We start from the raw sequence: 121896 nt of genomic DNA, 5'->3' as shown, positions 1-121896 counted from the left end.
TCCTGGGATTGGCTGGCTGGGGCCCTAAGGCCATTCTCCAATGCCCTGACCCAGGAGCCGGGAGCAGGCCGGCCCCACCACTCACAGCCTGGTGTAAGCCAGCCCTCAAGACCCTCCAGAAGTCTCTAAGCCTGGACCTGACTGCCTCTCCAGGCCTTATCTCTGAACTCCTTCATGGGTCCTGTGCCCAGTGGTCTCTCAGAACTTGTCCAGGTTTTCCTGCCTCCTTCTCTTTGCCTGAAGTGTCTTTGCACCTTGGAGTCTGTTGAGATCCAGTCCATCCTGCAGGATGAGCATCAACCCATTTTTCTGATCTCTCAGCCAAATGAGCTCAAAGCACTTGAACTCTGCCCTCTGTTAAAGTCTTATTCTGGTTCCCGATATGCCCTTAAAGGCTAGTGACCCTGTGTTTGTCATCTCCAGGCCTCATCTGCATCGGATACTAAATGAATAAATGGAGACACAAGTGACAACTAGAAGGGGCCTCATTTTCCCCATTCATAGGATAGGACTAGCCATACTGGCCTTCCAGGGCTGGTATGCACTGGCTCATCGCCTCCTCCTTCCCAGGGTCACTCGGGCAGCTGTACTTGTCTGACTCCTCAGCCTCCCCAGTCCTTTACCCCCTTCTTTGGTCAGCAAATCTCTCTTGTCTCAAGAGGAGACCCTGTATATCTCTCTCAACTGCCACCCCAGCTCTGCTTCCTCTGCTTCCTCCCCCACCTCCCCATCCCTCTGCAAACTGTGTGTTGGCTCAGCCTTGCCTGGAAATCATCTCGTCACCTTTTGGGAGCCAGCATTGATGTTGCCTCCTTTGGAAAGCATTTCCCCCTCCCCGACAGCCTGGCCTAAGTGTCCCTGGGAGCACCCACGTCCCCCAGGTTCGCCCCCAGTGGTAGAAGATTCTAGTACTGTCCGTATCTGCATTTTATTTCCTCTGAACTCACCCCACACCTGCAGTTCAGTCACGGACATACATGCAAGTTCTGGCCAACAGGCTGGGAGCAGAGGTGAAAGCATGTTACTCGGGGCCAGAACATTTACTCACCAGTGCGAGACCTTTGAGGATCTGCCCCTGCCTTGTCAACTGTAGTGGCATGTTATGAAATGGAGGGACCTCAGAATACTGGATTACTGAGCCACTGCTCCAGAGAGCCACCTAGACCCACAGTGGACTTTAGGTGAGCCAGACAGGAACTCCCGTTATGTCACATGACAGATTGGTCAGGGGACCACAGCACAGCCAAGCCTGTCCTGACTGAATTCCAATTAGATGAGCTTGCTAGGTGAGTGGATGGAGTGGATGGGTGACTTTGGGAGCCATAAAGATCCGTGTGCATTTTAGTTACTGTTATTGTCATCAAGGTGTGGCAGGTGCCCGGGGGAGGGGGAATAGGGACTTCAGCAAGCTGGGGTGACCCCTGTGTAGTGTGGGGACGAATGGCAGGAGAAAAACTTTCTTTCACTTATGATTTGCCAAGGGCTTGCCCACGACCTCTTTATATATTTAATCTCTGAGGAAAGGTTATAATGAATCGGGTGCTATTGGCAGGAGATGGATATTTTTCCCAGGTATGTAGTTCCTGTGCTTGTAGAAGATAGGATTTCTCTTTTAGATTTGCACGGTTTCTCTGTCTGCCTCTCTCTCTGTCTCTGTCTCTCTCTCTCTCTTTCTCACACACACACACACACACACACACACACACAGAGCCCCTGCCAATCTCTCACTTTGGGATTCGGTAATATAATATTTTAATATCAACCCGAGACTGACTGGATTCAGCCCCCAGTTTAGCTGCTTCTCTCCATCTTTGAGAGCGATTAGAGAACTCCCATTACGGCTTTGTTTCCTAAGCGGGACTCTGCTAACCCACCACCAGGTGGGGGTGTTCCCTTGTGGGTCTGTGTTCAGTTCTCTCAGGGCCTTTTCTCCTGAAAGTTTTTTCCTCCTTGTCCCCTTTCTCTGCGACTCTCCTTTAACTCAGCAAGGGTAATGTTCTTGCCACTTGAATAGAAGCTGGGTAAATGAAGTGGTACCTGGTCCTCCCTACCTCCATAGCCCTCAGTAGATTCTGCTCCCCCCCCATGGGTCAGTGAAGTTCCGTGGGAATAGAGGGGCTTCCCCCCATTTCAGCAGAACAACTTAGTAGGGGCTCTGGGGCTGCAGCTGGGGCTCGAGTAGAAAGATCTGGGCAGCCTGGTTTAAGTCCAGACCCAGCCAGGTGTTATATGGGTGAAGTTGGCCACAATGATCTCCTCGATTTCAGATTCCTCGTCTTCAAGTGGGGCCTTAGGACCAGGCTGGTCTCCCTCATGGGGCTGTGGTGAGGATCACCCCAGAGGGCTTTAGGCCAAAGGATAATTTATGAAGATATGGTATTTGATTTTCACTGTGGGCCTAGCCCTGTATCTGGCCTCTGCAAGGTTTCCAGCCTCAGGGGGAAGCAGGGCAACTAGGGAGCCTCAGCCTGGGAAGGGACCAGAGATTCATACGGGCAGGACCCAAGTGCTTTGGGAGCCAGACCTGAGGATGGTTGGTGCTAAATTTCCGGCCAGCCAGCAGGAAGACAGCAAGAAATCAAACATAACTGATTTAAAGAGTAATTGTGACTTTTGTAAGCACACTTAAGCTTGGAGAGTGAGAATTCCACTGTCAGTACTGGTATGAACTTAATATAAATGTGAGCTCTTAGACTGTTGTTCATGCCCGCTGCCTCCTGATTTCAGCCACCCAGGAAATTAGATTAACAGGCACCCCTTCCCTAATCATCTTTTACTTACCAAAGGCCTACAGAATCTCTAAATTTCTCAGTGGCCTAGGCACAAGTGGGCGTCCCCAAGGTTCTGCTGCACTGATGGCCCACCACACAGGGTTTAGAGACCACCCACATCGGCCTCACATGAGGGGTCGGTTGAAAGTGCCACTCCTGGGCCCTCTTAGATCCACAGAGATCAACTCGGGGGCTAGCTGGAGAGGTCGGGAATTTGCATTTTAACCACATCCTCTATGAGTGTCTAGCACTCTAGGAAGTTCCTTCAGCTTTGCTCTAGAAGTGAAATGAAGGTGACACCATTATATTATCTGCTGGCAATCAGAAGAAAAGATTTGCTGTGGAGCAGTAGCACTGGCTGTGACCAAGTGACCGATGATGATTATGATATTAATTCTGATTTATGTCATGGACTTAGCTGTTGGTGTTCAATTCCACTTACGGCTATAAACTCAGGCAGGGATTATTAGGCCTCCTGAGAGCCCAGGACCGTGGGCTTTGACAGTTATCTGCAGAATGTCACTGAAGGAACAGGGAGCGTCTGCGGCCTGCTCTATACCAGGCTAATGGGTTGAGAGTCGCATTATCTCCGATCTCCATGGCTATGGGCCCCTGAGGTTGTGGCCTGGGCACCTTCTCTGGCCAGAAAGTACAGTTCTGTGGGCCCTCTGACAGATACACATGACAGTACAAATTCATAACCAAGTTACAGCAATAGCAAAATTATAATATATTAATAGCAATATCATAATAGAATAAAGCCTTGGGAGGGCAACCAATCTTCCAGAATCTGCAGGCTGGCATCCGATGTTTGTCAGCTCAGCTGAAGGTAGTGCCTTCAGAATTTGGTTACATCGCAGCAAGAAGGACCAGGATTAGTTGCAGGGAATCGTTTTCCAAGCAGACCCATTTTAAATGCTGAAACTGGCCCCTGAGGTTGCATGGAGCCTCCCTTCCTGAGTGAGATCTTTGGAAATAAAAAGGTGGCTTAGGAAATAAAGCCATCTCTAATGGTGGCTTTCACAAAGACTTCAGTCTCATGGCAGTTTGGCCACTGACATGCATTTTTTGGCTTACTACCATATAAGCCGTTCTCAGAGGTGGCTTCTGGTATGCTTCTTCTAAGAGGAGTGGCACTCAAGAGAGTCACGCATGGCAATAACCAGTTCCCAGCTGCTCCAGAGGACATGGTGAGCCAGGTGTCTATCTGGCAAAGGGCCAGGTTCAGGGGCAACCTGGTGGGACACTGATGGCCAAGACCCTGTTCATAAGCTCTGGGCTCGTGCTGTGCCTCTCCTGCTGCTCTCCACTGAGCACACTCTGGAAGAAGGCCCAGTGTAGACAGAGGGAGGTGAGGGGAGGTCTCAGGAAAGCTCGGTGGAGCGCCATGTACTAGCACTGCCTTGCACAAAGCTGCTTTGCAATAAATAAAATACTTGTTGATGAAAGGCCTCCTTTGTGGACTTCTAACTCTGAACCTTTACCACATAGCAGCAGGGTAGTGCAACCCAGGCCCACAGAGGGGCAGTGAGAAGAGGCTGAGAAAATGTGAATACAAGCTTGTTTGGAACAGGGGAGCCGACCATGCTGGCCTCTATTTTGCGAGCTGCGGCTTGCCATCCAGCTTGGTAGCCCTTGACGTCCCCTCAGCTTCATCACTTGCTCTGCTGACATCTGGACTGCCCGTCTTTACTCTTTGACACACAGGGTGAGGTCCAGACAGGGAGGCCCATGTGAGGCCACCTCGTCTGCTCCCAAGAAAACTTGGGGAGGGTCTTCTCATCAGTCTGAGTTGAGTGGTCTCGTCCTCACTTTGTGGGTGTGGGAGGTCGGGCTACGGACCACTTCACAGCCCTCCTCAAGTCTTCACCATGGTGTGGCTTTCTTAGCACAGAAGGGTCTAGAGTTAACATGAACAGCATCTGGATGACCCACCCTCAGGGTTTCTTGGTCCCTGCTCTGGTGCCTGAGGATGAGGGAACTGAGAGGAGACTGACTGGCCATACTTCCCAACATGGCAGCTTCCACGATGGCCTTTAAGAGCAGAACACAAAGATCTGAGGGGAAGGAGGCCAGCCCCTCCTGGGTTCCGTGCTGATGCTGAACGGAGACTCAAAGGGGCTACAGCCAGGCTCACCTCTCCTCTAGCCTGGATCTGGCCATTAATCATAATCCAGCCCTCTCCCTTTTTCCTCTGGGAAGATACGCCTTTCCTCTCTCCACTTAGGAAACCACCCCCACCTCCCAAGGCTGGTGAGGGGCCGGGGCTGCTTTGGTGGTCATCCAGCACTGAGGAGAGCCTCCTGAGGATCCAGAGAAGACCTGGCCCTCCAGCTCAGTGCCCATCCAGCCCAGGTGCACAGTGGACCTAAGGAATCCTGGGGGAGGAGGAGGCAGGGAAGGCGAATGGTGACTGGGGTTTCTCTCTTATTTAAAAAACAAAAAGGAAGTGATGTGTTAACAGTGAATACAGGTGGGTGTTGGGGGTGCAGGGTCCACTTTCTGGAGCAGGGCAGTGGCCGGGCCGGGCCGGGCATCCAGGGTCAGATGAGGCCCGCAGCCTTCTCCTGCACATTGTATTCCTTGTTCCTCTTCACCCGCCAGCTGATGAACACGAGCAGCAGCGTGCCCAGAGCCTTGTAGCCCACCTGCAGGCCCAGGTACCTGTACAGCAGGAGGAGGCGGGGCCAGTGAGGGGGTGTGGAGGCTCTGTGGACCGGGTCCCAGGGCCATGGAGAAGAGCATCATCATTTCCACAGTGGCCCAGGGACTATGTTGTCAGGTAAGGATCCATTACCACCCAGCTGGGGACCACTTTCCTCATCTCTCTGACCCACGGGCAGGAGCCTCCCAGAGAATAGGCATGACGTTCCCAATCCAGTAGTCCTTCCCCACCCCTGCACTGCCCCCCTCCCTGCCCCCCTCTCCCTGCCCCATCATGCTCCCAGGGCCAGAGACAACACTGCAGCCCCAGCCAGTTTGGAGCATCTGGTCCTCCCAGCATAGCCAGGAGACAGGTGTCTGCTCACTGCCCTCTTGGTCCAGCCCTCTCCCGGCCTTCTATGCCGCTCTGACACCGTTTCCAGACTCTGTTCCACCCCCGCAAGCCCACTCTCCCCTCGGTTTCTGGTCTATATGGTGATGGGCAACAGGTGAGATGGCTGGAAGGGGTGCTGAGGCAGGTTAGGCCCACCTGCCCTTGACCTGTGCCATGAGCCACAGTGGGGCCACCTCTCTCAGAGCATGGGAGATGGCCTGCATCATTCCACAGCCACAGCCTCGCCTCAGACTGCAGCCAGTCCCTTTCCCTTTGACAAACTTCTTTCTGCTGCTTCCCCTCCTGAGGGACTGTGGACCAGGGGCTAGCTCCCAGTAGTGTGTGCGTGTGCTGGTGGGCTCTCTCTCTCTCTCTCTCTCTCCATCACCTGGATGGCTCTCTGTCACCAGTGACCCCTGGTCCCTCTCCATGGCAGCGCCCCTCTAGTCCCCTCCCTCAGAAGCCTGGCTGCCCCCCCCCCGCCCCCCCCCCCCGAGCTGCCACAGCAGATGGCTGCCCTCTGCTCTGGGCTGGGGCCTGACCCCCTCTCCAGCCCCCCCCAAGGCGGGCTGCCGGGCCCTCACCTGTCTCGGAGAGCATCATTGTTGTAGTAGGCACAGGCCCCGCGCCTCCCTGAGCACTGCAAGCTCCACCGGATGCAAGAGTAGTCGATGGTGAGGCCGTAGAGGGCTGGAGACGGCAGCCAGGCTGGTGTCGGTGGGAAGAGAGTTGAGAGAGTCCAGTCACATGGAGGTGCAGGCTGAGGCACCCGACCGGGTGACAGGAGAGCACACCCACCCACCCATCGCCCCTGTGTGGTTTGCCTGAATGAGACCGTCTCTGCCCCAGCCCTGGGAACCACAGTGACTTTGGAAAGCCGAATAGCTTCCCAAGAAGCATGAATTCCTCTTTCACTAGAGGCTTAGAAAAGGGACCTGAGCCATCCTTTCCGGGCAGTGAGTCACAGAGGCCACCGTGATGCCAGCTCAGACATACCACATAGTTCTCACGCTGGATTGGTCCCAAGTGGAGATAGGCTGACCTCCACCTTGTGGCAGGAGCCTCCTGAGGGCATCGACTCCTCAAGTCCTCACAGGTGGGTGGGTACCCTTGTCTTAAGAAGGAGGAAGGTGGGCATGGCTAGCTCACCGTTGCGTAGCCGGGAGGGTCAGGGCTGGGCTCTGAACCCTGGTTTCCTCTGGTCCCATCTTTCACCACAACAGGCTGCCTCTGTGGCTGAGATAGCACCCCCACAAGACCCCCAACACTCTGGCTGCTCAGAGCCTCTACCCCAGCCCCCTGAACTTCCCCACAGCTGAGCGGTGAGGCAGAGGCTATGACGTCCTGGTGTTAAATATTCAGAATGACTCCTGTATTGTTAGCTACAGTTCTAGGCAGTCTCGGGACTGGGGAGGGGCTTGTCCGGGATTCACACCCCAAACCCTGCCCTCAGAACAGTCTCCAGACTGGCTTTAGGGCCCTGTGAGAAGCTGCTTCAGGAAGAAAGAAAGAGGAAATCTGCTTGTGGCTCCACCCATAATGGGAACCTTTGAGAACCAGCCTCTCTACTCAGACCCTGCTCACTTCCAAGTCTCCAGCTAAGCGGGGGATGGAAACTGGCCACAAGGATTGTCCACCAAGGACGCTTCCCTAAATAGAAACAAAATCCAGAGAAATTTTCAACCAAATTTCAGTGGGTAATTTAAAACTTGCTGGGTTTTATCCATGTCCTTCTTTCCACCCCAGAGTGGGGCTGTGTTCATGGGTGATGAATGGAAATGCCTTCAGCCTGGATTTTCTAACTGTGGTTCCAGATGGAGTTGTCTGAGCTCCAGTGAGAAAACAAAGGCAGCAGGTGCTTTGAGCAGTGGGACCGTGACTGTTTGCAAGGCGGCTAGGAGAAGGTCCTCAGAGCCCGTCCTAGCTGCTGGCTGTGTTGGGCAGAATGCAGGGTTTCCTTCCCAGCAGAGATTTTGGAGCAAGTGATACATGAATCATGTATGATAGGCTAAATGACAGCAAGGAGGTGTGGTGACGGCAGTGCCTCTGCCACCAGGACAGGGTAGAGCCCACTGCCCTGCATCCTCCATGCTGGTAATACAGGCCTGAGGAGGAGGGTCCCAAGGCACCGTGCTGGAAGGAGGGGAGCAAGTGACCCGAGCCTGAGAAATCCCATTGAAAAGGCTGGTTCATTCCTCAAAGGTTCTCGCTCAGCAGGCCCCACCAGGGACATCACCAACACACCCCAGAACGATAATGGAGGGCCAAGCGAGGCCTGGCTCCTGGATAATAATGCACGATGGGCCCTGCAGGGATTTCAGCATGTAGGGTCAGAAAGTCCACTCCCATAGCAACTGAAGTCCCTCTGGGGCAATTGCCATATTCCCCACTGCAGTGTGCGCACAATGGGTCCTTCATAATCAGTTGAATTTAGTCCCTTTACTTGGTTTACCTGTCACTGCAAGGGTCTGCACATTGATTCCTGAATGTGTCAAGAAGGGAGGATCCAGCACGAGCCTCTGGGAAAGGGCGGTGAGGTCCACACATGCCCCAGCCTCCCCCAGACCATGCCCCCAGGGAGCTTGCCCTCGGGTGGGGGGTGGGGAGCATTACTGATCCTGTGCTCACAGCTCCATCCCTCCGGGTGGAGGGTGGGCTCTGGGCTGCTGGAGCGTGGGCAGGGCTGTCGACAGAGGCTTCCCCCCGCCCCACCTCAAGGAGAAATATTTGCTGCATAGAGGCAAGGGAGGGAGTTTTGTAAAATGGGAGGGAAGCCAGGGCTGGGCTCAGCTGCTGTTCTGGGACAGGAATGCAGGGTTTTTGTTCCTACAGCCAGTTCTTGGAGAGAGATGAAAAAATACCTGCCTTCAATTCTTTATTAGGTATTCTCAGCTGTGTCCACTTTTCATTTTTCTTACATGGTTTTGTTTGGAATTGATGCCATAGATGGAATCTTTCCTAACCTCAAGGAACAGGGAAACCGTCCATATAGGGTCTTGGCCTTTGCTGATGCTTGATCATGCACAGCTTCTCTTCACAGCAGAGATGAGAGAGGGCTTCCTGCAGCCCCAACCTGCACTTCACAGCCCTCAGATGCCTGGTGCCACTCCCCAGGAAGGAAGGGGGCATCGCAGACACTTACCCAGCAGGCGCATCAGCAAGAACTGTACCCCAATGGCAAATGACTTTTCTTCCTGGTTCACCACACTGTAAAGGAAGATTGGAAGTCAGCAGCCGGACGACCGAGGGCGGTGCCTTCGCTCAGGGGCAGCCAACCTCAGAGCATGCCAGAACCTGCCCTCCAGGGGCCGGACAGCCACCTGACCGACTGGATTCACTTCAGCCAAGTGCTCCTGTTGTTTGCATCTGTGGTTCTCAAAGCATCATCGCTGGACCAGCAGCATGAGCACCTCCCCACACCCCAGGAACTTGTTAGAAAGGCAGATTCCCAGGCCCTACCTCAGACCTAAGAATCAGATCCTCTGGGAGCGGGGCCCGGCCATCTGTGCTTTAGGAAGCCCTCCACGAGATTCTGTTGCACACTCGCATTTGAGAACCACTGGTCCCTGTGACTTTCAGGGTTGCCCAGTGTCCCCTCAAGAGGCAGAGGGCAGAAAAGGCTGGGAACGGACAGAAGGATGGGGAAGGGTGTGTTCAGAGCAGCAGGCCTGAACAACTCCCATGGAGTGTAAATAGCAATAAAGACAGCCCTGATGAAAGTCTAATTAAGGCCCCTGGGCTGTAGGCTTCTGTGTGCAACGAAAAGAATCCTCTCCCTGGGGCCAGCTTCCTGGGCGTGTGGCCTGTGCAGCCTCCCAGGCCCCCACCCTCGGAAAGGCCCCACGTCTGGTTTAACGGTCTGCTGCGGCCGTCTTGAAATTCTCAATAATTTTGGAACCAGGAGCCTCCCATTTTCATTCTGCACTGGATCCTACAGATTATGTAGCCAGTCTTACCCCTACCCTTCTTCCCTCAAGAGGGGATGAATGTTTGGCTGAGGAAGGAGATTCAGAGAGAGATGGGGAAGCTATCTGTCAGTGGTATTGCCAGGCCCTGCCATCCCAGCTGGGCGTGGGGCAGAAAAGGAGGACACCCCATCCACAAGGTGGGGAGCCAGGGGGTGGCCTGCAGAGGCATCAGGCTTCTCTGTGCTCTGAAAACCCACACTTCTGGGTGGGTATCTGTGGGGGAAGGGCATTCGGGGCCGAGGGGACATCAAGGAAGGGAAGTCAGAACTAATCTCCAGGTCTCTGCACACGTTTTGTTCTGTCCCCACAGTCCTGCTAGCAGAGAGGAATGGGACCCTCTTCCAGTTCCTCTGAAGGAAGGCCCAGTGGAAACAGTACTCATGGGGTGCAGCAGGGGAAAAAGACAGCCACTTGGGACCCCCCCAGTGGAAAGTGCCTCAAATCTCAATCTAATGGATGCTCCCTTTATGCCTATAGGTCCCTCCAGTGGCCCAATTCATAAGTCTTGGTCATTGTCCCTGGGCAGACTCCCCTAGATTCTGAACTGAATGGGGCTTGGGCACCCCAGTTTGCCTTCTGATGGACAACTTGAGCCTCTTATGGTGTCTGCTGACATTGGAGGTGAATTAACTCTGGCATTCTGCCCACTCTCTCCTTCCACATTTCTGGTGAAGCTTCCCTCACAGCCTGTATTTCCATGCCTAGTTGGGGGTCAGGGTACAAACAACAGTTGGGTCACCTACAAAGTCATCTTTAAGCTTCACCTTCTCCATGCTAAATAGCATCTGTTTTCCCATCTTTCCCAGTGGGATTTATCTTTTTTTTTTTTAAATTTTTTTTTCAACGTTTATTTATTTTTGGGACAGAGAGAGACAGAGCATGAACGGGGGAGGGGCAGAGAGAGAGGGAGACACAGAATCGGAAACAGGCTCCAGGCTCTGAGCCGTCAGCCCAGAGCCTGACGCGGGGCTCGAACTCACGGACCGCGAGATCGTGACCTGGCTGAAGTCGGACGCTTAACCGACTGCGCCACCCAGGCGCCCCATGTGGGATTTATCTTTAAACAATTTTGGGGTCCTGGAGCCTCTTCAATTTCACTTCAGCCCCTGCCAGACTTAGAAGGGAGAGGTTTCCTAGGAAAGCCCATCCTGTGGTTGAAATGATGCTCCTTCTCCACAGCTTCCCTATCTCTAAGGCTTGTTGGAGTCTTCTGGGAGGCAGACTGCTCAGGGACTTCCCTGTGAAATTTCCTTATCCTGTTCCCTCTCCTCATCCTGGCCACCCACACATCTTTCTCAGGGTTAGAGGGTCCTCCACGGCCCATCTGGTCCTGGTGCAAGAGGTAACCCCACCCAGAGGCCTCAGGTGAAAGTACTCATGCTTGGACTGCACAGGGTGGGAAGTGGTAGAAAGAGGGTACTGATGGTATTGGGAGAAGCAAAATGCTCTGGCTCTGAGCATCCCCACACATTCCTGTGGAATATGCTAAGAACACGAGATTCTGACTGCTCTTTTTCTGCGCCATTTCTCAGGATGGTGGTTGCAGTGAGCAACCTGGAGGCATGGGGTAAAATCTTCCCCTAGACTAAGAGCAGTCTTGGTCTATATAGCTGTGACTCTCTCAAGCTCAGTGTTCCTCACTGTGTCATAAGCTCACTGCATGTGAAACATACACCTGGGTGCTCCAGGTCACCCCATGGGATGTGGAACACAAGGATAAATGATGTTCATGCTCCTTACTGTGCTGTGAGTAATAGTCCTTTATCTTTGAACCAGGAGTCTCCTGTCTTCTGCCAGCATTCTTGAAACAGTAACAAAAACAGGAGCTTGGTAGTTTGCAAGCTAACTTATAATTAGGATAAAATCCCAGGTCCTGACAAGCGGCTGCTTCTGTTCTTCATCTCCTAGCCTTTTGGGAAAAATAGGTCATTGGCACTTAGCTACCTGTTAATGATTCTTAGAGTTTGGTTAATAATGATAATTAATATGTAGGATACCTTATATTTACAAGGCAATTTACCAGGTAATCCTAACACCAGTCCTTTCCTGTCAATTATCATTAACCTCTTTTCATAAATGAGGAAACTGAGACTTGGTGAGGTTGGCATTCAGCCAACGCATGGCAGAGCTGGGTCTTTGACCCTAGCAATGGGCATCCAAATCCTGTGTTTTTCCCTTTCTTCTTTCAAGGTGGGTGAGGACAGGAAAGAGGCGGGCAGGGGTGGGTTAGGTGAACTTGGTTGAAATGTTGTTTTCCCTTTTGCAGAGGATGAGGTGAAGGAAGGGTCAGTTCCCTGCTAAAACTTCAGAGACATTTCACCGCCACTGTAATGGAACACCTCTGTCCTCCCCTCCCACCTTGGCCAGCTTCTCCCTTCTGACTGGAGAACTTGGTCCTGGCTCCTCACACACTGGGCTTTTCTTATTTTCATTCTTCCTCATAGCCTTCATTCTGTCTCTGGAAAAACTTTTCACATTTTTCTTCCTTGATTTTGTGCATCTAACTCAATTCTCCTCCTTCTTCTCAGTTCTTCCAGGATTTAAATATGACTGAATCTACAGGCATTTCCACAGCATGGAACCAGGCAGCCCGGCTTCATCAGGACTTAACTGTTCATGGCTCTGCCCTCCCAGGGCTGGGGTCTCTCAGTGCAGAGTGGAGGTGCCAACAGGGCACATGGGTGCCCTGAGACAGACTGAGGCAGCACAGTGAGGGGCTCCGCACCAAGTCTGGCTCGGCAGGGCCCCCGGCATTGTTGTGTTAGTATCACCGTCCTGCATCATCCAAAGAGCATTGCTGATTGGCGTTCAAAGGACTCTGAGGGAGAGGAAGGAGAGGCAGAAGCAGGCAGCATGGGGAAGGAGAGGCGCACTCACCGCAGAACCATCATGTAGAGCGGGTTGTGGGAGATGCAGGCTATGAGGGCCACGAAGGAGATGAGGAAGATGGCCGGGAGCAGGAAGTGGGCACAGGGGATGGGGCATGATCCCGTCTTGGCTGAAGAGGACGCCCCGGTCACACAGCTGCAGTTCAAATAGGTCTTGGGAAGGAGAGGGAGAGGGGAGGGGGAAATCTGCTGTTATTATTTGGCCTCCACACGTGACAAACGCCTGCACCAGCTCTAGCCTAAGAGCCCCTCAGGTTTTGACAGCTCTGCCCTGGGGAGCTGGGCGATGCTGCATGTGGAGGCTGGAGAGCAGACTCGGTGAGGGGTTCGAGGTGCCCCATGGATACCACCTCTGACCTCTGTTTGGGCAATCAAAACCATCTTCACCAAAACCGGTCATCTAGCATGGGCTGGGCCCCTCCAGCGGTTCCACTCACATCAGGACATGCAGGATCCCACTGCCAGGCAAGGCCTACCCAGCTTGGGACCAGGGGCTGGGAGGGCTCTCTTCAGGGCCAGGCCGGCCTGTGCCCAGCAGCAGTGGTTTTGTGGGTGGTGTTCTTGCAGTTTGTGTGCTTATTGCACGGAAGGTAAGAAAAGTATAAATAGGAGACAGCAGTGGGAACCTAGCTGAATCCACTGAGCTCTTCATCTGTTAGGCCTCTGCCTGAGCGGAACTCCTCCCGTCTGTGAAGGCCTCTAGTGAAGGCCTCCTCCCGTCTGTGAAGGCTTCTAGTGAATTTGAGGCCTCTGTCTCAAATCTGCAAATCCAGATGGTTCAGCACTCTTGTAAGACTGGCCTTGGTGGCCACTGCCCGTGACAGGTGGTCTTCACCTTACCTTTCACAGCATCTGATGGACTAGCCTATGACCATTTAAGTGCTATGACACATAGCAGTTACAAGGCTAGGACCAGAACTAAGGAGCTAGTATGCCCCCTTCTGGCAGACAGCAGGAACTACACACCTTCTTTGTTTTGGCTGCCAGGAAGCTCAGAAATAAGTTATGTGCAGTATGGCTATTAGTTCCCTCAGTCTGGATTTTTTTTTTTTTTAACATAGATCTTTTCCCTTTGTAATTTCCCGTCTGTTCTTGATATTATGCTAATGGCTCTGTGTAATTATTGGAAACCTGTCAAGATGATTTCTGGAAGCAGATGAGTCAGAGGTAAGTAAATAAAGATAAGGAAACCACAGAAGCCACCACAGACTCATTTGACTAGAAGGCAATGGAGAGAGCATCATGTCTGCACTCCTTGTCCTCCACCTGCCCACAGAGGTGGCTGTGGGAGCAGCCTTGCCCTGTGCTCTCAGAGGATGATGCTAAGTGGGGCTAGCCTTGTCCATGCCTTCCACACAGGCTTAAAGGAACGAGGCGTATGCTTTTCCTTAGGGCATCTTTAGCAGAACTGAACAGACTTCCCATTGCTTTTAGGAAAAGGTAGATCCAAATCCTCGGCCTGGCCTGGCCAGCCTTGGCCTATGTGTGACATGCCTCTCAGCACCAACCCTGGCCTTCTCTGCTTTCTCCTGCACCCAGCTAGGTCATGCCCTAGGGCGTTGCTCTTGCTGTTTCTTTACCTGGAATGCCTCACTTCCAGGACTTTCTAGGGTCTTCCTCTTCTGGTTGTTCAGTTCTAATGTCACCTCTTCAGGGAGGCCCCCAGACACTCTCTGTCCATTAAGTCTCTTGGGGGCATGGATTACATTCTAAAACTATCTTGTGCGTTTATTTGATAGAATGCAAACTCAGTGAGAGCAGGCACCTTGTCTGATGGGTTCACTGCTGAATCCTCAACTTCTGTGGCCACGCTGGATGTTCACTAAATATTTGTTGAATAACTGAACAAATGTCTTGACTTGGTTTGCTGCTGACTGACCCTAGAATCCAGGAGGCATAGCACTCAGAGGGCTATTAGAGCCTTGCCAGGTGGGCATAGTGAATGTGGGTTGCACCACTGGAAGGCTGCTGGTGAGGAGATATGTGACCTTGAACAGATGTGTCCCAGACTGAGGCCGGGTCCTGGGTTCTAGTCCCAGATCTGTCCCTAAATAGCTCAGGACTTCAGGTCAGTTGTGTGGCCACATGTAGGGGCTGACAGGTTCCACTGAATGCCCTAGGTCACACTTCCAGCTCTAACCTTCTGGGGCCACATCACAGAAGATCCTCTGCCCTGTTTATCTAGGCCTGCCTCTGTGGCTTTCTACACAGCCAGTATGCAGGATCCAGGATGCCCATTAGGATCCTTCGGGATGAGGCTCAAAGGCCTCAGCTGAAGCAGTTCTTTGGCTTGTTTCTGCTCTGAGCATTGTTAGGCCTCAGGAATGTGAATCTGTTGAACATCGGCCAATCTTTAATTGACTTTGGGCTGTAGGCATCTGGTCATGACCTTAGGGAAGGGGAGGTGGAGAGAGGGCGGGTGTGGCCCAGAGGCCAGAAGCTGGGAATGAGTGTGGGGTGGGTGGCAGTCTGCCCATCCTGGAGCCTAGGAGTGGTCTGCGAGGGCACATGCTGAGCACAGAGACCCCACGGGGCTTCTCCCACCCTTACCAGCTGCTTGGAGGCTACCGAGCTGACGTTAATCTCACTGCAGCCGGCGTGGCACGGGGAGAGGTACTCCACTCCATTGTCTCCGCAGACCGGGTGGAAGATGGAATCTGGGCACGAGCAGTCCTTGCGGCAGGCAGGAGGCTGCGGATGTATAGGACTTGATGTCCTGCCAGCAAAACAGGAAATGGGGAATCAAACAAAGCAAGACCAAAGAAAAGTCTACTCACGCCAGCCCAGTGTGAGTTTCCCGCCTGTTTAGTGTGCCTGTGCGTCTCTGTCTTGGGCCAGCGCCACCCTGGGACCTGAATGATGCTTATCGGAGCCGATGGTGAACTGACTGCCTGATCAGGGCTCATGGCATCACCAGGTGCAGCTCGGCAAGGCATGGTCAGCAAACCCCACACTGAAGAAAGACGTCAAGATACCCAACCAGCCAGGACTCCTATGAAAGAGACTGCAGATGCTATGCAAAGTCACAGGTAATATTTCCCTTCCCTTCTCCTTCATCTGTGCTCAGGCCGAGGGAAGGCTGGGGCTCCTTGAGGCAATCTGGGGTCAAGAGGGCTCCAGTCTCTGGGTCTATGGAGACATTGCCTAGGTCGCTCCACCCCCTGTGCTGCACCCAAGGGGGTTTCACCAGCTGACCTCACCATTCTCACCACCCCCCCCCCCCCGCCACATCTGATGTTCATGATCGTCTCTGGGGAGGGTAGGCATAGGCTGACAAACCCCAAGCCAGGGGGCTGCTAAAACAATGACACCACTGATAGTTAACAGTAATGGGGTGCCTCTTATGTGCCAGGAACCATGCTCACAGCTTTTCATGCAGCCATCATGACAACTCTTCAATTAATTCCATTGCTTCTGTGATGAGAAAACTGCAGATGAGACAAGTAACTTTCCCCAGCTACAAAGGGCTGTGCCAGACTCTCCTCAGTCTGATGACAGAGCCCTGTGCTAAAAACCCCCACTGAGAGGAGCCCAGGGGCTCCAAGCTCTCTCGGCCTCTCTCAATCCACAGTCAGCCTGCAGAACAACGCACCCTGGTGGTGGGGGGGGGGGGGTCCCGCCCTGAGCAGCCCTCCCTTCCCTCCTTCACCCACCAAAGACAGAAGAGGTAATTTCAGAGAAAAAGAGAAAACACCAAGACAGAAAGGTACAGTATGTCCAAACGTTGCAACCTTGTTAGGCAAAATATAAAAGAAGTCGTTGGAAGGGGCACTCAGGTAAAAACAAATGCTCTTTGTTCCACACCCTCCCCTCACAGGCCCCTAAAGCCCTTCCTGAACATGACACCAGATTCAAAACTTAGGACCAGGTTGCTTTATGCAAACCGACAGGTGTACTTTACCTGCCCTCTTCCTCACCTGCCCTAATTTTGTTTGAGTCTGCCATCACTTTCATTGTTCTTTCCCAGATCTTTTCAAGTCCCCTTCTCTCATCTTTCTTCAGCAGCTCAAGGAGACTTTGTAATTGTAGCTGGCCCAGAGCTGATGCTAAACATAGCTTATTTCCTGGTTCCTGAGGCTCACAGCCCTACAGATTCATCCTGAAACCAAATTAACCAGTTTTTGGTGCTTCTTAAAAACAAAACAAAACAAAACAAAACAAAAGACAGAACTCTGACCCTGATTGCTGGTGACCCAATAGGACTCTCTGATTTCTTTTCATAAGTGAGCATATTATTCAAGGCCTCATTTTCTAAGTTGCCACACAGGAGATTAGATCAAAAGCGGAAAGGAGAGAAGAGAGGAGTTGAGGAAGCAGAAAGGAAGACGCACGACAGCCAGATCCAGGCTCTGGCCTCAGTGAAGGGGATCTTCTCACCTCTCATTCCCATTACCTGGGGGGGTAGACCTCCGCTATAGTGGGGGTAGAGCATCCCATGAAGAAGAGAGGGGCACAGAGGATCATGGAGATGGTGATGATGGTGGCAGCCACGCGGGGAATGGTTTGCAGAGAGAAAACGAAACGTTTCATGAGGATTCCTCCAAACAGCATCCCCAAGGCCGCGGCAGGGAGGTTCACAGCACCTACAGGTAAAGAGAAGCTGGTCTGGGTGTACAGGACTGGGAGTCTTGTGAGGAGCCGCAGACACTGAGCTGAACCATGGACAAGGAGACACGACTACCTGAAGGGACATTTGATACATTCAAATGCTGTGGTAAGAGCTGACATTAATTCAGCGCTTACTGTTTGCCAGACACATCTACAGAGTTCTCTTGATGTAGCAGATTGTCCTGCTTGTGCAAAGGAGAGAGAAATAAATGGGGCCCTTGCAGTCCCAGGGATGTGGGTTGAATGTGCATTTAGTAAGTGCTTTTCATTACCTGGCCCCTCATTGCACCCTCACTGTCACCACATGAGTCACACAGTGGTGCTCCCTGCCTGATGTGCTGGTTGGTGCCTGAAAGCTAGAGGCGTGAGGTCCTGGCCACCTTGCCACATCCCTATGGTCAAGCTCACCTGTGGACTGGGCTCAATAATTCACTTCGGTACTTGGTTGGGACCACATCAGTGATTCTCAATTGGCAAAAAATACCAATGCTGGGCCCCACCCAGAGATTCTGCTTTCATTGACTGAGGGTGGGGCCTGGGTATCTGTACTTTTTAAAGCTGTCCAGGGGGTCCTAAAGTGCAGCCAGGGTGGAGAATCACTGGGCCACATACTCCTTACCCAGGAGAATGTATTCAAGTCCTTGGTGAAGAAGGGAAAAAACCAGGAGGCATTTTGCCTAGTCCCAAATTACACCTTTCTCTTTCCTCTGTTGCCCCGGATGATGTCAGGACCTTTGGGAAGCCCTTAGGCTTCCAGCTCTTCTGATGGAAAGGAAGGCAGACCCCAGCCTCTGCCTCTCCCTGCCTGGAATTATAGGGGCCCCAGAGATCTGCCAAAGACCTTCTAGATGGCTAACCAGGAAAAGTGTCCTTAAAATTCTTTCCCCAGGGCCACAGTGCTCTTCTGGCTCTTATCTGTGTCCGGTCTGGCCTCACCCATCCTGTATGGGCGGCAGAGGGCCCAGCCTCTCCTTCAGGCAGGCCCCCTAGCTCCTACAGCGCCCTCACCCTCTGGACTCACCGATGAGGAAGTTGGCATAGGCTGCGGAGGCACCATACTGCTTCTCCAGGAATTTGTTGAGGAATGTGGAGAGGCCGGCAATGACAGAGGAGAAGGTGCACTGGGCCAGGACCACCAGCATGAAGAGCGGGTTCATCAGCAACCTCAGGAAGATGCGGGGAAACCCTGTAATCAGACGGCTGTCAGGGGCCAGGCCTTCGTGGTAGTCATCCCAGGGGTACCTTGATACTAGGTCACTGCCCTTCCTCCTCCTCCAGGCAGCTTTCCTCTCTTTCTCATGGCAGATCTGAGGCACCAAAGTGTTCAGTGGCCAGTCTGGGGGCACAGAGCTGCTCGACTCCCACTCAACATACTCACAGGCTAAGTAAAATGAGGACATGCCTACAAGATATCAGGCGGAGGCTGGATAGAAATAGGACTAACACCGGGAACATTCTCCTCACATGACAGCCACCTCCATGTGAAAGGAGGGGACAGAACACGGGGCCAGACCATGGAGGCAGGGCTGACTGCTAAATCTGAGTCTCCTGGGACCTGCAAAGAAGCAGTCACCAGGACCCCTGGCAGAACCCCTCCTGGGAGATGGGCCAGTTACAGACCACCTGTTCTTACTGACCTTCACCACACACAATACCACATGGGCTGGGGTACCCCCTGAACCTCCCTCAAGACAGAACCCCCCCCCCACCACCTCCAGGGCTTTGCCAGGTCAGTCAGTTACGTTTAATGAAATCCAGCAGGGAGCTTCTTGGCTTGACCTCGTCCATCTTCCTTGCCTCGTCCACTATGGCAGGAGACCTCTGAAGGCAGCGAAGGAGGTGAATGTTAATGTCCGAGGCTCCTTGTTGTGACCCTTCCCTGGGCCCTTGACCCTCCTGGTCTTGGTGGCTCAGGGATGGGCAGCAGTGAGCTGCCCACCCCAGGTGTGTGTGGGTGTGGGTGTGGGTGTGGGTGTGGGTGTGGGTGTGGGAGGGCACCCAGAGAATGCTCTCTTGAAACGAACACCACCTGCATGTTAGTGAACCCAGAGTTGTGGCTGCCAGCCAGAACACATCTATGTCAATGCCTCCTGAAATACCTCTGAGCATGTTATCACCTCTAACTTTCCCGTGACTGATGCCAAAAGGTATCTGATCAGATCTCACTCCCTGTCTCTCTGTTGTGGCTGCACTTCTTCCCTGTCCTCAGATTCCAGGGGCTGCAGGCTTCTGGGATACACTGGTCTAGAATGACCTCTGTTTCCAGCTCTTTCTGTCTATCTCCTCTATGGAGTCACTGCTTCCTTCCGGGCCCAGAGTTGAGTCCTGCTCAACCAAGGCTTGGTCCCGGCCCCTGGCCCATGCTTTCTGTTCATACCACTTCAGTGAGCTCGCCTACCACTTATGAACTCATCAGCTGCAACTCTGCACCCCTACACAGGTGTGCACGGCCCCCCAGGGGAACACATTACCAGGCGTGGGAGCTCCCATGCACTGAGTGCTTAGTCCACATTGGACACTGTGCCCAGCATGCCACATGCACTGTCACTCCTCATGGCCTCCTCTGAGACAGGTGCTCTATCTCCAGTATTGTAAAGGAAACTTAGACACGAGGAAGCTTGTCCAAGATCACTTGGCAAGGTTTTAAGTGACACACCTGGACTCAGACTCAGGTTTGCCTGACTCCAAAACCACCACGATGTACTGCCAACCTCCAAAACTCTTCCCCAAGACAAGCGAAGGCTCTCCTACCCCTGTTCCTCCTCCCACACAGGGGCCTACATCTCACTGCCCAATGTGGAGCTTTGGCTCAGAACCTTGATGCTAACTTCGGTCCCTCTTCTCCTCCAGTCTGGCTCACTGCTGAGTCCTTAGCACCCCCTCCAAGAATATCTCTGCCTGCCCTTGCCTCAGCTGTCCAGCAACCACTGCCCCGGTGCTCGGTCTCATCCCCTGTCTCTACACCGGCTTTTTCAGATGGTCAGCCTTCACTCCTCCCTGACTCCCTGACCTTCAACCCAGCTGGCCACCCAGTTACTGCAGTGCCCCAGAACTTTAAGTTTTAGACCCTCAGCCTAACATCAGAGCCCCACCAGACTTCTCTGTTTTCCATTTTCATCCTTTCCTGACTTCGTTCCCAGCAGACAGGGCTGGCAGACACATGGAAGGTCCAAGTGCTCAGAGTAAGCTCACTCTCAGGCCACCCTTATGCTCTTTAGCTCTAGGGACCCCCTTCCCACTCAGTCCTGCAGGTTCAGATGGTGCCAGGTCATATATTCTGCTTTTACTAGCTTTTAACTCTTTATCCCAGTTTAGATGAACTCATTTGTTCAACTACTCATGTAGTTTCCCAAACTACATTCCCTGAAGCTGTCCTGACAGCTGAGGTGTTGAAGTGGTAAGGGGACACTGGTGAGAACCCATCTTTAGGGAATTCACCAGCACTCTCACCTAAAGCCTTTGAGAAGTCCTGTATCATGCAACTCATTTAGATTTCATGCAGAATTTGCTTAACTTGCTGCAGCTTCTCAGTTCAGTTTAATTTGATCCCCACCTCCCTTTCTTGAAGTTCTATAGGTAGAGTCAGGGGTTCTCAGAACCTTACCTCCACTTCCCTGATCATTGTTCGAGGAAAGAAAAAAAAGGGAAAAGAGGTGAGAACCAAGGAGGCTGAGGAGATGAGCAGCCCGAGCCACCAGGCTCCAATCCACCGGGGGTCTCCGGGGCTCAGGTTAACTGCAGCTGGAGAGAAAGCAAAGGGAACAAGTGTTTTCTGGATGAATACGGAATCTCACTTTACTGGAATGAGGGCCTCTGATCAAGGGAACTTTCTTCCCAGGATAGAGAAGAGGTAAGCCATGAGCTAGAACCTGGGTCAAGACAATATTCCCTCTCCAGGCCATCTGGTCTCCAGAGCATAGCGGCCACTCTGCATAAAGGAGAGCACCAGAGAATCCCCAGGCTGAAGGAATCAGAACCTTGGCCTCACCTTATTTTATTCCCAACCCCTGGTAGGAATAATAGCAAAGGAGGCTGCATCCATTCTCCTCTAACCAATCAGAACACTGAGGACCAGAGAAGTCAACCTTGCCCTGGTGCAAGGTTAAGGCTAGTGAGTGCCATTTGACTGCTCAATTTTAACCATTCTTAACCACTGAATGCTACTGCTTCCCAACTTTATTGACCCTAAGAAAGGAATCCCCATAGTCCTTAGGAGGAGCCTGAAGGAACAACAATCATCAGAGTGGGCTCCTTGGCCTCCAAAGGAAATGGTTTTCCTGGCAGGTCTCCCATCTGCATCTGAGAGTCTGCCATTGTGTTTCTCTTTGTAAAGAAACTACAGGGGCATAGAGGGAAGGAGAAGGTAGCAGTATGGCCCGCAGCCAAACAATGACAGACATCCCTAGGCACTGTCCCTGGTACTGAGAGCTCAGCTGCTAGTCTTTTTGGACAATAAGAGGCAAGAATCAACTCAGGAAGTGCCAGTAAAAGGGCAAAGATGGCTTGACCCTGAGGCAGAAAGCTTCCCCTGGCTTTTCCCCATCATGTGAAGTCAAGGCAGGAGATACCACAAGGAAGGCATCATGGTCTGATGGTCCCCAGAAACAGGAGTCTGTGGACTCTGGCAGCATGGCAGGTTTAATGCCTGTCTACAATCTTTGTGAGATGGGCAGACCCTGATCTGTGTGTGAAGAACTGTTGAGAGCATTATTCCTGAGGGTCTGGCTCAGACCTGCCTTGCAGCCATATCTTCTGGCTGGCAGGAACTTTATGTATCACCCTCACACCCCACACACATTCCACCTCTTGGCTTTGTCCATGAGTTTTTCTCCACCTGGAGGGCCTTCCCTCCCAGTACTACCTGCAGAAATCCCACCCATCAGTGGGGCTTGATGCAGACATCAGCTGCCTGAGAAGCCCTCCCTGCCCACCTCAGGAAGTAGCACTGTCTCCTGCCTGCTTGGAGCTTCCAAAGCACTTCGCCGGCCCCTCTGTTATAGTGCTGGCCCTCCCTGCCTTGTGGGAGGCTGGGTGCCATGGAACAAGCTTACAAAGGCGAGGAGCCCTTGCAGGATTCATCATGGGGCTGGCTCCATGAATGGTTAACTCAGTGCTTGTGCCCTGGTCTATGGATTGTATTTTCTCTTTTTTTTTTTTAACGTTTATTTATTTTTGAGACAAAGAGAGACAAAGCATGAACAGGGGAGGGTCAGAGAGAGGGAGACACAGAATCCGAAACAGGCTCCAGGCTCTGAGCTGTCAGCACAGAGCCCGACGCAGGGCTCGAACTCACGGACTGCAAGATCATGACCTGAGCCTGAAGTCGGCCGCCTAACCGACTGAGCCACCCAGGCGCCCCTGTATTTTCTCTTTCTAAGATACACAGTGATTTAGTCCATACCATTTTGTGAAGAACAAGAGCTCACACCTGTGAACCTCTTAATATATATCAGACATGTGCTAATCCTTACAACGACTCTATTTTACTATCACTAGCCCCATCTTACAGATGAGAAAACTGAGGCACAGAAAGATAAAGACACTTGCTAAAGAGCACTCAGCCAGTGAGAGGTGGAATCAGCATTAGACACAGCTGAGCTACTACCAATGCCCACAGAGTTAAACACGATGTTATATCCTTCTGGATGTGACTCATAATCCATGTGTATATTTTGTGTACTGCTTGGTTTTTTTCCCCTCAAAACAGCTCTTATCAGATCTTTTTTTTTAAACAATCAAAACCATCTTAGAATCAAAGAACCATAAAACTATTTTTTTTTTGAGAGAGAGAGAGACTGAGCACGAGTGGGGGGAAGGGCAGAAAGAAAGAAGGAGACACAGAATCCAAAGCAGGCTCCAGGCTCTGAGCTGTGAGCACACAACCAGACGTGGGGCTCAAACCCACGAATCATGAAATCATGACCTGAGCCGAACTGACTGAGCCACCCAGGTGCCGCCCCCATAAAACTATTTTTAATACCACCACCAAGACGGGCAGCCGTGTTAGCAACACCTGAGGCCCTGCTCCAGGTCTCAAGGTGTCCTGTTACAAACTTCTTGAGGACAGAAAGTGTGTTTTCCAGCCCAGCCTGGGAAGAGGAGGTGTGCTGTCTGCTTCTGGCTGGCTGTCTGAGGCTCTGCAGGAGTGAACGAGTGAGGGAAAGAGGAGTCCTGAGCATCTGGAGTGGAAGTTTCATTTTTTCCTCGACTGTCTGGGGCTTGGGAGGCTGCTTCGTGGAACCGGTGATGGAATGGGCATCCTCGCCCACACTCACCTGTGTCCACTCTGCCGTAGTCCACGAAGATCTGCAGCATGACGGAGCCCAGCAGGTACCCGAAAGCCGGCCCGAATACAGAGATGGCAAATAAGATGGCTGGAAACGGGAGCAGAGAAAGGAGGCTGAGGAGATGGAAAGGGTACCAGGTTGTTTCCCTAGCTGAGGGATTCCTGAGATGTCAGGAATCTGTCCCCTGGCCCTGACAAGTCCACACTGAAGGCATTTCCCATAGACAAGACCAGGATCCCTCAAGGTCCTGAGATGCGCACAACCAGAACTGTTTCTCCTCCAGCCAGCTGCCAGAGAGATCCACTTGCCGAGAGGAAAAGCCTCCTCAGCATTTAAAGTTTCCTGCTGGGGGTGCTGGTGGGTGAAGCTTCCTGCAAATGCAGGAGCTGTGGGGCCACCAAGTGGGTGGGTGTGCCCTGTCTGGTTTGGGATGTGGGCCCTGAGAATGCTCAGTGTGCCGTGCTCTAAGGGAAGGATGGGGCTGTCAGATGGTCATCTGTTATCTGCTTTGCTTTTGCTTCTTTGAAGCCAAACTGCCCCTAAGTGGATGGTTTGGGAAGACATGTGTACCCCGGCCCGTGCCTGGAGGACAGGACAATAACATTAAGGGGCTGATAAAGGAGCTGCTGTGTGCCCAGCATGCGGCTCAGTGGTTATATACATTACTTATGTAATCCCACAGCTGCCCAGTGCACAGATACCATTAGCCCTGTTCTGTAGGTGAGGAACCTGGGGCCCTGGGGCCCAGCTACCTGCCCAGGATCACACATCTGGTAGATTAACAGAGCTGGCCTTCAAACCAGATCTGTTTGCTCCCCAAAGCTCTGCCCTCATTTGCTGTGTTGTGGCACAAAGAGGGTTAGGCCTCAATTCAGCCCCTCAGGGCCTGAAGGAGTGCCACATCAGGACTGGGCCCCTCCCCACAGCCTTCCTCAAGCTTGTGACTCACAGATGTACAGGGGTGAGTTGTTGGGCTCAGAGAAGTCATCCACGTAGGAGATCCCGAATGGCTGAATGGGAACCGTCCCAACGCCTGCCAGCAGCTGGGCGACCACCATGAGACCCCACATGCTGCTGGTCTCCTTCCGGGAGTCCCGGGCGGTGCTGTGGCACTTACTGGGGGGCAGGTCCTGCCAGTGCTTCTGACAGAGCTCAGCTTGGAAGCGGCTGCTGTTCCCTGCAATGAGAGAGCATGCCGGTTACCACCACCCCAGTCTCCGGGTTCCACCAGCCGGCCTCCGAAGCTGGCCTTTCTCCCAGGCCTTTTGAGAGTGAGTGGAGGTGACAGAAAGGTGAGTGTGGGCTTCCTGTCCTGCAAGCAGCCCTTCCTAGGTGGAAGAGGACACTATCCACTCATGGGGAACCATTCTTTGTCCTCTATGGGTAACAGGCAGGGAGCTGTGCATGGAGACCAATGCCATAATTCCTGGAGGAATCCCCCAGTTGCAAAAGGGGGATCCAGGATCAAACCCCAGGCTTACCAGCCTGAAGTGCTTTGTGCTCAGCCTCAGGCCTGGGGTCCCCAGGGTGTGGCTCTCTTTAGCAGGACAAAGGTTATTCTGTCTCACAGAAGACAGTGTCACCCCCACCTTGGATGTGTCCCTCCTGTGTCATGACTCCTTGAGCCTGATTACTGGATAAGCCTGGCACTGTGTCATACTGGAGAGCCTTTTGCCAAAGGCATTTAATGTCCTTACCAAACATGGGCAGCAATCAAGAATCATACGACTTGGGAAGCTGGAAAGGACTTTGAGACCTTCTAGTTCAATCTCTCCTCTTACAAATGGGGAGCCAAGGCTGCACACCCAGGAGCCAGGCTGCACCTTAGACCCTTCTGTGAGGCCCCCAGAAACTTCCAGTGGGCACCATGCTGCCTATGGCTGTGGGGACCTGGTCAGGCTGGACTGCCATCTCATGCCCACACCAACCAGTAAGCACTGTCAGCTCTCCAAGGCCTTGAGAGCTCTTGAGGACTCCCTTCCCATAAGATCCCTTCTTTACTTACCTTGTCCAGGCCAATGGAAACCACTGAAGTCACCAATCTTGCTCTACTAACACGATTTCCTCGAATTCCCATTTGGGATGCTCCCAGAGAGGGTATAGTCCTGATCTAAGTGGGACTCAAAGCCCTACAGAGAGGAAATATGAAGGCTGTGGACCAGATCTGCCCCTCATGCTTTGCCCAGGCCTGCTCTGGATGGTGGGGCTAGGGAGGTTCTGCCCTCCTCATTGCCCTCTCTCTTCCCCCAGGCACAACATGCTCTGTACAGCCTGGCCCCGCCCTCACCTGTCCTCTACGCTGGTGTTTGTATAGGACACACTTGAAAACTGCTGGCCTGCAGGGTTCCCCCATCAAACAGGGAGTCCTGTCCCAGGAACAGCAAGGGACGGCAAGATGTCTTCTTGTCAGGGCCATCCAGACAGGGAGAAAGCTTGGATGCTAAGTCATGAAAAGACTCCTGGGCCAAATTTCATTCGTCCTCAGTTGTTCAGTTATTTGGCCAATAGTGACTATAGGCAGACACACCACTCAGGTGAAGACAAGAAGGTGACTGAGACAGGCATAGGTTTTGCCCTTACAAATTCTCCAGCCTTTTGTGGTATACAGATCATTGAAGGAGCACCCACAATAGTGCCTGATCCAATCAAAACCCAATGAGATATCTTTGCACACCCATCAGAATGGTCATTGTGTGTGTGTGTGTGTGTGTGTGTGTGTGTGTATATATATATATATATATATATATATATATATATATATATATACCAAAACAGAAAACATCAAGTATTGGGTAAAGATGTGGAAAAGTTAAGGCCCTTGTACGTTGCTGGAAGGAATGTAAAATGGTGCAGCCATATGGAAAACAGTATGGCAGTTCCTCAAAAAATTTAAAAATATAACTACCAGGGGCCCCTGGGTGGTTCAGTTGGTTAAGCATCCGATTCTTGATTTTGGCTCAGGTCATGATCTTGCTGTCTGTGGAATCGAGCCCTGTGTCAGGCTCTGCACTGGTAGTGCAGAGCCTGCTTGGGATACTCTCTCTTCCTCTCTCTTTGCCCCTCCCCTGATCACACTCTGTTTCAAAATAGATAAATAAACTTTAAAAAAATACAACCACCATATGATCTAGCATTTACATTTTTGGGTATATACTCAAAAGAATTTAGAGCAGGACTTGAACAGTATACCAGCCTTCATAACAGAGTTATTCACAATAGCCAAAATGTAGAAATAATCAATGTGTCCATCAATGGATGAATGGATAAATAAAATGTGATATAGACACACAACGGAGTATCACTGAGCCTTAAAAAGGAAAGGAATTCTGACACGTGCTGCATACACAATGGAAGACCCCTGAAGACATTATGTGAACTAAAATAAGCCAGGCACAGAAGTACAAATATTGCATAACTCCACTTATATGAAGCAACTAGAATAGACAGATTCATAGACGCAGAAAGTAGAATGTTGGTTACCAGGGGCCAGGGGCAAGGGGGAATGGGGAGTTGGTGTTTAATGAGGACAGCTTCAGTTGGGAAAGATGAAAAGTTCTGGAGATGGATGGTGTTGACAGTGGTACAATAGTGTAAATGTACTTAATGCTGTTGAACTGTACATTTAAAAATGGTTAGAATGGTAAATGTTATGATATATATATATATATATATATATATATATATATATATATATCCACAATAAATAATATAGCTTGGTCCACATGAGTTGGGAGAGAACAGAAGGCACGTAGGAGGAGCACCATACCCAGTGTTGGTTGGGAGAGGGTTTGGGAAAAGATTCCTGGGGAAGAGGGCCCTGAACTAAGAGGAAGCAAAGGGAGTAGACAAAGATTGGTAGTGAGGAGGACTGAGAAGCAGCCTGTGGTGGGGCTCAGAGATATGGGTAACACGCTCCATGGCACAAAATGAAGTTCAGGGTGGTCAGCGTGCAAGTATACTCAGGGTGAGGCATGGCTGCTTCTGGAGGGCTTGTGTGTGCTGGGAAGGGGCATGGATTGTATCCTAAGGAAAGTTCCAGAAGATCATGAGTGGGGGTAATGCAACGAACACACTGGAAGGATTAAGACCAGTTTGCAAGGCCCCTGTGTAGGGAGTGGAATTGACCTGGTAAAGAGATATTTCAGTGGCAAAATAGGTAAGGCTGTGCATTCCAGGAGGGGCAGGGGGTGCTGGCTGCTCCGTGGTTATGTAGATGGTGACGCACAGCCCAGAGGCATATGTGAGACACAGGCCAGGCTGGCTGCAGGAGTGCAGGTGTGTGACAAATGAAGGACTGGAGAAGAAGTATTTTTTTCAAGAGTTGTAGTTCTTGGAGTGCCTGGGTGGCTCAGTCGGTTGAGCATCCAACTTTGGCTCAAGTCATGATCTCACAGTTCGTGAGTCTGAACCCCATGTCGGGCTCTGTGCTGACAGCTCAGAGCCTGGAAACTGCTTAATATTCTGTGTCTCCTTCTCTCCCTGCCCCTCCCCTGCTTGCTCTCTTTCAAAAATAATGAACACTAAAAAATTTTTTAAAAAGTTATACTTCTTTATTTCTCTGATTCTTGTTATTTTACTACATTCACATTTAATAGAACACTGTTGCTGGCTTGGCTGGCAGAATTATTTTTTTGTGGGACATTTCATGGTCATCGGAGATCGTAAAAACGACTGGCTTATTAAGTCTTCACACGGCACCTTGCATGCTACACCAGTGCCACAAAAATACTCACGAAATTTCACCTAATGAAATGTCCAGGAGGCGAAAACGATCTGGGGATCATTTGTTATTATTAACCACTAAAGTGTCAGATTATATGTCAGGAACTGCCTTTATTAAAAATGTGTATTTAAAAAATATAACCAGTTGGCCCCAACTCCAAGTCTACAGAGTTCCTCTTTGGCTCTTCTGCATTCCAAATCGATTGAATATCTCCTAACAAACTCTCTTTTCCTTCTGCCAGTCCTGAATGGAGCCAAATCCACCCTGGCGCAGGCTGTGACTCATGCGAAATTCACCTGCAGAGGGCAAGGATTCCTTCACCAGGGAGCAGTGCCCTGAGGGAAGCAGCAGCTGGCTGTCCTGGAGGCAGCGAGACCTGGAGCCAGGAGGAACAGGGCACCGCAGTGGGTAGGACCCACTGCTCCCTGGCTTGATGTAGGCACAGGTGTTTATGTCAGAGACAGACATAGTGTGAGCTTCCCAAGAACTCATGCCTGGGACTTTCTGCAGTGGGTAGTCATGGCCAGCTTGCTCTGGTGAGAGCAGAGTCTTCTAGAATTTAGACCATTAGGCTTTTCTCTTAAAAACCTAGAGGACAGGGGTTGGTGAATCCAAGGGCTGGAAGAAGGGGGAGGAAAAGACCTTGTATCAGAAGACTTTGGCACAACTGGGAGTGGTGGGGGAGCTCGGCTTTCTTCACCTCACTCCATCCCTCTCCTCCCTAGAGTGGATTTCTCAGCTTCCTTCAGGAGCTCAGGCCCATGTGAAGGAGAGAGAGCAACCTCTCCCCATTTCGCAAGCATTCCAGCAAAGGCCCTATACCCAGTTACTCTCCATTGACTTATGGAAACACATCACCCTCCTCTTCCAGTGTTGCTAGCTCCAATCTTCCCACCGTGTCAAATCCGGTGGCAAGGTCAGAAAAATGCCTGCCTCTTCCAGTCACCGCAGACTCCAGAGGCTGCCTGCCCACCCAAGGTCACTTTCCTCCATCTTGGAGGGCCCTGGGAAAGGGAGGGAGGGGAGTCTTCATTAGAGGGATGTCAGTCTGTTTCTCATCTTCCCTGAGGCAGACTTCTGGAAGGCTCAAGTTCATCAGAGCACATTCTTTTCCCACAAGACACCAGAAGTCTGGCTGTGCCAGTTTTCACAGGGCTGTGAAATGCTAACTAGAAACAGGCTGGGACCTCTCCCCTCCTCCAGCTACCCCAGCACAACCCCAGCTGCACGTGAGTCAACCCTCTGACTCATTCCACAATATAAATGCAGAGTTTCAGTTCTAATTTCTAGACCTCTCAGTGGGTTTGGAAAGATAGGGGACTGTGGGAAGAAGGTCCACTTCCCCAGAATGGAACCCATAAAGACAGGGCAAATCTGGGCAGACCTAGGTCTAGCTACTCCATTGTTCAAGAACACACGTTCCCGGTGTGGCCAGCCTGAGGTCAGGCTCCCAAGCACATAAAGATCTGAAACTGGGTCCAAGAGAGAAGCCTAGAAGGGTCAAGCAACACAGGAAGGCCATGGCAAATGGGGCTTTCCTTTGATCATTTCATCATTCTGGTAGAGGAAAGAGAGAGTTCTTCTGGGAAACAGGAAACAGAACAGCAGCAGTGAGTCCTCCTTCAAGTCATTTCCTTGAAAGCCACACATTACCTCCCTGCTCAGAAGATGACGTGGCTTTGGGTGAGTAGAGTCAAGTGAGGAGGAGGTTAACAAGACCCAAGTCTCAGATGCAATCCATAAGAGAATAATAGGGAAAGGTAGGAAGGTGCTTTCAGAGAGTTTTCTGGAAACATGGCCAAGGTGCAAGCCCTCAGACTATCAGCAAACTCCTGGAACTTCATTCAGAATGTTCCACTCTGAAGGACCTATTTCCCCATCCTCCTAAATTCAGCTACTCAAGTTCTTCCCGAAACTCTGGCAACACCCACCATCAGGCCTGGAACAGACTGTCCCAAACCTGGTCCATGATTCGAGATCTCAAAGCGGTTTGCAAAGTGGGTTGTTCACACGTCAGAAGTGATTAGATTCTCAGAGGAGTTCTCAAAGCCTTATTAATCTGTAAATACCCCTGTAGTAATATGTGGTCTATTCCCATTAGACTGGCTTTCATTTTGGGAAACTAGGAGAACATATTCTTCTGCACCAGCAGAAAACAAAAGAGTTAGGGTTGACAGCCTGAGTCACATCATGGGGCAATGGAAGGAATTCACATTTTGGAGCCAGATAAACTAAGTTCAAATCTTGGTTCCACTGCTCACTGGTTGGGGGACCTCTCAGAACCTCAACGTCTTCATCTTCAAAATAGATATAATAATAATACCTACCTTGTAATGTTATATTAGGATTAAAAATAATGAGTATATATCATAACCTGGGACATAGGGATCACATAAAATCAATTTTCATCCAAAGGGGTCAGAAGCTTTAAGAAATTTAAAGGGAAAAGGGAGATGGCAGAACTCTGGGGACAGGCAATAATGCCCAAGTTCCTAAGAACTTGGGGACTGGGTCTAGAAACCAGAGACAAGTAAGATCAGTGCTGATCACTGGCAGTGGATAGACTGTAATAAAGGAGCTGCTTGGAAGGTTTCCTCTCTGTGAAGGAAAAGAGAGCTTGAGGGAGGAAAAGGAGAATATTCTTGTGTTCTGCTCTCAGACTGTTCCCAAAACTAGTTCTGAGGCTGAGGCTGGGCACCCCTTCCCACACAGCCACCCTGGCACTAGAGGGGCCCTGGGGAAAATGCCTACTTGTACTGAGGAGGCCATGTGACCAATGAGCTGCATTGAAAGGGCAGGTCCACTGCACATTATACTGCAGGCAAGGGGCTTACCCCCCCCCCCCATACCTTTGCCCCTGCACCCTGAGGAATTGCCACCAGGCCAAGGAAGGAGGCATCACCCGGCTTGGCTTGTCATCAAAACTGCTTCTTAGTGGATAGGAGGGAAGGAAAATATACCTCAATGAGCAGGATGGTGGCTCGAAGTCATTTAATTTTAATTCTGGAAGAGATGTGCACTTACTATGCACCCTCCAACTGGGAATGAAGCAGAACTTATTATTCACAGATTTATTCAGTAGGCTGATGAGGAGCTCTTTGGAAAAAAAAAAGTGATTAGCTGAGCCAACATGAGTTCATCAAGAGTCAGCCATGCCAAACCAACCTCATTTCCTTTGTTAGTGGGGCTCCCAGACCAGCAGGAAGTTGTAACATGGTGTTACTTGACTGGAGGAAGCCTTTTGACAAAGCCTGTCATAATATCCTGGTAGACAAGATGCGGACACGTGGCTGGAGAGTCCTCTGGGGAGAACTGGCCCGAAGCATGCCCAGGGCAGGCATCAATGGGCCAGTGTGACCCAGAAGATGGTGGCCCTAACTGCCCACAACTCAACACTGTTGTCATGGCCTGGGGTGAAAGCAGGAACAGCTGACAAATTGTGAATGACACAAAGCTGGGAAGAATGGTTAACAAGATAGTCCAAAGCCTGAAAGCTCAAATTAGGTCTGAGGGTATAAAGTGGGGCTGCAACCAAAGAGAACAAATCTAATAGAGTCAGTTTGGGTTGTCATACCAAAGTGTCATAGACTGGGTGGCTTGTAAATAACAGACATTTATTATAGTTCTGGAAGCTGGCAGTCTGCGATCAGGGAGCCAGCACAGATATGTTCTAACAAGAGCTTCTTCTGGGTGGCAGACTGCTGACTTCTATATCCTCACAAGGCAGAAAGAGAGTGAGGGAGTTCTCTGATGTCTTATAAGCACTCTGATCCCATTCATGAGGGCACGACCCTTGTGACCTAATCACCTCCCAAAGGCGCCGCCTCCTAACACCATCATGTTGGTCCTGACTTCTCTTTGCTGTTCTCCCGTTAGATCTGAGCCTCACATCCTTTCTGATGGTGGCCAATCCGAGCTCTGAACCCTGAAAATTCCTCTTGTCCCTGAGAGAAAGAAACTGCTCTTGCTGGTTTCCTGCCTCCTAGTGGGTAGCACACTGCCCAAATGTGCCTGGTGATTCCCATTTCAAGCCTTTGGGCCACAGGAGGTGTCTGGGTACCGCCAGAAGTTCTGCTCTACCAGGTGTGGCAAGAAGAGCAGAAGGTTCCTCCCTGTGTCCCCCAGGGATCCTCAGGGAGCCCCAGGCCTCCTGCAGGAGAGATCAATGGTTTCTTCAAACCGTATACTCCAGCGGGACAGGGGCCTGCACTCTTTCTGTGGGGCTACCTCTCACTCCCTAACAGTTTTCCTGGGGTGCCCAAAGCCAGTAGAATTGTAACCAGCCTTTCTTTTCTACTCCATGTGCTGACTCTCCCAAGGAGACCCTCCAAGCCCCCCACCACACCTAAGGGATCCTGCAGAAGTGACTCTCCCCTGGAGCAGGATGCAGGATACAACTTGCAGGATACAGCTCACCCGGCCCCAAGCACGGCTGCCACCCAGCCTCATTCCTGAATGGGGGAAATGACTAAACAAGCCCTGAGGGCCTGACAGGGAGGGGGAGCCAAGCTCAGGTCCCTACTCAGACCTCAGCCGGAGACCCAGGAGAACAGGGGGTCTCATTTCCAGGCTGGCCAAGGTTGGGGGCGGGAATTGTGGCTTGCCCACAAAACAGATGGGAAGAAAGCCTGACAGAGCCGACTACTCTCATATCAACTGCTTGGGCCTTTAGAGAGACCATGGTGCTATTGCCATGGAGATGACCCATTCGCTCCTTCCCCTAATGTCCAACACTGCAGCTTAGCATTCTCTATCACTTCTCCACAGTGGTTTCTACTCTTTCCTGCACTCCGCAGTAAAGAATGTTCCACATCAAATCTCATTAGTTTTTGTCGGGCTCATCCGTTTGGGGCTGTTTTTTCCTCAGTTGATTTAATAACCCCCATGTGTTTTGTGATTTCTCCCCTCTTGTTGTTTTCTCTTTCTTTTCAGGTTAAATAGATCCAACTGCGCCAACTGCCCACCCACTCATGCCCCCCAACACACACACACACACACACACACACACACACACACACACTTACACCTCCCCCCATATGCCCCCCACCTCCACACCCCCTCCAACCCCTGCCACGCACACTTTTCCCTCTCACGTATATCCCCATCTCCACCCCCCGCATATCCACACTGGTCCCCTACACCCTCTAAACACCTCCCCCACCTTTCTTCCCTTGCATATGGCTCCACCCCCACCTTTCCCATCTTCAAATACATCCACCTCCCCTCCACACCAGTACACCTCAACTCCCTACACATAAAACACCTCCCTCCCCTCCACACCTATACACAATTACCCGACAAACACACTCATACTTCCCGTCTACCCCACACAGCTTCTGAGCATACCCATCTCACACTACAGCTGGGTGTTCCCCCACTGAACACCCCTAAGCTGGTCTGCCATGAGCAGCTCTCCCAGCGGAAGGGCGCTGCATGGCTCCCACCGTTCAGTGGAGTGCATTCTCCTCTGGCGGTTGGGGAGCTCATTTGAAGCCTTGCTTATCATCCACTGAGCAAGGGGCACAGTCACTCAGGGCCCAGAGGCTTCCCCTCCTTACACCTCCTTCCCACCTTCCTTCTCAGGGATGAATGAGCCTGGGTGAGGGGCTGGCACATTTATGAATAAAGGACTAGAAAATGACTCTTCCCTTTCTTTTCTTGACTGCTCCAAAAATACAATCCAACCCCCACTTCTTATCTTACAGGAAACTCCTTGCCTGTGTGCATCCATTGTCTGCGTAGGGGCCCACTTCCCTCTGGACTTGGCCCAGGAGCCTTCAGAGGTTACACCTCGTCCTGCCAGACTCTGGTTTCCGAAGACTCCTCTCTTATCTCCTGAGAGAATTGGTGTCACATTGGCCTGTTTCCCATCTACCGAAACCTTGCTGCGCCTTCCAGAAGTGGTCTTGGAGGTTTGGCTGGGTAGCTAGTCTTTTCTCTAAAGGCGCCAGGGCACATTTCCGGACCCCTCTGACATTTAGAAAATCTAAACATTCATAAATGTCTGCCTGGCCTTTTTAAAATCAGCAATTAGTTGTTAAAGGTCTCCATGATTTCCACAATGTTCAGCCCCTCTTTTTTTTTTTTTTTTTTTTTCCTAAAATACATAGTTACTCTTCATTTCCCATGTTCATTTCTGGAGTAGCTTTGCTCCAAGGAGACGAAATCAGCAATCAGGACATAATAGGTCTGGGGGTCATTACTCATGAGTAACAAATTTCAAATGTCACAACAAGGGCCGGCCAAGAAAAATGTGCTGGACAGCTAACACAGGCCAGGCACTTCACCTATACTATCTTGTGTTGATTTTGCCCCCAGGACACCCTGAAAGTGAAGGTATTATGGGTTCTATTTTACAGACAAGGAAACCGAGGTTCAGAAAGTTAAAGTAGGAGCGTGGCAAGTAGATGGCTTAGCCATTTAAATGTTGAAGTCCGTGCTCTCTCCATAATACCAGGCTGCTCTAACTGAGGGTCTGGGAAGAGAGCAGAAAAGCAGCCTAAGCTTCAACTAAGAGGAATCCTACTGACTCACATATGGAGGATGCAGCAGGGACTAGGTTGAGGGACAAGCCCTGCTCTGAGCCACAGCAGAAGACCTACAGTGAGGACCGGGGGGAAGCTGCCTTCAAAGCCCCCAGGACAACAGGCCCATCAGTCATGAGCTATGAGACTCTGCTCACCACAGGAAGCAGGCCCCCCCCTCATTTGTGACCCTAGTTTAACCAGCATAATACATATCTTGTCCCCACCAAATTCTGAGCATGCATCTTCCCAGCCCTTGAAGCCCTGTGAGCGAGGGTCCATTTCATGTAGGGAGGAACTGAGCCTCAGAGCTGTGGAGGAGGTTGCCTGGGCCGCACTGTGAGGGAGTGTCAAATCCCGAGGACTGCCTGACTCCGGAACACCACTCAGGGTGGTGCATTTAATAAAATTCATTTGTTCCTGATCGCCTTGCATAATTCAAAACTAAAGTTCCCGTAGGAATGCATTTGAAATAGGAGTCGCATTTCAAACTTTTCCCATGAAGTAAGACTTTCTGAATATTTTCATTTGCACATTTTAGCACAGCGCCTGCCCATGCTGCACTGGAGCCCAGCACACAGCCCCTGATAGATCCGATGGATGTGGCTCCTGAGCCAAAGTCCTCCTCATCCCACCTCCTGGCACTGGGAAGATGCCCTGAAGGTGGCTCTGCCCTAGCACTTCCAGCTGCTGCTCTGAACCCAGCCAGAGTAAGGGAGACTGCTGGCCTCACCATCGCAGATAGAATTTACACACACAAAATGAGCAACAACAAAGAAAAAGTTTCCTCTACTGGCCTGCGATTCCTCCCCACAGGCTGAGAGGCAAGCTGTGGTCCCTGTCCCCATGCCCTTCAGTCCCCTTTCACTGGAGTTTGGCTAAGAGCACTGAGGTCAAGGAGGGAATGGCAGAGTGAACTCTGAGCAGGAAAGATCTTGGTGGGCTGAACCCCAGCCAACGGACCATCCTTAACAAGGAGCAGAGTGACTGCTTTCAGAGGCCCGCCTGTCTCTAACCACCCTCTGTGGTGGCTTCTCTGTGCGAAGGAAATGCCACTGGTATGTGGCCCAGGCTGCAGGCAGCCAACCCACCAACCCATGGTGTGTGGTGCCTGGCAGGAAGCCCTCCCATCAGTCTGGCCCCCGCGCCCCAGGCTCCCTTGCTGATTTCATCAACCCAGTCCTCATGCTGGTGGGGAAGGGCAGGGACACTGGGTCTGGAGTGGGCTTGGCACACAGCTCCTTGGGAGGGTGGCCAGGAACGCCTGACTCTCCTTCAGAGCTGGCCTCAAACCCCTTGTCTAGACTGAGGAGGAGAAAGAGCATGGTAGAACCCCTAGATTTGGTTCTGTCTTCCTCCTGGACCTACTTGAAGGATTCACTCCCTACACAGTCCAAATAGACACAAGGCCACAATGTGTTCATGATAAAAGATTAGTTCACTGGTGATTTATGTAGAAATCTAAAATATTCCCATGATCAGAACCCAACAGACATCTCATCACTAGATGCTATTATTCCTGTTCCATTCTTTTTGCAATCCAGCCACCTGTCTCTCTCTACCATAGGTCTCACAACCTATAAAGGAATCCCTTCTATCATTCTAAGTGATTCACCTCTCGAATCTGACCTCCACATATAACAACAACAAAAAAAGCCTGGTATTTAAGCAAACAAAAATCAGTTGTCCCTTGGCCTATTTTCTGATGGCTCATTTATCCTCAGACATCTTCAATTCCAATACAGCGGGCCAAGGATGAGCATTTGTGGATTGGCCTCTCACTGCTGTTCATCACAAAACCACTGTCCCTTCTTACATCCCTGAAAAGAAGTGCAAGTTTATCCCAAGCCAATAAATTATCATAAAATTAGCACCAAAGCAGGGTTGTTCCTGGTGTGCCAAGTGAATACAAATGCAAAACCACTTTGTAAGGCTATTTCCCAACCAAGAACACACAAATTTCTGCAGAAGAAAAAAATCCCACTGCAAATGACCCCACAGCCAAACATGACAAAACACACAGGAAATAAGCCACTGTGAACAAGAACAAGCAAACACAAAAATGGGAGGATTAGCATTCCCAAAACTTCAGCTAATGGACTGAAAAAGACTATAAAATTAAAATGTTTAAAGTAACTCAAGAGACCTAAATAAAAATATAAATCATAAGTAAATATCAAAAACCATGAAGATCGAGCAGATAGATTTGAAAAACTATCATAATAACTTTTGGAAGTTAGCAAAATATATAGAGCCATTAAGATATACAATGTATACTAGGAGTTGGACATCAGATGAAGAGAGTTGGAGGGAGACTAAGTGAACAGGAAGACATATCTGAGGAAATCACAAAGGAAGCAGCTTAGATGAATAAGGCACTTGAAACTATGAAAGATGAGAGACAAGGAGAACGGGAATAAAAATATATATATTTATGGATCTTTAGAGGAAAGAACGGAGAAACAGGGCCGTGCAATATGCAATATCAGGAACATTCTTGACTGAAAAATTTTCAGAATCAAAGAAAAACTTTAATCTTCAAAAGAAACAGCACATTGAACTTCAAAATAGACATGAAAAATTAACTTATGTTTAGACACTGTATGGTACACATGCAATGCCACAAAAAAAGAGAGAAAAATCTTAAAGACAACTAGAGAGAAAAAATGGAATTCCTACAAAGGGATGACAATTTGACTGATGGAGAAGCCCCAATGAGAGAAGCCCGAAGACAGAGGCTTTGAAGTACCTTCAAAGCACTGAGAAGAAATAACTGTGAATTTAAAATCCTGCTTGCAGCTAAACTAAACTAACTAAACTACAATGTAAGAACAAGGGTAAAATTGTCATTTTCTGACATAGACTTAGATATTTTCTCATCCATGGGTCCACCTGAAAGTAATGCTAAAGAATATATTTCAGGAAAAAGGAAATTAAATCAACAGGGGGTAGGTGAAATGCAAGAAGCAATTGTGAGCAAAGAAACTGGTAAACGTGTGGGTAAATGTGCATAAGTGCTGACTTTATAAGTAACAACAATTATAACAATAATGAGCACTGGAGGGAGGTTAAAGACAGGCAGAACTAAAGTACTGGTCAATAAAAACATGGAAGATGGAAGAGGAGACCAAGTAGTAAAACATCCTAGCAACCTTACTTTGTTCTGTTGGAAAATAGAGACATTTGTCATCTTTAGAGTTTGTTAAATCATAGGTCAGTGTGAAAATGTGAGGGTAAGTGTGAGGCATACTGTGTTCATGGACTTGCCAACTGAGTAAACATGTCCATTATCCCCAAATTGATCTATGAATTTAATGCAATTTGAATAAAAATTCCAGAAGGATTTTTTTTAGATATACACAAACTGCTTATAAAATTTGTATGGGAAGAAATAAGAATTGATAAAATAATTTCAAGAAAAATAAAATTAGAGGAATCACAGTACCCAATTTTAAGTCTCAAAACTATAAAACTGCCTCTTAATTATGATATAATGCTCTTCTTCATCTCTTGTTACAGTCTTTGTTTTGAAGTCTAGTTTGTCTAAGTATGGCTACTTCAGCTTTCTTTTGACGTCCATGAGCATGATAGATGGTTCTTCATCCCCTCACTTTCAATCTGCAGGTGGCTTTAGGTCTAAAATGAGTCTCTTGTAGGAAGCATATTGATAGATCTTGGTTTTTTATATGTTCTGATAACCTTATGTCTTTTGATTGGAGTATTTAATCCATTTACATTGAGAGTGATTATTAAAAGATATGAATTTAGTGCCATTGTGTTACCTGTAGATTTGGTGTTTCTGGTGATGTTCTCTGATCCTTTGTAATCATTGTTGCTTTGGTTGTCTTCCCTGCCCCCCCCACCCCCTCCACTCAGAGAATCCCCACTAAACTTTCTTGCAGTGCTGGTTTAGTGGTCACAAACTCCTTTAGTTTCTGTTTGTCTGGGAAACTCTTTGTCTCTTCTTTTATTCTATATGAACAGCCTTGTTGCATAAAGAATTCTTGGCTGCATATTTTTCCCATTCAGCACATTGAATATTTCCTGCCCCTCCTTTCTGGCCTTCCAAATTTCAGTGGACAGATCTGCTAATCTTATGTGTCTCCCCTTGTAGGTTAAGGACATTTTGGCCCCCGCTGTTTTCAAAATTCTCTCTTTATCTTTGTATTTTGCAAGTTTCACTATGATATGTCATGGTGTTAACCTGTTTTTGTTGATTTTGAGGGGAGTTCTCTGTGCCTCTTGGACTTGAATGCCTGTTTCCTTTCCCAGATTAGGGAATTTCTCAGCTATAACTTGTTCAAATAAACCTTCTGCCCCCTTTCCCCACTCTTCTCCTTCTGGGACTCCTATGATACGGATAGTGTTTTGTTTCATAGAATCACTAAGTTCTCTAAGTCTCTCCTCATGATCTAATAATTTTCTTGTCCTCTTTTTTTCAGCTTCATGATTTTGCATAATTTTATCTTCTATATCATCTATTCTCTCCTCTGCTTCTTCAATCTTCATTGTCATTGTATTCAGTCTGTATTGCATCTCAGTTATAGCATTCTACATTTCAGTCTGACTAGTTTTTAGGTCTTTGATCTCTGCAGCAAGGGTTTCTCTGGTGTCTTCTATGTTTTGGGAAGAATTCCCCATCTTGTTATTTTGGCTAAGTTTCTGTTGTTTGTGTGTTTTAAAAGCTTGCTATGTTTCCAGCATGTAAGAGTAATGCTATATCAAAATCCAAAGGAGAACTCAGGCAGCAATCTCTTTGACCTCGGCCACAGCAACTTCTTACTAGACATGTCACCAGAGGCAAGGAAAACAAAAGAAAACATGAACTACTGGGACTTCATCAAGATAAAAATCCTCTGCACAGTGAAGGAAACAATCAACAAAACTCAAAGGCAACTGACAGAATGGAAGAAGATATTTGCAAATGACATATCTGATAAAAGGTTAGTATCCAAAATCTATAAAGAACTTATCAAACTCAACATCCAAAAAAAAAAAAAAAACCAACAACAAAAAAGAAAACAAACAAAACAAAAAACAAAAAACAACCCAGTAAAGAAATGGGCAGAAGACCTGAATAGACACTTTTCCAAAGAAGACATCCAGATGGCTAAGAAACACATGAAAAGATGCTCAATATCACTCATCAGCAGGGAAATACAAATCAAAACCGTGATACTACTTCACACCTCTCAGAATGGCTAAAATTAATAGCACAAGAAGCAACAGGTAGGGGTGAGGATGTAGAGAAAGGGGATGCCTCTTACACTACTGGTGGGAATGCGAACTGGTGTAGCCACTCTAGAGAACAGTATGGAGGTTTCTCAATAAACTAAAAATAGGGGCACCTAACTGGCTCAAGTGGTTAAGGGTCTGACTCTTGATTTCAGCTCAGGTCATGATCTCACAGTTCATGAGTTCTAGCCCTATATCAGGCTCTGTGCTGGCAGCGCAGAGCCTGCTTGGGATTCTTTCTCTCCCTCTCCCCCTCTGCTGCTCACATGTATGCTCTCTCTCTCTCAAAATAAATAAACATTTTTAAAAATTAAAAAAAAAAAAGAAACCAACTAAAAATAGAACTACCCTATGATCCAGCAATTGTACTACTAGGTATTTACTCAAAGATACAAAAATAAAGATTCAAAGGGGTACATGCACCCAATGTTTATAGCAGCATTATCAACAATAGCCAAAGTATGGAGAAAGCTGAAATGTCCATCAAGTGATGAACGAATAGAGAAGATGTGGTGTGTGTGTGTGTGTGTGTGTGTGTGTGTGTGTGTGTGTGTGTATTCCATTTGCAATGAATTGGATGGAACTAGAATGTATTATACTAAGCAAAATAAGTCAATCAGAGAAAGATCAATATCATATGATTTCACTCATATGTGGAATTTAAGAGACAAAGCAGATGAACATATGGGAAGGAGAGGAAAAAGAAAGAAAGGGAAACAGACCACAAGAGACTCTTAATGATAGAGAACAAACTGAGGGTTGATGGAAGGAGGTGGGTGGGAGATGGGCTAGATGGGTGATGGGCATTAAGGAGGGCACTTGTGATGAGCACTGGGGGTTATATGTAGGTGATGAATCACTTAATTCTACTTCTGAAACCAATATTGCACTGTATATTAACTAATTAAAATTTAAATAATAAATGAATAAAATGTTAACCAATACAAAAAAACTATAAAACTACAATAATCATGACAGTGTGACAGTGGGAGAGAACAGACACAAAAACTAATGGAAAAGAATAGAAAGTCTAGAAAAAGACCCACACAAATATGACCAAATGATTTTTTTTAATGTAGCCTTCATGCCCAGCCCAGAGCCCAACATGGGGCTTGAACTCACAACCCAAGATCAAGATTTGAGCTGAGATCAAGAGTAGGGTGCTTAACCAACTGAGCCACCCAGGCCCTCCCATTGATTTTGGATAATGGTGCAAAAAATATTTAGTGGAGAAAAGACAGTCTTTTTTGACAAATGATACTAAAACAATTTAATATCCATATGCAAAAAGAAGGAAAGGAATCTTATAAAAAACTAACTCAAGTGGATCATAGATCTAAATATAAAGCTATACAATTTAAGGAAACACGGAAACACACACACACACACACACACACACACACACACACACACACGAGAAAATCTTCCTGATCTGGGATTAGGCAAAGAGTTCTTAAATGTGCACCAAAAGCAAGATCCATTAAAGAGAAAGAATGATAAATTGTATTTCATCAAAATGAAAAACGTGTGCTTTGCAAATGACACTGTTAAAAGAATATAAAGGAAAAGCTGAGGACTGGGAGAAAATATTTGCAAATCTGATGTCCAGTAAAGAATCTGTATTCAGAATGTATAAAGAACTCTCAAATTCAACCATAAGAAAACAAATAATTCAATTACAAAATGGGCAGAAGGCCTGAACAGACACCTCCCCCAAAACAATACATGCCTGACAAATAAGCACATGAAAAGATGTTCAACATCATAAACTTATATTTACCAAAAAAAACCATATGTAAATATTTACAGCAGCTCTATTTGTATTGGTGCAAACTGGAAACAATTCAAATGTCTTTCAACAGGTAAATGGATAAACTGTGGTAGAGCCATACAATGGAATACTATTAAGCCATAAAAAAGGAATGAACTGCTGATACGTGCAACAATGTAAGTGAATTTCAAATATCTATGGTGCAGAAACAAATCTAGTTTCAAGATGTTATATGCTATATATTTCCATTTCTGTGATATTCTCAAAAGCCACAAATTATAGTGATGGAACTGGGCTAATGGTTGCAGTGGTTGGGGAGAGCATGACCATAAAGGAATAGCATGATGGGGGTGTTGGAGTGATGGGACTGCTCTGTATTCTGACTGTGGTGGTTACACAATCTATAAATGTATTCACATTTATAGAACTGCGTGTCACCCCTAACACAAAGGCAATTTTACTCGCTAATAATATTTTTAATGTTTCAACATAAGGATAACTAATAATGTATACCTTCCAAACGAGTAGAAGAAAAAAAAATAAGACTAAAGAAATAGGACATAACAGTAGAAGGAAGAAAAGTATACAAATAAACAACGGGCTTAAGCACACCAACTACAGGAGAGTGGCCACCTCTGGGGAAGAAGTGAGGAGTCAAGAGGGTGTTAATGTCTTCTTTCTTTTTTGAAAAGGGGTATCTGGCAACCCAAGTGTCCATCAACAGGTGAGTGGATACATAAAATGTGTTGCATCCATACAAGGGCATACTATTCAGCCACAAACAAATGAAGTTCTTGATACAAGTTCAACGTGGATAAATTTTGAAAACATGATGCAAATTGAAATAAGCCACGTACAAAAGGACACATATTGTATGATTCCACTGATATGAAATATCTAGATTGGGCCAATTCATAGAGACAGAAAGCAGATTAGAGGTAACCAGGGGCTTCAGGGAGAGACGAATTTGGAGTTACTGCTTAATCAGTACGGAGTGTCTGCTTAGGGTTGACGAAAAAGTTTTGGAAATAGTGGTGATAGTTGCACAGTACCGTGAATGTAATGAATGCCACCGAATTGTACACTTCTATCAGTTAAGATGGCGTATTTTATGTCTTATATATACTTTATCACAATTTTAAAATAACATGCCAGAACTGCTGGATTGTACACTTTAATTTTTTTTATGTTTATTTTTGAGAGAGAGAGATAGAGTGTGAGCAGGGGAGGGACAGAGAGAGAGGGAGACACAGAATCTGAAGCAGGCTCCAGGTTCTGAGCTGTCAGCACAGAGCCCGACGCGGGGCTCAAACCCACGAACTGTGAGATCATGACCTGAGCCGAGGTCGGATGCTTAACCGACTGAGCCACCCAGGCTCCCCAAAAATAAAATAACTTTTTAAGAAAAGGGAACTCTTACTGGGCAATCGGGTGTTATTTAATGCCTTGTTCATTACTTGTGTAAAATTCTCCTACATCTCTCCTTATACTACAGGGCACATCGCTAAGAACCAGGGACTCCCTGTTTCAGAAAGGCCACTTGTCCAAGAATCGGGAGACCCAGGTCTGTCTCTCCCTAACTGACTGGTACCCTTGGGAAAGTTACTGGACAGCTTTGAGTGCCAACTTCTCATCTTAGACCTCTTCTCTCCCCTTCACAGGTGTCAAAGGGACTCCAATGAGATCACAGTGTAAGCGTGTTGTGACCTCAAGAGTGATGGATGAATGTAAAATGTTGGGAAGTATTAAACACATGATCAAACATGCAGAAAATCCACAGATCTCATCATGGTCAATGCTTTGACCCTCCACAAGCCCATCACAGGCACTGCTCACAAGCGTCCCCACTTGTGTGCACTGGGTCATTCCTGGCACAAAGCACAGGGAATTACAGAGAATCACAGGGGGAGGTGAGCCACCAGCTTCACGCTCTGACCTCAGCAAGCCAGGGCTGCTCCAAAGTTCTTCATGATTCCATATGTTCTCACTTTCAGATGTGCTTTGGGGAGAAACAAAACAATGAAATCCAAGGATGCTTTCTGGTGGGAGGGGACAGCATGGCCCAGAATGGTATCCACTGCCCCAGTGGCATCCCAACCAACTTTGGTGAGATGCCCACTCCTTCCTTATCCTCTTGGAGGCCACTTACCAACACTGGTCAAGGTGTACTGGTAGGGCTCTGAGAGGAAGTGTGGGAGAGTGAGGACAAAGGCACCCGAAGCTAGGAGGAGACCCCCAATGCCAATCAGCCGTGGACGGTGCACCCGGCTGCCAAAGTAGCTGACGAAGATGATGAGGATGGCGTTGCTGATCTGCAGAGAGAGCAGAGGGGCTGAGTGAGACCTGAGACTCTGTCCCTACCCACCCACAGGGAAGACCTGACTGTACCTGGTCCAGGAAAAACAGAGAGGTGAGAGGCCGCCCAAGGTCAGCCTTGCCCAGAGACCCTCACAGAGGGTCCAGCATGCGCTCTTTCAGCTCTCCCCTATTGGCAGAAACCCTTACCAGCCTCAGCCTTCTGGACCAGACCAAGGGAAGTATCTAGAGACCATGTAAAGCTCACAGCCTAAATTTCAACCATCTTAGAACCAAATCTTTTGGTTTACCACTGGGGCAAAGTCCAAGGGAGCCTCCAGTTCTGGCTGGCTCCTATCAAAGCACATGTTCTCTAAATGCCCTAAAGACTCTGGCTCGGTAGTCAGAAAATCACCAAGCAACGTGTGCTATCTCACTTCATCCTGGAACAACTCTCTCTTTATGACAAAAGTGGGGCTCAGAATATCAGATAACTTGCCCATGTTATGGGGTTAGGAGGTGGCTTGAGCAGGGACTACTGAATTTAAAGCACCCAGTCTTAAGTAGACTGGTCTCCTGTCTCTTGGAGCAGTGGGTTCCTGTTCTAGCACGTCTGCTACTGACCTGCCCCTGGCCCTCCTTGGGCCTACTTCCACTCCTGCTAGTGAGGGAGGAGGACCAAACCACCCTCTGAGTTCCTTCCAGGCTGCAAACATCAGTAACTCCACATTCTTGGTGCTCCCTGGAAGGTGTGGTCTCTGAGCCCCACCCTGAGCCAGGGAAGGGAACTGAAGGCTCAGCCTGGGGAGCAGGGTCTCAAATGATAAAAGGGGTGCTAGCAGATCTTCTGACTATAACTCTATCCAAAGAGATGTCCTCTGTCCCAGAATGTAAGCTCACCTGGACTGGAGGAGCCTTAAATGCCAGCACTCACAGCCCTGCCCTATCCACACCACAGTCTTCTGGCTGGAAAAGCATGCACCCCTGTCTCAGGGAATAGGGGTCAGAGTCTTGCTACATGGCTCTTGCCAAACCACCAACTGGCCAATTCTCAGTTTCCTTCTTACGTGACCTCTCAGCACCATGTGATTCCAGTGACCATTTCTTTCTCCCTGAAACACTTTTTTCACTGAGTTTCCAGGACACCCACCTTCTAGTTTTCTTCTCCTGGGGGCTCCCTCTCCATTTCCTCAGCTGGTTCCTCCTTACTCCCCTGAACTCTCAACTCTGCTCTTGTCTTGGTGACCTTACCCGGTCCCATGGCTTTACATGTTCTGTGTGTGCTTCTAATTCTCATAGGCTTAGCACACCCAAACCTCATGTCTCATCTTCCCCCATTCTCCCTCCACAGTCCTCCTCATCTCAGTCAATGGCACCTGCATCCCGCCAATGCCCCAAGCAAGACACCTGAGCATCATCCCCGACTGCTCTTTAACACCCATGTGCAACCATCAGCACGTCCCCCTGGCTGGACCTTCAATAGCCACCCGAAAGCTGAGTGCTTCTCTCCACCTCCCTCACAACCTCCTGGTCTAAGCCACTGCCACACCCTGCCTGAACTATTGCAGCAGCCTCCTAACTGGGCCCCAGGGGGGCTACTCTTGCCTTCCTGCAGCCTATTTTCCACCTGGCAGACAGAGTGATCCTGTTGACGTGTCAGACCATGCTTCCTCTGCTCAAACTCATAACAGTAAAAGGCAAAGTCTGTCCCAGAGCCTCCAGAGCCCTATGGGGCCTGCCTCCCTCTGTGTTAAGGCTCTGATGTGCTCTCCTCCATCCCCCTTCCTCCCTCGCCCCAGCTGCTCTGCCTCTAGCTGTTCTAACACATGCCCTCGTCGGGACTTTGTACTTGTTGCCCCTTCTCTTACGTGTCCACAGGGCTCCCTTGTCATCTAACCTACTTTAGACCTCTGCTCAGATGGAAATGTCTCATTAAGGTCTTCTCTGAAAAATAAGGGAGTGGCGCTGGGTGAAAGGGGTGAAGGTGCTCAAAAGGTACAAACTTCTAGTTATAAAATAAGTAAGTACTGGGATGTAATGCCCACCATGGCGACTCTAGTTAATAACACTGTATCGTTTATTTGAAAGTGGCTAAGACCGTGGATCTTAACTGTTCTCATCAGAAGAAAAACAAGCTGTAACTGTGTGAGGTGCTGGATGTTAACTAGACTTATTGCAGAGATCATTTTGCAATATACGCAAAGGTCGAATTGTTAGGCTGTATACCTGAAACTAATATTATGTTAAATGTCAATTATATCTCAATAAAAAATGAATTAAATATAACTTATATTTATGATAATTAAGTATAACTTATAATTTAAGTTATTTTAAATATATTTTATAATTTAAATTGTATTTAAATATTTTTATAAGTTATATTTAAACACATATATTTTAAATTTATTTTAGAGAGAGCGTGTGTACGTGCATGCACACAAGTAGGGAAGGGACAGATGGAGAGAGAGACAATCCTAAGCAGGCTTCATGCTCAGTGCAGAGCCTGATGCAGGGCTTAGTCCCACAACCCTGAGATCATGATGTGAGCCAAAATCAAGAGTCAGACGCTCAATCAACTAAGCCACCCAAGTGCCTCTAAATACATTTTATAATTTAAATTCTATTTAAATATTTTCATAATTTAAATAGAATTTATATAAAAAGTTATTTAAAATAAAACCACCACTTCCCTCCATGACTTTATCTTTCTTCATAGCACTTACTGTAATCTGATTTACCAAATTTTATTTATTTCTGTAAACAAATGTCATATTTATCATTAGAATGATATATGAGCAGAGGTTTTTATCTGTCTGTTCATTTCTGCCTCTCCATACCTAGAGCAGTATTTGACACATAGTTAGGGCTCATTAAATATTTGTTGAATAAATGAATGAATGAATGAATGAATGATAGACTTTTTCAAGAAGACACAATTGCTCAGAAGATTCCTGCTTTGTGGCCAAGAGTAAGATGGTTTATAATACATACAGAAAGGGGGTGTGAAGGTGCACGGGGAGGCAGCCTAGCCTGATCTATGGGGTTGCTCTGGCCCCTGGCTAGACATGGTTCTAGAAGATTCTGAAACCCATACCCAGAAGCAAAGCTTTCATTTATGCTTCTTAGATTTTTATCTCCCATCCTTTTATTTCTCTATCATTTTTTCAAGAAATGATTGCAACTGTCAGACTAGAAAGGCTAAGCTACCTGAGGCTGACTTTAAAAGGTCTGGGTGAGGGGCGCCTGGGTGGCGCAGTCGGTTAAGCGTCCGACTTCAGCCAGGTCACGATCTCCCGGTCCGGGGGTTCGAGCCCCGCATCAGGCTCTGGGCTGATGGCTCGGAGCCTGGAGCCTGTTTCCGATTCTGTGTCTCCCTCTCTCTCTGCCCCTCCCCCGTTCGTGCTCTGTCTCTCTCTGTCCCAAAAATAAATAAAAACGTGGAAAAAAAAATTAAAAAAAAAAAAAAAGGTCTGGGTGAGGAGGGGTAGCAAAGTACCCCACAATGGGGAGGAAGGCCTGGGGTGCCTGAGCCCTGTCCATCTGGATTTGGCCCCTCCAGCACTGCCAGGGCCTGGGCTCACTTCTTGGAGAGCAGTGGGGCCTCCACAGCACTTATGGCTGATGCTGGCTTAAGACCTTAGTCCCCAAACTTCTCTTCAGCAGTGGAGTCCCTTTGAAAAAGCCATTTTTCCATAGTAAAATATAACATCATTTCATACACATGAATGAGGCGGTTCTAGCTGAGGTGAGGAGGGCCCTGCCATCCACACCTCCAGCCCCTCGGCAGCCCCTGAACAGCTCGTTGACATCCCGTTAGACCCCTGAAAGCTGTTACTGAGCCCTTTTGTGACACCTCCCTGCCCATCAGTGTCCCCAAACACGGGTGTCCCCAGGGCAAACTGGTGGCAGGCATTAAGGGTGGGGCCCCGAGGGCTCCTTCTGACTTTGCCCAGGCCTGGCCTGCAGCAGTGAGCAGAAGAAGCAGCTGCCCCACAGGGCAAGATGCCCGTGTCTTCTCCCATCAGCCAAGCTCCTCGTCCTGTCGCTGGCCTTTTGCACCCAGCCCCCCCTCCCCTTCACTCACCCGCCAGCCTGGAAGGCTCTGGACCAGGCAGCAGCCCGAAGCCTCATGCACCTGGAGGCTGGCCACACACTCCACAGTCAAGATGGCCTCACCTTCCCCTCCGCCAGGCCCGTTCTCCTCTAGCACCTCTCAGGCTTCTGGCGGCAGCCTCCCTGTAGTCTGTAGGACTTCAACCCTGCACTCCAGCAGCTGCCAAATCCTGCCTTTGCTTCATTCGCACCTTCGCTGGGGTCCTCTTCTCCCCCAGCCTCTCCAGCCTGGCTTGGTGGCACCAGCTCCCAGCCAGCTGACTTCTGGATGCACTGTCCCCCACCTCTAGTGTCTCCCAGTCACCTCTTCCAGGGGGTTCCCATTCATGAGACTGTTCATCCTGCCTGGCTCTGTTCAAGTAGCCGTGCCAGTTCCTTACCACCTACCACAAAAGCTGGAAGCCTCGAGCTTGACCATAAAGGCCTCCCCTGATTTGGCTGCCCTCTGCTCTCCTGCTCTGCTGCTAAGAGCCCTACTTCACTACTCAGTCTGTTTCCAAATGCCTGCATCAGAAACAAGAGTGTAGAAAGCTCTTTGGCTGAGTTTCCTCTCCTACCTTCATACACTCACCCATCTACCTCCCATACACACAACGACATACACAAATACACAGACAGATACACACTGGCACAGATCTTCATAGACACAGATACACAAATAACACACACACATAGTCTCACATAGAGGCACAGATCACAGATACATATATGTAGTGACACACGCAGACACACACAAATACTGAGATACAGATGTACACACAGGAATACACAGTCACACACACACACAGGATTGTTAGGTCTAAGAAATAAACCTGCTTGGGGTGCCTGGGTGGCTCAGTCGGTTAAGCGTCTGACTTCGGTTCAGGTCATGATCTCACAGCCTGTGAGTTTGAGCCCCGCATAGGGCTCTGTGCTGACAGCTCAGAGCCTGGAGCCTGCTTTGGATTCTGTGTCTCCCTCTCTCTCTCTGTCCCTCCCCGGCTCATGCTCCGTCTCTCTCTCACTCTCTCAAGAATAAATCAACATTAAAAAAAAAATTTAATAAAAAAAAAAATAAAGAAACCTGCTCGCAGGGCTGCTGTAACTAGGCCCCAAGTTTAGGTGCTGCCAGAGGCTCTTAGCTCCGTGCCTGGTTCAGTGAAGCCTCAGAAAAGGTAGCTGCCTCCATGCCTGTGGCATCTAGCAGTCTCTATGTCCCATGTGTGCATCCCCAGCTCCCCTGCCCCTCTCAGAGCCCTCAAGCAGACCCTGTGATCAGGGTGGCACATGAGTGGGGTCCGAGGGACTGGAACCTCCTGCTTACCTCATTCAAGCTGGAAATGAGCCCTGAGGAGGAACTGGAGAGCCCAAAGCGCTTCTCGATGGTGGTGAGGCTGCTCTTGAAGTAGGCACTGTACAGGAGCTGACAGAGCTGCAGGAGGCCATGGCAGAGCACGAACACCTAGGGGAAGAGACAGTGAGCCCGGGCTAGGACCTTGGCCTTCCACCACGGGACCTCTGCGGCATGGAGCCCCAGCAGTCCGGCCTGCCTCCTCACCTGTTACTTGGGAACACTTACTTTATGGCTAGGTCCGGAGGGTGAAATGATATGGTTGCATCAGTGCTTTACCCCATGGACTCACTCAGGGCTGCTCGCCATTGCCATCATTCCCGCCATTCCTAGCCCTGTCAGCATGAACTTCCCCGCAAAACCACAGGGCTGGAGAAGCACCCTCACCCCCGAGGGGAGGGAAAGGCATGACTCATCAGCCCCACATCTAGAGCACTCAGCACCTTGAATTGTCCCCTAACTACACCACAGTGCCCGCCCCCCACCCCCTCCCCTGGCACTGCTCTGCCCTTCCTCCTGAGTCCTGTGAAGACTAGAAGCCAATCTCCAGCTGTCCAGGTCACTCTCAGGGACACAGAAAGCCTGAGGGCACTTTGCTTCACTCCTCTTGACCTGTTCTCCATTCCCCACTCCACCATCAATACCCATTCTCCAAGGCTGGTCTCTAATGCACCATGGTGGGTTCCCAAAACCCCTGGTTTGAATGAATGTCCCCCAGCTTGCTATCACCTCTTATCAGGGGTATCTGTGATTGTGCTTGCTCCTCCGTGGATGAATGATAAGGGTCCCGGGAAGGCCCTGGGCCACAGTCTCTTCATCCTTCCCTGCCCTATATGTCTGCCCTAAGAGTATGAGTAAATATGAATGTGAGTTTGGGGTTGATGGGACAGATACACAGCTGGGAGGGTGACAACGGTTTGTAGCACCTGGAGTTGGCTCCAGGCTGAGCTTTTGGGTTCTCAGCCAGTGAGCTGGGCCAGAGCAGGCTCAGAGCCAGGAGTCCCACATCCCTGAGCTCCCCTGCAAAGTGCCCCTTGCTGGAGATTGCACTTTTCCTCCAGGGAAGGGTGCGGTGCCCTTGTGTTTCATAGTCTGCCAAAACTCTTCCCTTAATTAAGGGCTGGCACCTTAGAAGAGCAACTGGGTCTCCTCCTTCATTTCCGTTTCCTTGCACAGCCGAGGCCACCCCCTGTGCGGGGGCCCCTCTCCAGGCTGTGGGATCAGAGCTGACATTCCCTCTCCTACCTGCCAGGGCAGAGCCCTTGTGAGGGCAGCCTGGGGCCTCCGACAGGGCCCGGCACTGGCTGTCTGCCCACACATGCATCCATGCTCACAGTCTCCAAATCCGAGGAGGCCAAGACACCCACAAAACCACACACCTCTCCAAAGTGCCACCTACTAGAGCCCGCGGCCACCTAGCTCCTCACCAGGGACAGAAGGAAGCCTGTACACCTGGAGGTAGAGGGAGCACTCCATACCTGCCTCCCTAGGGAGGCCTTGCTTAGCTTCATTTCATATATTGCGATTCTTAAGATTTTGTGATAAAGATGTTTTTGAAAACGATCTAGTCCCACTGTCTTTTATAAATGGGGAAACTGAAGTCCCGACATGGGGCTCCCAAGTGCCTTGCAGAGCATTCCGCATGCAGTCAGCACTCTGGGCTCGGGTGCCAGGCAGTGAGATACCAGAAGTGCACCAGTTCTGGCCCTGCCTCTTGGGGTCTTGATTTCCCTGTGAGGTAACTGGGCTAAATTGGTGGTTCTTTTTTTTTTTTTTTCAACGTTTTTTATTTATTTTTGGGACAGAGAGAGACAGAGCATGAATGGGGGAGGGGCAGAGAGAGAGGGAGACACAGAATCGGAAACAGGCTCCAGGCTCCGAGCCATCAGCCCAGAGCCTGATGCGGGGCTCGAACTCACGGACCGTGAGATCGTGACCTGGCTGAAGTCGGACGCTTAACCGACTGCGCCACCCAGGTGCCCCAGTTGGTGGTTCTTAACTCAGTTCTCATCCATGATCGCTTAGTGGGGGCTGGTGGTGTCTCTGAAATATAAGGTCAGGCCCAAACTGAGGCCTGCTGAGTCAAAACTGGTGGAGGTGAAGCCCGAAGTGTGTTATTTAGACAAATTCACCCAGCAGAATCCACTGGGCAATGCGTGTTATGACGCCGTGGCTCTGACCATTTGTGTGCGGAGGGTAATGTATGAAAATGAGGAAAAGAAAACAAATTGAACACAGACAGTCCCGAATGGACAGGGGTTTCTGCTGAGGATCGGCCAGATGGAAAAGCACCTTAAGATAGTGAGGGTGGCAGTAAAGGAGAGTGAGGGACTTTTCCAGGATGGACACGGCAGTGGAGCAGGCTCGAACCCCGCTTCCTGGCCCAGGACAGATCCAGGAAAGAGCCAAGTGATCTCAGATGCCTCACCAGACCTCTTCTGACGCTCTGTCTGTGGTCCCCATCTCTGGGACACAACACCCTTTCTGCACACATTCATTGGAAAATCCATTTGTGGCACCCACATCTCAGTCCCTCATTTAGAACTTTCCCCAGGGCTTGACACTCAAGTCCCTCCTATTGTCTGCTGACTGTGTCCACCTGGACATTCTCAGACCCACGTCCCAAACATGACTCATTGTCCCCACAAACCTCTCCTGTTTTCTCTTCTTTCCCCAGCACCTTCACTTAGCTCCCCAAGCTAGAAACTGGGAATCCTCCTAGATGCCCATGCTTCTCACACTCTGACATCTGGTGCCCTTGCTGAGCCCTGTGATTTCTCCTTGGCACCTCTTGTATTTGACCTGTGCTTTGTCTGCACGGCATGCCTTGCCTCAGGCCCTCCCCTTAAAATCCCCCATCCCACCACCCCAGAGACAGCTTTCTCAAACTCAGATGTGAGCAGGCTATACCCAAATGAACACCACTCACTGGCTCCCCACTTCCTACAAGATAAAAACCAATGCCTTGGTTTTTAAGATGCAATGGCATGGTATTTAAGATGCTACAGATCCCAGACTTTGCCTGCCCCTGCCTACTCTGCTGTGGCTGATTGTATTTTATGAAGATGTCTATAACAATATCTGCCATCCCATGTGACAATGACATTCCTTCACCAAGAGGTGGGGTCTTGTGTTCCCTTCCCTTCAATCTGGGCCAATCTTAGTTACTTGCTTCTAATGAAGAGAGTGAAGCAGAAGGTGATGCTATGTGATCTCTGAGGCTAAGTCCTAACACTGACAGAGAATCCTTCTGACTCTCTCCTGGGACCCTAAGAAGCCAGACATCCCATTGTAAAGAAGCCCAGTCTTCCCTGCTCATGGAGAGGTCACGCGTCGTTGTCTCAGCCAACCCCAGCTCAAGTTCCAGCATCAACTGCCAGACATGTCACTGAAAGAGCCCCTGGAGGGTTCCAGCCCCAGTCTTGATGCCAAGTGGAGCAGAAATGAGCGATCCCACCAAGCCTTATACAGATGGCAGATTTGTGAGCAAATGAATGCTGTCATTCTTTGAAGCACTAAGTTTTGCATTGTTTTGTAATGCAGCACTAGATTGCTACAACCCCCATGGCCATACACTTTGCCCTTCAAACTCCATCAAGGTCATACTACTCCAGTTCTCCACAGCACACATTCGTTGTCTGTGTCTCTGCTCACAATCTGCACTGAATTATCTTCCCCTTCTTGATCTGGATAACTAACTCTTCTTGGCTCTTCTTGCCAGCATGTGGCTCAGTTATGTGTCTAGTTCAAGGTTGCTTCTAAAAATCCCAGCATACTATTGCTGCAGAGGCCTCTTGGAGGCTTGGCACATGGTTGGCATTAAGGGCAGCAGCATCTAGCAGAGGAGTGAGGGCCGTCATAACAGCCTGGGAGAGAGTATGAGATCAGGACAAAAGGTTGGGCAGCAGAGATCCAGGGAGGCACCCACAAAGGTTGAATTCACAAGGATGCCAGTGATTTGAGTTGGAAGAAAAGGGGCAGAGTTTCCAGCCTCAGGGCCAGGAAGGGGGCAAGGCTGTGTGTGCAAGGCAAGACGGGGCCCCAGGCAGGGGAGTGTATATGGAGTGAGAGGACAGTGAGTTCAGTTTTGGAATATCCAAGTTTCTGAGCATAAAGCTCAGAAAAGACCAGTCTCCCTCTAACCAAATTAGTAATGAATTAATAGGAATGACTAACCTCTACCAAATTCCCCAGCAGTCTCATGAGAGGAAGGTGAGGACAGTGGGAGAAAAAAAAATCTGTCTCCAATCTTTCCTGAAAGATCTGCCTTTGCTCTCTCCAGGAAACACAGAAATTCCCCATTTCCCCCCCCCAGATACTAGGTGGGAGCCTCTGCCTAGAGCCAGCTGGCACCTTTCCACATCCTACACCCCCTCACAGAGCCAACCTCATCACCAGCTTTCAGCCAACTTTCACCATACTTCTCCAACCGAACCCTCTCTCTCCCTGTCATCTTCAGTCCCCTCACTATATTGTTTTTTCTTTCTCATGGCGCTTCTTGCTTCCTAAATTATATCATTGCCACTTATTGGCATCTTGCCCCACCAGACAGAGACTGCACAGAGGAAAGATGATGAATGGTTTTTAAGGTGCCACTTCCCCATTGCCTGGAACAATGCCCGGTCCATATCAGAGCTCAATTGTTGTTGAGTGAATAGATGTGTCTTTATCTTTATTTTTTTAATGTTTGTTTATTTATTTTGAGAGAGAGAGAAAGAGAGAGAAATGCGTGAGCAAGGGAGGGGCAGAGAGAGAGAGAGAGAGGGAGATAGAGAATCCCAAGCAGGTTCCTCACTGTCAACTCCGCCTGATGCGGGGAATCACACTTGATTCCATGAACAGTGAGATCATGACCTGAGCTGAAATCGAGTCAGACGCTTAACCAACTGAGCCACCCAAGAGCCCCTGAATGTTTCTTTAAATACTCTAACTCATGGGGTGCCTGGGTAGCTCAGTTGGTTAAGCGTCTGACTCTTGATTTTGGCTCAGGTCATAATCTCATTGTTTGTGAGTTTGAGCCTCACATCAGGCTCCTCACTAATAATGAGGAGCCTCCTTGGGGTGTTCTCTCTCTCTCTCTCTCTCTCTCTCTCTCTCTTTCTCTCCCTCCTTCCCTCCCCCCTTCAAAAATAAGTAAACAGAAAAAATAAATAAATACTCTAACTCATGAGTCCTTGCTCAAGAAATTCATCCATCAGAGCCACTGAGGAAGCTGCAGGTTCATTCCAGTGATCTGTCCTCAGTCATTTATGAATGCCCCCTCAGTGCTGCCTTTGATCAGTCTATAAGCCACATAGGTCTCAAGGCACAAAATCACATTTATCCACTCTGCTGCCCCACTCATTTTCTTGGCTCAATGCTAAGTCGCTGTTGGATTTTTCTAAACCCAAACTAAAAAGTTCAACATTCACATTTATGTCTGAAGGGGCTTTCTGGGGTAGTAGAAATATTTTATATTTTGATTGTGGCAGTATTTACACAGGTGTATACATTTGGCAAAACTCAACAATCATTTAAAATCTGTGCACTTTTGTATATAAACTAGAGTTCAATAAAGGTGATTTAAGGAAAAACTGATTTTAAAAGGACTTGCAACCATGAAGGTATTCAAGATAATGTACTGAGGCTTTGAAGGGAGTTCCACAGTTTGGTTTTGTTTTTTAATATGAGCATTGGTAGTGTCATTGGAATACATTTATTTACTCAAAGAGCCCACTTTGAAAGGGTCAGAACCCACGTAAATGGCTATGTTTGTGTGGTGTGCCAATATAAGCAGCTAGGTTTCTGTGTGTGTGTAAAACTGTACACGTCTTTTGGCACATCTTGTAGAAGGAAGCTCGAGGAGAAGGCTAACACAGGGGAATATTTCTGCAAGGCATGGTAGAAGGGAAACTCTTAGACCCAAATGTTCATGCCCACAACCCCATTCCTTCTCTCAACCCTAACAAACATGATGAGGAGGCTTGGAGAGGAGGTAAGCAGGGAAACTGGGGTGGTCATGAAGGTCTTTCTTCTAAAGAAGAGAAATCTTTTCGCTTCATGTGCCAAAGAGCTCCAAAAGGCTGACAAGATGGCTGAGATGCCAAGTGAGGGTTCAGAGTGAGGCTCTGGGCCCCAGCAAAGCTTCAAGATGTAAGTAATACCACCATAGAGGGTAAGCCATAAGGACAAGGAGGGAAACCTTTGCAGCTCAAGATAAATGAGAAAGGGTCAAAGTGCAGCTAATACACGATGTCCTTTACATGTCCATCACCCTCTTTTCCAAACTAAGCATTATGACTATGATCTGAGGCATCCACTCACGATTATAGGGACACTGGGCAGAGGTTCTGAAATGTGATGCCCATGAGGTTGCTACCTGTTTAATCATGGACTCTGCTGTCCACCAATTCTGATTTTGTACACACACATCCTAGGGAAGGCAAAACTCTAAAAAATTCACTTGATACGTGATGTCCACTAGGATGTGACATCTCTGAGATAATTTAATCTACCAAGAGAGGCTAGGAGTAGGAAGAAAACCATTCAGGAGCAGGAGGTGGGGCTGGACTGAGACCTAGGCTGTGACCTCCCAGTTTGAACAACTACCTCCCTCCATACATGGCAGCTGCCAGGAATCTAAATGGAACTATTCTTTGGAAGGAGGGAAGGGAGGAAAGGAGGGAAGGAAGGAGTGAGGGAGGAGGGGGGAGGGAGGGAAGGAGAGAGAAGAAAGAGAAAAGAAGAGCACAGTGAGACCTTATTCTCACCCCCCCCAGCAATTCAGGGAGAGTTCAGGGGTGTGCTGACGGCCACTCAGCAGTTCTCTGAGTGAGGGCGGAGACCCCAAGGCACTGCTTGCTTTCATTCTTCCAACCTCTGGAGTCAAAATCTGGCTCCAGAGACCATTCTGCTGCTCCTGTCCCCCCCCCCACCGGCTGGAGCTGACCACACCCCAGACAGGCTCACACGTCTCTCAGGAAGCATCAGAGCTGCAGAGCCACACTGAAGACCCTCCTGGGTTTGAGCAACAGCTGGCATTCGGAATCCCCTTTCCACAGTCAACTGGAATCTCTCGTATGTAATCAGAAATCCATTTACACTTCTTTTCTCTTTTTCATTCTCTCCCTTTGTTTTGTATCAACCTAAGATGTGCATATGTTTTTAAAAATCAGGTAACACAGAAGGGCTTAGACTGCCAAGGCCCCGCCCTGCCCTCAGCTCAAGCCCAGCACCAGTGCAGCAGGAGGTCAGGGACAACCACCTTTGGTCTGAGCTGTTCGGTGGATTACATCCACACATATCAAAATAACACGCTTGTTCTGCAGTCTCCTGATTTATCACTTTGGACTGCATGCCATCAGAGGAGAGGATTTAGCTCATGTATTCCTACATCTCCCACCCCTCTCCCAGTTCCTTCCAACTTGCAATAGTTCTACTATATTGGATCTACCAAGTGACCCAACACTGGATCACTTTGCTCTGCGGCAAGCAGGTGGGGAGCCAGAAGGCGCAAAGCTTCCCTTCTCAGTGTGCACGTGTGCCAGCTGATGGTTCCTCAGCTGAAGGTTGCCTGTGTTTCCCAAGGGTAAACGGATGCTCTATATGAACCCCTTGGGGTTCCGCCCCACTTCCCATCTCTGTCTCTGCCAGCCCTCCACATTCTAAATTGGTCGCTCTCTAGGGCTGTGCCCAGAGCAAGGGTTCCACACGCTGCAGGCCCCATGCGTGCACCTGACAGCGGGCCTTCCTCAGCCCATCGACGTTCTCAGCTGCCTCTGTCTTACTGAGATTGTTGCAACTGTTCACCTACTCATAATCTCTCCTTTCTCTTTTCTGTTACTGGCTTTCACCATTCTTTTATTCATCACTCTCATTATACTGAGGGTGATGGAGATGAGGGGAGACAAATATGTGCCTGGTCTGCCATCTTGAATCATAAACGCAACGTCTTTCCTGATGCTAGGTCTAGCAAACAAATTGATAATTCTGTGCCCACTTTTACAATGGAGAAAAAAAGCAGCATACACCTGTCTGTGGACTAAGTAGACAAACCAAAACGTGTATCCAGGTCTTTCTCTACAACTCTCCCCCACGACCTCCCTACTACATTCATGCATTCTGATACCTCATTTCTTTGATCAGAATCTTCCACAAAGTGCTATTTCCATTGGTGTCTCCAAAAGAAGGCACATGGCGGAAAGGTGGTGCTGGCTCTAGGTGTCTGCCCATCTCCACGTGTATTTGCGTCTTTCAGTGTCTCTACGCTCATAGCCCAATCTCAGTCCTGGCTGGCAGTTCACCACATGGGTAAGACCTTGGAGGTGAGGCCCTGGGCTCAAGATGCCCTAGTGCAACGGGGACGAAGAAGAGAACTCAGAAAGGGTGATGCTCGCCGTTTCCCAGACCAAGGCATCTGAAAGGGGAGGAGGCTCTCTGTGTTAGCTCCTCTGAGGCCCACTTGAAAGGCCCCTCAGACAGAGTTGGATGGGAAACAGGGATCCCTTTCCCCTGTCCTGACACAAGAAAAAGAAGGAAGCAAAGCAAGGACTCAGAGGTGAAAGGCCTCCTTCATCAGTCGGCTGGCTTACCCCTCCTGTACCTTCTGCAGGGTGTGGCTTTGGATCCCAACCAGGGCCCAGTGACCCCAAAGGGGAACGTCTCTTTCAAGAAGTGATTCCGGAAATCAAATATTTTCCCATGCAGGAAGAATGCCTGAACAAGATAAAGTTCAGAGATTCAAAATAGCCAGCCTAGGGTCAAAGTTGGTGGTATTCATAGGGGCAATAATAAAAGGTATCTTTAGTATTATTATAAACTAGAAAAAGCCTTTGATATGACAGGGCCCTGGGAGACCTTTGGAAGTATAAAAATCAGGATAATCTAAGAAGAAAAACATGATTTCCACCACAGCCTCCTTGTTCCTTAAGAAGGAAGTAGCCAGACTGGAGAGTTGTAACTGGGACCCCGCCTGGGAGGGGAAGTGGTCAAACCAGGCCCCTGTCTGTTCTCTCCAGCGCCCCCTTGCCAGCCTCTACTGTCCACAGAATGGCCTTACTGTATGGCAGGGTTCTCCTAATATGACAGACAAAGGCCACTTTCTGAGGTCTGTGAGAGCTGCTTCAGGGAGGAGGGAGGCTCAGTGGAGGCCAGGAGGCCACTGGAAACCACAGCAGGCACAGAGGGACATCATGCACAGGTGGACGCTCTCCCGCTTTCACACTGCCTGGGGGGTCCTGTTTGGAGCCAGGTCCCCGATGCTCTGAATTAGAAAAAAGATCTTTTAGCTATTGTTTAGTCTAGTCTACTCAGCTTAGATAAAAATCTCACCTGAAAACTCTCGCCTGTAAGATGAAACTAGAATGGACCTTGAAGGTCCCAATCTGCATAATTCTGTAGTTTTTGTTGTCATTTTGTGTGTTTTGTGTTTAATGTTATTATGAGCCAGAACAGGCCTTTGATAAGCCCAGGCCCTGGGGGCCTTGCAAGCAAGTACAAAGATCAGAACCATCTGTAAAGAGATATGGGGATTGCCATTCAGTCCTTGTCGGAGGGGACACCGGGCACAGGAAAGGGAGCTACATGAGCTTTCTAGCTGCTAACACTAGTGATTCTCAAACACTTTTGGTTGTGGTTGTCTTAGGTTTTATCCTGCTGGTGCCTGTCCGGCACTTGGCCCCAGGGAGGGAGAAGGCAGATGGCTAGATTGATCTGGTAGCATTTGAGAGGGAAAATAAAATGGAGGACAGAGGGTGAGAGACTGCCTGATATAATAGGGACCTGCAGTTCTGGGCTTTAGAAATCAAATTTCTGGAAGAGATGAGACATGAGCACATGAGACTAAATGAATTTATCAGATTAGCTAGAAGTATGGTGCTCAAGTGTCCCCGGAAAAACAAAAACTTTGAAACAAACATATCATTGACATTTATGTAAATATGTGTCCAAATTCTTCCTCAGAAATTCCCAAAGTTATTATTATTTTTTTTAATTCAGAAAAGCTTCCCTTCATGGAGTACAAGTGCCATTTGTCTTTTTTGGAAGTTGGCACAAAAGTAATTTGTTAGATTGAAATAAGGCGTTATTAGGGAAACTTCTTTGAATTCACTTATGGCAGGAAAAGAACACCCAGACTGTATTAATATGGAGACTTTACCTATTTTATATTCTTGCTATTCTTTGCAGTAACAAGATAGGATGTTAATATTTTCCCTTGCTTCTCTGAAGGGTTTGAAGATTAAGCCCGCAAGGAAGGGAAAGCTAGTTTTTCACAGAGAAAGTGGGGATGGGGGATGTGGAGTGAGAAGAGCCTGGAACCCTGAGAGCTGATCCCCAGGAAGCTGGCCAGAAGGGAGGCTGGCTCGTGGCCATGGGGGAGCACTGAGGGGCTGTCTGCTTTCTTCACATCATCTTGTTTGCTTACTTTTTTCTCTTTCCCTTTCATCAGTCTTGGTCACCCTGTATCTTCTGCATCTGGCTGACCATCTGGCACATAATAAATGTCCAATAAATATTTGCTCCGTTAAGTTAGTCCTCGTACTGCCCTGAGAGGTAGGTAGGATTCCTTTTGTTTATGGATGAGGAAATGGAGGTTCAGGGAAGCTTACACAATTGTCTCATGTCACACAGCTGGTAAATGGTAGGCAGCCAGCTGACGCCAAATCAGGCCATCACCCTGCCCCACCGAGCCGCCCGATCTTATGAGACTTTGGTGGAAGGAAGCATCCCTGAAGTTGTTTTCAGCAAGATTTCTGGTTATCTAATTGCCAATCCAGTGGCCTCCAACAGTGGCTCTAAGTTTTGTTAGCATTCGACACACTTGGTTTCCCTCACCTTTGTGATATTACTTGTCATCCCTCTTGCTCTGTCTGTCCCTTCTTAGAAATCCTTGGGGGAGCCCTTTTCTGGCTCCCCACCTGAAAAGGGTGGTATCTGTGCTCTGTCCTCAGCCTTTTTGCCCATCTCTCTACACACGTTGGCCCTGGGAACCTCGCCCACCAGCCCCCACAGGGCCACCCTGGCGGGATGCTGAAGTCCTGCCATCGCTGGAGGGCAGACCCCTCCTCCTCTAGCCCAGGTCCTGCAATGGACTGCATTCCACACATTTCAGCTTTGACTCTCCTCCAGTATCTGAAATCCATGCCCCAAACCATGACCTTACCTTGGATCTCCTCTTCTCAATGTCAGTTCTCTCCCCGGGACTTCAACCTCCAAACCAAGACTCAAATCCAGCTCATGGTCTCCAGCTCCACTGCCGCCCTCCACTCCAGCCACTGTCAGATCTCACCTGGCCGTAGTCAGGTTCCTACCCTTTTCTTAAGCTCACGCCTTCCTCCCTCCAATCTGTTCCTTAGCCAGGAGTCATATTTTTTTTAAGTTTACTTGTTTATTTTTGGGAGAGAGAGAGCACGAGCAGGGAAGGACAGAGAGAGAGGGAGGGAGAGAATCCTAAGAAGGGTTTAATCTCATGAACTGTGAGAGCATGACCTGAGCCAAGATCAAGAGTCAGACGCTTAACCACCGGAGCCACGAGGCACCCCTCCTTCCCCCAAGGAGTCATCTTTTAAGAGCTTTGAGTATAACATTCACACACAAAAGGCCTAAGTCATAGATAGAGTACAACTTGGTAAAATCTCACAAACTGAGGACACTTAAAGGACCAGTGTACAGATCGAAGAACAGAACATGTCCTGCTTCCCACAAGCCCGAGTACCCCTCTCACCACTCCCCACCTCCAGCAGAATGACTCTCCTGACTTCTAGCCACATGGGTTAGTGGCTTCTAGCCAATGGGCTAGTCTGCGTGTTTTGTTTGTACTTTACCGAAATACAATCACATACTATGTCAGCATGATGCTCTGAAAATGAATATCAGAGCCTGTTGTGACCTTCCAATAGATTCCCTCCATCTCAAAGTGAAAACAAGCAAAGTGTCCCAGCCTAGAGGCACCTCCCTCCCCCATCTAGCCCCCGTCTACCTTCTGCTCTCGCTGCGCTACCCACCACCTGGGCCTTTTCTCCTATGTTCAGCCTGTTGTAGAAAGTGAAAACTGAGTGGAAAATTCACGGCCCCTGTGAGCTGAGGTGTTGCGTCAGAGCCATTCACTTTACCTGGGGGCTCTTTACTCCTGTCCCCTCCCCTGGTTAGCTTCTACTCACCTGTCTTTCTGGTGGCAAAGAGTGGCCCTCCTGTTACACACTCTCTGTTCCTATGGGGCACTGAGCCCAGACTGCAATTACAACCACCATGAGTGTTTTGGGCCCTGCGGCAATCCTGGAACCTAGCATGTACCTGTCACCTGCTAGCAGGGCAGAGGAGGAGAATGACCACAGAGCACGGCTGCTACTTTATGAGGAAGAGGTGATGGCTCCGCAAACGCTTGATAATGAATAAATCAAAGGGAAGGAATACATTTTAGTGAATTGCACCACTGGTAACCTCGGCACCCAAAAACCATAAGTAAGTGGATGTGCAATTATCAAAAGGGATTGCAAATTCCTTGTACAAATAGGTAGGCTTTTTTCCTTCTATTGTACTCATTTATCTTCCAAAAAAGTTCTGGAGGCTGGTAAGTTACTTAGCAAGCCCTTATAAATTCTTTCACTTTCCTCTGAATTAGTGCTGGACTAGCTCCAAATCAGAGCTCCCAAGCATCTCCTCTTGGAGAAATGAAAGCCTAGACCCATCTTTGACTCTTGGCCTTTCCGGGTCTTTTAGCAGACAAGAGACTGGAGACTTGCCCTGAGCGGTGAGGAGGGAGTGGTGAGTGAGTGTCTGGGTGTGGCCGGGGGCCACCAGGTGAAGAGCCTGAGAAGGTTTCGTGGGTCTTCTGGCAGAATAAGGAAAGAGCCCTTGCTCAGGAAACCCCCACAGTGGGCAGCCTGTGCCCACCCACCGATGCTGGGCCTCAGCAGCATCAGCTCTGAGAAGACCAGTCCATAGCCTCCCTCAGAGTTCTGGATAAATCACAGCACGCTCAGCCCATCAAAGCCACAGGAGAGGCCTGAGAACAAAGTGTCAAGAACCTGCAAGAGAGTCAAACACAGCAGGTGTTTGAGAGGAGGGTGAGCCGTTGCCCACTCTGAGAGGCCCAGGCACTGACATGCGTGTGGCCGCCCATTGGCCCAGGCCCAGCCACTGTGCTGGGCACCGCTCCCTGTCAGCACTCTCCCTCCCGCTGCTCTGGTGTCAGAGTGCCTCCCGAGGCTACGGCACTGGCACACACGCACACATGCACACATGCACACACATGCATCAGACAGGTGTGCTCAGCTCGCCACTCCCACCACGTGCACCCACACAGGTGGGGACTCCCCTGCAACAGGCCTGTCACTGGCAGAGACATGCTTTCCTGCTTGGGAACATTGTCACACCCCATCCTGATCACCCTGGCATTCCCCTGCACGCCGAGGGACCCAGGATTCACGGGCTGATCTCACAGATGCCCACGCTTTTCCAAAATCTCATTACTCCATGAAAGCTATGCAGCCCCCTAATAACTTGGCCCCAAGTGGAGCAGGCCCTTGGCACCCAGGATAAGACATTCAGGAGGCACAAAAAAGAAAACCCAACCTGCAACAGAGGGATTTGACTGCTCCTACATAGGAAAATCACCACACTTCTTTGGTTATTCCTTCCCTCTGTTCTTCTGGTGGCAGTTGGAAGGATGTCAGAAGGAAAGGGTTCTTTGTCTCACACTCAAATGTCTCTATCCCATCAGAACCTCAAGGGAATAAAATGTCTTCCCTAAGTGCTAAGCAATGATCATGATTCCAGATTCTTCCACTTGACCTCCTATAGATCACAGCAATGGCATGCAACCCGGTAATCTCAGTTTCCCCACTGGCCCATGACAAAATATCAAAGATATGGACCCAAAGGACTATACCACCTACAGTGGTGGTCCCCCAACACTCTTTGTTATGATCTTCATGACTGATCTCATGTCTCTCTACACCAAACTCTCTTAGCCCCTGGAACTCACAGAAAAATGCTAAGGACATTCTCTACCACCTATGCTGCCCCCAGCTTCCTTGCTGGGTATGATGGGGTTAACTGTGTCCTTGGATTGTGTTAGGCTCAAAGCCCTAACTCCTGGTACCCAGGAATGTGACATTATTTGGACATAGGCTCTCTGCAGATGTAATCAAGTTAAGGTGAGGTCATACTAGAATAATATGGGCCCCAACCCAATGACTGGCATCCTTATGAGAAGAAGAAATTGAGATCCAGAGATACACAGGGCAATGGAGGGAGAGAATGGATTGATGTGTCTATAAGCCAAGGAATACCAAGGACTTTTGCCAATCATTAGAAGTGCAGGGGACATGCCTTGGTCTTCATCCTCTTGGCTCAGTGACAGAATCCTGTCCCTCTGGCTCAGGTGTCCTCAGCTAACCCTCACAGAAACCTGTGTCACTTTCTCTGGGCCACCACATTACCTCCTCCAGCTCTCAGGAGAGTGCTCTCACCTGCTTTCCAGCTGCTTGAGGAAGTAGGTTTATTTTTTGAGAGAGAGAGAAAGAGAATGCAAAAGAGAAAGCAGGGGAGGGGCAGAGACAGAGGGAGAGAGAGAATTCCAAGAAGACTCCATGCTGTCAGCACAGAGCCTGACTGGGGGCTTGATCCCATGAACCGTGAGATCATGACCTGAGCCAAAATCAAGAGTCAGATGCTTAACTAACTGAACCACACAGGTGCCTCGCTTTATTTTTCTAGTTGTTAAGTCCCTCCAAACTCACCCCAGTTATTTCCTTAATTCCTCTATTACTCACTTATTGTCCACTGTGGACAAACACTGACAGCCAGGACCTTCTGTGCTGGGCACCCATTTCCTGCCTCACCCCTGTTCCCATCCTTGATCTGCTTGCCCAATTTAGGCTCTGCTCCCGCAACCCTGGGTGTCTTCTTACTCGTTCTCAGGTTCCTCTGCCTTCTATTCACAACTGGACGGTGCTGACTGCTCATGTTTCATGAGAATTTTCCCCAAACACACAGACCTCTTTTCCGTGTGAGCCAATAGTTACAGGAAACCCATGTAAAATGTGATGGGGCAGGGGACACCTTCTCTCCTCCAACTGAAACGGTTTACCTCGTACCTTTCAAAGCTGCCGTGTAGAAAGACTTGTCTCCTTGGTCGATGGTAAATTCTCACAAGCATCAGAGAATCGTCTGCAGACATTTTGCCAAAGAATATCTACTCACCATTTTTTCTAGATCTTATAAAGGACATAGCTCCAGGTTGACTTGCTTTTCCAGACTTTTCCTTTTCCAGACTCCCTCTAAACCATGCCTGCCAGCAGGCACACCTGTAAGAGGCCTGCTTCCTCTCTGTGGCTGGCTCTGGGAGGTGGTGCAAGCCCCATCACACTGCACTTGTGTCTATTCCTTAAACACATCTCTCTTCATCTGGGTAATGCCCCCTGCACATGCTGCTCTCGGCCTACAACACTCTCCTGTGTCCTCCCTGCCCAGACCTCCTTGTCGGCCTGTGATTTCCTTACCAAGCTCTGTTTGAACATCACTTTAATGCCATCACAGCTGTGATTCCAGGGCAATCATGATTATTCAGGGTTGGGGGGGTGGGTGGCAGGTCCACTCTTAAAATCCTCACTTAGTTCAAAACACACACAAGTCAAGACTTACCCTTCACTGGATGTGGTATCTCCCTAAGACGACTGAAACCGCACCTCCTCTGCCAAAGGTGCAGATATAGTTTACAATTCTTTGGTCTGTCAGTGCTGATAGATTTTACTAGGGGCTGTGTGTGTGTATGTTGGGGGGGGGGGTACATTATTGCTAATTTTGCCCAGAAGGAACATTAAAAATAATGTAGTAAGCAGATATTTATTGAACAGCACCATGAGCCAAACATATTCCAGAAGAGACCAAGGGTCAAGTAGGGCCAGACCCTTCTGGGGCAGTGTATTAGTAAGATGAAATATATGTACACAATAGTGGTAGTAACTACTCTCAAGGCAATATGGCAGACGCTAGAGGAATGATACAAGTAATGGTGCCAGAGGCACTCAGAATATGAGAAGGTGAGGGAGAGGTCCCTGGAGAAAATGAGGTCAGAGCTGGGTTTTTGAGGATGAGGAGAATGTCAGAAAGTGGAGGGGAACAAAGGGGTCATCCTAGCCCAGGAGGCAAGATGAGGAATGGAAAAACACAAGCATGACAGGATTGGGGTCAGGGAATGATCTGGTTAGTCTGAGAAAGTTCTGGCTAGGTGAGAGGGGAAAACCCAGTCAGGAAAGAGGATTGGTGCCCAAGGAAAGCCACAGAATTTTATCTCTCTTTGGCCATCACTGAAGACTTCTGGGAAGGCATAATGCACGTCAAACATTTTTAGAAAGGTTAAACTGTAACAGGATGAGGGATAGAGGAGAGAATAGGACAACTGGAGGCAGGTAGGCCAATGCAAGGTTTTGGAACAGGTAGAGGAAGCCTCCAGTCAGTAGAGGCAGTGGACCAGGGGACATCAGCAGGAGAAAAGCTCCAGGGAAGGCAATGACTTGATGACTAAGGGAAAATGGGAGGTAGTGAGTGAGGATCTGAAGACCAAGGAAATGGAAAGAGGGAACTCAAAAGACAGTGGGAACATGGTGAGTGGTGAGAGGCACATGTAGACGATGGGGCTGGGGCAGACCCAAGCGGACATCCAGGGAGCCATCCCTGGGTTTCAGGCTGGCTAGCCAGCAGGTGCCTCTGCAGATAGTGAGCCTTACTTCTGACAGCTATTCAACCTCATACCCAGGGAGAGAGGATAAGTTTTTTTGGACCACATGGAATATAAGGATCAATCTCCAGAATAAAATGGTGACTCAATAGCTATATGTGGGGTTTTGAAATAAATCCCCTTTGGGCTTTATGCAATGTTGACATTCTTTGGTGTCAACATTGCAAGAATGCTGCTATGGGAAGATGTCTTATCCCATTATCTCCGTTACCTTTTGTTCCTTCTCCCTGAGGCCAAAGAACCCTATGTTTTGTTAGACTCTACACGGCTGCAAGTTACCATCTGTGAGATGCCTGGAAATGGAGCCCTGGGGCATACCTCCTAACAGAACTTCACTTGCTAAATTTGCAGAAGAATCAGGTCATTATCTGACGGATCTGAGTTCAAGCCTTGCTTCGGGTGAGCACAGGCCCCACTTCAGGCTCTGCGCTGACTGTGCAAAGCCTGCGTGGGATTCTCTCTCCCTCTCTCTGCCCCTCATGGGATTCTCTATCTCTCTCCCTCTCTCTCTGCCCCTTGCTCACTCCCACCATCTCTCTCTCAAAAAAAAAAAAAATGAATCAGGAGGATATACAGGCCTTTAACAAGGCTCTCTGGGACAGAAGAACTCTGGCTTTTAAAGGTGAAGGATCTGGAGGCTGACAGAAATAGGTTGGTTGCTAGCAACATACATGATTTGGTCCAAGTTGAGTCTTTCGTCTAGCCTCCAGATGTGTAGAAGTCTGCATCAGGATGTAGGTGGTCTTCTGTCGGCATCCCCGGCCAGCTATTCCAGCTCTATTCTCTCCATTGCTTCAGCTTCTTTCTGGACTCTTGCAGACAGAGGGCCACTCCTTCTGTGACCTTGCCTCTTTGACTTTCCTATGTGTCTCTCAAGGTGTCCCTCTCCCCACCTCCCCTCTGTTTGCCTTCCTCCCAGTTCCAGTCCTCAGCTCAGCCAGGAGGGCAAGGAGGGAGAAACACCAGTGGGCCTGCATAGGGAAAGGTAGAAAAGCTGGGTGGGAACCAGCCTTCAGGCAGAGAGGAGAGAGAGAGAGAGGCAGGCAACACTGCAGAAAATGTCCAAAGCCTCTCTTGGAAAATTTCCTCAGGTCCTAGGCTGGTATTCGAGAAGAAAGGAAACTGTTATACTAGAGGTCAAGGCAGGAAGTCAAGCAAGGCATGCTAGCCTCTTTCCCACCGGAAAGCCATGTTTAGATAAGAGCCACCAGAACATCCTTCCCTGCTACCCACACCCTCTGGCACCCCCTCCCACACCACTGCCCAGGACCCCAGGGAGTGACAAGGGGACAGGGCCACAGTGATCTCCGTCACTGTGGGGAGGCCTCAGTCAGGGTGCCAAGGTCTTCTGTGCACTGTGACATGTCCAGTCCAAACACAGGAAATGAGGGAAGGAGCAGGAGCAAGGGGGAAAACGAGCACATTTCTCAAATTCTCTGTTTACCTACAGGATTTAATTTTAAGCTATAAATATCATTAATTCGAACATCCCTGACCTCAGCCCCTGAGAACATTTGCCATTTCCAAACTACCTGGGGGTAAAAAAAGAGATTGCAACGTCACTCAGCCTAGTACAGCAAGTCTGTGGGCCCAAGGCACCTCCGGAGATTCTCTGAATTCCAACGTGTGGCTGGTCATGCTCCTCCAGGCTGAGCACACTGCCCTCTGCACCCTCCCCATCCTCTCTTCTCCGTGGCCCAGAGGCAGGTGTCAGGGCCTGAGCTACACAGCCCTTGGCTTTGCCTCAGGCTACGTGTAGCAAGAAGGTCCCCCAAGTTCCTCCCATCAGTTGTGGCTCTACTTGAGAGACCCACGTTTCCTGGGAATCATTTCAGTTTACTGGGATCACTTCCCATACGTCACTTTAGTGACTATCTTGGAGACAAGGATATCACAGACAGTCCAGTGACCTCTGATGTGAATCAGTGCTCCGATCTGTGCCTTGCCTCAGAATAGAGGTTCTGGAATTTCAGGGTGCATGAGAATTAGATAGAGGGTTTGTTGAAACAGCTGGCTGGGCCTCACCTCCAGTTTTAGATTCAGAAGCTCTGGGATAGGGCCCAGGAGTCTGCATTTATCACAAACTCCCAGGTAATGTTGATGCTGCTAGTACAGGGACCACACTTAGGGAACTACCGCCTGAGACTCACGTAGGTCCTCTTGAGCTTTAACCTAAATCTTTCCTTACAGATATCTCTTTCCTGGAGACAAGGTCCAACCTCTGTATGCAAATCCATTACCAAAAAAAAAAAGGGGGGGGGGTAAAATCGAGAAATCTCATGATTTCTCAGCATTCCCCTTGTGCATCTGCCCATCTGACATGAGGTGTCCTCACATGGTGTGGCTCTGGCTGTACTGTTGGTAGAGGCCGGCACACCAGCCCTGACTGTGTACTTTTGTCCACCTCCCCATTCCTTTGACTCCCCCATGCCACCTCACTAGAGTTGTCGGAGGCAAGTGCAAGGGAATGTGTTTTCATCATCCACACCTGGTGTGTTTTGGCTGGGATTGCTACCTGTAGGTTTCAAGACTCATGAATGAAATCATCAATAAGCATCTTTAGATGGGAAAAGATTAGCTAAGCAAATACTTGACGCCTACCAGCTGCAGCCCTAGGAGCAGCAGACATGAGCTCACCCACCTTTCCAACACGGCTATCTACTCATGTCTGCAGCCCAGGGGCCTGTGACCTCAACAGAACAAATACTGATAAGCAACATAAGGAAGGAGTATCAAGGCACTGGTGACATGCTGGGATCTGATCAGCATAGAGAAGGGAAGCAGACTCCAGTTATGGGAAGTGGATGGAAATGGATGGAATGCCTCATTCTAGGCCTCCTTGCAGCAACTCACCCCAAAGTACACCTTCCTCCCCTCAGTGATCTCGGCAAAGCCCCTCTGGCCCCTGCGGCACTCCTTTTGGGGTTGTCTATTGCCCGGGAGTTCTCACATTTCTTGGAGCCCTCTGCCTGCTGTTGCCACATTCTGTCATGTACATGTCCTGAATGTCACTGCCCTTTGCCCCTGTGACATTGTTTTTGATGTGTCAGTCTGGCTAGGCTTCAGTCCCCAGTTATTCAATCAACCATTAAGGTAGGTGTTGCTGTGGAGGAAATTTGCAGATGTCATTACAATGTATAGTGAGATGACTTTAAGTAAGGAAGATTATCCTAGATAATCTGGGTGGACCTGATTCAATTAATCAGAGGGTCTTAAAAGCAGGTGTGAGAGAACAAAGCTAGAGAGAGGGAGGGAGGGAAGGAAAGAAAGAGGAAGAGACAGAATGAAAAAGATAGATGCCCCCTGAACAGGAGCTTTGGCCCAATGCCTGTGATCATCTTTTCCTGAATGCCTGCCCTATGAATTTTGGAGTTGCTTATCCAGCCCCCACAGTTGTATAAGCAAATTCCTTGAAATACAAATATATATACATACATATATGTGTATCTTCTATTGGCTCTGGTTTGATTGAACCCTGAAATAGACAAAACAATGACCTCCCCAGTGTCTGAGCACCCTAATACTCAGAACCTGTGAACACATGTTGCCTTACATGGCAAAAAGGACTTAAGTAGATGTGATTAATTGTTTTAGAATAGGAGATTATTCTGGATTATCTGGGTGGGCCCAGTGTAATCACAGGGTCCTTAGGAGAGAGAGGCAGGAGGGTCAGAGTCAGAAACAAAGGTGAGAGGGAGAGAGATTTCAAGATGTTAACCTGCTGACTCTGAGGAGGAAGGAGCCATAAGCCAAAGGATTAGGCAGTCTCTAGAAGCCAGGAAAGGCAAGGAAACAGATTCTCCACAAAAGCCTCCACAAGGACCACGGGCCTACCAACATCTTGACTTTAGGTCTTCTGTTCTCCACAACTCTAAGACAGTAAATTGGTGTTGTTTTAAAGCCACTACGTTTTATGGTGATTTGTTCCAACAGGAGTAAAAATCTAATACAAACCCTGTTCCATCCAGGACCCTTCCCTTTTTCCCCAGTACCAGTGCCTTCATTCAGGCTACCTCTTTTCCCTCAGCAGGACCACATCTCCTTTTCAGTGTCTGCTAGAGCGTGTTCTCTTCCTTTCCATAGGAAGTCTCAATCGTCTTGTCTGCTGAGCCCTCCTCCTGAGACCAGCACTGCCTCCCTCTTTCTTTTAGAGAAGGACCCTTATTCAACCACAGGGTTCTAGGAGAAGCCACCAGTCAGAGGACCTTGCCCTGCCTCAAGGAGGGTACCTGAGGCAGGTAAGCCAGCCAGAGTCCTTCCCCAGGATTATTTCAAGTTGGAACTAAAATGAAAGGCCACAGGAATGCTGGTTGCTGACCATCACTTAGCCATGAAGACAGACATTTACAGTGGACGATAATGGCAGTGACGTTCGGAGAAAAGTACAGAGGGCAGAGGGAGCCCAGCTGGCGCTCTAGTCCACCTGCCCAAATCCTTTGCACATTTTTCTATTGTAGTTCTTGCCTCTTTCTTGTCAGGAGATCCTATACAATCTAGATATTGGTCTCTAGTCAGTTTTAGACATTGTAAGCATCTCACAATCTGTCCTTCTTTTTGCCTTAACAAACTCTTTGTTATTAAAGTAGATAAATCTTCTCTTTAGTTGATATATCTCCTGATTTATCTGCTTTTGTCCTTTGATTTTCAACATTTTCTTTTAAAGAGCATGTAACTGGATTCTCTCTCTCTCTCTCTCTCCTTCCCACCTTCCCTCCCTCTGTCTGTCTCTGCTCCTGTCTCAATCTAGTCTGAGATTCTCTAGCTCTGAAATGGTGAGAGTGGCCCATTTTCATGTGTTGTAATTTCTGACAAATCTAGATTTATATCTACCTCATTTTATCATTTTCTGTTAATGATTATTGCATACATTTTATTTTTTTTATTTAAAAAAAAATTTTTTTTTTAGCATTTATTTATTTTTGAGACAGAGAGAGACAGAGCATGAATGGGGGAGGGTCAGAGAGAGGGAGACACAGAATCCGAAACAGGCTCCAGGCTCCGAGCTGTCAGCACAGAGCCCGACGCGGGGCTTGAACTCACGGACCACGAGATCATGACCTGAGCCGAAGTCGGCCGCTTAACCGACTGAGCCACCCAGGCGCCCCTGCATGCATTCTAACATACATAACTGACAACAAAGTTAATTAATTAAAAATTAAGTTAATTAATTTTTCCACTCTCCTCCCAAACAAGCCAAGGACTTATGATTTTAACTCTAATTTTCCCTTCTAATGTTTCTTCCCTCCATAAATCATTATTATTTTTTGCCTACCACCAATTAATAATTACTACCACTTTTTGCATCCTATCCTTTTCTTTTGTGTTTCATTTCTTGCTTTATGTATTTCACCCTTCTTTATTTTAGTGAGGACTTGTGATTAGTAAATTACCTGCTTTTGTTTGAAAAATCTCTAACTTGTCTCCCTGAATTCTTTAGTTATAAAATTTGAATTTGGTGGCAATTTTCTCTTAGCATTTTGAAAATTGTTCCATTATTTTCTAGTATCTATTATTTATTTTGGGAAGACTGGTGTTGGTCTAATTGCTGATTCTCATAAGTAGTCTGTAACTTCACCATAGAACTCTTAAAATTATTATTTTTACTGTTCTGCAGTTTCAGTATAATAAGCAGAGGTGTGCTCTTTTCTTTATTAAAATATTTTTTAAGTTTATTTATTTTGAGAGAGAGAGAGAGAGAAGGAAAGAAATACCAAGCAGGCTCTGTGCTGTCAGCACAGAGCTGGATGAGGTGCTCGAACCTACAAACAGTGAGATAACAACCTGAGCTGAAATCAAGAGGGGGTCACCCAAGGACAGAGCCACCCAGGCTCCCGGAGGCATGCTGTAATTGTAAATTCCCGTCAGAACTTATGGTGCTTTCTTTATATCATGGTGCCATACGTGTTCTCAATTCTGGAAATTCTCTGTCATTTCTTCAATAGTGTCTGTCACCTATTCATTCTACTCTCTTCTTTGTTGTTCATTTCAGACCTTCACTGCACTTTGTCCTTACTGTTTCCATATCTCTTACCCTGTCCTTCATAGTCTCCGTTTCTTTATTCCTCTGTGCTGTATTTAGGGTGACTTCTTCAATCTTATCTTCCACTTGCTAATATCATTAAGTGCAGGTGTGATTAAGTTAAGGGTTTCAAATTGGGAAATTATCTAACCTGCTATTTAACCATTCACTGAATTTTTACTTTCTATATTTTTTTATTTCTAGAATTCCCATGTTTCTCAAAACTGCCCATTCATTTTTCAGAGTATTTGTTCTTTCTTGGTATTTTCTATTTCTTCCTACACCTCTTTAAGCATTTTAATATAGTTTTTATAGTATCTGTCAAAATGTTCCATTATCTCAAAATCTTGAGGTGCTAATCTCCCCCATTGATATATTTGCTGCCTGTTGTTATGGTGGGTCATTTCCTTGTGTAACTTTTTGTTGTAAGCTCCTCTTCCAAAGGCAGTCTTCCCTTGGGGATTCTGGTTGGTCTACATTATAGAAGCATCCTTCTGGAGTGGTTTCACTTTTGCGTCTACCAGATGGCAAAGAGTTATCACCAGCCTCCTAACAATTCTTATGCTAATTTATTTGCTTAGAGATTCCCATATCATGTGGATAGTATAAATTCTGTTTTCCATTCCATGTGGTACAGACTTGGGGTTTTGATTTCTTAGAGGCATTATTTTACCCAGAGGTCCTGTTAGAGATCAGCCTCTTTGCTGTCCCTAGGGTGGTGGGCAGAGTTTAATAAGTTCCCTTCTCACCAAGGGGCCAGCTTTAGGCATAAGTCTGAGGACCAGCTCCCCATGTCATCGTTGCTATCTGTGTGATTACTAATACCCAGTCTCCATTAGGGCTTTCTTCAGGGTTTCTTTACCGATCCAGTCATACCACACACACTTTCCCCCTCGATCCCTGCTGCAGGGTCAGCTGGTACACTCATGGTTTTGGCATTCAACTCATTCTTCATTTCTTGCACCTGAAAATTTCACTTTCTTGCAAGCTTGGCTATGCATTTAAATATTTGGTGGTGTTCTATTTTATGCAGCGTCTCTCGGTATTCATAGTATGAAGTCCCCTGTTATGTGAACCCATCATGCTGATGGAAGCCATAATTCACTATAGTTCTTTATGATCCATCTTATCCTAACTAGCCAGAGCCTTTAAAAGAGAGTTACCTTGTATGATTTGCAGCTGTGTTCCCCATGGAGGGATTATATATCAGAAGTATGAAGGTGACTTTTTAGAATCTAGAGTTCCTGGCCCCCTATGTATTAAGCAGAATCCAGTTCTGTCTCTACCACCTTCTCCCTCATAAAACCCAGTTCGGTACCCTCCTATTTGACACATTTTGTAACTACATCTATCTGTGCATCTGCCCACTGTTTATATCTCTCATGAGAGCATAGCCCACTCTTTTTCGTTCATTGTTGTATCTCCAATGGTTGATGGTAAGTGATCGGTAATGACATGTTGTGTGAATGAATGAACAAATGAATGCATCTCAGGCAGCCATCCTGACACCGTTCTTGCCCTCAAAGTTCCAAAACTCCTGCTGAATACACCAGCAGAGTGCTATCTTACAAACAGTGGGTAGTGAATCAAGGCTTACCAAATGACTGGGTGAAAATCCACCCAGGGATGTCCCCACACCTTCCCAGGTATAAAAGTCCAGGCTCAGGACCAGACCCCAGGCAGCACTTAGCAGTTCCTGTCCCAGCCTCTATCCTCACTGCCTCCTCCTCAGGCCCTCTCTTCCTTCATGGCATGGAGCCCATCAGATATACTCACTTCCCTAAGATGTTTGGCCATCTTTAGGGTTAGATTCCCAAGCTCTGAGCCAGCCTCTCGGAGTGGGCACTAGAAGAACAGAGAGGGAAGCAGACAAACACCTCTCAATCTTCCCAAAAAAGAAAATGTTCCATAGGTTAACCTCTCTCTTAGAATTAAAGTATTGTTATCTGACTTTATCTCCAACTCTGAGGAGCCATAGCACTCAAATGCGGTAACAGATTAATAATGCAGGGGGGACAGTGATGGAAACTGCAGGAATGGTCTTTCTAGAGAAGCCCCTGCCCCTGCCTGCCATCCTGGCTTCATCTTCGGTCCCTCCTCAGGTACGTGGAGACCAGAGGTATAAGATATAATGGATATAAGTCCATTATATGGATATGCAGTCCATCTTATATTGCATTTCATATATCACAGCAGAATGTCTCACTGCAAAGGGGATTGTGGGGGTCACCACAGACTAGAGTTTTTTAGTTGGCAGTTTTTTTCTAATTACAAGTCCAGGACCTGCTTACTGCAGAAAAATGGAAAATACAGAAAGTCACAAGGAAGGAAAATAAAACCATTTGTAGGCTTCCCACACAGAGAACTATCTGTTTGGCTATAGACCCTCTTCAAGTCTTCTTGTGACTTTTAAAAATGTGGATCATCTCTACATCTGGTCGCCTATCCTGCAGCCTCTGCTTAACATTATAGAATGAACCCTTCTCCCAAGTTTAAACTATTCTCAATAGAACTTTAAAAATAATTTGTATATATGCTACAGATGGATGTCCCCTGATGTATTTGACTCTCCAGTTGCTAGATATACAAGTCACTTCGTCATTATAAGCTTCTGAGCATTTGAGTCACATGATAAAATGTTGTTCAACTGACTGGGTTTCCATTTATTCTTCCAGGAAGTGTTTCTAAGCCACTTGATGGCCACCCCCACCCCAGGCTGAGTCCCTGGTCTAAGTGCTTGTGTGCTGTACAGCTGGAGTATCTGTCTAGCCTTATCAACATGGGTGAGGGGACGTGCAACAAGGAAAGCTGAGGGGGATGCCTGGGTGGCTCAGTCCAACTCTTTTTTCTTTTTTTAAATTTTTTTTTCAACGTTTATTTATTTTTGGGACAGAGAGAGACCGAGCATGAACGGGGGAGGGGCAGAGAGAGAGGGAGACACAGAATCCGAAACAGGCTCCAGGCTCTGAGCCATCAGCCCAGAGCCTGACGCGGGGCTCGAACTCACGGACCGCGAGATCGTGACCTGGTTGAAGTCAGACGCTTAACCGACTGCGCCACCCAGGCGCCCCATGCATCCAACTCTTGATTTCAGCTTGGGTCATGATCCCAGGGTGGTGGGATCAATCCTTGTGTCAGGCTCTATGCTGAGCATGAAGCCTGCTTAGATTTTCTCCCTCTACCTTTCTCCCCCAGTCTCATTTTCTCTCTTAAAAAAAAAATAGAAAAATAAATTAAAATAATTTATTTAAAATAAAGGTTCAGGTTTTATTTATTTTTATTTATTTATTTTGACAGAGATAGAGAGAGCAAGTAGGGGAAGGGCAGAGAGAGAGAGGGAGACAGAATCCTAAGCAGCCTCCATGTGCTGTCAGCACAGGGCCTGATGTGGGGCTCAAACTCACAAACCATGAGATCATGACCTGATCCAAAACCAAGAGTTGGGCGCTTAACTGACTGAGCCATGCAGGTGCCCCTATAAAAAAGGTTTAAGAGAGGAAAGCTGAGGCACAAAGAATTACAGGGCTACCAGTGCCAAATTTGGCTTGGGAAAATAAAATACTACAGACATTAGCAGCCCTGCTTGTGTCTGTTGGTATGGAGGACTGAAGTAGCACAGTCTGGCTCAGCTGCTTGGGGTTTGTGGTGTGAAGCAGGCAGCAGTCATAGAGAAGAGAATCATAAGACAGAGTTTCCAGATATCAGCTTTGTCACTGTGTAACGTGCCAATTCCCAGGAGCTTCCTGCCAGTTTCCTCCCCTATAAAATGTGGGTAATATGCACCTTGGAGCATGGGAGGGAGGCTTTAGTCAAGATAGCATTTCTGAAAGGACCTAACCTTGTCCACTTATTATTTCACTAAATTTGGCACATAATGGGTTCCCCCAAATACATGCATTTGCATTCACAACTGAATATCCCTATGCCCCCATATATTGCCCATATGTATGTGCCCTAATAAAATGTATCCGTCTATGTTATGATAGCTCAGAAAATCGTATCATAATTTTTGCTAATAAAAATGTGTTGCTGAGGGTGGGAATTCTGAATTTGTGATTTTAGGGCATCCAGAATAGGTTTGTCCCCATTCCTTGCTAAGTTTACATATTTATATGTTAAATTTATAGGTTGACTCAGTGGGACTGTGCTTTCCTGGGATGCTGACTATGAAGAAGAAGGAGTCTCAGGCGAGTCTAGAAGGACAGCCTCCTGATGGCAGGGGCAATGTGAAATGAAATGGACAATCACAAGGCTATGCAGGCTCACTTTCCAAGTCAGAGACAAGGTCCAGGGGTGGAGATGGTCCAAAAGACAAGGCTGGTTCTACAATAATTTGGCTCTGCCACTTGGGATGGGAGGGATGTATGGGGTGCATCCTTGGAATACACTCCACAGGTATGTTCCTGTTAGCATTAGGCCAGATCCCTCTCTGAGGGTCTATGCTGGGCCCTCTGGTGATAAAGTCAGAAGGTAAGTCCCCAGTGAGCCCCTTGTCTACTTCCTCCTAAGAGATGTCCTCCAGTTGGAGGCCAGAGAGTAGACACAATGATTTATCCAGGGCTCTTCCAGGTTTGGCATGGGCACTCCATGAAAGCCCCAGAGTCAGGGGGAAGTGAGAGCTGGAGACTGAAAACAGAGGAAGTTAGGGGTGAGGAGAAGGAGTGTGAGAGACAGGTTGGGGCAGGCCTTGGAGCTCATGAGGGCACAACAAACTTGCAGGGCCTGATGGGTGGAGGTCCCCATCATGGGAAGATCTCTGCTGGTTCCAGAAAACTCAAGGCCCACCAGCCTCCACACAGCCCGAGGGTTCCTCATGAGTGCTGACTAAGCTGACCAAGCAGTGACTAGAACCAGCAAGAAGACCTTTGTGATCTGAGACAAGAATCAGAGGTCATACATGTCCCCTTAACAACGTCCAACTTCAGAGCCTGGTTCACCTTTCAGAGGAGGGTAGCCCAGACCATCTGGCTTTCCATTTTAACCCTGCCTAGCAGCTTCCCAGTTAGAGGGACTTATGGGAGAGGGGAGACTGCTTTCCACTGGAAACATCGAGAGAGTGGCCAGGAAGAGGGGGTTCTGCTAGCTTCCCTCTGGGGATGTACATGGAAGGATAGGGGCAGATATTGGCTCAACACAGGAGAGACTTAAAGACTGTGGAGCTTCCAGTCCTGGGCCTGCCTTGAGAGGGGGTGAGTTCCCCATTACTAGAGCTATGCAAACAGAGGTAAGGACATCTTCAAAAGGATTCTTGCTTCTTTGAGCAGATGAGCTTTCTTGTCACTTTCAATTCTGAAATCCAAATATTCTATAAGCTAGGAAGTACTATCTTTCTTTCTTTTCTTTTCTATTTATTTATTTATTTATTAATTTATTTATTTATTTATTTATTTATTTATTTTTGGGACAGAGAGAGACAGAGCATGAACGGGGGAGGGGCAGAGAGAGAGGGAGACACAGAATCAGAAACAGGCTCCAGGCTCTGAGCCATCAGCCCAGAGCCTGACGCGGGGCTCGAACTCACGGACCGCGAGATCGTGACCTGGCTGAAGTCGGACGCTTAACCGACTGCGCCACCCAGGCGCCCCTTTTTTTTTTTTAATATATGAAATTTATTGTCAAATTGGTTTCCATACAACACCCAGTGCTCATCCCAAAAGGTGCCCTCCTCAATACCTATCACCCACCCTCCTCTCCCTCCCACCCCCCATCAACCCTCAGTTTGTTCTCAGTTTTTAACAGTCTCTTATGCTTCGGCTCTCTCCCACTCTAACCTCTTTTTTTTTTTCCTTCCCCTCCCCCATGGGTTTCTGTTAAGTTTCTCAGGATCCACATAAGAGTGAAACCATATGGTATCTGTCTTTCTCTGTATGGCTTATTTCACTTAGCATCACACTCTCCAGTTCCATCCACGTTGCTACAAAAGGCCATATTTCATTTTTTTCTCATTGCCACGTAGTATTCCATTGTGTATATAAACCACAATTTCTTTATCCATTCATCAGTTGATGGACATTTAGGCTCTTTCCATAATTTGGCTATTGGTGAGAGTGCTGCTATAAACATTGGGGTACAAGTGCCCCTATGCATCAGTACTCCTGTATCCCTTGGATAAATTCCTAGCAGTGCTATTGCTGGGTCATAGGGTAGGTCTATTCTTAATTTTCTGAGGAACCTCCACACTGCTTTCCAGAGCGGCTGCACCAATTTGCATTCCCACCAACAGTGCAAGAGGGTTCCCGTTTCTCCACATCCTCTCCAGCATCTATAGTCTCCTGATTTGTTCATTTTGGCCACTCTGACTGGCGTGAGGTGATATCTGAGTGTGGTTTTGATTTGTATTTCCCTGATAAGGAGCGACGTTGAACATCTTTTCATGTGCCTGTTGGCCATCCGGATGTCTTCTTTAGAGAAGTGTCTATTCATGTTTTCTGCCCATTTCTTCACTGGGTTATTTGTTTTTTGGGTGTGGACTTTGGTGAGCTCTTTATAGATTTTGGATACTAGCCCTTTGTCCGATATGTCATTTGCAAATATCTTTTCCCATTCCGTTGGTTGCCTTTTAGTTTTGTTGGTTGTTTCCTTTGCTGTGCTGAAGCTTTTTATCTTCATAAGGTCCCAGTAATTCACTTTTGCTTTTAATTCCCTTGCCTTTGGGGATGTGTCGAGTAAGAGATTGCTTCGGCTGAGGTCAGAGAGGTCTTTTCCTGCTTTCTCCTCTAAGGTTTTGATGGTTTCCTGTCTCACATTCAGGTAGGAAGTACTATCTTTCTACATGTCAGTTTTATCATGACTTATATGGATTCTACAACATGAGAAGTAAAAAATGCTGTAGAAATCATGATAAGCAAGGAAGATAGCAGGACCTCGGTGTACAGACAAGGAGTCATGGGGCTTGCTGCTCCATAGTCCGCCTCCAGTGTCCTGGCTCCCGCTCCTCCTTTCTTTGGAAGACTACAATCCCTTCCTACCATAGATCCTTGAGGTTTATTTCCATCACCGGACACCATCCCTGACCCTCCCTCGGCATCTCCACTGCCCCACAGAGGGTGGAAGTCCATTTGTGTACAATGCCACAGCAAGGGAGGCTGTAGGGGACCAACTTGTCCCAATTTGCCCAGAACTTTTCCAGTTTTAAAACTGAAAGCTCTGTGTTCCAGAAACTGCCTTCGTCCTGGGCAAAAAGAGGCAGTTGGTCACATTGAGAAGCAGGGAATTTACAGACTATCATTTATGGGAAGCTTGGGAGCCTCTTAGGGAGCCAAATGCCAAAACAGTAATACCTGGTACAGAGCCTCACATGGTGAATGCTCAGTAAAGGCTTCTGAGTGAGTGAGTCCCAGGCTCCTGCATCAACACTCAGCTCCCGCCAACTCCCTCAAAAGCACTGAGGATCAAAGGTAAAGCAGGAAGTTATCAAAAAGGGCCTGAGGCAAAAGGCAGGAATGATGTAAAACGGAATGAGAAAGTGGTCAATTTAATCCCATCCTGCAAACTCCTTGGCAGTCCAATAAGCAAGGCAAGAGTGGCTCTGGAAGCCTGCTGTCCTCCCAGCCCCTTCCTTCTGCCACCATCCCTTTCCCCCAAGGTCCACAGGGACCTCAGTGCATTCTCTAGCTGGATCCTCTCCTGGGGTGTCCCACAGGGCTCAGCCCAGGAGCTGTCTGATATCCACACCCCATATCTGTCCCACTTAAACTTTCTAGGTACCTTTCCCTCTGTGCCTCACAAGCTGGCTGAGTGAACTAACCGGATAAACTAGTTCTGACTTGAAGTCTACCTGTGTTGTGTTTCCCAAACTTGGTATGCCCTACCTGCTAGTCACATCTGGGAGACATGAGCCACATACAGCATAGCTTCTGAGAGTATCAATGTTACTCCAAGATTTGGGGGGAAATAGAACATATTCTTTGGAAACACATACCTATACTGTGGAGGAAAATATAAAATTCACTTGATTTTAAGATTAAAACATAAAATATCACAGAAATGTAATGCTCACATCACAGTTCATCCCCTTCATCCTCTTGTCTACTCGTACGTGGAAACCTGATCACTCTGTCCTAGAATTCAGGGCATCTTGGTGAGGTAGTTTGAAAAACACTAGCTTACTACAGCCCTCTCTGATAACATCTGAGTCTTAACTGAGGTCCTCTGTGCTCTAGGCCAGCATCTCGCAAGGATGTTAGATGGGGCATTCTTCAGAACGTAAGTAGATATTACCAGTGTTTGAGTAAACAAAAGAAAACTTGTTACCAGGACTCCCAGATTCCTACAGAACTCAGGAACTAAATTTGAGGAACAAGCACACTAAATTTCTAACAAAGAGTTAGTCTGCCCATTTTTGGGGAGGCAGGGGGGCAGCCTGTGGGGAGCCAGCACCGATCCTGACCAGACTGAATGTCCCAAAGCTCATCTGGGATTTACCATCCCAGGCTGGTGCTGCTCTCCACCCCCGCCCCACCCCACCAGCCACGCCAAGAGCCTCCAGCATCTCCGCTGAGCCTCTAGAGTATCCCACTCAACAGGGCAAAGAGGCTGGGAGGACAGGCTCTGGAAGAAGGCTGCTCACTGGAGTATCTACCTGTCCTTCAACAGCCAGAGGACACTCCCTGCCTTGGTTTCATTCCCCACCCTGGTCAAATGTAATCCATCCCAAACAGGAGGACACACCCAGTGAATCAGGGTCCTCCAAACTGAGAGAGCTGGGGACTGACCAAAGATAACCACCTAGCCTGCACCTTCCACTTCTGCCAGGCTTCATAGCAGGTCTCCCAGCAAAGCTCAGACCCAACTGGCCCTGCTCCCAGTCTCATCTCCATCAGCAACTTAACAGATGAGAATCTGAGAACTTACAAGGACCTCAGAGATCATTGAGCTCAGGCCCAAATGTTTACAAATGAGAGAATCCAGAACCGAGAGGCATTCTGTGGCCATGGGAAGAAGAGAACTAGGGAGCGCGATGACCCTGGGAGGGAATTCCTGCTTACCATTTACTGGATAGGTGTTCTTAAATGAGCCTCCATTTTCTCAAGTATGAAAGAGAGATGCTGAGCACCCCCCACCCCTTGCAAGGCCATGGTTGAGAGTAGAAAAAGTTTAGGAAACTTCTTTTCTTGATTAACAAATCAAGTTCAAGGGAAAAGACAACTATTTAGCTAAGCCCAGAAGAAAAGCTGGAGCACAGAAATACACAAGGTCCCATCCAGTTACTAAAAGCAAGCCTCAAATTTGTCTTTAAGTCTTCCCAAAAGGCAAAGTAGAAGGGAAACTGAATGGGTTATAAAGTATGGTAACCATAAGATAAACACATACCACTGCAGACTGAAAATCAATCTTCTACCTGATCCTGTTATCAAGACTTGCTGTATAGATACAGTGATCAAGACAGTGTGGTATTGGCAGAGAGATATACACATACATCTATGAAACAGAACAGAAAACCCAGAACAGATCCACACAAGCATGGCCAATTGGTTTTTGACAAAGGAGCAAAGGCAATTCAATAGAGTAAGGACAGTCTTCTCAACAAATGGTTCAGGAGCAATTGGATACCTATAGGCAAAACAAAAACAAAAGCAAAAAACAAATAAAATAACCTTGACCTAAACTTCATACATATACAAAAATTAACTTACAATGGATCATAGATTTAAATGCAAGGTTATAAAACTTTTAGAAGAAGACATAAGAGAAAACTTTCAGGAACTAGGTTTGGTGAAGAGTTCTTAGACTTACACCAAAAGTAGGATCCAGAAAATTAAAACTTGCTAAATTAGATTTCATCAGAATCTAAACAATGTTTTCTGTGACAGACCCTATTAAGAAGATAAAAGATAAGCTACATACTGGGAGAAAATATTTGCAAACCACATGCCCAACAAAGGACTTGTATTTCATATATATAAAGAACTCTCAAAACAATAGTAAAAATTCCAATTAGAAAAAGGACAAACTATAGGAACAGACATTCCAATGAAGAGCACGTACACATGGCAAATAAGCACATGAAAAGATGTTCACCATCACTAGCCATTAGGGAAATGTAAATGAAGACCATGCTGAGATATAACTACACACCTATTTGAATAGCTAAAATAAAAAATAATAACAACACTTGGGGCTCCTGGGTGGCTCAGTCGGTTAAGCACCTGACTTCGGCTCAGGTCATGATCTCGTGGTTCATGAGTTCAAGCCCCGTGTCGGGCTCTGTGCTGACAGCTCAGAGCCTGAAGTCTGCTTCAGATTCTGTGTGTGTGTGTGTGTGTGTGTGTGTGTGTGTGTGTGTGTCTGCCCCTACCCCGCTCGCGCTCTGTTTCTCTCTCTCTCTCTCAAAAATAAAAACATTAAGAAATTTTTTAAAAAAGTAATGACAACACCAAATGCTGGCAAACATGTAGAGAAATTGGATTTCTCCTACATTGTTGGTGTACATATACAACTGTATGGCCACTTTGGAAAAGAGTTTGGCAGTTTCTTTAAAAAAAAATCAATATGCAACTACCATACTACCCAGCAAACGCACTCCTGGGTATTTACTCCAGAGAAATGAAAGTTTATGTCTGACCCAAAAACCTATACCTGATTGTTCATATCAGCTTTACTTATAATAGCCCCAAACTGGAAACAACCCAAATGTCCCTCAATAGGTGAATGGTTAGACAAATCACCATACATCCATACCGTGGAATAAAACTCAGCAATAAAAAGGAACAAACTATTAATACAAGCAACATCCTGGATAGATCTCCAGGGTATTAGGCTGAATGAAAAAAGTCAATCTCAAAAGGTTACATATTGCACAATTCCATTTATACAACATTCTCAAAATGACAAATTACAGTGATAGAGAACAGATAAGTGGTTGTGACGGTAGTCAGTTGGAAGGGGGTGGGCATGACCACAAAGGAGCAGCACAACAGAGATTTTTGTGGTGACAGAAATAGTTCTTGTGTCTTGAGGCAGTGGGGTGGTGGTTCCATGAATCTATATGTGTGACAAAATTGCATGGAACTATACACACACATTATAGCAATGTCAGTTCCCTGCTTTTGGTATTATAGTGCAGTATGTAAGACAGAACCATTGGAAGAAACTGGGTGAAGGGTATGCAGGACATCTTGGCACTGGTTTCCTACGAATATGGGATTGTTTCAAAATAAAAAGTTTTTTAAGAACTCAAAATAAATCAAGCATTGTCTGGTATTAAGAACTCAGCTTTCTCCCATGGTCCTTCAAAAGGAGCCCCCAAGGACCACAGTGACAACCCATCTGTGCTAGTCCTGTGGGGTACAGACAAGTGTAAGTTCACATAGCTATTTCTTCATGTCCTTTATCAACAGAAACTGAGAGTGCAATTCCCAAGTACACAGCAATGATCTTATGATGTAAAATGGGGGCCAGACTCGCCCAGCCCCAGGCAAGGTCCTCTGACGGGTCCATTGCCCGGGACCATCCCGAGCTTCTCAGCTCCACCACGCCTAGCTCTCTGGCTTTGGCACACAACTGGAGCTCTCCACAGGCCAGTGCCTCCACAGGCAGAAAGTGGGGTGAAGCAAGGGCTGGGGGTGGCTGAACCCATGAAACAGCATAAGACCAAGCAGGGATGTGAAGAAGGAGAACAAGGAGGGATGAGGTCTACCCTGGGGACCATGCACATTCCTCTGCATTCCATAAACAGGGCAAAAAAAGGTGAGGGAAAGCCATGGTCCCAACCCAACATCCCACATCACATCCGGGTCTTCTAGAATGGAAAAAAAAGTCACTGTCACAGACAAAAGAGAGTGATGAGAAAGAGATGCGCTATCCATAGTGTGAGACATAAATCACTCTTCCCTTTGTTCTGTGGCAGTGTAGGTCACAGTTCATCACCAGGAGAAGGGCTCTGAGCATCATCACAGGAGGAAAAGGCTCTCAGTGACCTGTGACCCCACCCAACCAGTTCCCATTGGTCTCCCCTCCCTCGACCCCCGCACAAAAGCAGGGTGGGCAAGCCAGGCCCTCTCAGGGGATAGATGAATGCTGTCCTCATTCACATCAGAGAAACACCCACCAGCCTGGGGGAGGAGTGGGCACCTCTTAATCCATGAGGTCTGTTAAGTAATTCTTTAGCTCCAGGGATTCTCTTGAAAGTGTTTTCCCCACTTGTGAGCATCAGTTTGGTGGATATAGCACTTTCCTCTGGAAACCAAGAGGTTAAGCCCCTACAGTTGGGGGTCAAAGGCCTTAGGAAGTTACAGACACAAGCCAAAATAAAGCACTTCTTCCTCATTTTTGGGCTTCCCTCCCAGATCAGAGATCCCCAGGCCAAGCTGTGACATCTGCCTACCCTTTTCTTCACCACTGTACTTCCCCTGCCCTCCATTCCCACTGGACTCTCCCTCACTGATGAGATATGCACTATTTCCCTAAACTGGGAACTGGGATGAGATATGCACTATTTCCCTAAACTGGGGTGTGGGACTTCGTGAAATTTGGGCAGCAATTACCAATCATCTACTCCTTTTATAAGATAACCTTGGTTTGCCCCCCAAAATTTCATTTTAAGAAGAAACAGATCTCTTTGAGGCTGCCAGGATGAGTTAGCCACAAAGGCTGTCTCCTACCTCCCCACCCACACCCCCATAATCGCTGAATGAACCTGTTTTTAATTTAGAGTTCTGGATGTTGAACTGGTCTCTCTGACAATGACTAGTGAGCAGGTCTTCTGTTTCTTAAGAATCTTGTAAGCCAGAGGCAATTGAGAATGTCTCCAGATTAAACACAATTATATTTACTACTACAGGAGGGCATACAAAAACCTCACCTCATAAGTGAGAGTTGCCAAGCTCTTTCGGGGAGAGTTATGAAGAATGAAAAGGTATAATGAGCCTGTTAGTGATTGGGGATATCCATCCTGCAGCCACCACAGTGACCCCTGCTCACAGCTGGGATGTGAGTGTCACTGGGAACTGAAAACAGTACTGACTCTGGGAACAACTACACATACAGTATCCCCAAGTGCTAAGCCAGAATTGAGCAGCACTGTGTGATGGTGAGGGCAGGGTGCATGGTCTCTGACCCTGCAATCTCACATATCTGGTTCCTCTACACTCCACCCCTTTTTGGCTATGTGTCTACACCTCATTAAGCCCAGTTTTCCTCATCATTCATGGGGACAGTAATAATACTCACTAGATAGAATTGTACTGAGGATTACATATGGGTGAAATATATCCAAAGTTCTTGGTACATCCAGATGGCTTCATTAGTGTTAGCTACTATTACCTTTATTTTGGACATGACTGCTAACTATAGTTTCTCTTAAGTATGCCTCATGTGAGGCATAATTGGTGAAACAACAGATCCTAAATGATATTTAAACAAGCAGTCCTGTTTGTTGAGGCAAGAACTGACATTTTATTGATGTCAGTCCTGGAGAGTCTTGCATGGTTTACAAAACCCTTTTCCTACACCTCATCCCACATAATCCTTAAGGAGTCCCATGAGGTAGGGATCATTCATAGTACCTGTTTTTTGTTTTTGTTTTTGTCTTTGTTTTTTTGTTTTGTTTTGTTTTGTTTTTACGTAAAGGTTCTGCAGTCCAGGAAAGGTAAGAAATGCTCCCCTTTGTCACCTATTTAGTAAGAGGTTAGATTTAGAGGTGAATCTAAGTCCCCTGGCCTCATTCCCTTCCCCTAAACCATACGGTATGTGGGGTTTTGCAGGAATGTCATAAAGCCAATTGGTTACTCTGTCCCAGCAATGAGGAACCCAGAAAAATGATGGGTCCTTGGCCTGGGCATCCCCTGTTATCCCCCATGTCACACATGTCACAAGACATGTGCCATCCATACCCCAGTGAGAGAGTGCAGGGCGGCCACTCAACCAACCTCTCATTGGGAGGAAGGAATCTCCCAACAAATAGCAACCCCCCAGACAACCATTACCACCCCCCTGGAAGAAAAGGCTTAAGTGAGTTTAATGGAATTACAGGCCCCAGATTTGCCTTGAGATATCCAAATTGTACCTGGTTTCAGGTTGATTAAGTGAAGCTAAGTGTAAGTCTCTCCAAACTCTGGTCTCAGCATTACTATGGATCAATGGAGGTAATAATTAAGAGAATTTGATTTTTAGAGTTAAGAAAAACTCTTAATTGGTATGAGCCTTCAGGAGGCCAACTGGCCTGGGTCTAGGCCTCAGTCACTTGTGGCTAAATCATCAACATGTGATAAATTATCTCATTTTTATGGATCTTCAAAGAAACTGCTGCCATAAACTCATTTTACGGATTCAGGGTGGGTCTAAATGAATCAACCTCACTGGGGGGTTACCCTTGCTGTCAGGAAACTGTTCTGGGTCAATCTATCCCTCTTGCCCTTGTTGGTGAAAATAGGGAGAGTTTGCCCCTACCCTGGCTCTTTCTTGGGCCTCTTTCTTTTCAGACCACCCAACTGTTGCTCCCACCCTTTCCTCCCAGTTCCTAATTTATAAACACCAAGTTTGCTACAATTCTCTACTGAAACTTCTCCAAGACTCTTCTGAATGGTGGGACCAAAGCCACACACAGTGTTTTGGCCATCCAGGTCTAGCCAAAGGTGAGGCAATTTGAGGATTATCTGAAACCATCTCAAAATGTCTATGTCTTATTTACATCCAACCATGGAATCAACTCAGCCTTTATTTATTGTGGTGTGGGGATAGAGCAGAAGCAGAAGTGGGGATCCCAGCTCCTCTGCTAACAATATGAGTAAATACATTCGTGGGATTCACTGTGACCTCCAGATCCCTTTCTGTTCAACACTCACATCATCAGTTCACAGAGACACTCCTCCCAGACCATCCCTTTAATCGCACCACTGGAAGCTTTACCTAGCCCCATCTGACTGTATGATTGTTGGAAACAACTTCTCTGCACCATACCTAACCACCCCCCTTCCCCCACTGTCTCCAAGGAGCCCTCGTGTGGACTCTACAGTCCTCACCATAGCAGCTCTGTCCTCTCAGGACGTGTACTTCTAGGTCACTTCTGCTCAGGTAGAACCAGTTAAAAAAAAAAAAAAAAAAAAAAAAAAGCCTGTTTCAGGCTTCAACTGTTCCAGGCCTCCCTGGCCTGGTGAGGAAGCGGTAAACATTCCCGAACTCCTGGGGAAGAAAGTGTCCTCACCATAGAGCCACTCCCCATAACTTGCTAGGGGAGAGGCACCTGCTTAGATGTTACTGAACGTACCGCGAGGGACTGCTGCTTTCCTGGGGCCGTTTCCAGACCAGGAAGCAGGCAGGGTTGGTTGCCAGCCCGGGGGAATTCTGAACCCTGCGCGCGGCAGAGCGGTAGGGTAGCGGAGCCCCTGTACCGCTGCTCGTCGGGCAGAAAAACATCTCTTCTGCCACCCACCCCAGGATGAGTTAGCCTCTGCCCTCCATCTCAGAGGAACCACAGCCTGTCACCCGGCACCTCCAAGCTCACCCCTTCACGAAGAAACTGCCCTCAGGAGACCGAAAAAGTGTCCCGCGAGATGTTCTTTTTTCAAAGAGGAAGACACTATCCGACCAGAGTTGAACCTATTGGTTCTGTCATTGTCCTATTTCTTAACCCCGACGAGGGCGTGAGTGTGCGCGCGCGCGCACACACACACACACACACACACACACACACACACACACACACCGGTGCACACACGCGCGCACAGACACACGCGCGCACACACTCCCAGAAAGAGATCGCCAGTCCAGGCGCCCCCAGCCCGCCGCCAGGCCCGCAGGGATGCGTCGCAGAGCGCGGCACTGAGGGCTGACGGAGGGCCCCGGCGCCCCCCTCCCCCGCCCCGGGCTCCCGCAGCACCCCTGCCCGGGCCCGCCAAAGGTGCGCCCGGAGGTCGAGGGTTCTCCGCTCACCTTAATGTTGCTGAAGACAGAGCGGGGACAGCGTCCAGCTGGGAGCGAAGAAGCGTCGCTGTCCTGGCGCGCGCCAGGCTCGGTCCAGAGCCCCATGGTGGCGGCCCCCGCGGGGCGGGACGGCGGCAGGCCCCGGGCGGGCGGCGGGGCGAGCAGGGGCCGGGCGCCTCGGGCCGGGGCGGCCGCGCGGGTGGCTGGTGAGAGCGGCGGCGACGGCCGCAGGAGGCTCGCAGCGCGGAGACTGCGCGAGCGAGTGCGCGCCCAGAAGTTTTATAAGTGGCCGCCGCCGTCGCTGATGATGAAACGCGCTCTCCCTCCTCCCTCTTTTCCTCGGCTGTTGAAGGCTCTGCGAGCCCCCGCCCCCGCCGCGGCCGCCCCTCAGACAGGTGTGACGCGGCGGCTGGCCGAGCGTGACTTCGCTCCCGGCCCGGGGTCGCCTCTGCTCCCGCAGCTTGGCTAGGACCCGCGAGGCTTGACCGCCCCGGAGAGGGTCCCGCCTGCTGGGGAGCCGGGAGCGGCGGCCCCGGGGAGGGGAGGTAGTGGCTGGAGGGGCAGGGGACGATAGGAGGGTGGGGGCGCCTGCGGGACTGGCGGGACGGGGGGTGCAGCGGAGACCGACAGGCGGGCGACTGGAAGGGACCGGAGAAGAGGTTGGCAGGACTCCGGGGGCAGGAGGAGAACCGAGGGGGTGCTGGAGGGGCCAACGGGAGCCAGGGAACTGGAAGGGGAGCGGGGTTTCAAGAGGAGAGGGGTGCAGCGGCGCCCCTCCCGACGCACTCGGGGAGATTTACGGAGCGGGTCTCTGCTTGTTTGCACTTGCCGAAAACCTGGGCTCTCAGTTCCGGTGATGGCTCTGAGACTCGCTGAGGCTGTTTGTGTCGAGGACTGATTTATATTTAAACTGCTCTTTGCGCTGGAGAGGGGGCCGCCCGGGCAGGGCCCGAACTCTCTGGACTTGAGCCAAGGTAAACTGCGGGCGCTGTCAAGTGTCAGCATGGCTGGGTCTGGCCTGAAGTACTGCGGGCCAAGAGAGAGGACCCCCCGTGGACATACAGGAGGCACCCCACTGGCCTCCTTCTCAGGGCTGGAATAGAACAGCAGCTTTATTTTTCCCCCAAGACTTTTTCCACTAGAATTCCTACTGCAGAGAAGAGAAAGAAGGTGAGACTTTTCAAGAGAAGGATAAGAAAGTTATGCCAAAAGCAGCTGCAGTAAGGAATCCAATTCTGGAGGTATTCTTCCAGCTCCCTAATCTCTGTAGTCTCCTGATGAGCCAACCTCTGGAAGCCCACCCTGTCTCCTGGAAAAGCATAAACCCACCTTCAATGCCCAGGAAACTTTGGCTAAGACAAAGACCCACAGGATGATGCCTTTCTGGGCCTGGTCTGGGCTTGTCCTCTGTCTGTGGGCTTCCCCTATGCACCTGTGGTCCAAGAACCCTGGACACAACAGCAGGCAGTGCTGGAAGAAAAGCCATTGGACAGTGGACCGCCTCTGCCCACTTCATTCACCCACAGAGTAAAGGGTATCTAGAGAGGCTTTCCAGAGCCCTGCAGCAGCCTCAGACCCCAGAACAGGCAGGAAACTCCAAGTCACTAGTCTACCCTCTTAGAGAACTTGGAGCACAATGATGGCTGCCACCAAGAGCACCCAATGTATGCTGCAGTACTCACAGTGTATTGTGCCAGGCATTATGTTGGGTAGCCACATGCGTGATTCCATAGAACCCCAGGGTTAGCCCAACAATTATAGGTACGTATTACTATCTGGATTTTATAGATGATGATGCTAGAGAGGCCAACTAAAAAAAAAAAATGAGTGAAAGACAAACAGCTAGTAAGCGATAGAGCTGGAACCCGAGTCCAGCTTTGCCTGATTCCAAAGCCCAGACTTGAAGCACTATGCCCATTGAAAAGTTACCTATTCCAGCACACTCATTCCACAAGTAAACCAAGCAGAGAGCAGAGAAGGCCCAGGCCACAGGCACATTGCACCTGCGATAACTAGAGTTTCTTCCTCAAACCCTGAGTGAGGCCTGGTCATGGTCCTCTGATAGAAACCCAGGGAGAGTCAGCTTCTCCAACCCTCATTTTATCCTCCTCCATGAACCTTACCCCTTTCCGGGTAAGGTTGTCAGGACCAGCATCATCTCCAAAGGAAAGGCATATTCAGAAATGCTCCCAGATGGTTATCTCTGCCTTTATCTGCTCTTACGAGGGGGGGTTACTTAAATGTAATGGAGACCTAACCAAAGTGGCTTCAATGAGATTAATTTGCCTCTCATAATAAAAGCCTGCTAGTAGGCAGTCCAGGGGTCATGACCTAGGCCCGTAAGGATTCTTTAATGTGTGGCTGGCTCATTGTCACAAGATAGCTGCTCCACCTCCAGCCTCTTCTCTTAATTCCAAGAAGGAAGTGGAAGACAGGAAACAGGAAGGGGTTGTGCTCACATCAGGGAAGCAAATCTCTTCCATGCACGCTTAGCTACCAAGACTAGGTCACATGGCTACCCTCTGCAAAGGGGACTAAGAAATGTAGTTTACACTATTGCTACCTCCTGAACAAAATTGGGGTTCTATTAGGGAAGAGGGGAAAAAGGATATTGTGTATTAAACTTACAGTGTCTGCACAAAGAGTAACTCATTTCCTAAAAGCACCCCCAGGGTCTGTTTCCAAGACCCTTCCCAAATCCTTTGATTTCAGCAAATATTTCTTAACACTGTAGAAAAAATAAAGCACAAGGACAGTTCCTGACTTCAAAGACTCCATGGTCTCAGGGTGGGGAGCAAGGAAAGAAGCATTATGCATTGCAGAAAGAGAACATAGCTCTCTGTTGTGCACAGACGCTATGGGGGCACAGAAGGGGGCCCTAATTCATTTTGGGGCAGGAGGAAGGTTTCCTGGAGGAGGAAGGGATCCTCAAGCTGAGACCCAGGGACTAGAAAGATTGGGAAAATTAGGGTAAGATTTATCTAAATCTGCTCCATGATTTCAGTCTGGCTGGAGACCCAGGGACAATGGGAATGTGATGAAGAGGCTGGAACATTGAGTGGCATACTAGGAAGTGTGGGCCTTATCCCCAAACACAATAGGGAGCCAGTCTGACAGCTGGGTAGGAGAGCATTGGGGCTATCCGTGGAAGGAACCCCAGGAGCTATGATGAGGATGTATTCTGCAGCAGTGGGGAGGGTGGTAGGGGAGAGAGAAAGATGTGAGAGACATTGGTAGGAGATGGCACCCAGGTGTTAGTGAGGGAGATGTTAGGGACAACTCCCAGGATCTGATTGTATTAGTGATGCCAACCCCTAGCAAATAGAACCCAGAGAGAGCAGCAGCTACTGGGGAGGGGGGGGGTATGCAGGGACCCCCCCCCCGGCTCATTTTGAGTTCAAACTGCCTGGAAGTACATGCAGGTCTAGATGCCCAGCAGAGAGGTATAGGGGTTCAGTGCTCAGGGTGGGCACTGGACTAGAGATTGGGTCTTGGACATCCCACATGGAGGTAAGCCTCGGGAACAGATGGGTCTCCCAATGAGAATGTGTTGACAAGAAGTAGGTCCAGGACCGGTCATAGCAGTATTCAGAGGTGGCACAGATTATGGAGCCAGCAAAGCAGACAGAGGGGAGAGCCCAGCAGACAGGAAAGTAAACCAATAGAGAAGCGTTGCTTCAAAGAGAAGGTCAGGAAACACATCCAGGTTGTGGAGGAGGGAAGATAAGACCTAAGAATGGCCATTGGGCTGGCCACAGGCTGGCATTGAGGACCTTGGCAAGAGTGTTTCCCATGGGCAGAGATCAGAGTATGGGAGTTGAGGAGGAACTGCAAAGGAGCTATCAGCAACTTTCCCAGAGTTGCAGAGGGAAGAAAGGGAGGGAAGAGCTTTGGGCTCTCCTCTCTGGCTGAATCTCCTGCTTTCTCAGGTTTCGTGCTGGACCAGCTGAAGGTTCACACCTCCCAGCTTTTGCTCATGCTATTCCCCCTGCCTGCACTGCTTGCCTCATAGTACGTATTTGGCTTCTACCCTTCAAGAGCAGCTCCTGTTACTACCTGTTCTGGGCTTCTGTAACAAGAGTAGAAACATGCCTTGCATGGTGCAGACCTGTCACATACATTATCCCTGCTTTCTCGGGAAACTAGATGTCATTATCCTCATTTTACAGATGAATAAACTGTAAAGGCTCAGGGTTCTTCCCCAGTGCATACAATGTGTCTCTGCCTTTTTTATCACAGGTGACAGTGGAGACAATACATATGGTGGTTAAGGGCGCAGACCTTATAGTCAGACATAGATGCCGACCACCCTTCTCTTCAGCTGTGTTTGTTACCTTAGAAGGCTTGTTTAACCTTCCAGATCCCCAGTGCCTTCTCTTTAAGATGGAGATATTAATGTGCACCTTCCGGGGCTGTTATAGTGTATAATGAGGTATCTGCTCTTGCTGTGATGGTTGGCAGTGTTGATGGTAATAAGTGTGCTCTATATCTCTTTTTCTTTATTTTTAATTTTCCTTTTAAAGTTTATTTATTTTTGAGAGACAGAGAGAGACAGAGTACAAGCAGGGGAGGAGGGGCAGAGAGAGAGAGAGGGAGACACAGAATCTGAAGAAGGTTCCAGGCTCTGAGCTGTCAGGACAGAGCTTGATGTGGGGCTCAAACTCACAGACTGTGAGATCATGACCTGAGCCAAAGTTGGACGCTCAACCAAGTGAGCCATCCAGGCACCCCTATATCTCTTTTTTCTAACTCAGCTGTGAGCTCCTTGGGAGCTTCTCTGTTAATTCTTTGTGTCCCTTATTTGGCCCAGCATATCTTGTTGCTTAAAAATGTTTATTAAATGGAATTGAGCTTAACTGAATTCCAAAAAGACCCAGTGACTGGGAAAGGTTTCATTGTCCTGAGGCCTCCAAGCCACTGTCTCTGTCAAACCCCCATTGCCTGAAGCCATCCCTTCTGCCCACACCTCACCCCTAGGCTTCTTGTTGTCAACCTTGTCCTCACTGATGGCTGGCATGGGTCCCTAGGTAAGTTAATCAGTACACAGGCCACACCCCCTACTCCTGCAGCAGCTGGTGAGGGTCTCCTGGCAATTTGGATACTCAAGTGTGATCATGAATTAACTCTGGCCGCCTGGCTCCTTGCACATATACAGGCATGGAGGAGGACGTCCCCAGTGACTGTCCCCCCTGCCCCTGTGACAGGTAGAGGGCACATCTGCAGCCAACTACTCTACCACTTTGTCACTGCCACCGGTGGGGCAGCCTGCTTCCCATGTGGGCCACCTGGCCACTAGTTTATATTTTTAATTAACGAACACACAGTGTTGACTGTCCATGCCTGAGACCAATACAGTGTTGATTCATCTAATCCTTAAAACAACCCGATGAGAGGGATTACTTTTATTAGTGCCACTTTATATGTGGAGTGAAGTAAAATAACTTGCTTGGGGACACATAGCTAGTAAGTGGCAGAGCCAGGATCCAGACACTGGCAGCCCAGTGCAAAGCCCCAGCTCCTGGGGTTCTTATTCACAGAGACTGAGTCATAGCAGGCAGGCAGGCCAAGTACAACCCCCCACCCATATGATGGTCTTTTAGGGGTCTGAAGCCCATTTTGGTGTCTTGCCCATCCTTGCCCCCTCAAAACCTCTGCTGCCAGCATCACTGGCCTGGAATGCTTTCCTCAAGTGAGGTCTGAGCACAGGCTGGGGCCGCTGGGGCCCTCCTAGATCCTGCTCCAAGATGCCACTCCATTCTGCTCTTCCCCACTATGCACATCCCATTTCTGCAGCACGTACTGCGTGCCATTCTCTCTTCCATAGGGCCCACCCTGTACTCCTTCAGCTCCACATCTCCCTTTCAGGACCTGAGGCCAACCATGCCCTCCCCTTCCTTGAGAAAATGCAGTGAGATGACAGAAGGGCACTGCAGTGCCAGGATGTTCTGCCTCCTAAGACCCCAGCTTCTCAGTATATTACCTGGGGTATAGCAATCCTTGGCACAGGCAGGGGACCCGCAGTGGGTGGATTTCCATTTGCTTCCAGGAAAGACTTCTCAAGGCCTGGCTGTGCTCTTTCCTCTGAGTCTCACTCCATGGAGGTCACTCTCTGCTTTGGCAGGAGGCACGGTAGGGGCAGGAAAAGGAGAAACCTAAATAGACCTCACCCTGCATCCCTCCCATGTCTGTTCCCTGTGCGTGAGAAGCCCCAGCCTGGCCCAAGCCTCTGCACCCCACCCACCCCCATTCGGGTCATACCAGCGGGATACTTATCACAGTCTGTCATCCTGTGCTGGCTCATCACCATGCCTGTGTGATAATCAGCCATTCCTGGAGAGCTCAGACTTCACCTCTGCCTCTTGATCCTGCTGGGGTCCCACATAACACAGTCGGTGAACACCTACATCATCCTTGGCCCTGTTGCAGCCCAGGACTCAGTGGATCCTGTCATCTGAATGTTACCAAGTAAACAGAAAACCAGGGCCTGGTCTCTGCCATGATGCTTGTTTTTTTTTTTTTTTAAACTTTGTTCATCTTTATACTTTTTCAAAAATAATTTAACTGCATCTTAACTCTACTAGGAGAGAGAAAAGATGTTTCATTCACCTATCATTCCATACTGCCATTTAAACTTTGCTGAATTTTCTATTTTTTCTAATTCTTCACAATGAGTATGTTTTTACTTAGAAAACTCACAGAATACCATTTGTGTCCTACTTTTTAACAATAAGTATTGTTCTGTGTTGAGAAGGGCTCATCATTCTTTAAATGGTAAGGAGGAGTTATTTATTTTATTTTTTTAAATTAAATTTTAATAAACATACAGTGCAATATTGGTTTCAGGAGTAGAATTCAGTGATTCATAACTTGCATACAACACCCAGTGCTCATCCCAACAAGTGCTCTCCTTAATGCCCATCACCCTTTTAGCCCATCCCCCCACCCACCTCTCTCCATCAACCCACAGTTTGTTCTCTATTATTAAGAGTAATGAGGACTTATTTAAACCCTGCACTGGTGTTAAATGTTGGGGATGTCTCTAATTTTCATCTTTTACAAATAACAACTTGCATAACTTTTTGCAAAAAAAAAAAAGTTTGCCTTGGGACTGATTGCAAGCAGTATAATTTGAACACATTTAGATATTTTCCTCTACAATGTTCAAAATCAGTCCTCATGCTGCATTTCTACCACTTAGGTCCCTTCTTCCTCCCCAGTGATACCCCTCTCAGCCCCTGTAGAGGAAGACCAGCACCACTCTCTTCCAGCCGGAGAGTCCACCTAGGCACTGGGGACCCCAGGGTCTTCCTTATCCCCAGCAGCCCAGACAAAGGCCTGGAGCTCAAAGAACCAACTCAGAAGCTGATCCAAGGGTGCTATGAGGTGTGGCCGCCTTGATCCAAAATCCTGTTCCCTACCCCTAGTTCTGTAAAAGGAACTCAGCACCCAGGACTATAGGTCAGAGGCCTTGTATGAGAACCTTCCTGGGGACTGCTGGATCCCTCATCTGTATAATCAGGGTATTGGACTTCATGGTCAAATGGGGGGTTATCCTCTTATGCTTTCCTTGTTCTGTCAACTTGCTAGCTATGTGACCTATGGCAAGTCACTTAACCTCTCTCAGAGGCACTTGCCACTTAGAGGTGTGTGAAGAGTGAACTGGACTCACAAGCCCTCAGTAATGATCACTGTTATAATGTTGTTTTGCCCTAACTCAGCAGTGCTTCCCTCATGGGTCCCTGTTCCTGCTCAGCTGTCCCCCGCTTTTCTCCTTAGGAGGGCCTACTTTCTGCATAACAACATCTTCCCAAAGGCTTCTGCTCAGTAGAGCCTGGGAGACAATCCAGCCCCCTAAGTGAGCTTGTCTGGAGCCCTATTCTCCCCTAACATTGGGTCCAGGAAGAGACGCCAGGATTAGGTCTCCTCCCAGGCCCTGCTGTCTTCTCTCCTCCCCGAGACTTCTCCTCTGCATTCACATGGGAGAGTCTGGGAGTCCCAGTCCCAGCCCTGGCTTCCACGCCTCTTCCCTGGGAGCCCAAGTCCTGGGCTCTGTTGTGGCTGCAGCGCGGACACACACACACACACACACACACACACACACACACACACCCTCACACCCTCATGGACAGGCCTCCTTAAAGCCTTCTTGGCATTTCCTGGTTGGAGGCGCCCCTCCCTTCCTCACCTCTCCCTCACCTTGTCCACAGCAGGGGCAGTCCATGAGGGAAGTTCGTGAGGGAAGCATCTTTTCCATTCTCTAAATTTCCCGCACAGCCAGTAGGTAGTACTTTGGTAATCACTCTGGGCCACCTGTATCCGGCCCTGTGCCCTCTCCCTGGTTCTGAATCTAGGTCTGGGTACATGCTCCCACCTGACCCACCCTCGCTTCTGACGCTTCTGGAAGGAATCTTCTCCTTTTCCCTTTGTCTTGCTTCTTGTCCCTCCCCTTCTCCCTTTCCTTTATTTACACAGGTCTGCAGCCTCTTCACTTACAGGAAAGGTCTCTGCTCTATTTCCTTCCCTTATGCACCTCTGCATGCCCTCCCTGCCTTCCCAGGTCCTGTTTCTCTCACTCGGGGAAAGGGAAAAGGTGACCTGCCTTGCCAGGCCACACCCTCCCTGCACTGTTTGGACTGACCCTATATCAGTGGATTGTGAGCCTTCGGGGCAGGGACCAAGTTCAAACACAAGTACAGATAGCAGGATGCCACCCGCTGGAGACAGAGCAGGGACGACAGTCAGAAGAGCCTGCCTCTCCCCTCTCAGGCAGAAGGGACTGGTGGGGACATGCTTGTCACATACTTTATTTCCCAGCTGAACAATGCTTGGGATGAGGGTGGGTGCTGGCTGCCAATTACTGCTCTGATAATGACCTATTCTGCTGCTCTGTCCTTGCCCTTTGTCCCACTCCTAGCCTGGCTCTCCTAGGCAGCATCAACTGCTTTCTTAGCTGTAAACTTCGGGGCCTGTAAAGTTCTGTGGGGCCCTGCACCTGGGCCTGGGGTCCCTAACACACCCTGGGCCTTGTTCGCTGTGCACTGAGTCACCTGATGAGGTCACTGGAAGTCAGGCCTCCTCCCTGGTCATGGGTCACAGGGAGGGAACACATTGCTGGGGATTCGGGAAGAGAATATTCATGGCTGCCTGTGCAGCCAGCAGGAGAGGAGGCTGAGGAGGGTGACTAGGGTGGGTTCTGATGTGAAGATGGGGAGACCACAGCTCTTTCACACTAGTGTTCAGGAACTAACCTTTGCAGGGGCTCCTGGCCTCACCTGCTCCAAGAACTTCCCTCTGGCCACAGTAGTAGGATGATGGCCAAGGAATGGACATCTGGTGTTGGTCCCTTCCAGAAAGTGTCCTGCTCCTGGTGGAAGCACCTGACATTCCTTTGGTAATGAGGCCTGGTGGGATCTCAGCAGGGTGGGAGGACATGGGGGCCAGGCCCAGACATTCTGGTCCTGTGTTGGACAGTCCCTCAGTCAGGACAGCATGCCCTCTCTCAAGGCTGCCAGAAGTAGGGGCATCTCCCTCAGTGTTGGGGTCTGGGGCATTCTAGGGAAGAGGAGTGAATGTGGGATGGAGGTCACTGAGGCCTGTAACCAAGTCCGTCATACTCTGGGTCCCACCAGGCCTCTGTATCTAGACTTTGCAGTTCTGTGAGCCAATAGATTCTCCTTATGGTTTAAGTTGTGCTGAGTTGGATTTCCTATTGCTGGCATCTGAAGTTTCTGATAAATCCAATAAGCCAAGGTTTGGACAATACCAGGCAATTCACAGAGTGACCTCAGGGCCAGGACCTTGCAGCTGCCATGTGAGATGGATCCAGTGGTTATTATCCTCATTTCAGAGAAGAGGAAGTAAGGCTTGGAGGTCAAGAGCTTGCTGATCCCTGTGGCCTGGGTTCCAGGTCTTCTGCTGGGATCTTGTCCTTGTCCTTCTGCTGGGTCTCATGTAGGGGGAGCCACTTATGCTCTGCTGGGGTCAGGCCCTGGAGGCTGAGGATGCAAGGGCAGAGGAGACACCCTGGGGAGACAGCTGAGCTGCAAAGGGTTCTAAAAACACGTGGAGAAAAAGTGAACATGGCCACTGAGAACATGTTTATGAAGAACAGTGAGGAAAAAGCTTATGTCCTGATGGCAAAGAAAAAATAGGGAAAATCTATAGATTATACACACATACATTATATAAAATACTTTCAATTATGTTTTTCAAAAAGCTGGTGCATGGAATTTTTTTAAAACTAAAAGAAAATAACGCAAAATGTTAATAAAGATGACCTTTCCACAGTGGGAATGTGAGGGTTTTAAAAAAAATTTGTTTTTTTCTACATCTTTCTGATTTTAATGATGAATATTACTTTATAAGAAAGTAAATAAGCTTTTTAAAAAAAACAAAGGAAGAGAAGAATCACTTGGCCACAAAACAGTTTTCCACAAGCACCACTTTCAGAATTGAAACTAAATCTCCATCAAACTCTTGTCTAGATGCGTGTCAGGGAAGATACCTCAGTCCAGCCCTGCTTTGGCCTTGTGGTCTTAGGGGAGGGAGATTCACTGCTCCTCACTGTGTCTGCACAATGGGAGGGTATGTGGGTGGCTTCGAGGTGCTCCCAGTGTTAATATTCCACTCACTGACCTCTGTCAAAATTCACAGTCACATGCCCTCATAGGAGAGCTCAACTGCTTTGAGCACACACATCAGAAGAAAGTGCCCCCTCATCATGACCCCAGACCCTGTGCTGCATGTTCCACCCTCACATCAGCCTGCAGGGGAGCTCTGGTCACTTGTGCCCCTTTCACTGGGGAAAACACTGAGATTCAGGGAGCCCAAGAACCTGCCCTTGGTGACAGGGCTAGTGAGGGACACAGCTGGAACTTGAACTGCAGCTCATCTGATTTCAAGCCACTGGCTGTGCTGTGATGTCGCCTCTATTCCCAAACATTCCTGGGTGACTTGTTTATTTGTCCACTTCACAAATATTTACCAAGCACCTGCTATGCACATAACACTATTCTTGTTCACAAAGGAGACATGGAGGAAATATAAGACACCAGCATATTGCTCCAGCTCATAACACAGGTCTGTGATCTCAAAGGGGAGTGTATTGGGGGCAGAGGACCATCCCAAGTGCAGTGGACAGAATATATCACAACTATTTATAGCTATTCCTGTCTCATAATTTTTAATTTCTATTTTTATGATGGATAATATGCATGATATCTTGATATAGTAACATCCACACAAACGTATGTGATAAATCTTTAGTTAGGGTGCAATCAGCAAAGATCCACCAATTGTATTTCTAAGTCTATAGCCGTGCAACTATAAAATAACCATTCAAGGTTATTTGAGGATTAAAATGAGTTATTTGATTTAAATGAATGTGGTATGAGCTCAGAGGCCAAGGATGATTGGGAAAGGCTTGTAGAGAAAGTAGGAGCTGCATTAGTGTTGGTAGGTTCTATCCAGGCAGAGAGAGAGGAAGGAGGGCATCAAAGCCAATAAGAGAACATCACCAACTGCGGCTGGATTCGGGAATGTGCCCAGCATAACTCAGGGAATGTGATCACTGCCCCTCTGCCCCTGCCTCATCCCTCAGCCTCAGAGCCTGAAGAACATCAGTCAGCTATGCCAAGCCTCTGGGCCTACCCAGGCCAGCAGGAAAGCCCCTGCCCTGGCATGGGGCATGGTCAAACCCTCAAGACCTTCAGATCTTGATCCTTTGCCTCCTCCATCCCCAGTCGCCCCTATGCTTCCTCCCAGACCTAACTGCTCCCACTGCCCTGCCCTTCTAGCTCCTCCCACCCCACCTTGAGCCCTGGATCCATGGTCTCCATCCCCCACCTCCTCAGCCTCTGCCCCATTCTGCTCCCTTTTCCTGCCTTTGGCTGGAACTGGCTTCCCACAAGAGCCTACTTGTGCTCTCCTGAGTGGAGCTGCCCATTCTCCAACACCCAGAGCCACATGAGTGGCCAGAGGCTTTCTCCTGGGTCCCTGAGGCCACCTGTGTTTCTTGGGCCCTGCCTACCATGAGGTTCACATATCCAACCCAGCCCCCATCAGCCCCCTTCTTGTTTCTGTCATCCATTCCCCTGCAGCTCCCTCTCTTCAATCCTCAAGAGCTTTTCCTCTGGTTTCCACTCATACCACATGACCACCCTCCTGTCCCCACATCCTCCGTGCCTGACCTTCTCCAGGAGAGGGTGGCCTCTCCCTCTCAGCCACATCAGTCACCCGTGTCTGTCCACACCTGGGGGTTGCCTCCACCAGGAGTTGATCCACCTCTGGAACATCCACTTCTACTCTGGCCACATCTCAACCATAGCTGGCCTTGACTTCACAGAGACTCACAGTGCTTTAATGGCTTCAATCTCCCATCTGTGTGTCCCCACCTATTTCCACTTCCTTCCAGCCCACAGCCTGGACAATTCCATGGAAGGGCTGTCCCTCTTCTTGACTGAGAGTGACCAACCCCTTGGGCTGTGCTCTGGGTCCATTCCCTTCAGCTTTCTCAGGCAGATAAATTGTTCCTTCAATTTTCCTCCCTCTTCCTGCATCTTCCCCTGCACTCTCGCTCTCTTCTGTCTCTTCAGGAAATTTATTTATGCTCTCCTGTTTCTCCACATTAATAACAGAACAACTCCTTGGCTTCCCCTTGCCACTGTCCTGTTTTTTGTTCTCCTTTATAGTCAGGCTTCCTGACATGGTCTCTATTTCTCTCACTTACCATTCACGGCTGAAACCCATATTAGCTGGCTTGGAGATTTCACCATCACAGTGGAGTCACCCTTGACAAGTTCAACAGGGGCTAGGCTCTGCTCTTGGTGGGCTCTCGGCAGCCTCGACCACTCTTTCCCTGCGTAGCCTACACACTCTGCCCCTGCTGCCTTTCCCACCCTGACCCTATTTCTCAGGCTCCTCCACAGCACCCTCATGGTGCGCACACCTCCCAGATGCCAGCACTCCAGTGCTCTGATCCTCTCCCCACTGTGATCCCCGTGACCTCAGCTGCCACCTGCTGCTGTTAGTCACTCACACCAGCGTTCTGTAACCTGGATCCTCTCCAACTTCCAAATCACCGGTGGTCCCTGCCTGCTCGTCTGGATAGCCCACAGATGTGTGGAACTCAGGTGAGTGCATCCATCTTTCCCCCAAACCTCCTTATCATCCTGCTCACCTGTTTCCCACCAACTCCAAGGCAGAAATCTCTGAGTCTTGCTAGACTTCTCTCTCACTCCTGATGGCCAAACAGTTATAATAGCAGCAAATAGGAAGGCTAAGGGTCATGGTATTGTGCATCCCAGACTGAGATAAATCACTTTCTGGAACCAGGCTAAAGTGCCAAGGGTATGGAGTCTCGGCACCCAGACAGTGAAGATGTCCCCACCATGCACATTATGTGACCACATGGGCTCCCTGCTCTGTACCTCATGCCACTCTCAATCACTCCCCTCCCTCATTCTGTCTTTTAAAACTATTTCTATCTCCCTAAATTTTCCATTTTCCTTCAGAAGTTAGCAACTTCCATGTTTTCATGCCCTTGTAAACTTCCACAGACTCTGCTGTGAGATGTGAGTCTTGGCCATTTTGTACAAAAAGCTTCCCTATGGTGGAGGGGGGGAGTCATTTAGACTCACAGTGATGGTAGAGGGTGGAAAACTATAAGAATGTCCTCCACTCCAGCTGCAACTTGCTTCTCCCCACTTTGGTATGTCTGGAGACCTAAAACATTCAATGTAGCTCATGTGCCAAAGTTCATCCTTTGCTACTAATGTGAGATTCATTCCCTTAGCTAGCCTAACTGCTCTTGCTATGCAAGCAGGCCATCTGTCCCTTATGTAACCTCAGGTTACCTTGCAAAACACTTCTTCCACCTGTCCCTGAGAGAGTGTCACAGGCCATATGAAAGCATGGCCCATATGGTCTCTATGATAGCACATTTTGGGTTCCACTCACCTCTGATGCTCTGTCTTCCCCACCACTGAGGGCCTGTTGTGGAAGTCGAAGAGAGAAACCAGTGACAGCAGCAGGACACTGGGGAGTCCAGACCCTTGGGCCACTCAATGAGCAGTGGGATCTGGCGTTCTCACCTGTAGGTTAGGTACGACAATACTTACCTGGCCTGTGCAGATGTAAAGAAGATGAATGGAGGTGTTCCATGTAAAGCAGTGAGATTCTCATATTTGAGGGTGTGTCAGAGACACAGATCACTGGGCCCTACCCCTGGAGCTTCTGATGCAGTGGATCTGGGGTGGGGCCTGAGAACTGGCATTTCTAACAAGTTCCCAGGTAATTCTGCTGTAAGTGCGGCAACCTCATCCTGAATCTCTCATCAATACAGCAGGCTCATACAAATGCGGGCCACTCCCACCCAAACTGGAGGGATGGTCTGGCCCTGCACTTTGGCTCAGCTGACAGTCGTGCGTCCCTTGACATCAGCTTGGTTCTGTGCCTGGACTCACTCTTGGCTCATTTCCTAACTTCCTCTGTGTCATTTTACTCTGTCTGGAGAGCAGAAAGAGGAATCAATGGCTGTTAATGGTGTGCCAGCCATAGGTAGGTGGTAGTGATGGCCATCAGAGGGTGCTCTGCCTGTTTTCAGGTTAGATTCAGATATTCCTTTCTAACCGTTGTGTTTTCTCTGTGCCCCAACCATGGGAGTTTTAAAAGGACACAAAGCCATGTCTCTGCAAAGGTAGACAAATGTTATCAATTACATTTAGAATACTCTCTGTTTCCTCTGGCACTCTGAACTCCCTGACCAGTACCCACAGAAGGACTTTACACACAGGGCAGATGCCAGCCCTGGAAAGGAAATGGAATGAACACATTTGCTAAGGTCAGAGCATGAGCATAGCCTCAACCCAGGCCAGCATTGATCCCCAGGGGCAAAGCCTCAGAGTCTCCCCGGCTCCTTCCTCTCTGCCCTCTGTCTGCAGGAGGGACTACATAAACAGCTTTTACCTTGAGCCCCCAGCCAAATGTCTCCCCTGTTTCCCTCAGCCAGCAAGGGCTGATCATATCTGCACAGGAAGAAGGGGGCTCATTCTCAGAGGGCTGAGGTGTATGTGCTCAAGAACATACGAAGCTGCTGAGGCAGGGGTTGAGTTTCTCTGGATGAAGCCTCAAAGTATTTGATATTTTTTTTGGCAAATGCTATAATAAAACGGTACTCACTTCCTTACCGAGACCCAGATCTGATTTAAAACAGCCATATTTTAATAAAGCCGGTGGAGCAGTGCCTGGATCACTGCCTGGCGCTCAAAAGATGCTCAATAAATATTTGTTGAATGAATGAACACATTTATTCCAGGATAATCTGTCCATTCTTGAAGATTTGACACAGTCCTGGCTACTCTCCTCTATAACTGAGTTTTTCCTGTTTCTTTTAATCCTTTCCTTCTTCAAGTTCTCAGATGGGGCATAAAACAAATCCTCTTCCATCCTGCAGCTGGCTGCTCGGGAACAATGGATTGGTCACTCAGCAGCTCACAAATCAAAGTCCCCTGGCCACAGGCTCCCTGTCCACCTGGCCAGCTTGGCTCTCCCCTCCATGGGTCCCACCCCAGAAGAAACCCTCAACTACCTTCTGATGGCCCCCCTACTGGAAGCAGCATCCATGGCTGCCTCCCATTCTCTGGAGGTGAAAGATCCAGGAATCCACAAGGGCAGGGTGTCCTCTGATTGCTGTGAGGGCATCCCTCCCCTTGTCGATTCCTCATCAACTGATGCTCCCAATTCCCAGGCCTCAGATTTGGGACCTTGAAAGAGGACTAAAGAACAAAGAAGGGCCAGGGATGGGGCCAAGGGTCAATAAAAGGCAGATGAAAGATTTTTTTAAAGAGTTGATTTGGTCACCAAATGTAAACAAACCTGTCTTGCCCAGAGCCGAGAGTTGGGAAGATCTGCTCACAGCTGGGCTTCTTTTTGTGCCTGGCTCACTTTGTTGATGGAACTCTCAGCCCAAACAAATTCAGGCATAGGTCCTCCCTTAGGGAAGTCAGTCTTGCTGGACAGACAAAGCCACCTTACTGAACAAACTGAGGGTTGATGGGGGGTGGGAGGGAGGGGAGGGTGGGTGATGGGTATTGAGGAGGGCACCTTTTGGGATGAGCACTGGGTGTTGTATGGAAACCAATTTGACAATAAATTTCATATACTGAAAAAAAAAATAAAGCCACCTTACTTAAAATGGCTAAATAACGTGATGATGTGGCATAAGTTAAAGAAGTCAGCCTAGGGCACACCAGGGTATAATAAAATGATTATTGACTTTGATGTTTAGATTGAAATAATTCATAGCCATTTACAAAAATGCTAAAGTTTATGTACCGAAAATCATTTCAAGTACCCCCATGGAATATGCTCCTTTCTTGGGCAGTGTTGCCCAGGCTCCTGGTCGGGGGAGAATCCCTTGCTCCAGTGGCTGACTGTTGTCTCCCAGTCCAGCCAGGCAGGGCACAGCTCATGCTGGATTGGGGGTGGACAGCATGGCCCATCTGGGTCACGTGATCCAAAGTCACAGCCCCAGGTTTCCTTCTCTGGGTTCAGAGGCCAAAATGACTTTTAGAAGCTCCTAAAAGCAGAGTGAGCAGGAAGCCTGCTCCTCAAGTCTACCAAGGCTGGGGTCTGCCTGCTGCCCCCCAGCTTGGCCCTTAGCCTGCACACACCAAAAGCCGGTCAACTCCCCTCTTGTCTTGCTAATTCTTTCAACACTAGGTCCAGCTCGTGACCTGGCATCTGTAGGGAAACCACGATGAGAAGAAATATGAGGTTCTAGCAGGTTTTTGCCTCAACCTGCCAGTTATTTTAGCCAAGGCTGATGTAGAGGGTAACGTGGCTGCTGACCCGCCTAAATCTGGGGGCTGGGCAGGAGCCCAATCCATGACTCCCTCCCAAGGCCAACAGAGGTGTCAACACATCCCCAAAACACTGTGCAGGGAGGCGAAGCAGAGCATGCTCCAGACATTGTGTTTAGGAGCAGTGTTCGTCCCAAAGCATTTCACAAGCATATGAGTAAACAAATTAGTCTAAAATGTGACACTATACAGGATAAATGAACAAGACTGATCTGTTTTCAAATATCAAATATTTTGCAATAAATATTGATTTTGCTGGCATATCTCCAATCCACAAGTATTATTAATAGGGCTTGCAAGTGTTGTAGATGTCTAAGAATAAAGAAATCTTATTATTTATTTTACAAATGCATACAATGGTGTTGTTAACCTGGACAGTGTCATAGCAAATACCAGCTCTGCTCTTACGTGGGAATCACTCACAAAGATGTTCACTGCGTCATCCTCACCCAAGTGCAATGTCGAGGTGGGTGTCTTCGATCAGGCTTGCCTTTCTTCCTTTCTGAAAGCGTGTTTATGAGTGGACCTACGGGGCATTACGTTAAGTGAAATGAGTCAGACAGAGAAAGACAAATATCATATAATTTCACTCATATGTGGAATCTAAAAACCAAAACAAATGAACAAACAAAACAACAAAAACAGACTCATAAGTAACAGAACAAACGGGTGGCAGCCAGAGGGGAAGGATGTGTGTGAGTATGTGGGGGGTGAAATAGGTGAAGGGGATTAGGAGATACAAACTTCCAGTCATAAAATAAATAAGCCAGGGGTGCCTGGATGGCTCAGTCAGTTAAGCGTCCGACTTTGGCTCAGGTCATGATCTTGCAGTTCATGGGTTCGAGCCCTGCGTCAGGTTCTGTGCTGACAGCTCAGAACCTGAAGCCTGCTTTGGATTCTGTGTCTCCCTCTCTCTCTGTCTCTCCCCCACTCATGCTCTGTGTGTGTGTCTCTCTCTCAAAAATGAATAAACATTAAAAAAATTAAAAAAAATAAGCTACTCCCAAGTAAAGTACAGCATAGGGAATATAGTCCATAATATTGTGGTAACTTTGGTGAAAGATGGCTAACTAGACTTACATAATGCATATAAATGTCAAAGCACTATGTTTTCTGTACACCTGGAGCTAACATTATAGTGTATGTCAACTACACCTCAATTTAAAATGTATTTATTTATTTTGAGAAAGAGAGAGAGACACAGGGCATGAGCAGGGGAGGGACGAGAGAGAGAGGGAGAAAGAAAGAGAATCCCAAGCAGGTTCTGCACTGTCAGTGCAGAACCCAACGTGGGGCTTGAACCCACAAATGGTGCGATCATGATCTGAGCTGAAGTCAAGAGCTGGACACTTAACTGACTGAGCCACTCAGGTGCTCCCAACTATACTTCAATTTTTTTTTTTAAGTATTCATGTGTATCTTAGTCCTTTGGGGCTGTTATGACAGAATAGCCTGGTTTAGAAACAACAGAAATTTATTTTTCACAGTTCTGAAGGCTGGAAGCCCAAGGTTGAGGCACTGGCAAATTCCATATCTGGTGAGAACCTGCTTCCTGGTTCACAGATAGCTGTCTATTCACTGTGTCCTCACAAAGTGGAAGGGGTGAGGGAGCTCTCTAGGGTCCCTTTTATAAGGACACTGATCCTGTTCTTGAAGGCTCCCCCTTCAGAACTTAATCTCTTTCCAAAGGTCTTACCTCCAAACACCATCATGGTGAGGATCAGGTCACAACATATGAGTTTCGGGGGGACACAAACATTGTCTTTAGAATGGGAAAAGAAGAGAAAGAAAATCCAAAGAGACCATTGAAGTATAAGCTCAGAGCACTGTGCAGATGGTAAGTAACTGCTATACAAGCTAATGCACTGATGTAACTTCTGTGGGGCTGGGGACTGGGCATCAGTAAGACTGGCGAAAGGCTGCATGCACTTTGTGGGACCTGAGAAAGGGGCATGATGCCAGGGGAGGACAGAATCTGCCCTCACGTGTGGATCTTTGACAAACCTCAGTTCTTTACTACTAGTTACAAGTTCCTTGCAGAGTCTGATGTAGACAGCACACACCAGTGGATATAAGCACCAGGTCAGGGTTGTCAGATAAAATGCTGGATGCCCAGTCCAATGTGAATTTCTGATTAAAAAAAATATTGCATGGAACATACTTACACTAAAAAATTTGTTATTTATTGAAAATTCACATTGAAGTAGGCGCTATATATTTTTACTTGATAAATCTAGCAACGCTACACTAGGTGGCTGAGGGCCATTAGGGACTAAGTCCAGGGTGCTGGTGACAAGCATCCAGCCTGGCCAGGCCTCTCCAGACTATACAAGCTAATGCAGGTTGGAGGTGCCCACTGGTCAGGTGGCAGCAAAGCCACGTTCGAGTGACCTCCCAGAGAACAGTTTCATTTAATCCATTCTATAAGCATGTGCCCTTCTGCTAGCATTTCATCTCAGACACACGAAGCATTTCAGTGAGATAAAAATAAGCAACAGCCACATTTAATGCAAAGATTGAGGGTGACAAACTGAATCTAGATACTTCATATGAAATGTGTTATTGTTTCTTTGTTTGAGGTCACAGATGTCAAAAGCTTAATGGGAGAAGGACTTAAAAGAGATCATTCTCACTGTTGATTTGCTCTGTGAGTTGGGAAAAGACTGTCATTATTTTATCTGAAATGCAGAACTATGTATTCCTGAGGAATGTCAAGCATCCACCAAGACACGTACAACACAGGTGGAGCCCCTGGGGGCGGGGGCGGGCAACAGGTGAAGGGACCAGGAGAGTAAGCCTCAGGCATAACTGGACCAGTTTACAGGGGCCATGAAAGGGGAGCGGGGCCAGCTGTGGGCAGACAAGCAGTGTGCTGACCGGGAAAGATGTTCCTAAGGATGCACGGTGTCTGGTCATGTGTGTGCATGTGCGTTGTTGCTGTTGGGGGCACTCTGGAGAATAGGGGGCCCACAGTGGCTGTCCAGCAGAGCCCCAGGACCTGAGAGGGCAATGGTCAAGGGCAAAGCAGGCATGACCCATGTGGGAGGGGACATGGGAAGCTGGGGGTTGGTAATCCAGAGAGAAAGCTGGGCCTGGTCACGGCCAGTCCCATGGGAGAGACCTGCTTGAAGAATAGGAGACTCAGGCTGAGGAGAAGTCTTGGGGGGGACCCCAGGGTCTCTGGGGTGAGTGAGGCCTGAGTCGGAGTAGTCAGGGCCTGCCTGGCCTGGCACCAGATTGGGTAGGAGGAGACAGTGAGGGCCAGTCACCCCTTGTGACTTGGTAGCTTGGGTGGACAGAGGTATTGGAAGCCATGCCATCTGGCACAGACTGTTAGGACGTGGGTCAGGAGTTTTGCTCCCACCTTTCCTTGCTGTTGGCCTGTCAGCCAGCGGTGCTCCACCAATCCTAGACCTGACAGCAGGTTCTCTGGTCCCAGCTCTGGCACCAGTGCCTGCGTCTCTGTGGGCAACCACGCCTCCTCTCAGGAGCTGTTTTCTTAGCAGTACAAATGAGGAGGCCCAGACAGCTACAGTGGGTGTGCTCTGGGGGGTCACAGCACCTCTCTTCAGGTGGGCTGGGCTGGTGGATCGTGGCTGCTGAGCCCCAGTCTCTGTGCAGGATGGCCGTCTTGGCCAGGGCCTCTCATGAAGGCGCCTGAGCCGCCACACGTCATGTCATTGCTTCCCCACCTTTCCTGGTGTTTAATCAAGGGGATCTGAAAGTGAAAACAACTGGAGAAAGTGAAACCTGACCTTTCCCCTTCTCTGGGGGAGACACCAGCCCAAGTAGTGGAGACAAAGGTCACTCTGTGCCTCTTGAAATGAAATGAAAACCCGGAGAAGCCTGTGGGACTTCCTCATTCCTCGTCCTCTGTCAGCAGGTCCCGGGACTCAGCAGGCCCCATAAAAGCTATCATTACAGTCCTGTCAGTCAGGTGGCCAGGCAGCCTGCCCCGCCCCATCCTGCACTAGGGCCAACAGGGCTGCTGAAGACAGAGGGTGATTTCCTCACACACCCACCATGCAGAGAATCTCACACACACTTGGGCATGCACGGCCATTGCCCATACACAAAGCGCACTGTGACCCCGCACTCACCCGTACACGGGGCCACACTCACACCTGAGCATGTCACCCATCCTCAGGTACACACACTCAGGACACCCCACCATAGTGCTCCCCAGATACGAGACTGCACACACATACCCCTCCCTGCAGCCCGCCTTCACACACATCCACCCCGGCAAACAGATGCATCAGTGGACATGGGACACACTGCACTCTTGTCTATCCACCCATCCCTGTCCACACACACACCCACTTCACACACACATACCCTGGTGCATGGCCTCGTTGCTGAGGGACATCAAGCCCCTGGACGGGCCTGGAACATCCTCTTCCTCCCTCCACACCAGTCTTGAAATGACCTTCACCATCTCTCCTCCATGAGCTAGGCTGTGCCCCATAACCGCATGTCATTGTGCACTGACCCAAAGGGCACTCAACACTTAGCCCTTTAAAGGCCAAGCCACCCCCCACAATCTGCGTTCCCCACATGTATAACCTAGAGTTACTGGATGAACTGGGCATCCTGGCCATCTGAGCTCTGGCGTATCGATACAGTTCTTCTTATTTTCACATTAGAGAAGTTCTTCTAAGCTGCAAAAAACACAGACGTGCTCAAGTTAGTGGGAGTGGTGGCTGTTTGCTGGAAAGGAAGAAACAGGACAGACAGAGATACTTGGGCTGGGCTCCAGCACCATCTTATAGTCAGGACTCATGGTTCAGTATTAAGACAGCCTTAATAATGATGATAGTGAGCATTTACTGAGCACTTGGCCCACCTGGGTCCCAGACACAACACTAGATGCACCCATTATCATGTGATTCTCACAATAGCCTTGTAGAGTCACATTACTGCCATTTGAGAAGGATGTTAAGGCTTAGAGAGATTTCTGACTTGTCCAGAGTCCTACAGCTGGCATGTGCACGGCTGGGATGCAAACCCAAGCTGTCAGGATCCCAGCAATGTAGCACAGGAGAACCACTCTGCCAAGGTGACCCCTTGTCTTGATGCTCTCCTGCCCTGGTGGGTCTGCTGTTCTCTCAAGATAACTTCCCCACACCTCTGCCTCTCTCCTTTCTCTCTTTCTCAATCTCTCTCTCCTCCTCAAAATCTTCCCCTGCTTCTTCTCTGCATGTCCTGACTCAAAGCTTCTGGAAAGAGGATCTTCAGGGTCAACTGGGGTCCAGTCAGTGTGGAACCACTCTGAAAGCAAAGCACTTGCCGGGCTGGACCCACGCGCCAGACTCCTTTCCTTCTCACAAGGGAGCAGCTGCCTTCGGGTGGGGGACAGTCAGCTGTGGTCAGGGCAACTGCTTATGGTCAGTCCACATCAGAACCCTGTGGGTGGAGTAGACACTCTACCAACCACAGATTGTCCACTGTGGCTTATTGGAAATCTTTACTGAACATATTTCTCATTTCCTGACTTTGTAAGATTCATCTAGTAGGCATAATTGAACTTTTAAAACAATTAGGGTTTTATGATTCCTGAGACATTATTCTGAATTCCAACTGGATCAGGCTGCAAAAGTAGGAGGTAGACAGCGCTCATGTATGGTGACAGCCAGGAAACTCCCTAAACATCTTTTAAAAATGCATTCCTGTTTGGTTATTTGCTTTCACCTCAATGTGGAGGCAACAATGGGAAGGAAATTCCCTGGCAGTGGGTTCCTGTGAAATCAGGCATCATGGTCTTAGCTGCAAATGCAGGCAGGCCCCGGGGGATGCAGCTTCCTCCTGTGGATCTTCCAGCTCAGGCTGTTGAGGGGCCCCAGGGACTCCTCAGACATGTGGGGACCTGAGCCATCTCCTCAGTCATCTCCCTTCCCAGGAGCCTCCTCTGCTGACAGGACAGAGGTGGGGCTCTTGGGTCACTCTGGCCTCATAACACCCACAAGCACAGGCTGCTAATCCAGTCCTGGAACTGTCAAGAAAAGCCCATTTTAGTTTGATCCTTTGCACAAAGAGATTAGAGGCCACAGACCTTGACATCTGTGTGTTGTTGGCTTCTGTAAGAAAACATCCATATTTCTGGGGAAGCATGAAGGATGGAGCAAAAGTCCAAAACTCATCATTGAAAATACTTGAGGGGCGGCTGCGTGGCTCAGTCCGTTGAGCGTCTGACTTCCACTCAGGTCATGATCTCGTGGTTTGTGAGTTCGAGCCTCCATTGGGCTCTGTGCTGACAGCTTTGAGCCTGGAGCCTGCTTCAGGTTTTGTGTTTCCCTCTCTCTCTGCCCCTCCCTCACTGGAGCTCACTCTCTCTCTCTCTCTCTAGAGAATAAAAACATTAAAACTAAAAAATAAATACTTGATAGGGACTGAATATTCACACCCAAAGCTGCAGTCTGAATTCTGAACTCATCCAGCGTCAGACAGGATTTCCCTGTGGATCTGAAACCCCGTATGCCAGCAGCTACCGTGGAGCCAATGCTTCTGCAGGACAGTCTGTTCCTTTGGGGCTTGACCCCCTGGCTGACCAAGGGGAGCTGAACTTGACTTTTCAACTCAGAGGCTACTGGGAGCAAGGCCTCGGGGCTGGAATTCAGAGCTTTCTCCCTGGAGGCCCCGGGGTGCGTCAGCCAGGGAGGGGCTGGGAGCTCCCATTTTCCTAAGCCAGGAGCCAGTCAAATGAGGAAATTGCCTCAGAGCACTTGCTGCAGTGCGACAGTTACATGACAACAGAGCAGCACTCACAGCTACACCAGGCGGGCCTAGATTTAAGGGGAGTGTGTGTGGGTGGCCCTATGTTGCCGAGAAAACCCATGTTTTGTTTACTTTTTCCTATTACTCTGCAGAAGAAATGAGACTTTCTACCAAGGTTTTAACAGGATTTCTACCCCAGCACCTGACTTGGAAACCCTTCCAAGAGGGTCAGTATTCACAGCACTGATATGTGGGTCTCATTCCTTTGACCTTTAGCCTGACTGTTGACCAAAGCAGTTGAAAGGGGATGCCTGGTCTGAAAGGGGCACAGGGTTAGATGATTCTGGGGAAGGCCAGTGGATTATATCTCATGACTCAATAAGCCTAGGGCAGGACAGGAGAGGACAGGAGAGGAAAGGAGGGGAGAGGAGAGGAGAGGAGAGGGTCATCTGACAGCAGCTTCCTGGAGCCCTGCTTTCTCATTGGGAGGATCAGAGACACCACAGCTCAGAGGCAACCATTTGACAAAAACAGATCTCCCAAACCTGGCAGCCCAGAATGCCCAGACAGGACCTCCAGAGCATGTGGAGGGATGAGGGGCTTTGGGCACAGGGCCCTGGATGTTTTCCCAGCCCTTTCCAGAGAACAGACTTTTCTCTCCTCTGCCAACAGGAAAAAGGAGAGAAGCTGCATTTTCCATTTCAGTCGATGGGACCAACACCCTTCCAGAAACCCCTCCTCATGGAACCTCAACAAGGTATGTTCCTGAGGGTCTCTACCCAGAGATGGCCCCCATGGTACTGTCAGGACTCCTCTTGAGCTACTCTTCTGGGACCCAGGGAGGCAGGGGGTGGACCAAGGGGCCCTTGGGGGACTAATGTTTGGGGCCAGTGTGTGTGTGTGTGTGTGTGTGTGTGTGTAGGAGAGGAACAGAGCAGCACCATTCTCTGGGCTTGCTAACATTCAACGAATCCCACCCAGGCCCACTCTATTGGTTTCCCGGGGCTGTATAACAAAGTAACACAGTCTGGGTGGCTGAAGCAGCACACATCTATTGTCTCACAGCTCTGGAGGCTAGAAGTCCAAGATCAAGGTGTCAGCAGGCTTGGTTTCTTCAGAGGCTTCTCTCCTTGGTTTTTAGGTGGTCATCTTCTCTCTGTGTCTTCACATCATCTTCCCTCTGTGTGTGTCCATGTCCAAAATGCCTCTGCTTATAAGGCACCGGCCACATAGGATTAGAGCCCACCCTAATGACCTCACTTTAATTTAATTATTTCTTTAAAGACCCCCATCTCCAAGTATCACATTCTGTGATATCCTGGGGGTGAGGACTTCAGCATATTAATTTGGGAGGGCACCATCCAGCCCATAACACCTTGTGGAAGCAGCAAGCACCTTATCCCATATGGGCAGTTATGCACCACACTCATAAAGGCAATCCTGCATGGCCCACAAAGCATGTTCACACATGATTTCTCCTTCAATCCCTTTACTTCCCCCCAAAGTCAGCAGAGAAGGCATTTTTGTCTTATTTAAAACTTTTTTTAAGTGCTTATTTATTTTTGAGAGAGACAGAGTACTGTCAGAATCTGAAGGGGCCAGAATCTGAAGCAGGCTGTAAGCACAGAGCCCGACGAGGGCCTCAAACTCACTAGCTATGAGATCATGACCTGAGCCAAAGTCAGACGGACGCTTAACTAACTGAGCCACCCAGGTGCCTCATCTTGTCTTATTTTTATAAACGAGACACCTGAGAGGTGAAGCCAGGGGCCCTGAGTGCTTCTGCCAGCAAGTGAGTGAGCAGGGCTGAGTTCTCCTAGCTCACTGTCTGGGACCAGAACACTTCCCGCCAAGGAGGGAAGAAAATATTTCCTCTGAGAAGAGTCTCACGCCCCAATCAAGTTCATGGGTGCTCACTCTACTTGTCCTATTCAATTTGCCAGAGCTTCATCTCATAACATTTATTTGCTAAATAATGTCACTTCCCCCTGCAGTTGGCTCTCTCACTCTGCTGGGCAACTCATGTGTATTACATCTCAAAATAAATCATAAAAAGATAAAAGTAAGCAGCTAGTCAGTGCTGGAGGAGTGCTCTGAACTCAGATAAAGGTAATTCAGAAGCCCATGCTGTTTACAGGATTGTGACCTTCAAAAAAATTTGTGTATTTATTAAGGGTCCACTTTGTCCCAGGCACTGGTCAATGTGCTGTTCGGGATTCTTGGGATTCATCACAACACACACTCATCTCTGGCCGTATGGAGCTTACAGTCTCCCAGAGGGAGACAAACAATAAATACAATGAGTAAGTAAATTATGTTATCCATTAGAAAGTGATAAGCTGTGGAAAAAAGAAAAGATGCAGAGTCAGGTGATCAGGAATGCTGGGGGTGGGGAGAGGGCAAGTTGCAGTATTAAATAGGTTGGTTTGGGAAAGCCTCATGGAGAGGGAGACGTTTAAACAAAGACTCTGAAGGAATGAATGAATTAAATGATGTGGATGTCTGGAGAAGAGTATTGCAAGCAGAGAGAACAAGTGCAAAGGTCCTGGGGCAGGAGTGTGTCTGATGTACTGCAGGAACAGAAAGGAGGCTGGGTGGCTGTGGAGAGGAAGAGAGTGCAAGAGATGAAATCAGTTGAGAATAGTGACCAGCTGTTGTAGGGCTCACAGACCACTGCCATGACTTGGGCTTTACTCTCAGAAATGGGACCACTGGAGGGTTCTGAGCAGAGGTGGGGCAAGGTGTGGTCCAACTTACCTTTCAGTAAGATCACTGCAGCTGCTGTGCTGAGAACTGACTGCAAGGGAACAAAAAGGAAGTAGAGACATCAGTTAAGACGCTTTTGAAATAGTCCAGACAGTGGCTTGGACAAGGCGGGCCTGGTGCGGAAAGTGGCAGACTGCTGCCATTTGCTGCTGTTTCTCCTCCTCCTTCTTTCTGGAAAGTCTGTGGAATGGGGCCAACTGCATTCTAGCCCCGCTGGTGTGGGAATTTATTGGTGGTCCCAATAAGCAGTTCTGAGGCCAAAAAAGCTGTTTCAGTTCTCTGGATATCAGTTTTCTTGTTTAGAAAACAGGGCAAAGCAGGGTTAACAATGCCAGCCTCACAAGGCTACTTGAGAATTACCTCTGACATGGGTGTGAAGTGCTGAGTAACAGGTGCTCAGTTACAGATGGCTCTCTGCAGGCCCTCCAGACTCCAGGTCCTGAATCCTGTCTCAGATTAGGGCTCCAAGCCCTGGCCTTCCTGCTCCCCAAATGAAAGGAGGGACAGATCATTCTCTGAATCCTCCAGAATGGAAGGACTTCAGGGCACATGCCACTATGCAATCTTTCCCTCCTTTGGGGGGTAGTGCTCACAAACGGATGCAACCCCCTGTGAGGCCCCAGAGGCAGAGCCCGAGGTCACAGGGGGAAGCAGCTTAGGGAGGCCCAGGGAACCACGGATGAACTTCAGGGGAGAGTCTACAATGAGCACTAGATTAGGAGTCCAGCAACCTGCATCTCTCTTTTTGAGATATAGTTGATATATACCATTATATTAGTTTCAGGTGTGAACACAATGATTTGATATTTGTATATACTGTGAAATAATCACCACAAGAAGTCTAGTTAACAGCACCCTGTATTTCTATATCAACTCTGCCAGTTTCTAGTTCCATATACTTGAAAAATGACTTTTCTCTGGGCCTCAGTTTCCCCATGCGACAAATGCAGATGTTGGCAAAATTTCTGTGCTTCTCTCCAGCTTTCCGGAGGTTTTCTGGGCCTGAAGAGGAGCCCAGGCAGTTGTGGAGTCATGGATTTACTCACTTCCTTGTTTTCCTACATGACTTGGCCCTATTCCCTGGCATCCACTTCTCCCCAGCTAAGCTCTTAACTTGGTCTGAGCCAATTCTACATGGAGGATGGGTGATCTGACATGAGGTCAGAGAATCCTGGGACAAACCTGGACCACACAGCCTTACTCTCTCCCCTCAAGGTATGAGATGCTTCTAAGAGATAAGGGGGATGGTCACAGTGGCAGGAGGTTACATGGTCCAGCTGGAAGGTCCCTCAGAGACCCTCCTTTTACAGGTGGGAAAGCTGAGGCTATGAGAGGGAAGGGACTTACCCAGGACTCACAGAGGTCACTGGAAACATCTGTTTTTTTTTTTAAATAAACAACACGTTTATTAAGGTATAATAGGCATGCATTGAACTGCACATGAAGTGTACAATTTGGTGTGTTTTGACACTAAACTATCACCTCCAGAAACTTCCTTATCTCCCTCCCTCTGTCATCTCCCTCACCTCGCACTCCAGGCAACCACATTCTGCTTTCTATCACTGTCAATTAGTTTTTGCTCTACTTGAAGGCAGAGCTCCCAGGACTGGTTGGCAGATTGGGGGTGGGCTGTGGGAGAAAGAGTGGGTGACCAAGATTTTGGCCTCAGGACTAGAAGGCTGCAGTTGCCATCATTTGAGGTAAGGGTGGAGCAGAGCTGGAAAGAGCTTCCAGAGCTCAGCTTTGGACATGTGTTTGAGCTGTCGAGTGGTCCCCGGGTGGGAAAGGGTTGGTGGTGGTTGGCCATCCGAGTCTGGGGTTCCAGAGCATCTGGGCTGAGAAACACAGAGAAGGACTGACAGCCAGGACTGGACAGTTCCCCCAAGGAGTATAGGTAACAACAAGGCCTTGGCTCTCGTACACTAACAGGTCATTAGGGCTCTCTAGAAAATGTACCCTGGCTCCCAAGTCTGCCCCTCATTCAGGGGTCAGGCCTCCCTTAGCCCTAGAGAGGGAGACTTTTGAGGGCAGAGCTATGTCATTCCATCTGAGTTTTCGCCTGGTGCCTGCACAGTGCCTGGTCCTTTATAAGAGCCTGGTACATGTTTGTTGAACAATGGGGCTGGGCAGGGCAAGAAAAACTCTCCCCACCTCTCCAAATTTGCAGGAATCCACTTCTCCTTTTTTCTCAGAGCCATGAATCACTGAAGCAGGACCGCTTCCAATAGACCTTCCCCTAACCCTCACCTCTGGCCCGTGATTCTGCAGACAAAGAAAAAGCAAAATGACATTCAATTCACCTTTCCCTCAACTGACCTCCCAAGAACCCCATCGGCTAGGTCTTCTCATCCTACTCTACAGATGAGGAGAGTGGGGCTCCAGAGAGAGGGTGGGGAGATGTGAATGCATGGTCTCTGAATCCACTGCTGACCCCCCTCCCCCTGCCCCACAAGGAGGAAGTTCTCTTGTAAGGTGGGGGGACCCTTGGTGACATTGCATGAAGGCTTGACAGAATCTGCCTTTGGCTGTCCCCACTGGGCACTGCCCCTTCCATTGGTCTTTCCTTCCTCTGTAAACCAGTGATAAGACAAGCCACTCCCCCTCAATCTTCTTGCCCAGCACCACCCTTTGGCACCCTATCCTCACCTGTGCTCTCCGTATGAGACCCGTAATGCCCCCTGCTCTGTCCTGAAGAACCTTCTCTGGGCCATGCATGCCTCCTCCCACTTCAGGTGTGTGCAGGCCCACATGGCAGTACATTCTGATGCCCCCAATCCTGCTCGAACATTCACTTTGCCCAATAAACACAGCTAGGGTGCTTCCATTGTATCTGGTCTGGCACACAAGTGACAGGCACTATCCTAGCCCTCCTGTGGCTGGGGAGGGGAAGTCAAGGGCTCAATTTCAGGTCATTAACTGTGACCATAAGGAGCACTCTGGAGGAAAAGTTCAGGTTATGGGATAGAGAGACCAGCCATCCCGGGGTCCATGAAGGTATCTGAAGATGTGAGGGGAAAAATGGAGCTGGTGGATGAGCATAAGTCAGCAAGGGGAAGACATGAGGAGAGAACATTCCTGGCAGGGGAGAAAGTGGGACAGAGCTGTGAGGGGCAGAGAAGACCTGTGTGCCTCAAGAGGAGACCAGGAAGGGGACTTAGAAAGTCTGGAGAAGGGCTCCTGGGTGGCTCAGTAGGTTAAGCATCCGACTTTGGCTCGTGTCATGATCTGACAGTTTGTGAGTTCAAGCCCTGCGTCAGGCTCTGTGCTGATAGCTCAGAGCCTGGAGCCTGCTTTGGATTCTGTGTCTCCCTCTCTGTCTGCCTCTCCCCCACTTGTGCTCGCTCTCTCTCTCTCTCTCTCTCTCTCAAAAATAAATAAAATTCAAAAAGAAAAAGGAAGTCTGGAGAGAAAGTTAGGACTAGAATTGGTATGTCTTGTCTACCAGCAAAGAAATAGGCCCTTTCCTTAGCTGGATGAATGGCTGGGACCCAGCCATTGTGACCAGGCAGTGGTCCAGGATCCTGAACTACCCTTGGAAGGAAGGTTCCCAGGTCAGTCCTCACTCAGCAGAGACTAGCAGCTCCAAGATCTCTGCTGTCAGCAAAGAGGTTTCTAGTCCCCACACCCCATGCACTGCAGGTTTCCAGTGCAGCCTGGGAGGAGGCCCAGGCCTTCTGTGTGCCGGAGCTTTCTGAGGAGGAAAGGTGGAGCCCTGGAATGTGCTGACCTCTGCCTCCTGCAAGCCCCAGGGTTGAGACCCATTCTTTCCAGCACCAGAGCTCTGCTGTAGCCAAGGGTGGGTGCGGTCCAGTGCTAGCCAGGGCCACACAGGAGCATCCACTTCCCTTAGGATAGTTCCCAGAAGGGCTTTGGCTTCTCCCAAACCTCTGTCCTCCTCCCCAGCATCCTTCCCTAATGAGGAGAGGAAGGCCCCTGAGGCCAGGGTTAGCACAAGTACACAGCCAGGGAAGTGCTGGCTCAATACTTCCTGGGCAGGGCCTCCCGGCACCCTTGAAGCCAGTGGCCCTATAACACTTTTCAGGAAACTTCACAGTTGGTTTTGGAAGCAGAGCACACATGGCCTTTGTCCAGAGGGAAGTCACCAGTGGCTGGAAGGGGTGGGGGCTCTGAGGAACCTACAGGGCAGGGCCCGGGTATGGGAAGGGCACCAACTTTGAAGGCCCTTAGAAGGCCACTCACCCTCTCCAAGCCTCAATGACCTCACCTATAAATGGAAACCATGGTTGCTCTGCTAATGCCCCCAAAGAGGTTTGAGGTCGCAGTAAGGTGCTTCCCCAATGTGAGGTGAGACTCATCAGTGTCCAGTCACCCTGTGGAGAGATACTGAGGTAAACAAGTGACATCCCTCATGTGGAACACAGAAGTTGCCAAGCTTCCAAGAGCACAGCAGGACCCACAGAATGGGGAGTTAGGCGAAGTCTGAAGACTTTCTTTGCATCCTTGATTTTGAAGTACAGTGCCCTGGGGTGCTTTACCCCAGATAAACTGAGTTCTGCACTCCCCTGTCATACTGAGACTTGGGCTTGCATGGGGGCCAGTGGTTCTTGACTGGAGGCCTCTGAGAATCTGCCACAGGGGTGGGGGGATGCACACGTGACTATTCTAGAGGCTCAGAGAATTCCCAGGGCAGGGGATACATAAGAATCCTGGCTGCAGGACCCCTGGAGGTGGGTGTGTAGGAGTCAGGATTAGGCAGGGAACTGAGAACGAGGCAGGAGCCCACACAGCCCTCTGAACTGCGTTTTGTGTCTGCCCCCTTACCCCCGGAAGTCTTCCCTGTGGTCAGTGAGTTCTCAAGGATGTGGACTTCATCTTCCTAGAAGCCACAATGCGTGCCACTGAGCAGGGCCTCTGTAAGTTTGCTGGGAAAGGAGCAGAACAAACTTGGTAAACTCTCAACTCAAGCCTCCTGCATACAGCTGGTGCTCAATAAATGTCTGGCAGCGATTTATTTTCCAAATAAACCTGCCCCATGCTCAATATGCACCATTCGGCCTTTCCTGAACATGCCTCTTGTTTGCAGCCCTATTCTTTCTGTGGGCTCTCTTTACCAGCTGACGTCGTGAGCATCCTTCATGGACCTCGTTTCTTGGGACACCTTCTCTGACCTGCCTGAGCTCAATTCAGCTCCGCCCCAGCCAAAAACCTCTAAGGACTCTCCTCAGTCCCACACAGACTGCCTGACTCCCAATGCCCACACACCCCAGCCCCCAGCCCTTACCCTGATCCCAACCCTTAACGCAGTGTCCAGACAGACAGCAGTCAGCAACTTACAAACGTGTGTAGACATGTACATTCACTCCCTCAGTGGTGCTAGGAATACACACTGGTAAGTGTGCACATGTACATGTGCTCATTCCCACTCCCACTATCTCTCAGGAGACACCAGGTTGGCTGAAAAAGCTGAGAGGATCTGGACAAGTCACTTTCCCCCATCAAAAAGCACTGAGCTGATGGTCAGGATGTCTGGGTGGGTGACCTTGGAAAGGTCACCCTGCTGAGCCTCAGATTCCCTGTCTGGGAAGTGAGGAGCTGGACCACATCATCTCTCAGGTCTCTCTGTCAGCACCAAAATTCAAACATGTTGAAAGTGGTCAATCATATCACAAGAACAAAATTCCCCAAAGTGAAGGGTGCCCTGACTGGTGCCTCTGTACTCCAGGCTCCAGTGGGCTTGTCCTGGCAGCTGGGTCAGCCCCCTCTAAGAACACCACCAGAAACTGAGGACACAGCCAACGGGGTGGCTGTCGGTCCCCAGGTCAGGCCTTTGCCACATTTTGCCCTTCCTATTATCAATTCCCACAAGGGTGCCCTGTGGTCAGCTGTCCCACTTCATTTGAGGCAAATTTCTAAGGAGCGAGCCCTGAAATTGGCTTCTAATTTGGGAGGAGGGAGAAAAAACAGATTCCAGTGAAGGACTATTTTTGCCAGAACATTAAAGCCAGCTGTTGTTCCTGCAGCCTGCGGGCCCCTACTGCGTCATCCCCAGGGTGGCTGGTGCCCTCATCCCTGGGAGCTGGGAGAGATGCTGTCCCCCAGCCTTTCATCTTACCACAGCCGCCTGCTCAGTTCTATCCAGCAGCACTTCTGCTTGGGTTTTCCACCTTGGACTTGCTCCTGAGAACTTGTGGAAGCATCGAGTTGTGGAAACAGATTGTTTTCATCATGATTATTCTGGGTTTAACCTCCTGGCCCTGCGTCACCAAATATATGGGGCTCTTAGAACTGTGGGAGGCCTCACCTCCTGAATTAGTCTTCATTTTTCTTCTCTTCAACTCTGGATTCTCTTTGGAGAGGCCCCCAGGCCCCTGCAAACCCTTTCTGCCTCCTCCAGGTGTTGTCTGATGAGGTCTTGGGATCTCTGGGGCAGCAGAGGGGCATCATGACCCTGCCCTCCTGCTCAGTCATCAGATTCTGGCCTCTCCACAGCTGCGTCCTAATGTGAAACCAGCATCTCTGAACCTGCTCCCAAAGGGCTCAAGGGATGTGCCAACATTTGGTCTGAATGCTTTCATATGAAGATTTTCCTATTCTTCAAAACTGTAATAAAAACAACACACCCACACAAATGTGTTACATACAAATTTTAGTATATTGAAAACTACCAACACATTAACTTGGGCTGCTGCATTAACTTTTTGTTGTTGTTGTAGAGACCTTAGAATAAAACTTCTATTTAATTAAATGTAGAGAACTGATTTAAAAAACAAAAACAAAAACAAACACTCTTACCAAATATAAGTACTTCTCCATGTGAAATAGGATTTTTTTGATATTACACAAACAGATGGCAGTGGTTCTCAAATGGGGTGATTTTGCCCCCCTGAGGGACACCTGACAATATCTGGAGACACTTTTGGTTGTCACTACTGAGGGGAATGTTACTACTTGTATCTACCAGGTAGAGGCTAGGCCTGGTGTTAAACATCCTACAATGCACAGGACAGGCCCCCACAATGAAATATCTAGTCAGAAATGTCAATAGTGCTGAGGTTGAGAAACCCTGATATGTCAGAAGGTGCTGGATGCCTAGGTTGGCATGATTCTGATTGATTTCTAGAACCCTGGATTTCAAGTGGTTATGTTGATCAAACTGCCTGATTGTTCTCACCAATTGACTTGATAAGTACACACAACAAATAGGAAAGCAATAAATAAAGTTATGCTTAGTAAAACACTGTTTACGTGGGGTTCCAGGTAAGATTCTTTAAAAAGAAATCTGTACCTAAGAAAGTCTGCAACCAGTTGGCCTGATTGCTGGTCATGATGCTTCTGACAGCCTGACTTTCTATCTCTAGTCCATTCCACTTGGCCACCCTCTTGGCTTCAGGAGAGGTACAGACCCCTCTGAGAGAGCCTTCTCAATGTATGGGAAAGAGGGTTTAT

At 48.7% G+C, this 121896-nt stretch overlaps 1 protein-coding gene and 2 long non-coding RNA genes across 3 annotated transcripts; 1 reads left to right on the top strand and 2 right to left on the bottom strand.

The window, feature by feature from the left end:
• Positions 1 to 3477: 3477 nt before the first annotated feature.
• On the bottom strand, positions 3478 to 88637 carry SLCO2A1 (solute carrier organic anion transporter family member 2A1). The gene is made up of 14 exons (XM_023260547.2): positions 88160 to 88637; positions 49524 to 49661; positions 43962 to 44124; positions 24509 to 24736; positions 23548 to 23646; positions 20877 to 21013; positions 19015 to 19093; positions 18294 to 18458; positions 17058 to 17247; positions 15215 to 15380; positions 12654 to 12817; positions 8951 to 9015; positions 6393 to 6516; positions 3478 to 5435 (listed from the first exon to the last, which is right to left on the bottom strand). Exons 1-14 carry the CDS (start codon positions 88253 to 88255, stop codon positions 5315 to 5317), a joined length of 1935 nt encoding a protein of 644 aa, XP_023116315.2. The 5' UTR covers positions 88256 to 88637; the 3' UTR covers positions 3478 to 5314.
• On the top strand, positions 15380 to 17498 carry LOC123380129. Its single transcript, XR_006585488.1, has 2 exons — positions 15380 to 15693; positions 16667 to 17498. It is a non-coding gene; the product is annotated as an uncharacterized LOC123380129 (long non-coding RNA).
• A 10755-nt stretch (positions 88638 to 99392) lies between the features above and the next one.
• Positions 99393 to 114855, bottom strand: LOC123380128. The gene is made up of 3 exons (XR_006585487.1): positions 114481 to 114855; positions 108374 to 109670; positions 99393 to 105535 (listed from the first exon to the last, which is right to left on the bottom strand). It is a non-coding gene; the product is annotated as an uncharacterized LOC123380128 (long non-coding RNA).
• Between the last annotated feature and the right edge of the window lie 7041 nt (positions 114856 to 121896).

Source organism: Felis catus, chromosome C2 (assembly GCF_018350175.1).
Source record: "Felis catus isolate Fca126 chromosome C2, F.catus_Fca126_mat1.0, whole genome shotgun sequence".
Lineage (NCBI taxonomy): Eukaryota > Metazoa > Chordata > Mammalia > Carnivora > Felidae > Felis > Felis catus.
Note: the sequence above shows the minus strand (reverse complement) of the source record. Positions and strands in the feature narration are given on the sequence as shown.

Excerpts from the sequence above, each read along its gene's own strand:
- SLCO2A1 (XM_023260547.2), bottom strand. The coding sequence starts at position 88,255 with ATGGGGCTCTGGACCGAGCCTGGCGCGCGCCAGGACAGCGACGCTTCT. Across the intron at positions 24,737-43,961 it reads GTACACCTTGACCAGTGTTG|GGAACAGCAGCCGCTTCCAA; the intron begins GTAAGTGGCCTC and ends CTCTCATTGCAG. Across the intron at positions 6,517-8,950 it reads CTTGCTGATGCGCCTGCTGG|CCTGGCTGCCGTCTCCAGCC; the intron begins GTAAGTGTCTGC and ends CACCGACACCAG.